The sequence below is a fragment of the Plectropomus leopardus genome, chromosome 12 (assembly GCF_008729295.1).
Source record: "Plectropomus leopardus isolate mb chromosome 12, YSFRI_Pleo_2.0, whole genome shotgun sequence".
In the NCBI taxonomy this organism is placed as follows: Eukaryota; Metazoa; Chordata; class Actinopteri; order Perciformes; family Serranidae; genus Plectropomus; species Plectropomus leopardus.
The window spans coordinates 8,228,074-8,372,252 of NC_056474.1; the positions used below are offsets into that span (position 1 = coordinate 8,228,074).

The window sequence follows — 144,179 nt, forward strand, 5'->3', positions numbered from 1 at the left end:
CTGCAAAGGTTCATTCACGAACACAAATGGGAAAATGCAATCTCCTCATGGAGCACAATAGACTCCAGATCACAAGGACAAAACTAGAAATACAGACACAAATTGAAGGTGGGTGTAAGAGTGTAGATGATGGTAATTATCATCGCAGAATATTAAGGCATTTTGTCACAGAGTTTTTAGGAATAAAGAGGACTTAGAAACAAAATAATTAAATGAATTAGTCATGATTTGAAGGCAACTGTGAGTTTGTGGTGTGCCAGTTAAAAATGATATGTGAAATTATGACTCAGACAGCTCTTTTATGCTCTTTTATGTCAGAGATCTTTGGGATGAAGTGGAGGGTTATTTTCTTTCTTATGATCCTCAAAATTGGCATGATAACCACTTTCTGGATCATCAAAGGCCAGAATAACGTCATATGACCCATCTGGGATAAGCCTGAACATACACAGGTTGTGGAGCTAAGTTTTGAGTATGCAGATGTTTATTTCAGTGCTGGATTTAGTCCAACTGTGGCAGGCTGATGGTGAGTGCCTCAGCGAGGACAGCTCTCTCTGTCCCCAACTAGGAAACCATCAAACTCCTGTAATCATATTAGGGCTACACTTATTTTTATGTCTCGGGCATTATGCTTTTTGGTTGTGTCTCTGTCCGTCCATACTGGTGAACATGATGTTTCTAAACAATGCCTTGAAGTAATTTCTTCAATTTTTGACATAAACGTCCAATTGGACTCAGTGATGCGCTGATTAGATTTTGGTGGTCAAAGGTCAAGGTCACTGTGACTAAACAAAACATGGTTTGGGCCATAACTCAATAATTTATGACAAAATTTCACAAAAATGTTTATTAGTAATGATATAATGGTAATATAATGATAAAGTGATGACATTTTATATCCCAAAATTCAAAAGTCAACTTTACTGTGACATTATAATGGCCATTAGGGCTGTGACACACCAAGCTCACAGTCGGCCCATGTTTAGCCGAAACGGAGAGCGTCCACGGCCTTCCTTCCCACAGTGCATTACGTACCATCGGACGGCCCTTGTGAGCTTTTTTCCACCGATTCAGCATATTAATTGGCAGTTCAGCTCGGTGCATGAGAAGAGAAACGGAAAGGAGGAATGTAAACAAAAAGCTTGAGTGAGGAAGGTTGTAACCAAATTGTTATGTGACGCAAAAAGTGCTTTTCTTTAACCATTGAGCTCTGAACAGAAACCTTTCCTGATGGGTTGTGTTGTTATTCACTGGCGTGCAGTAAATACGCTTTATTTTGTCAGTATTTTGTTGTGTTGTTAATGTGCTAACTGGCTAACTAGCGTCACGGCAGTCTTCTGATTTCTCGCTTTGAAACACTACACAGATGACTGCTGTCTGCACAGAACATATGTGCTTGTTGGCTGTTGGTGTGGTGTTTTCCTTTTCCACTTTTTGGCCTTAACATGGCAATGTGAGGGTGCTAGTTCTCTGATGTAAATTTGGTGTGTCTGGGCCTTTATACATCACCATGTCTCAGAAACACAAAAGGAGAGATTTGGTCAGATCCTGAATTGGATCCTTGAAACTGTGCTGATTGTATATTCTGTGCTTCCCGGGGAGGATGTGTGTGAAGCATCTATGTTTTCACAGACATGGATGTAAACTGTAAGTGTAACTTGACTGGTGCATGGATGCGTATAACTGTTAGGCGGTGATTCTAGTTTGTTTAAAATGAAACTTAGGAGACCTTACAAAAGTCCTGACAAAATTTTACTCATCCTGTGCAGCTGTTCCTCAGTGTAAATTTAACAATAAATCTGTGTTGGAGCCTAGACAAGTGGCTTCCACAGCTGTGATGATGTGAGCTTCATCACGTTATCTTGGCTCGTGAGAAGAGTTGTTGTAATCAGTTGCAGATAGTATATTGTGAAGTTAGGCTTTTTATAATAAGGGCTGCTCAGTCTTTACCTTTACATTATTGCTGTAGAATGACTTCCTTTTCACAAAGTCACCTTCATTTACTTTGATGGGAATGTGGGTTTTGTGAGTACAGCCAATTACACTGAGAGACCCTGAAATATAATTAACTTATCCGGTCTGAAGAGCCTTCGCATAGAATAATTTCTTGTTAAAACTGGAAAACCTGTGACCTCTTTGGAGTTCTTGTTTTATCAGTCTCCCACTTGTCAGTCCAGGAAAAAAAAGGCTAAAAAAATAGAAGGGCAACACATAAAATCTTCCCTTATTATTTGAATTTTCAAATAAATAGATTGTCATTAAATTTAATGAAATATATATAAATGCTTAGATTTTATATATATTATATAAAATCTAAGCATTTGCATATTATTTGAGCTTTACTGATGACTTTATGATTATATCAGTAAATACACCTGTAGCTAATATGGTAAAGAAATAACTGAAAAACACTTCAAAATCTAACATTGGAAAATTGTCAAACACATTTATCTTTCAGTTATAACATTGCTCCTAATGATGATTTTTAACTGTTGTTTATTAATTGCCACCATGACACAATTTACCTTTCCTGTTGTTGGAGTGAAGTTTCTGTATTTTATTTAGTTTATGCATCCAGCATCTAGTGGACAATATGGGAACTGCATCTTTGTGCACTATAGTCTCAATAACCACTGTGGATTATGGAGCATAAACACAAACGTTTGGCCTCATATAGAAAAATTATGTTAAATTTCTCATATATTTTCTTAGTGTTTTCTTAGTGTTATACACAGTATATAAACGATATAAAACAACAAAAGTCCAGTCATGGCTTTTTGTTTATTTGATTTTCTATTAGATATCCGACCCACTGTACCACTGATCATTATGTTCACATTTTGTTTGCATAATCCAGTTTTAATGCCAGTAATTAAGTGAGTATAATGTGTTAGTAGTGAGGTGGTGTCACAATTACATCAAAATACATTTGGATTTTCAGTGTCGTTACTAGAATTAAAAAAAAAGAGAAGTCAGCTTTCATAATCATCCAAATCTCTTATGCAGGTATGCCAAATCCCACTTGATTATAAATTGGAGGTGCGTGGCCTGTGTTTGTTATTAGCAATGGTACAGTAACACCCCCTAAACACTGTATAACAGCAGCTGTGACTCAGGAGGTTGAGCTGGTCATCCACTAATTGGAAGAACTACGGTTATATCCCCAGCTTCTCCAGTCTGTGGGCATGATACTGAAACCCAAATTGCTCCCTATGGCTGTGTTATCACAGTGTGAGTGAGCAGGTGGCGCCTTGTATGGTAGCCTTGGCCACAGCGGCGTGTGAATAGGTGAATGTTGCTCTGTAGTGTAAAAGTGCTTTGGGTGGTTGAAAGACTAGACAGGCACTATACAAGGGCAAGTCCATTTATTATTTGCAAATGTGTGCAAATAGTCTGGTGCCCAAGAATCAGAGAGATGCCACCAAACAAAGACTGTAAGAAGAGAAGAACTTTAGCAGTGGTGAAATTGCCGTACTGTAAACTAAAACAAAGTAAATGAAACTTTCTAGATTGTCAGTTCTTGCCGTACAGGAAAATTAAGAACATTTCTGATGCTGTAAATGCCGTGCCGACAGCCTTTCAGTTGTAGCTTTTCAGAGGCTGAATGCATGTAATGCCACCCAAGGGTTTTATGGTCTTAATTGTGATCAGTAGGCCAATTGTATATCTTTATTCCACAAATTTAATAATCCAAGCATTAAAAGTACAATATAATACATAATAATCCAAATTTGATATTATATTTGTGCATTTTATGTCCCTTTTTTCCATTTTTCCTTTTTTTTTTTGGATAAACAATTTTTTTTAATAAGCGGATACAGACAAAAATATGAGAAAAACCTTCCATGTATAGGGTTGTGTACCGAAACTCGATACTACTATACCACCAGAGTCATGATGTAGATTTTAGTGGCGACGTAGGTGTGTTATATGAGTGATAACGGAAAGGCAAGCCCCTTATACATGGGAGCGGCCATGAATGAGGGATTTCTGGGAGGTGCTAGTCCACAATTTCACAGAGGAATTGTAGACTCAAAACTTCCACGTCATCTGCTCATCTTTTGAAGAGTTATGTGATGCAATAACACCTCTTATAGCACCTGCTGCATCATGCCTGAGGGAGCCAGTCCCTTCAGACAAACCCAGTGCCACAGCATCATGTGACCTATAAAAATGAAAAAAGTGTTTCCATTGCAGTTTTAGAAAATATGGCTTTTTTGAAATCACCTGAAATACCACATCATGCAAGCAGAAAAACTTTTTTGCAATAAAAGTTTTTTTCAAAACTGACGTGTTTCCATTAGGCGTATTTTATATTCATATTTTCAGTTTGTGCAATTTGAGGGTTAATGGAAACCCACCTAATGATTGCTTTTCTCCTCATCACTTCTGTTAGATGTGTGTACATTTCACCATTCTCTGTGAACTCTACATACTGTGTGCAGTGTTTCGTGGGCAGACACTCCAGCAGGGCATCGGTCTCTAGAGTAACAGCAACAATTACAGTGCTTTCACTGTCACTTAAATCACACTACAAAGCAGCTCTTAGGTTTAATGGAACAGTAAATGACCTTCCTGACTCTGTGTGTATTACACATTTGCACAACATTCACCATCGCTTTTTAATCTCAATGAAGTACAAACAAATGTAGACATAGAATTGTATATAAAAGAAATAAACGGCAAAGGCAGTGAGGGCAGGAAGTGGAGAGGCTCGTTAAAATTATTGATTGGCCTTCGTTATTAAGACTAATATGAACTGTGAATACTCCCACTGAAATTATTGCACATGTGAAAATGGCAAATTTCCAGATATCAGAAGCATTTTTTAGTATTTGTAATATTCAACACAAATCAAATATGTGTACAAAAGCTGATTTTAAAGTCAGAATTTTACATTTTGACAGAGTTTCAAATACGCAGGTACATAAAACTGGGTTTTCTGGCGTAATCTGATTCTTCTTCATTTATTTCTCTTCTTCTAGTGGCAAATGAAGAAGGGGAGAGCTCCAGCAGACCACAGGCCAGTTTTGCACGTAAGTTTTCTCTTTATTAGTCACGCTGAATTATCAGTCGTTTCGCTAAATTCATTCATTTCAATTCATCACACCTTTCAGATCAAAGTATCAAGGGGCCATTTTACCCTGAGCCAATGAGATGTTAGCTGCTGAGACATTTGGTCATTGAAATAAAGGTGTTATTCAAGCAGAAAAGGATCTATTTTAAAACTCAATACCAACATTTTCCAGGAGTAATTTCACTGTGACTAACAAAGGTCCGCCCACATAACCCATTTTCTCTTTGAGAATTTTCTGTCTAATTTGAAACAATTTTCTCCCAAATGTAAAGAAAAAAGAGAGTATAATGGCTGTTTTAACATATCGCAGCTCCAAGGCCACTTTTTTGACTTGTGCTCCAGTTCCGTTTTGTAAATATCCAAAATAATCACACGAGGCAGAGAAAAACTTGAACGGGCTTTATTTTAGGGAAAAAAAAGTCCTTCCAAAATTACCATCTGCCTCGTGAGGTCCTCTACATCTTTTTCCTACATATTCTTATAATATTACCTGTTGTAGCACAGTCCACTACTATACACTATTCAAAAATAAACAGACACTGTTGTGTAAACTTGAATAGCATCAGAACCTGTTTAACATGTCACATCAGTACAGACATTTTTATAGAATATGAATGTGTACTTGAGTGGCACCGGTTAGGTTAATATTAATATTAATTAACATTATTAATGAATTAAACAGTTTATTTCAGGTGGTGCTCTCTATTATACTAAAATGGCTTACAAAAATATGACACATATAAAGTACTTTACATCAGTGGTTCCCAACTGGTGGGTCACACTCCAAAAGTGGGTCGTAGGTAAATTCTGAATGAACTGCAAGTGACTTAATGATATGTAAAGTTTGTAAAAAATATTGTTCTAAGGCAATGTGTTGTTTACATTTTGTGACATAAAATTTGGTATGTGGTAATTTATCTGAGGACCTTGAACTAATGACTAAGGAGAAATCTGAACCCTGTAGCTGGAGCAGTTGCGAACCACTTTCATATATAAGACCTTTGGGAAGTTGATTTGAAACTAATTTATTGTCTGATAAAGATTAATATCTCTTGCTATAACCTCTATATGAATAATCGACTACTTGTAGTAGAAGTACTTATCTACTGTGTAATAAGTGCTTTGAAAGAGCTAGCATTGACAACATACGCCCACACGGGGGCAGCATTACAAAGGACAACAATTGTTTTACTCCATGGAGATGCTGAAAGCCATTCAGTGGAGATTAGTATTATTTTTGTTACATGGTGTATTTAAATTAATACAGGTGAACAGATGACAGGTTGATTTACTGCACTATAGAAAATAACTGTAACACTACTGAGGCTTCTTTTTTTTTGCAGGCTCAAAGTCCCAGAGTGCTTTATGGAACGCCATCACGGCGGGGATGGGGATCAAAGGCAAAGAGCAGAAGGCCCCCCTGAATGACCCACGGAGTCCTGAAGAGATTCTGGCCGACGATCTTCCTGCAGCAGATGAACCAGATGCCACAGAGAAAACAGCCATCAGGTTTGCAACAAAGAGCGAAAAGCAGTTCTTTATTATTCGTTAACCATAATGGATTTAATCCTGTGTCAGGCTGCAGAGGGACATTGACAGCCATGTCCAGCTCATTATCTTACACAAGTATGATTTGCATACAGTCGATATTCCTTTCAGCATGTAGGGAGAAACAAGCTATCAGGTGTCATTCTGCATTGTAGATGCATTTGGTATTTTTGGACTCTGATTAATGTGAATTTTATTACCAAGTTGGCATGATTTGGAGTGTTCCCTGTGCTCGCTTTCTATGAAGAGGATTATCTTCTTTTTGACGTTTAACATTCTTGATACACACACACACACACAGACACACACACACACACACACGATGCTAATTGCTATGTATGGCTGCTGACCTCAAGGGACGTGGGCAAGATTGATTCCACCTTGATAACAAGGACTTCAAACCGCCATTAACATAATTTGTTGTCACTTTTAGAATATTGAACGTCTTTTAACGCCTGATTCCAATTAACCTTGATGGCTTCGGAGACTGTTACAAATGCCGCAGGTGGTGAGATGTGAGCATTTGTAAGAGGATACTAAAAATGTGCCTTGTGCGCGATAACAAGCTTTTGATTGTATGCAAAATAGACAAGGAGTAACGGCAAGCCGATTTGGAAGGACGCTTTTTCCCCCCCCAACATGTTTGTCTAGCGAGTATTCTCAGAGATTTATAATTTATGGAGTGTTTAGTATGAGATTCTGGAAATCCCACTCAACTATTGTCTCATTTTCTTTCCCTACTTCTCTGCAAAGTCTAAGCGCAGTAACAAATGCTTCTTCTCTGGTGCTTCTCCATGATATCTCAAATTACAGCACTGTTGTTCTCTGCCATAGTCTTCCCCCAGAACACTGGCCCTTTTTTCTAGAGTAGGGTGGTGACAAGGAGAAAGTGATTTTCCACTTGACTGGACTCAGCCTGTTCCTTCGTTTAAAAGCTACAGCTTAGATTTTTAAAGAAAAACATAGTCAGCACAGGGCAGCTAAAAGCACTCTCACCTTCCACAGAGGAAACAGTCCATTTGTCTGTGGAGACAGAGACTTATTTCATCGTATAAGAGGACATAGCTATAGCTTTAATCAGGGTGGGAAACAAATGCTAAGCACAAGCCAAATGCTACTAAATCTTTGGCTGAGGCTGAACAATTTGCATTTGTCTTTTGGCCTGCAAGGGAGTGATTCATTTAAGCGGCACTAACGGTTTAAATAAAAGTAAAATGCACTAAATAATACCCTACTCGCCAGTTTCTTGTTTATCGAAGTCACTGGACTTGTGAAATAGTGGTTGCACCTGGTGATTTTAGGGATTTACCAACAAACATCAGCCAACAGAAAAGAGCTTAGGTCACCTCTTTTGTTTTGAAGCATCCCTCCGATATGATTCACACACTTTGACAGACAGACATCCTCTTCCTTGAATCTACTGCGCTTTCTCCACGCTTGTGTGCTGGCTTGGTGTGGTTTGGTTTGACTTGGCACTCCAGCCAAGTGCGGCAGGGATTTGCGTCCGTATTATAACAGGGCTTCTCGTTTGAATGTGTGTTTCTAACTGATGACTGCTGGTCTTGAGTGATGACATTTAAAGCAGCAAGTGGATCCACGTGTTTTCCACCACAGCAGGCAGGTAAAAGACTTTTACCTGTTGAAGATGAGCTTGTTGTTTGAAGCGTTTATCTTACCGTGGCTGTTTCTGCCGGTGGTCTTCCCCCTGTTGTTTAAGTAGACTTTTTCTGTTGTAGAAAAACATTTAATTTCTTATAGATTCTCTAAAACAGGGTTTCCATTGATCCTTAAAAAGTCTTTAAAGGCATTGAATTCATTGATAAAAAATAAGGCCTTAGTTGGTATTAAATTGACTTAAATTTCAAAAGTCTTAAAAATGTTCAGATAAGCAGTGGAATCTCTACTGCAGATTGAGAAACACAAAAAAATGTCCAGAAAACTTGTCAGAGATCCCAGATATTTAGCACCTCTGTTGCTAAAGGAAACAGATACCTTTATGATAATATAATATGTTCAATGTCTTCCATGTGCTCCACCCCAAAAGAGTTATTTTTCCAACATTTTTTAACATCTTTATAACTGGACAAAAAAAGTCATGTTTTTGTTACAGTGAACATTTGGGCAAAATTGGTTAATGGAAATTTGGTCTTAAACTTTATTCCAAGGGGCATTAAAAAAGTCTCAAAAAGTCTTACATCTAACTGTAGGAACCCTGTAAAATAAAAGTCCATTGTTATTTTGATATGTAAAAGCTTTTATTGTGAAGCATCAAAATAAAGATGTTGTTTTTTCATCAGCAGTAACTTAACACGACTCCTGTGCAGCTGAAATCTAACATGAATCAGGGGAAAAAAGCTGACATTTAATGAGCAAACAGAGACTCACCAGAGAAACTAAACTCCAGACCCCAGAGTTTCAGTTAGTAACTACCAAAATACTGAGAGCTGAGCACAGGGACTTTAAAACCTCTTTCTCTCTGGTCTCCTGCACAGACAGATGAGAGTTGATTCTTGCAACACACACTTGTTTCAGCAGGGGGGATAATGGGGGTATGTTGGCTGTGTCTGGCGAGACGTGACCACTACCTGCTTGGAGGGCACAATTTTGGCCCCACTCCAGAGGGGGTCCATCTCTGGCATGGTTGGGTGTGGCTTGGTGCATTTTAGTTGAAAATGTAAAGACAAATGGGCGCAGCATGGTTTGACTCTGCGCCAACAGTGGTAATGGAAAAAGGGTATTTGTCTGGGAAATCCCACTAAGGTCAGGAGGAGTCTTCAGCCAGGTCAACAGTGGTTAATAGAGGGCAAACCCATGGGGAGCTGCAAGGACCTACAACTGAGTGACAGATGGCAAGAATATGGCACAAGGTGATTAAATGGCTGAGGAACTAGCAGTAATCCATAAAATGATGTAACCACCGTGTCACCTCTGAGGCCAGAGCTGGCTGTTATCCTCCAGGCGATGATAATTAGATTTTATTGGAGAACAGAGAGGTATCATGTGAAGTGTAGCAGGCAGGATGGGAGTGAGTGAGTTAAAGGACAGTTGTCATTAACTGGGGTTGAATGAAGGTAAAAGTCAGCTGATGCCAGTGGGTGAATATGATGACATTTTGAACATTTTTTGTTGTTTTTTAACTGTTGCAGTATTTTGATTAAGCTCTGCAGTCTATTACCCTCTAAGTATCTTAATGGCTCATTTATGTGCTTTGTAGGCTGCAGTTTTCCGCTTTACAAAGCAACTTGATTATCTTTTTACTTATTTTTTTTCCAAAGATCAGCTGAATGGCTGATACGCAGCAGCTGTTGATATTGTTTCAGGGTTACAGACGCTCCTACAATGCATTCGAGTGCTTGCTTAGTCACACAGTGAAGGACAGAGAACAATATCGAGCCATTAGTGTATAAACACAGGCTGACTCATCTGTGCGGTCGGTGTCATGCTGTTGTGTCTGCTCATTAGGCGTGCCTTATGCATTTTAGAGCACTTTCAAGCTACTGAATGGGTTATATGGGGTGTTCAAGCACAGCATGAAACCAGCAATTTCTTTTCAATGGCATAGCGTATCAATATTGTTGTGTCATTGTTTACCCCAAAGTCCACAATCATTCATAAATTGCTACTTGTAGCGTACTTATGTTGTTTATGCATTGTGACGATTCAACTTTAATCTGCTATTTGTAGTTGCTATGGTAACTTCGCTTTGCTATAGATGCAAGTTGTAAATCTATTGTTTTACTTCTTTCTTAATATGATTTGTGCACCCGTCACCTCCCAAAACCAGTTACAATGTATATGTGACAGAACTACTAAACAGTAACTCACTTCATCTTGACATTTTCCATTAACTGGTAAAGCATGATTTTTAAATTGTCTTCATTCTGCCTGACAAACATTTTAACAGTTCTCATGTAGATATCAACATACAATTTGAATAGAGCATCTGAACAAACATTTCTGTCAGCAGTTGTCATCCGGTTTGACCAGTTTAATTGATTTTCCTTTTCATTTAAAATTGCAGCTTTGCATTCTGGTCCCAAGAGAAAAGTAGAAGTTAAAGGTTTTTGAGAAGGTTAAGATATTACTCATTTGTGAAAATTAAGTTTATATTAGGAAATAATTGCTGGTGTATTAGTTATTAGTAATCATTCTATTAGGATTTTACAGTACAGATCAACACGTTTAGAGAATAACATATGTATTGATCATAGAATAAGGAGTAATGTAATTGCAAAGCTCTTAACAAGTTAAAACTAGTGATAGATGCATTTGGGTGGGAAAAACCAGACGACCCACGATACTATATTATCATTATTCATATCATATTATATAATATATTATATCATATTATACTTACAATACAATACAATGCAATTTCCATTTTAAATCTGTTGCAATATGCTCAAGTTTAATTTGTACTTGTAATATCAATATTTAAATAATTTTAAAAAATGGATACTTGACATCAATGTATTGATAAGATATGTACTGCCACACAAAAACTTTTGAGTTTGACTGTACCTTCATCTTCGACTATGGTTAAATAGCACACAACCAGAGAATTATTGGCATCAACTGCTTTTTCTAGTTGCTCCCGATGGGCATAAATTCTTTTACAGAAAGTTTGGTTTAAATTTTCACTCCATTTGGACTGAGGCTTGACTAGTTACTCTCAGAAACAAAAATGTCTGTTGTAAATAAAGTTCAACACAAATAGCTACTAAATAGAGAGCTGAAGTCCAACAAACTGGCACCAGTAAGATTGTGAAGGTGACTAGAAGTTTACCAGATACTAACTAGTGACAAAAATATCTTGTTATAAATATGTTGTTATATGTAGCTACATTTCAGTGCATTTTGAGGACAAAATAGCCCTTTTAAAGTCAGGTATTCACTGACCATATGTCCACAAAAATTGTGCGTCTTCCAGTAATTTGTCCTTTTGTCGTCTCAAACAGACCTGCAGCATCACAGCTATCACACAAATAGACTTTCAGTGACCAGCATCCTCACAGTCGCATGTAACCGTTTTAAACCTGGACCAACATCACTTTTCTTGTCCTGCTTTCAGATGGACGTGATCTGAGGATAAAAAACAAAAACAAAAAATAAACAAACAAACAATTCTTATAATTATTATAATCACCTTTTTAAATTATGTTACAGAAATATTAGAATTTGAGCACTTTTTTCAGGTCAATTATTATTATTATTATTATTACTATTTTACTAACTCTTGCTAATTTTTGGGTCATTGCTTTCTTTTGTTGCTTTCTTTTCGCAAAGAAGTCAAGCCAATTTGCTCAGATTTCAGAGGGTTAAATTCACAGCCATGCACACATGCAGCTGAAACTCAGACACTCTTCTGTGGTCAGCTGTGTGATTTATCTGCTGGTTAATTGGATGCTGTGTGCCACTGTGAACTTTACAGTTGATTAAGGCGGCTGTCTCCATCATGGCAGGCCACAGTTTTGGAGGCTGACCCGCAGGTTCAGAGATCCCCGCTGACATCCCCTGTGCAGCTACAACCTCCATCACTAGCCTCACTAGCCGGCTAATGAGCCTCCACTGGCCAGTGTGACTGGAAGCACATGGGCAAATGGCAGAGCTATTCATCAAAATGATTGAAGCGTGGCCTCACAGTTATGATGTTAAAGAGCTGTATCACTGCTGTCTGCCACATGGCGCAACACATTTCTGCATTGGGCTTTTATACACTTTGTTTTATACTTTAAGAGTACAAGTGTTTCAAAAACAGGAAACAAAATTAAAATTGTAACTATGCCAAACCTCCTATGACACCCAAAGTTCAGACTTCCCCAATGTATGAACTTGTATTACTTCTACATACAGTGTATTAATGTTGTTCAGGGTCATAGAGAAGCTTCCAACCTTTGCTTTGATCAATATATTTATTCCCTTGTGTGCAGCCTACAACCTTTCACTAATAAAAATACTTTTTTGGGTTATTGATTTAGGTATAGATCCAGAGAGGCTCTTGGGGGTCTTGGTTTAATTAAGCACTTACTTTATTTAAGTGTAAAAGTGAAAGGAAACATAGCTCATTTTAGAAAAACAACAAAAACAAACAACAAAAACAACAAAAATAGAATCAGAAAGGATTTATTGCCAATATGGCTTTCACTTACAAAGAATTTGCTTTGCTTTTTTGGTCCCTACATTAAACATACAATAAACACTGAGACAAACATTATACAAGGAATAAAATTGGGGTTAAGCAACATCTAAATACATAAATATATAATATAGAAATTACAATATAGAAATGAAATAAAGATACTTTAAAAAACTACTATGGTATAACAAATAAGTACAATTTGACTGTTTCAGAAAGAGCTGTATAGTTTTGTGCAGGATGTGCAAAAGTTCATGGTAGAGCAAAGATGTGTATTGTACAAGATAATTCAAGATGAGCATTAATCCTATAATGTATACAGGCAGTGTCTATGGGCAGGAAGGATTTCCTTTTACCTGTAGTGCCTATTTATCAGGACTGTTTTGGTGTGAGTTGAGGATATCAGCCATAGAGATGCCTGCCTTGTCTTGAATATAAAGGAACTAAGAGGCTCTTAGCTAGTGGTGCTCAAAGTGCCAGAAAACAAACAAACACATTTAAAACACATTTGAAAAACAACAAAACAGCAATGTCTCTTTGCAGAAATCATGACCCTGTTGATCGGTTATCCACAACAGAGTCCACAACAATTGTGTGAGCAATTTCATGCAGGGAATATTTGTCTTTCTCTTGAACTATATCCACCAACCAAATCACTGTGCAGAGGGAAATGTGCTGTTAGCTCACCTAGCATCACTGAGCCATATAATGTTACAGCTCAGCCGAGGAGCATGCCATTAATGTTAACATCTTGCGCTGTCACAAACTCAAGCCTCTCTTCTGTGCGATAATATGGTTTCCAAAAAATGGTTCCAGTTTAAAACTGCTCAAAACAAGGTCTGTGGATTCTCTTGGGTAACAAGCTTATGCTTTCTGAAAAGCATTGCTGTTGAGTTTTAAAATGTATTTTTGGCACCTTGAGCACCACAAGCAGAGTGCCATCTAGTTCTATTATAATGGAGAGAAGGCAGAAATCTCTACGGCCGATATCTCCAACATGGCAACTCACACCAAAACAATCACGATTGATTAATAGTACTTCAGGTAAGAGGAAAAATATGTAATTTGTTTACAGAGTCAACTGTCCCTTTAAGATGTATGTATGCATTGACGTCTGCAGTCATATAATCAGTCCATTTTCTTTAAATGCATTCACAAAGAGGCTGAAATGCATTAATGGAATCTGCCCTCACTCTTACCTCATGACCCCACTCAATAATAGTGTATTCACTTTGCCCACACCATGGCCTTTAAATACAATATGTGAACTGCAAATCAATCACCCATTAGTTGAAATGTCCCCTCTAGTAGGCCTCGCACACATCTTATTGTCGGGTTAACATAGTAATAGGATCAGAGCATTTACAGGCTTGAGGCAATTAGGGGGGCAGCAGAGTGTTTTGTCTGCACAGCATAAATTTGCTGTGATATTTGTCACTGTGAGCTGTGTGAGTTACAGTGAGTGTGGCATTTCCTGAGCCTTGACCCTGAAGTGAACTCTTGGACAACAAATCAACATCTTTCCTGGACGATTTTATGGTGCCCATAATTTTTTTATGGCCACAAAGTAGAATGAGATTAAACGTGTAGAAATGAGCACTTGTATCCACAAACAGGTTTTTAAAAATAGCTTTTGAAGACATTGCTTACAAGGTGATTGTCTTAATTTGGATTGTGACCTCATTGGACTTAATTATCCAATTTCACTGTATTTTTAAGATAACATTGATCTTTATGGCTTGGGATTTTTTTACACTGCTTGGAGTCAGACACACTTGACAGTAGAATTAGAAGTAAAGCTCAACTAAGTGATGTTTTTGAGAATAAATTCAATGCATTACTGCTTATTTATCTCTGTAAGGGCAATTTAATGCAGCAGCACTACACCCAGATAAATATACACAGAGATAGACACAAGAGAGAAAAATACTGTCAATCAAAAACTTTAAAACATTCAAAGACCATAAACTGTAGGATGAATTGGTAATAAATCAATTAATAATTAACTATAAATATCTAAAAATCGATCTAAAAGGATACACAGTCTAAAACGATATCGAAAATGACTAAAAATAATCTTTTGTGAGAGGGATTCTGATAAATCCAATCTCAGTGAAATGCAACACCTAGCATTGGAGCTATTTAAATCTGTAAGCTGCTTTTAGCTCTTGTTTGGGTTATCCCGTCTGTATTTAGACTACACAGTTGCCTCCCAATGGCTCTCACTAAGTTAAGTTAAGTTCAGTTAACCCCTCCTGAAATAGACAGCATACTGTACTGTACAGTGTGAATGAAAGTGTAAGTAAACCAGTTACGAGTGAATACTTTTAAGCATCTAATAAACCATAGTGACATAATTTGTGGACCAAACCAGAACTAAAAAGCAAATTAAATGATGTAATAATTATCAGCTGGTTAGATACATAACTCTAATGAGATACTAATGTTGCTCCGTGCCTGCTGAAGTAGTAGCAATGCAAGTACTTGTTTGCTAACATGTTAGTCATAAATACACACTTAGTGAGCCATTAGCACATTAGGCTTCTGTGAGGTTGCTGTCATGTCAACAAGGCTATGGCCCTGTCCAAACCTGATACTAATAAACATGGGTAAAGTGGACTAAATGCATCTCCAATGTGTGTTTTGAAAACACAGACCCGATTCGGTGGTGGTCTGGTGGTCACATTTCAGAATTGTGCATGCTAATGTGTCCTGCGCCACATGAAAGACCTGCTCCTCAGCTGACGTCCAGCTGGATAAGTAAACTTTCTGTTGCTGGTGTTGCACAAGTAAGAGGCAGTGTTGAAGAGCTGTCCCTGAAACCAACAGTCAGTTTAATGTCTGCTTGGTAAGCACGTGCCAAGAAAGCAGCAGCAGTTATTGAATGGTTCCAAGAAACTCACACGGACACCAAAACTGCTTGACTCGATCGTTAAACTCTTTTATAACTGCTAGGTAATGTTAGCTTTGTGATGTTAACTGTTGGCCTTGTCACTGTGAGGGTGTGTGTGCACGGGCAAATGGAAATAATAACTTTTTATGTATATAGAGGAAGTAAATGAGATCCAATTAAAAGTATTCAGTAGGGCTGCATGTAGAGATGCATTCCAATGCCAGGTGTGAACAGATATTCAAAACTGTCCACTTGTTATCGGGTCACTCATGACATTAAATACCAGGTGTAAACAGGCTTCAGGAGTCTACAGCAATGCTAGTGTGTGTGAGGTTGCACCAGTACTTGTATGCAGCAGTGCTTTGAGCTAAATGTTAAACATCAGTATGCTAACATGGTCACATATTGGAAATTTGACCTGACGGTAACATTGGATGAAATAGGAGGCAATCATCATGATGAGGTGTTACGATTCACCGAGCGGCAGTCAAAACTTTGACCTGCTGGTGGAGCTAAAAATTAGTCAGCGGATCACCAATGATAGTAGAATTATTCTTTCGGCACTATGAACGTTTTTACCAATTTTCATTACAATCCATTCAATGTAATTCAATGTAAATCAGTGGTGGCCTGACTGACAGACCATTAATAGAGCCATACTGCTAGTGTCGCCAAAAAATCTCTACTGCCACAAAAAAGTGAATAGCAATACTGTTTACATTTAATACCTAATTCCTTGTGTTCACGTCACATTTTATTTCTATTATTAGTCTGATTGCTTTCCTCCATTTCCTTAGTCCTCAGTTGAGCAGTTGTATGCATCACCTTTGACCTATAGGAATCTCTCTTGGGAATGAAGTAATAGGAAGTTTTTTCTCTGGGATATTTTTCCATCTCCATCACTCTGCAAATAAATATAGCTTTATGGCCGGGTGCCCTCAATTTCTCCCACCCATCCTTCCATCTCCACCAGATCCAATACAGGAGAAATTAAGTATAGATGGGAAACCATACTGTATTTTGTGATAGATGATGTTCACCAAAATGTGGTCATTACCGCAAAGGCGATTGCTATTTTGATGCATCGATATCCTTATCGACTTGCCTGGAAATTTAAATGAGATTTGAATTTTTCATGTACCTCCAAATGGCCGGGCCTGTTAATGTCTTGATTTCGATGTGTGAGCTTTGAGGGAGCCTGAGCGCAGTGACAAGAATACCATAGCACAGTGTAATATCCAGCAAGTCCCTCTGTCATAGTCACACGAATAATTCATTCTCCCAAGGCTTGATTTATTAGGTCTCTTTGTGAGCAGTTGTTGTGATATTAATTAATCAGAGACATATTTTGATGATCATTATGTGAAGGGGCACAATCAGTTTTGGCTCTTGTGTCGGTTAATCTGTCTTGAAATTGAATAAAATGTTGGGAACATGGGATGACTCATTCAGACATATATTGTTATTGTGTAGCCCTCCTAAGGTACGGCTTTTATTCCCGTTCTGCTTCATTTGCCTCTCATCCTTTGAACTTGTTTTGAGCATGTAACAATGTGACGAAATATTCATGCTTTGTAAGAAAGTAAAATTTCATTAAGCACCTGGGTTACAAAGTACTTTACAGAGGATAAAAGATTAAAAGAACCAAAATATAAAAGATGATGCAACTCAAACATTACAACAGGAGAAAAAAACAATTAAAATAGAAACAATTAGAAGAATCACAACTCAAAATAGAAGATATGACTGGCACAAATGCGTGGACCTGTACCTTTTAAAATATGTCCCTCAGATCACAAATTACACAAAGATTTCTCAGCAACAACATTTTATATAGAAATAAACACCCAGCAAAAGACCTCCATGTATTTCTAATATTTCATCACAAGCTTTACATTGTTGCAGTGTCCCTCTCAGCATCCAATGGTCCAAACAACCCTCATTTCCACAGTCCACACGGTTCTTCATTCATCAATTGGCAATGTAATTAAAGTACTCTCTGAGATTCCTTGGCTGCAAAGGCTCGGGGCCACATCTCTCTCAACAAGACTGCATTCTTGATCCTGCTATTTTATGCTACAGAGAACCCTTTCTCTTGTAACGTGTGATGCTGTGAATATTTCCCCTTTTACCCTTAATAATAATAATAATTATATTCAAGCTTGTTGTTCTGTGATAATCAAAATCTGAGATCCAAATCAGAAGCAATGAGTGATGGGAGCGCAGGGTTTCCCACACATTCATTTATTTGTGATGGTTGGCCACAGTTAAAACATTTACCGCCACATATTGATTTTATATTTCTGGAGCTGGACTGTTCATTAGTAACGCTATTTGGATGTATGTATGCTTTTCGATAATTCATTGCGCCACACTCTCGGAGCAGAGACCTACTCTGGGCACAGATGGAGCAGCAGAACATCTGTGAAACTGAAACCAAACTGTTGACTGCACTGAGTCTAAACATTTGCATTCCCTCTTCTCTAAAGCAGCTTGCTCCTCTCATCCATCGATCAGATCTGATCAGATCAGCTGTGATTGCAAATGACTGCTCAATTATCCAATCTGCGACTCAAACTCCACAAACTGCTGCTGAGGAAAAAAAGATCCCATGAAGAGTCCAGCCTGCCCTGCTCTCATGGGAGCCACAAAAACGAGACCTAGAAGAACACATCCACGACAAAATGTAGAGTTTACCAACCGTTTGCTAATCGTCTGAACGACTACGCTTTTAGTCAGGGTGAAAAGCCAGTGATTATAGACAGGGGAAAGGTCGTAAAATGGTCCATATTTTCGGACAATCTATCTTTTTTTCGTAAGATTACTTCTTGTGCGCTTTATTGATAGGATAGGTTAAGCGTGAAATGGACGGGGGGCGGGGATGACATGCAGCACAGGGCGGCATATTGGAATAGAATACCTGGCTGCTGCGAAAAGGACTAAGCCATTACATGGGGCGCCAGCTCTACCAGGTGAGCTACAGGGCAGCCCAACCATCTCTCTCTCGAGGCAATTATGCTGCACTTATTTTTATACGGAAAAAGATGTATTGAATCGTTTTCTCACCTCTACACCTTGTGTGGGTGAGTGTTAGTTTGTGAAGTATTTATTTGTATTATTAGGCTGCCTCCACTCCCAATTCTGATGTTGGAAATGCTTTGGGAATAGTATTTCAGATGCTGTTCAACTATCGGACAACTACTTCATTTGAAGCATACTTGTACATTAACTATTAGTTAACCATAATTTGTTTGCCATAACCATAATCTGGCACTAAAGTTAGCCATTAAGCAGTTGCCATTTGCAGATATAGTAGACAGTGAGAATTTAAAAAGTTTTGCATTGGACGTGAAACAAACTAACAAAAAAGTTGCCATCCTGAATCATCCAATATAGATGTTCTTGTGCGGAGGTGTTGGTGATTGCAAAATCTGTCTTTAGAAAGGAGAGCACATTTCGTATTCTCTTCCCACATCCAGACTGTACCATCTGATCTTGCAGCCTTCCAATCAAGAGTCAGTTTCAGTAAACTTCTAACTACTTCTTCTTCAGCCAGCACTTACGGTGCATTTCTTTCTATTTCTGCATAAACACTTGATTCTGAGTGCAGTGCAGTTTAAACTGACCTTCTCAGTCTTCTGCAGTGCTTTTGACAGAAACTTTCTCACCTGACTTGACCTTGTTCAGTGTCACATTTTCATATACAGATGACACGGTGCATCAGGCCCCTGGGGTGTAAACCTGTGAACAGCAAATAGTGAAAGGTGAAGCTTCTGTTGTTGGTTCCCCTCAAGTTGACCTGTCGACTCTGCCTGTGGCTTGAGATCTCCTGGGGGCCGGCATATCTCCACATATAGGGAGGAAAACACAGCAATGAAAAGTGGATTGAAGAAAAGCAGCCAGGGAGAGAAACTCAAAGCCAAAGATAGACTGAGAAGAGACGTAGATAAGTGCGCCTTTGAAGAGAACATCAGCCGGCTTCATGGCACTCAGCAGACCTCTCTCCTCCCTCCTCACCAAGGACCCATCTCGGCAGATGAAAGCAGGAGCTTCTTTGAGGTGGCGCCCCAGCATTATCCCTGCATCCTGCATCAAGTAATTGAAAGACCTAAGAGTATCGTAGGGGGCTCAAAGAAAGGGGGGGGGGGGTCTGGGCTGAGTCATCCTTCTAAGTTTTAGACTTGCAGAAAAAAATGAGAAGGCCCCGATCAGAACGCATTTAAGCAGCCCGGGGCCCCAATCAGACAGAGCGCATTTTGCAGCTTGCTGCGTCTTTTTATTAATTGTTGCTAGGCAACTGCCAAATCACCTGTCCTTAACTTAACTGCATTTTGCTGTGAAGAAAACTCATAGATCTTTACCTTAAAATCTGCAAAAGAGAATGAGTAGGAGCAGGGCAATTGCCCTGCCTCAGAGTGAGGGAAAGAGGCTGTTGCCAAATAGTACGTTGGTCTGAGATTCGTGTGGTTAAATTAGACCTGCAGAAAGAGGAGAGATGAATATGCATGTCTCGATTATGTTGTTTTGCTCCCTATCCTAATTCGAGACTACGCTCTGTGCTCCGAGAGTTTTGTGCAATCATTAACCAAATGCTATATATTTTCCAATAGAGCTATTAGTGATCTATCAAGCTCCAAAAATATAGAATCAGTGTCTGGCTTCACATGTCTGAAACGTGGCGGGTCCGCCACAAATCAATGAATGTGTGGGAAACCCTGCGATATATTTCTGCAATATCTGGTATACACTTTATAGCAATGTAATGTCTCTTGTATGGTAGAGTGACAGGGAACCGGAATTGATGAAATTCCTTTCAACATTTAATAATCAAATATTTGACTTTGTTGTATGGCACCTGTTTATGGCAATTCAAAGTGCTTTTAAGGTTTAAGTTAATTATAACAAAAAAGAGACGTTAAAAGAGAACATTATAGAAGAAATTGCCCAGACTAGGAAAAAGCAGAAACTGCATTACACAGCACCTTCTGTATTCAGTATGCTATTACTGTTGCAGCTTTCATAGTGGATGGAATATATCACATATTATATGCAGGAACTGGTGCGTCGTTATGGCTTATGTGGCTGCAGAGATAATAAAACAGTCTTAAATTTGATACTGGCCTCGGAATTGCTACATTATCTGGCCAAATGAAGCAGAAAGGACATTTTCGTCTATTAAAATGTAGAGGACATGCTGTAGTGTATTGTGTGTATGTTGGAGAGAGGAAGAAAAAGAGACAGAAAATAATATTATATCTGGGGGGGGGGATTGAATATGGGATGGTCCTGAATGCGCTCGATGGATCAGCGTAATCTCAGTCAAATCAGTGTCAATGCACTGTCTGCACGCATTTAATCCTCTCTGGCATGACATTTAATATGTTGTACTGCAAGTGTATTATCTGCATTTTCAGATGAATACATTGCAGATCTAAAGCTGACGCATTTGCAGCAAATGTTTTCATCACTTTGGATGTTAATCTTCACTGCAGATGAAGTCTGTATTTGCTTTATGATATTCCCGATGAAATAAGCACGTGTGTAAAAGTGCCTATAAATCGGAGGGTAAAACGAGAGAAGTAAAATCTGTGTCGTTGCTGGCTGATGGGAATAGATTTAAAATATCACAGTAATTCAGGGCACTCACACTTTCGTCATGTCTTCTCCTAAAGGTCTTTCCCTCCTGTTTCTCTCAGTCTCCACTTGTTTTCCTCCCTCACTCCCTACGTTTTTTTTTTTTTTCAAGTGGATGAACCAGAACATGGTTTCTCATTATCAGCCAGACTCCTCCCTCTCTTTGACTGGTGGTGTTTCTCCTCCCCTCCCTCTTGTGTGGAGAGCCCGGCAGTAAGCGTTAATCCCGGATTGCTCTGCCCTGCCGTCTGCATCCCGTTGTTGCTGGGAGAGCATGGCACGGCTCCAGGACCCCTGTGCTCACACAGGAGAGAAGTGAACGAATGAGAGAGAGAGAGAGATAGAGAGGAGAGAGAGGGAGAAAGAAAGAAAGAGGTACAGTTGGGCTGTTTCACGACTGTCACAGCTGCTTGAGCACTGCACTGAGTGTTGCTGAGTTTCAGTCACACACACTTTCTCTCACATAAACAAGGGAGAAAAGAGAAAAAAAGGAAGGATGATGGCCGGTTTGTCGCAGTTGTGGGTGCAATTGTGAATGAAGAAAGAGGAAATCTACTGGGGTTCCACCACTTTGCAACCTCTCTCCTCTCGGCGCTGCGTCTTCCTCACCACTCACACTTAAGAGGGATTTAACTTTTTTTTTTGTTTTTGTTGTTGGCACATCCGGAACTCTCTTTGACACTCTGACATGGAGTCTCCCACCAAAGAGATCGAGGAGTTTGAAAGCACGGCCCTGAAGTACCTGCAGCCGGAACAGATTGAAAAGATTTGGCTCAGGCTCCGTGGACTGTAAGTATATTCACTTTTTACTGTTTTCAACAAGTGTGTGTGAAATCATCTGTGTGTGTGCCCCTGTGTGAGTGACATATGTACTGGAACTAAGCTTTTAATATTTACATGTGAATTTATCTGTAATAATTCATGTGTAATAGCTTAATCACAGCTAAAATCTGATATGAACATACAGGAAGGAAACGGGAAAAAGATTGGGTGTTATAAAAATCCTCTACCCACAACGATTTTGTTTACAGCATGTGCATATTGCATCATGGGTGTCAGTGTATGAGAAAAAGAAAGACTGATTGATAAAAGTAAAGAAGAAACCTAAAAACATGCAGAGAAAGAGGCTGAAATAACTAAAACCAAGCAGGTCTGAGCTCCTTCCTTTGATTTATGTTGAATGGTTTGTTTAGTTTATAGGACATTAAGAAAAAAGAGGAAAGTGCATCAGAGTCGAAGTGTTAACTGCATGTTTATTTGAAGTAAATTGAAATAATTTTTTACTCTCAGAGACAAGAAAATTGTAGTGCCTGCTAGATGCCATTTTAACACCTGTTGTGCATGTAAAAAATATGATGCAAATAGACTTGAATATGCATATTTTTGGTTGAGGTATGAATCCATTTTGTAATTTTTCTTAGTTTGCTCCCTTATTTGTTCTATTCTTTTGCCTCTTATGCCCCCAGACTATTTCTTTTCAAATAGTTCAAAAGCCTCCTCCAGCCACACATTTCTCATTTCTGTCTTTTTTTTTAACCTTCAGTACTACAATATTACTTTCTCACATCCACCAACCAATCAACACCCCTGTGACCTTTTGCCCCAAGGAAAAGAAAGGAGCCCCACGCACCTTATATGCAAGTTGAAGTGTGATTTTTTTCTTTCCCATTTCCAGTTCTCCTCCTTCTTACTGAGCAGGGAGGATGAGATGACATTGTTGCTAGGAGGGTTGTGTATAGAAAAAAGAAAAAAAAAATCTTTCATGTTTTTGCTGGAGGTCTGAATGAAATGCAGTTTCCTCCTGCACCACAGACGAGTGAATGAACCATTTCATGAGGCTGCTGTTCATCTATCAGCCTTCCTCACATCACTCTATTTTATTTTTAGTTATTCTCTTGTCATGCTGTTTCCATTGTTCCATGATTAGTCATTGTTTCTCTGTCTCTCGTGTCAGGAGCCCAATACGCGGGTCCCCCCACCATCGTCCTCTGCCACATTCAGTTTCCTCGGATGACTTCATTGTCTCATCCACTTGGTCACTGTCACAACCCCCCTATCATAACCATCTGTTTTTTTGGATATTTGATGGATAGTGAGTCAGATGAATGTAACGGGGGCCCAGACTTTTTTTTTTTTCATCACAACTACACTTCAGTCTGCTGGGTGCTCTGAGGGCTCCTGTTGCGTGTCAGAGATCACATTAGCCTTTAATCTCACAAAGAGCCTCCGTCAGAAGAGAGGGAGCTCCAACTGACAGGCAGCCCCCACAGATGTTGACGCTTCACAGTGTATGTTGTGTGTGTTAATAGGGAGGGATCGACAGTATGCTGTGTATAAGTGTGTGTGTGTGTGTGTGTGCGTGTGAGTGTGATTGGGAAAGGTTGACTGTGCATGTGCTTGCAGGGATCATATAGATTGGATGTGTGTTCAGCAGCTTGGTGACATTTACTGTATGTGCTGCCAGCTTATCCTCGGAGATTTGTTTGGCAGCTGTATGATTTGTATGTCTGTGTGTGTGTGTGTGTGTGTGTGTGTGTGTGTGTGTGTGTGTGTGTGTGTGTGTGTGTGTGTGTGTGCTGGATGGCTATCACAGCACTCTCTCTGGCACAGTTTACTCCACAGAGTACACCAATCATCCATGAATAGACATAGAGAGAGAGGGAGAGAGGGGGAGAGAGCATTTGCTTTGGACAGTTCTCCCTTTGCTCAACCTTGAGTGACGCAGTCTAAAGCCTGGTGACATGCACTGATCAAGGCATGAAGAGTGTGTTGTGTTTTATTACATCCCTTTGACAAATGGCCCTTTTATGTTTTTGCATTGGTGAATGGATTGCAATGGATTTCCATTGATAAATTAGATCACTGCGACACACCCAACCTCTCTGTCACCCACTGATTAATGGAAATCAATGAATTATTTAATCACTTGATCAACAGTTCATCACAGAGAGCTCCCTTAAGGGAAGGGCAACTTAGATTTGGTCCAAGGAGGATCAAGGTGGCCAGATGACATCTGATTTGTGAGGCACTCACTAAAATATAATATAATAATCCAAGAACAACAAGCTGCTTTTAGCCTTCAGCAGCTATTTCAAAAGACCCTTTAACAGGGTTAAATATTTCTTCTGTGTGACCTTTATGATCACAATAATTCCTGGAATTTCCATGACCCCTTTCAACCCACATCCTCATTATGCCGAGGACATTGCATTAAAGCCTTCTAATTAGAAGAAGCGCTGTGTTGTTGACACACACATTTGGTCGTAAAGCAGGCTCAGTGAAGGGGGCTGGGGCACAAGGTGGACTAAAGGCTAGAAGAAGCGAGTAGAATAGGAAATGTCCATGCCTCTGTTTCTCCCTGACCTTTCTGTTTTGTTATTTATCCTTATTTAACTGCATCTTATTTGCTTTTTAATCCACATCCTTTCTCTTTTCTGTCTAATTAGCCCCTTTTACAATGCCTGTTCAAGGAACATTGTGCGGTTTTGGCGCCTCGCCATTCTGTGTATAAGGTACGATCAGGGAATGGGGGAATGGAGTTGTCTCACCTCCAAGCCACCATAGGAGGTAGTAACAGCATGGAAATGATATCTGTATTAACTGGACAGCTGGCAGGACGTGACATTTTGACGATGTGTTAAGATTGAGATCCACTGCAGCAGTTAGTAGATAACTCAAAGAAGAACAGCTGTTGTAAATATCTGCAAATTGGGAAAACAATGAGATTGCGGAGCTCCTTGCCCTCCAAACAGAGGATTAGATTAGCTGCCATATAAAAGATATAAATGATGGTATTGCCATGTTATGGCATTGTTTTTGTTTAGAATAAATCTATGTCGAGGTTGACGCTGTTGTGTTTAACGTCACGCCTGTCACAACTCTTGGTTTCATGATGCCAGGATGCTGTCTAAAATTATATACTGTAGCACCATGATTCCAGAGTTGTTTGGCTCTGTGTAAAAATGCAAAGGAGGCATAAAGAAGGGATTTAGTAGAGGCCCTATAGCACAATCTCTGTGTAAAAGGGGCCATTTACTTGGTTTGAAACTCCCCACACACTTAGACAGCCATCTGACTGCGACGCTTCATGTCTTTTTTATTTTAATTGCTTGATGGACCCCAAGTGATTGATTTAATCCTTTTACCCCTCTAGCCTTAAGGGAGCTCTTAGCATTTCTTTACAGGGAATAACTTCCTTAGCTTGCAGTTTTACACTGAGCTTCAGGAAAGATTGATACAGAAAATGATTGAGAAACAAATCAAGCTAAGTGCTGAGAATTCTGCCTGACTGGAATTTAAATCCATGTCTGTTGTGGAACGACAGTGGGTCCAGCCTCCCCTCCACTTCACAATTATGAGTGCTTCAAGTGTGTGTATGTGTGTGTGTGTGTGTGAGAGAGAGAGAGAGAGAATACAGCTTTTAGAACCATGCTGTTATCTCTTCATAGAGTTGTGGGTGGGTTTTAGGCCAAATGTTAGGGTAAGTGGAAGTAGGTGTGTTTTAATGCAACTGTGTAGGTTCCTGGTGTGTGTATGTGTGCATGTGTAGTAAAGTAAGTAGGATGTCAAAAGGTTGGCGAGGTTTGTGTGTGTGTGTATACATTTGTCTGTGCATATCATTATGCCTCTCTTAAACTCTACAAAAGTGATTGTGAACATTTGCATTCTTTTTATATAAGCATGATATAACTGCTGGGATTTATTTAATCCCAAAAAGGAAGGAAAAGAAAGCAACCTGTACAATCTAAGGAACTTTACTTATTTACATATACTTGCTATAAATCTACACATTCAGTCCAGTAACATTCTCCTGGTTGTGTATTTTTATGTTTTTGGGATAATGTCTGTGGTTAGAAGCACATTGGCTCTCATACAAGAACATTTTTTTCTTCTTACCTCAAACCTCTTTTTTTGTGAAGTTTGCTAGACAATTGTTCAGAGTCAGATTCACCAAACTTTCCACTTATTTTTACTCACTGAAGGCCACCTGTGCATGAGTAGGAGTGCATTCATGAGATTTGGTTGCATAATCAATACCTAAAAAGGCCGCCTGTTCTACTCCAATTGTGGGCAAGTTCAAGATATTAAGAAAATAGTTAACAAAATGTAACACAGAGCTTAAAGTTCTGCTGTTGGTAATCAGCGGGCAAAAAATAAAAAACTTTTAGTAGTTTCAGCAGTTCTACAACTAGACCCAAAACTACCAAAAAATATCAAGCTGCCAACAAAGCGTCAATGGGACAACACTGAATTGTGACAGAAATAAAGACTTAATGCTTGAACATGAAGTTAGATATTTAAAAAAAAGCTAACTGGTCCAGGACTTAGCTAAAAGGTTGTCACAGCGAAGTGACAGAACAAGAGAATATCATACAGCAGGTGATGCTTTGCCATCTGGTGCAATAGAGCATGATATCATAAAGACCATGAGGTAGCTGTTGAGCGCAGATATTTCTTTCTAAAGCTATTACACTGCAAAGTTAACTTGCAAAAAATAAACAGTTTTTAATAAAATCCTGGAGATGTGAAAACTTCTCAAACCTCTCAGTAAATTGCCAAGCCCAGATGATGATGTGGTAAACAGAATATTGATTTCTCATTAAATTCATTTTAGTTTTATTATTTATTTTAGTTTTATATTTTAACTCAAGCACTGTGATTATTAAAGGCGCAGTCTGCGATTTAAAAACAAGACACTTCAGAGCATCGACTGTGTGCAAAGATGGACTACGTGCCTCCACTTACTCCTACTGTGCACAAATTAGGCCAAAATATCCAGTCGCTGCCATCTTGTATTGTTGATGTCATCTGAAGTCTGCACTGTAGGGATCTCCACAGTATTGGAGTTCCCAACTAATCACGAGCACACAGAGCTGTCAATCAAGAAGCCATACCACCTTTTTATATCATCAAATAACTAATGCAGTTGTCAAATATTGCTTAAAAAACAATGAGGAGTAATAACAACAATGGCAGCATTTGAAAATGAAGTTAGATTTAGGTGGACACGTTGGTCTCTATAGACTGGTGCTACACTAAACTATAGCGGCTACTCTCCTTCTTCCATGTCCTTGCCCACGAGAAATAGAGCTACACCATGATAGTAATAAAATGTTAAAATCATTACAGATATTATTGGACCTTCTAAAAGAGCATTGGCAGGACATGCGTATTTGTTTAAATCTTGAGTTTAAATAAACATTTTTCTATCGTAGAATCCACCTTTAAGTCAAACTAGTGTTTTTGTTCCCTGTTCTCCTCCCAACCTGTCAGATGTTGCAAATTCCGCGTCTACATATTATGAGCTCGGTATCCCTCTGCTTTGTTGTTTATGCTCCTGGATGCTGCTGCCGCAATGTGGCAAGTGGTTGTGTTTATGCAACAACAGTGCGGATGGTTTGTTTTAGCCAACAAAGTCACGGGTCATTTGGGTTAAGGGAAGGAGGGAAATGGTGAAGTGTAGAAAAAAACATCACATTCGAACAGGAAGTGAACACCGGACTCCCGCAACGAAGCCTGGGTTTGTTGGACCCACCCACTTTGCTTCGTGCCTGCCCCATAAGCATCCTCACGCTGCCTCTATTACATCATTACCAGAAGCGTTGCAGCCTGATGCTGTCGCGACATATTTCATGCGCACGTGACAGGTCCCATCCGGCCAGATTCTCAATTGGCACCGTCCCTGTGCGTATTGGCAGATGCTGCAGTTGCCGTCTGGTCATCCACCAGCATATATTAACACCACGACAGGTTCTGTCCTGCTGTGCTCTCAGCTCACGCCATCTGGGGGTGTTCCCTGTGCACACGAAAAGGTACCTTTTGGCATTCTGACTCGTGCCTAAAGCACCGATGGAGCGGCACTATTTGACAAGTTGGGAATGAGAATGGGCTGCCTTGTGATTAAAGACTGTCTGCACGACTCATATAACCCATAGTGAATTACATTCAAACCTGAGAATATTTTAAGAATGAGAACATTTTATTAAATGTGACAGATTCTCTGAAATCAATCACACGTACTGAGAGTAAATCTGATGGTACGAATGGTTCTTGCATGAGGCCCAATGTCTGCTGAGAAATAAATCCAACATAGATCACAAGAGTAACATTTCAATCGATGTCTCACTGTCCTCATGTTTGTGTTCTTTGTCAGGCGCAAGTACAAGAAGACGTCCCAGAGGTAAGACTTGCTGCTGGGACTCTGGACCTCCTCCTCCTCCTCCTCCTCCTCCTCCTCTGCCCTCATCCTGCCCTCCTATTCTTCCCATCTCCTCCTCTTTCTCCTCCTCCTCTCCTCTCTGATTTATGAATTTCCTCCCTCTGCTTCTCCCACTCTCTTAGACCTCATCCTGGACCTACTCCTACTTGTTTTTGTCTTTGCTCATTCATTATTCAGCGTTGGTTGTCTTGCAAAGCACTTTGTAACTCTGTTATGAAAGTATATTTTGAATAAAAAATGTTATTCTTTTGATTATTATCATTATTATCCCCTCTTTTCATCTATCGTCATTCCTGAGGGTCACAGATCTTAGCTGAAATATTCAAACATGATTTGTCACACTTGTTTGCATTCATTAAAACTCTTTCTTTCGCTTGCGCGTTCTCTAATATGTTGATTCAAGTGTCAACTCATCGTCATTAGCAGATAACTGGCACCCTAATGGATAGAAATTATGGGGATGCAGTTGTTTGAGAACCATAGACAACTCGCAGAACTTGAAAGCTTGACGAATAACTGGAGTGCCATGCACGTTGTCGTCGTTATTATGAAACTCTCATTTGTTTAGTTCTGTTGGAGATGCCCAGGGGAAATCAGGCCGTCTGTTAACTGGGCCTTGCATGCATTTATTTACAAGCACGAGAGCAGGGATTCATTAATGACTCTGGATGACTGGGTAATGTAGATTTAAGCATCATTTTTCACTGATTTTTCTGTATTGATCCGATACACGCAATCAGTGTCCTTCATTATTCATTTCATCTGACATATTGTATGGCTTTAGAGGAAACAAGAGACCTTGTGAAATTGTAAAAGTCCCATCCCATCTGGGAAATTTTCATGCCTACACGCTGGCGATAGCCGTGGCTGGAGGGATTATGTTCTCAGGGTTGTCGGTCCATCCTTCCGTACATCCATGAATGGATTTGGCACAAACGTGCACTTCGACTCTATGATGAACTGATTAGAATTTGGTGGTCGTAAGTCCATATGACCTTGCATTCATGGGAATTCTCGTGAGTATGCTACAGATACCTTGAGGGAATTTCTTCAAACTTGGCAAAAACATCCACTTAGACACAACAATGACGTGATTAGATTTAGGTGGTCGAAAGTCAAGATCTCTGTGACCTCATAAAACATGTTTTTGGCCATAACTCAAAATCCATACACTAATCAGGACAACATTTTAAAGGATGTCTTATAGTATAACATTGTGAAGTGATGACATTTTATATCCAAAAAATTCAGCTTCACCATGACAGTAGAATGTTCCTAAAAAACATTTTCTGGCCATTACTCATCATCATATCTGAGACATAGAAGGGGAGACATTTGGTCAGATACTGAATCGGGGATACTGATTTTTGGTGGTCACCTAGAAGCTGATGTATAGATCTTTTGTGCTGGCGGGGGGAGGATGTGTGTGAAGTTTCCATGTTTTTACAGACATAGATGTAATCTGTAAGTACAACTTAACTGGTGTGCAGAGGCATATAACCACAAAGTGATTATACTTTTATTCCGGTAAGTTGTCTATGGTCTGATCTTGAACTAAAACTGGCCAGGTGCTTTGGTGATTAAGCCTCCCAGCTTTAAGCTTTTATATTCATACACACTTGACAGCTGAGTAATGAAAAACCTTCACCTTTTGTATCTTATCTACTTTCTCTCTGTCTCAAGTCTTAGTTTCTAATACAAGAGAAAAATAATGCATTTGACCCAAAATGCTTTCTTTAAAATTCACTTGAATTCAAGTGCCACTTCTTTTATTACATTTAGAGGCAAAGAAAGGATACCATTTATGGAATTTCAAATAAAAGATATAATGCTTTCATATACTGTTGGTAAGCCTATAACAAAAACTGAGATAAGTCCATGGACTGTATAAATAATGGATGTAGCTACAGTGATGTCACCCATTGGTTTGTGGACTGCTGTCTTAAAACCACAAGTTGTTTTTTTTAAACCAGAGGTGACCATATTTGGAGGAGAGGTTGGAGCGCTGCAGTGAGAGGTGGATCTGACTCAGACTGTAGCGACGCCTCATAGATAACCTGTCGCTTAGGAGCCTTTAAATATGCGTAACTTTGGACCTTCATAAAATACAAAGAGGTGAGCTATAAAAACCTGTACAGTTATGTATGTTGAAATTAGCTATAGAGACCAAAACCATTATTGGAACCAGCCTTTAAACATGCTTATTTCTGCTGTAATGTTACTTTTTAACATAGGTGTGTATGGGAATTGACTCTGTTTTGGAACCTGCCTCAAGTGGCCATTAGGTGAACTGCAGTTTTTGATACTTAGGCTTAACTTTTCAGCCGCACAGGTTGCTACATACACAACAACATATACATTCAACATATAGAACAGATTGGGAATAGACCGAAACCATCTACGCATTTGGGCATTTGGAAGATATAAATCCTCAAACACATGTCACAAATATATCGTTCAGCTCAGGAATTTCCCAAATCAGCAGTCACTGCAGTTTTTATATAACACAAACATTACAATAACAGGAGTAGTATATATAGTATAGCCATTAAGTATATAATAGTGCATTTGTCAAGGACTATTTTAAGATGTGGATTGATACACATTTGTTGCTCTAGTGCGTATTTACAGCAGCAGAACAGTGTGTGTCGGACTGACTCAAAACAGCAGTGCCCAGGTTCATAGTAATGAAGGAACATGTCTTATGTCACAACAGTGTGGCTCATCGATGTTGCTTTTTTATTGATTTTGGATGACTATTAAGCTCTATGACGCAGAGGCATGGTAGGATTAATACATTGTTGATTTTTGTCTCTGTTGTGGGATTTTTTTTGGACATGAATGATATAGAATATCCTTTTTTTCAAGGGTGACATGGACAGTGTGTGTGTGTATATATATATAGTATGTAAACATAATATCGTATGTAGTATGTAAGTTTTGGTTATTATTAATATATATTTCAACATTTTTTAAAATAATTTTAAAACAACAGTAACTTGGACTAACTAACTCTAAAGTCAGTGTATTTCTACAAAAAACAACATTTCACTTTTTATATTGACTCAATATAAACTTTTAATTGCTTCACACATGAAGCGCAAATCAAAAATGGGTTGCCATAGTGCCACTCTAATGCTGTTTCATGGCATTTTCTTGTGAACTGTGGGATTGCCGCACAGTTGGAGTAATTGAACCGAACTCTCCTTGTGCTACTTATTGGCACAGTGTGTGGTCGTTTGCAGTGGTATAGAGCTAGCTGTTGGAAACTCTCGCTCTCTCTCTCTTTTTCTCTCATTCTCTGTCTCTCTCGCTCTCTCCGATGGGTGGGTGAGTTCCTGTGTGGAGGAGCCGAGTGATTGACAGCTCCATATGTGTCTGTGTAATTACGGCCAGGCTAATTGGCAGAGAGGAACACTGGGACATTGTCATTACTGACACACCGGTACAACCCCTCACACATGCAGATGGAGGGAGAGATAGCCCTCCTCACAGATAAAGGGATGGAGGGATGGTAGAGAGGAGTGTTTGTGTGGAAGGGGAGTTAAGAGAGATGGAGAAAAGGCTGTAAAGAAAGGAAAGAAGGCCTGTTTACGCCTTTTGTTTGTGTGTTTCATGTGGGTTTGGAAACAGCTTGCCTGTTTCTATTTTGGTTATCACATGGTCACTATTGTGCTCTTTCAACAGTTTACAGTTTGCTAAGCCCCGCCCCTCTTAGTTACTGTTGCTATGTCTGACAAACTTTCCATTCTCACACAGCATATATTCATTTTACATTGATAAAGGTGTCAAAATTTTGAAACCCCATGTCCTACATTTTAAACAGATGTAGACAAAAGCAGGCTATTAAAGCCTTGAACTTTGGATTCTGAAATGACGGGCAGATTTTTATCAGCTGTAGCTAGTCGGGCTAACATCAGCTTTATATATTCACTATTCGCTAAGCCCTATCCCTTTGTGATGGTCCGTAAAGCTGTTGGAGTTAATATGGAGCTCACACTGTAAGGAAACAGGCACATCAACATTTGTAGAACAGCCAATAGAAACCCCCTCTTTCTGAAATGACTTGTGGTTGGCCAAAGTCTCCCCTTCACAGGCTAGATTTAAATATAGAGCCATGAGGAGCCACAGAAGTCTAGTGTTCCCCAGGTCTACTTGAATAACATTATGCTCAAAGTTTCTTATGGGATTTTTGCCCAATGATGCATGAATAAAACTGCCTACACAGAGCTTGAAGAAGGTTATGTGACTGATGGCTACATATTGTCACCTTAGAATTACAAGGTTCTATTTGACATTTCTATCACAATTGTCTTATTCACATATTCTTATTCTGTGACATTTTATGAACATTATGTGAGGTGTTTTTTTTTTAAAGTTCTATGCATTTTTTAACTTAAAAGTTTGATATCATTTTTGCAATTTGGAATGCATAACTTTGAAGCTCGGTATCTCTAAACTGCTCCGATTGCAGATAGAACCTTATAATTCTAGGGTGACGATATATTAGGCGAAAAGCTTGAGGCTAAAACTGCATGTTCTAAGAAATATTCCACATTCTCACCACTTTAAGATCCATGTAGAAGACATGGAAGTAAACAAACAGCACGGCTAGTTAGCCGTATCGTAAGTACAATAAGAAAAAAACAAACAAAAAAATGTCAGTAAGCTCACTAAATATATATAAGACTAGTTTTTCATTGAAACATAATCTTGTTTGAATGCTTAACCTACAAACTTGCACAAGCAAGACCAAGGTTGGGCTTATGCTTTATTGTTCTTGGTTTAAAAGGGACTGCACCGATACAAGAGAAAAAGCTTTGATGATAAGGACAAACTGAGGATATGTTTGGAAAATGTTTGGTTATTTCCAGTAACAGTTTAGCAGGAGTTGTTGGAGTTCAAAGCCATTTAAAAAATAGGATGAAGTCACTGATATAACCTACAGTGGATGCGTAACGGGAATGGCTTTTGGTAATAATGCAGTCTGCTAATGACATATTAACTCATTGATTTGGAGGTAACATTTCAACACATTCTCACTCCGAACTCATCACATGGTGCCGTTCTGTCAGTGACCTTCTGCGTCTGTGTATGCTGTTTTAGGTATCTTTGTGTGTCGGCTTTTTACGCTCCCAGATGCCGTTACCGTGATGCCAACAAATGCACGTATGGTGGGATGAAGCAGGGCAGTCCCTGTGTTTACACAACCAGACAGACTGTCATGATGGTTGGGATTAGGCACCACAGTCACTCATGGTTAGGTTTAGGCAAAAGAGGCACATGGTAAGGTGCAGAAACACACACACACATCCACACATGATAACAGCACCACCTGTTCTGTCCAGCCGCGTTATCATCTGACGTGTCTTTGTGTGTTGCATTTGGACGTGGAAGGTGGTTTTTGGCATCACGCTTGTAGGCCAAAGGCACTAACAGAGCGGCAGTATTTAACAAGTTTGTCATGAAAATGGGTTTAACATTTAGGTGCTAAGCTAGTTAGCTAGACAGACATGCTAATGTGTGCAGCTTAAGTTAGAGAACCACATTGTTTAATCCATCCAATCCATTTCTTACACCTTATGATTTTATTTTTGTTTGTGGAAAGGCTAAGAAAAGACATTGTCCTTCAAACCTGCTACAGTCACGTAAGAATTTGGAGAAATCAAAAGCTTAACAAACTTGCCATGTCTAATTATAGTTGCTAATCTGTGATTGGCCAATTGACCAAGGGATGGGTTTGAGGACAGTCGATTCAAAATTTGTTGTTTGTCTTTGACAAATCTCTGCTAAATCGTGTGCTTCTGAATTGGCCTGGGAGACATTTGATTTAATATACTTGCCAAGAAAAAAAGTACCTTCTCTTATGTTTATAAAAAGGCATTGATCACTCCTGCACCACCACTTACACTGATTGTTCAACAACAAAAGCAACAAGCAGAAGTTTGTGTGTCTCTTTGTATTCTCTGACAGGCGCTTGAATACTGCTCTGAATGAAAAAGGCTTTTACTGAAGCCTGTAAATATGCTACAGTGGTCACTCCTTGTAGGCCAGCTTTTAAAGGCTTTAAGTGTTTTGCCATCTGATCCAGGCAAACCTCCAGCCTTAAATGGCCTTATGTTAGTCCACCCAGTTGCCAGCACTGTTGAGAGTGTGTGTGTTTCTGTGAGAGTTTTTGTGTCTCCTTTTTCTCTCTCAGGGCTGCTGTGTTTGTTTGATTGCAGCCTTGGAAGCTTTGCAGGCCTACAGTACATGTTTTCAGTGCCAGTAATGACTAAGGCTGCTCAGGCATCTACAGCTTGCTCTACTCTGCTCTGCTCCAGTCTTCAGGCACTCAAGGGCGAATTCACAAAGAGTGGATTGCGTCCGATGATCGCGCCATAAATTGCACAGCACCTGGAAATGCTATCTGCCTCTTCTCAAGGTCCGATTCACTTTAGAGATTAAAATGCAAATAGACAGATTAAGTTTTTCAGCTGAGTGTTATTTACCTTTTTCTTTTGTCTGATTGCACTGATCCTAATGGCAAAGTAGAAATGTTGCCATTGCGCCAAGACGCAGAACAACGGCAGAGAGAGAAAGAAAAGCAAAATTTTCTGACCATGAGCTACAAGTCCTTACCAAAGAGATGCAAAGGTATTCCTCAAAACGTCAAGCAAGATATTTAAAAGTAAAAGAGAGAAACTGTAGTTGGGATTTACTACCCCGGACTGACAGTAATGTTGGTATTTTTATAAAGTAAAAGAAGAGTTACTGTTACAGTTACCCCTCACTCTTCGACGATGCTGATAATTTAATTGTGTGACTTATAGTGGTGATCTTTGTGAATTGAACTGTTTTTGCAATAGGATTCATTTGCATAGAAAGGGGCTAATTTTGCGCCAAATGTATGCATATAAACTAATTTATATACATGCAAATAGCACAGGAGCACTGAAACAGTGTTTACTTGACAGTGCAGTTAGCGGTGCTTTTACTCTTTGCAGGTGCTTTGAGAGACAGTTTCTTTTTGTCTTGTGCTGGTTAAGTGGCTGTAAAAGCTTTGCAAGTCTACGCAATTCTTTTGTAAATTGACTGTCAGTCTTTGTAGGGTGTATGTGTTTGTGCAGGACACAAGTATTGAGATTCAGAGGCAGTGTCTCTATTGGATGAGTCCACTTTTTCCAATCTTGTCACTTTTCAGTTTTTCTGCACATAACCCTGTGGTGTCTATTGCAGAGCTGTTTTTTGAGTCTTTTTCGGGCAAATTCAAGTCTCAATTCAACTGTGAAAAGTCTAAATCAACTCGTTTTGACAAAGCATTTCATAAAGGGCAAGTCAGATTTTAGTCACATGTCATCAAACATAAATGGTGTTCTGATGGAAGGTGAGACTTAGTTCCTTCAATGCATTTGCATGAAATTATTATTATTATTATTTGTAAGTCAAGTATTTTTAAGTTTTCAATCCAAGTCAAATCTTGAGTTAGTCCCAAATCTGCAGCTCTACATCTGTACTTGGCTGCATTTACGGTAAAAATTTACAATAGATTTGCAACAAAACTTTTTAAATTCCAATTTTGTAATTTTTCTTATCTACGAAAAATATATGAATATATGAATATAAGAATATGTTCTAGTATTCTCCCTCACTGACTGAAATAGAACCTGACATTTGATGAAGTACCAGGTAGGAGGCAGATAGCTTTTTTCCGTTGTATAAAATTTTCAAGATAGAGGGTAATTGTTATTTTCTTTTCTGGAGGCAGTGAGAGAAGAAAATTCCACTTACAGAGACTCAAACTTGAAAATGGAAAATATAAACAACTAATTACCAGCCTTTAGTTTGGGGAAAAAAGGGAAAAAATTAACAGTAACTCAATGTTTAATTGACAGAAATTTAAATAAATACAATTTTTTTCTTTTGTGTTGGATTGATGGTTAGGGATGGGTTGGGGGAGGGGGCGCATGTGTAATGACCTCAGAATTTCAAAACTCCTGGCTGGATTTGGAAAAAACACCACTCATAGTTAAAAATTGGACGAAATTATTAATAATCAACAAAAAAAGAAAAAGCGAATTTGTAGATCTTTCCTTACAGTACTCTGGAGTAAAATGACTGAAAAAAAAGAAATACATTATTAGGTATACAGCTAGCTCTTTGTCCATGTAGTATACAATAACATTTGGGTATAAATACAAACAGAGGAAACAGTGAATGAAAAAAATCACCACATTGACAGAAGGGGAAACAAAAAAGAGCAATGTAGAGGAGGACAGAAATCGTCAGGCTGAGAGTCACAGGGGGGAAATTGAACTCTTTGGTTAATGTCAGTAATCAGGGAGCAAATCTTCCAGGCTTTGGCTGCCTCTCAAGAAGAACCCATTAGATGCCATTACCCAAGCCTCTCTGTCTCTTTTTTTTTTTCTGTGGTTCGAGGCCATTTGTCACCTCAGCTATTGGGCTATTTATTGGAGATGATTCATTTGGGGGCAACAATGCAATACTCTTATTGGTTTCGCTTTTGGAGTAGCTGGCTATGGAACAAATACAATCACATCTTATAAAACAAACAATCGTCTCTTGAGCAATAAGGACCAGAAATTACAGCAGCAAGATGATGATGTGCCCAGATAATGAATTAAAAATTAAAGATGATGCACACCAGAACTGATTGATGGGGAAAAGAAAATTCTTGCCAGTGGTGTAATTGTTATGAGTTACACTGTAGTAATTGTAGTCATAAGCCCTGTTTACCCAGGACTAGCATTACCAGGGGATCTCGTAATTTTAGAAATTATCCCCCCGCATTTTCATGGGATAATACTGTATTTTACTTGAGTTTACTGACTCTATCCGCCTGATATGATGTCAAGGCTCTGTGTAATGGCAATGGCAAGAGCATTTATTGTGTATCGGTCATTGTAGTAAGGTCAGTGGTAACACCTATTTTAATATAGTTGCCTTTATCAGAGCAGTGCATTGGTGTTCTGTTGTGGGGATTCGGGTGTTAAATGCAGGGTGGAAGTCTAACATTGTTGTTGTTTTGACAATTCTGTCCAAACTTTCAATTATAATTGCCAACACAGCTTCCATAATTCTTGACTGGGATAGAGCCATAAAAAAACAACGGAGACAACAAATACCCTGACAGTAAAACAACAATGCAACTCTAAATCCTCGAGATGCCAATTTGCACGGGGCTGATATTATCACATGATCTCTATTCTGCAAAATATCAAGATCAAGATAAACTTTATTGTTCCCTGAGGGATATTTGTCTCGGGCTGCAGTACTACCCAAAGCTGCAATCATAAGCTAAACCTTAGAGACAAACAATGCAGCCTCGCTGGTGAGACATGCAGAAAAACAAAAGACAGTCTAGAACAAATATAAATTTAAAGTGAAATAATAATGAAATAATAATATGTAATTTGCAGTGGAGTTTTCAGTGTTGATGAGTGGGCGGGGAAAACTTATTTTGTTATGTCAGATTGCGTGCTGTTATCTCATTTATGTGGTGACATTTTATGTAATGACAGATGTGGCCAACACTGTGCCAACTTTAGCCTTGCTTACTGGAATTTTTACATAATTACACATAAATTTACAGTTATCTTTCCTGATCTTAAGGAACAGAAGTGTCAGAATGCACTACAATGCACCATTATAGCCAGGCAGCCTTCCAGTAATAGCTTTTGATTGGCATCTTTGTATGATTGGGTTGTATCACTGCCTGTTGGATAGGCACTTAATGTTCTTGACAGCGCTTCACTGTTGTTCTTGCATTTTCATTCGGACAAATTTACTTTGGAAACAGTGCTCTTGTGGCTGGAATCTTTTTGAGAAGAAAGGAGGAAAAAACATGAACTGTATGAATAATGGACGTAGCTACTGTGACGTCGCCATTTGTTTGTGGATTATCATTTTGAAGCTTCAAGTGCAACGTTTTGGCCTTCATCATCTGGGCTTTTTGGAGCCAAGCGTGACCATATCTGGGCCAGAGGCTTGAGCTGTTGAGGAGCAAGGAGTGGATTTGACTAGGAAGCCAAAGACACTATTGGTAGACAGCCAGCATTTTCTTTTTCCCAATGTTTTTTAAAAGTAATCACACCAATTTGCTAAGAATTTAAAAAGTCATATATGGGCGTCTATGGAGGTTTCCTCTGTTTTGGAGCTGGCCTGAAGTTGCAATTTGAATAGCAGTTGAACAGCATATTTGTTTTTAGCATTTTCATGTTTTCGAGTTGTGGTGAAAACTTGTGGCTGGTTTTTGGAGTGTCTTTCACCATTTGAGTGCACATTTTATGCAGAATTTAGCAGTACCTCTATTGTTTTTGGATGTTTAATTCTTGTCAAACACCTACACTTGAATATTTGGGAGGAAAAATGTGATTTTATGTTTAATGTTCTTGCTGTGGTTTACAGCACAGATATACTAATAATTCTGCCTTTATTGCTGTTTCTTTTCTCCTTCAAATCTCTTTTCCTTTCCTTCCTCCTCTCTTCACCCCATCCCCTCCTCTCTCCTACTACCTGATGATTAGAGGGGTAATTGCCCAGCTCAAATGAATCTCCAAGCTGAGGCTAATTACATTCTTCTCAACCGATCTTTTCCCTTTTCCTTCTACGCCACTCCACATCAGGTGCTCTTTTCTTTTCGGAGGTAACTGCCTCAGTTAGCATGATTCACAGTTTTCTAAACCACACAGGTGCTGAGAAACAGGCTTTTAGTTTGAGCATTAGCTCACATGCACAAACTAAAAACCCAGAGGATACACATTCTCTGACCAACAATACCTGCACACATGCATCTAGTTAAGACGACATGTATGGACAAACAGCTGCTTGTGTGATGGATTTCCCATTCAGGCCAAACAATACCCCCCAAAAGCTGCACACAATGATGGCAAATCATTTGGAAGGGATTTTTTCGCCCGTTGCGTATCTTAAGTGACTGTATGAACAAGTGCTGCATTTTCGCTCTGCAGCAAAGGGCTTCTACGCTGATTATTTCTCCCTCTTTGCCCACCTCATGAGGACATTATTGAGCTAAGTGTATTGCTGTTCTGAAGATTGATTACAAAGACCTAAATGATAGGCTTTTATCCAAAGTTGAGGCTTGGATGAAAACAGAAACGTCACAGGCTTTCTTGGTGTCAACCTAGATCCCAAGGCTTCCCCTTCTCGCCGCCTGAAGCAGATAATATTGCAGATTTATGTGCAGATTGTCTCCTTAATCTGGTTGTTTATATCTACCCTTCCTCCATCCCCCCTATTGCTCCACCCCACCTCTGCCCTGGTCCCTGCTGACTGTTTGTCCAAAGGGTATTACCCCACGAAGACGGAGAGATACAGTTGGTAACTATTCCTTTGCGTCCGTTTGTGTATTTCAAAGAGATAAACATTTGGTCACACTGTGAGAATGTGGAAAAAAAGGGCTGTGTGCATCCTGTAGTTTTTTAGATGCTGAATGTTTGTACTCATGTGTGATGCCCGGCAGCCATCTGTACGTGTGTGTGTGTGTGTGTGTGTGTGTGTGTGTGTGTGTGTGTGTGTGTGTGTGTGTGTGTGTGTGTGTGTGTGTGTGTGTGTTTGTGTGAGTGCTGTGTGTGCTTTTCTTTCCATTCAGCTATCTATCATCTCACCTCATTCATCTCCAGATAACCCAGTCATTCTGGTCTTAGCGGGAGACGCAGCCCATATATAGTGTATTCAAATACCCTCCTTGGCCCACAGCCTCTGTCACAAGCAATGTGAAAGACCATGCCTGCAAAATGGGTTTTTCTTGCTAAAGCAGGAGATGGATAACACCAGAAAGAATTCATGAGATGGATCTAGGCAATGTTTATGTATACTAAGCTTTCCAGTGAAATGAAAGTAGGCTGTAGGAGACTGTCAGTACCGTGGAAATGAGCTCTGAATTATCTTGCACGATCAGAACTTGGAAAAAGCTGGATAAAACTCACGTTGTTGTGATGTCTTTGATTGAGTTTGGAGGAAATGACTCTGAGTTAATGAAGCACTACATTTATGTTCTGCATCAGAGTTGTAGGGAGATATTTAAAGCGGATGATGGCTTACAAAGTGCTGGAGTTTGACACCAGAAAAGATAGGTGTTCACATCCTGAGTCCTGACTGTTTATGTTTCTGCAACCAAAGCAGTTTGGTTATGGTTGGAAAAAGATTGTAGTGTAGTTCAAATAATAATCTCAAGTCACGATGGATGTTTTTATGCCTCTACGCCGGCAATAGCTGTGGCATTGTGTTTTTGGGTTGTCCGTCTCATCATGAGTGCGATGTTTCAAGAATGCCTCGAGGGAATTACTTTAAATTTGGCAAAGCTATCCACTTGGTCTCAACAATGAACTGCTAAGATTTCTGTGGTCATAGGTCAAAAGTGAAGGTCACTGTGGCCTTGCGTTTGTCTCGTTCTTATGAAACCAAGGTCCCAAGACGGCCCTTTTTTTTAAAAAAAATATGGCACAAATGTTCTCTTGGACTCAAGAATGAAGAGATTACAATGTAGTGGCCAAACATCACAAAACATGTTTTGGTCATAACTTAAGAATCCATGTGTAATTTCACACAAATGCCTAATAGGGTAAAAAGATAAAGCTGTCCTCTGGCTAATGACCAGTCATTCCATAAAATTTTGGACAGGTCTGTGAATCTCTTTGGCTTATGCTCTTCTTTGTGATACCCCGGTCCAATTGCCCCACCCTTTTTAGCCAGTTGGCATGAACACAAACACACACCTTTACAAACACACACATGTGACCTCTAATCAAAATTTCAGCCAAAAAAAACTGTGACCACCAAGGGATGGGGGAAATTTTGTGGACTGATTAGACTGGTCATAGCTAAAAGGCTCAATAAAGCTGTAGTCATTACTGGAGGATATTGTATTGCAAGGCCCGATATTTTTGTAGCAAATAAATGAAATATTGAAAGTGAATCCTTTACTGATACGTTAAGTGTCACATATTTTGCAGCTTGCCAAATATGTTAATAATAAAAATATTTATGTTACAAGTAAGCTGTATATTTATAATGTTTGAACTTGAACGTAAATATCCTTATGCAGTACATTGCATGTAAAATGGAAGTGAAGCCTTGTATTATGTCTGTGGGCATAGTTTCGGACTGGTCACGATATTGTGCCAAAATCCATCCAATCCAGTAACAGGGAGCTCCCCTCTGCTTAGTGGAGCTTCATAACAAGTTTCACAAGCTCTTAAACTTCCAGCCTGCATCTTAATTCCACTCACCACTTTCATGGTGTCATTTTTTTCAGCATTCAGCCAGTGTTGGATGGTAGCCAAGCAGATAATGGCTTGATTAGTGATGTGGTGCTTTCAGCTTGTTGCTGCTTAGCTGTTATGTAAACAGTAGACAGTGAAAGATTTGGCATCGTAAAGTGAAACATGTTGTTTGTCACTGTGTAGAAAGCTCTTTTGTCAAATATGATAAATCTGATAAACATTTAAGTTGTGTCTTTCTGTTTATGTGTGTGTGTGAGAGCGTATGACATGTTTGCAAATACCTGCTTTTCTGTGCGAGGCATAATGCGTAAATTGCTTTGTATGAATATGCAAGCAAACCCACCACTGTTTTCTTGATGATAATTTAGGAGGATTGCTGGGATTCACAGCAGTGACGCAGTTAGGGCTCTGTTTTCTGTCAGAGTTTTTTTTATATGGACACGCTGGACTAAACATCCTTTCCAGAAAATAAACATTAAGCACAGTAGTTCATTGTTACACGGCTGAATTCATGGGGACTTCACACTTAATGCCTCACACGTATTGTACACATTTCCGCAGTCACATTTATCCTGACACATATGCTATGACAGACACATGTTAACACAGTAGGTTTAGCTCTCCTGCCAAGTTTCAGATTCTCTTGAATTATTGAACAAAGAATGCAGTAAAGTTACAGTATGCTGCATTATAAGATGATGGTGAAATTATTAGACCTTTTCATGCTGGAGACTGTTATTTTTCTCTATTGAATGATAATAATGAAATACAATACAAATTACAACATATTCAGATAGAGATGAGTTATAAGTACAAAAATCTAAACCAACTACAAGCACAGTATATAGAGTTTCAAAATAGTAATAAAACTCGACTTTAGCTCATGTTGAGCTATATGGGTCACACTGATGCATCAGGAGCTTGTGATGGTATTACAGTGGCTTTAATTTTTTTTAACAACACACTGTAATTTAGTTGTTATAAGAACATTTTAAGTGTTCATTGATGCACTTCTCCATTTTAAAAAGTGTATGTTAATGGGTTCATAACTCATGAAGATATGTTGAGCTTGAAAAATGTATTCTTGACATTTGAAATCGTAGGTTGTCCAAAAAAGACTAGTAGCTTTATTTCAGAACTCTCAGTCAAATCTTGTATCTTTAAAATATATATAGAAACGCATAAAATGTCCCCATACAGGCCCAACCAATAAACTGGATATTTGAGGCAATAGCAATCGCCATATGGGTGTTTTAAAGAAATCCAATAATGATAAATCTGCCAATAGTAATTTTTCTCTCACAGAGGACCCATTGCACTTTTCCTTATTTTCTGTTACGTATATAATGTTACAGTGTTGGATGTTCACATTAAACATAGCCAAAGTTTCAAATAATGGGTATGTAAACACATGTAAAAGTGATCTTTGTGAGCAAAAACCTCAGGTTTCAGACCGTTCTAAATATTCTGTTGTCATTATTTTTTTCTAGTTTGGCTACAAGCTGATTTTAGCTTGTGACAGATTTCTTTATATAGTCATCTGCTCCATCCTACACTGCTACAAGTATGTGCATGCTAATGTCAGGTAAACATGAAAACTTGTTTGCAGATTATGTTTATTTCTCCCTGATCTCAGATCTTAATCCTGCTGGAACATGTGAGGATGTGTTTAGAAGCTTTTATTGGTTATTAGTCGTAGTAAAAAGGGCTGCTATATTCCATTCTCTAGCTGCACTGACGGTTCAGAGATAACGAGATGTGGAAGACCCATAAACGCTGACCAGTCAGACTAGACTGGGCATTTTTGGGAGGAAAGAGACAGGCGCCCAAATGGAGCGTTTCAGACAGAGGGTGAATATAGTTGTTCTAGCACAGAAAGTATGAGCAGTATAAAGTGTTTTTTTGAACATGAAGGCCTGTAAACATGTATGAACCTGAAAATGATCACAATAGTTCCACTTTAACATCAACACATTACACAACCAATTAATCTCAGCCAGGCCGGGCCCATAAAAAGTATTGTATTGTGATGAATACTACTTTGGTGCAGAACACGTCATTAAATATCCTCCTTAGTAACATTTTCATATGCACACTATAGAATTAATGTACATTAGATGTCCTGAAATGAACTATTCCTCATTTGTTTTTGCTCGACATGTGCAAAACCCATTTGCACTCGCACAGATGATGATAAAGTGTAAACTGTGTGCATGAGTGAAGGTGAGGTGTCTATTATAATACACACTTCATTAGTAGTGCCTCTCATCAAACTGTTTGTGTTTAACTGAGACCTCCTTTCACAGTCCGACGATCTGTGGCTCAACAGTCCTCTCATTGCTGCACTACTGTTTGTTCCTGCTGAACGTAATGAAGCTTAATTGAGTCATAAAAGAAAAGCTAATTTTGCCAAGCGTTGTGTTTGATAGAGACATTCGGCGTGTCTGAATGCCTTAAAGGGATAGTTTGGTTTTTGGTGGAATTACTTTTTTCTCTCTTTGTAAACATTTGGAAATGTTGTATGGCAAAAGGATCCTAAACCAGCTTTTTGCAACCAAGATACAATGAGAGAACTGGCCAAATAGACTGTTTTCAAGCACACTAGCATACATTATGCTAAGTAATTACAGGGAAGTTGTTTTCTCTTTTTTTTCCAAGGTAAAACCATCTAGGTAAAGTGAAATGGCCTTGACTTTTATTCTGTGTCTTGCTGCAGTTGTAAAAACATAATCACGCTAATGTTTAGCATTAGTAAAATCCACACAAACCAAACAAACAAAACACTCTGTAAGCCAAACTTCGAGTTTAGTCACCTTTAAGTGGTTATAGTGAGTAACAGCCACTGAAGGAGGCAAGATTTGTGTATTCTTATAATTGACCAGTTCGTTATTATTCAAATGAACTCATACACTAGCTATAGAGCTCCCTTAAGTCATCATTTGCAGCTTGCATTTAATTTTTAGCATCAATGCTATTTAACCTTCTTTTACATTTTGTGTAAAATTACTGGAATATCTTCTTTCCTTCCTTGTTCTAAGTGTTGTTGCAGGCATTGCAAAGCAATAAGTTGACACATTGAAGGTATTTTCTTGGCCCAAAGTAAATGTCAGGTATTACATTTGTGTTTTTTCCATTTTGTGTACCTGCCAGTTTATTTACTTGAGTTAGTGATTTCCTACATCACCCCGAGTGACTTGAGACACTGCCAGAGAACAGGCCTGGACTTTACCTTATTTATAACCCACAGCTGTTCAAGAGTAAGAAAAAGTACTTTACTTTAAGTGCAGCATGCATTGTGGTCACATTACACTGTGTCCTCTTAGACTGAGAAACCTGAATGCACCCAAAGAGGAAATTCATGATGCTGCACAGTAAACAAGGTTATTAAAACAGTGCAGTAATGGATATCTTCCTGCAATTCACGTGACGAATGTCATATGTCACAAGATATACAACACGTGTAACATTACGTTAATATTAAACTGAACCAAACCAAGAAGTTTGGTTCAGTTTGCAACTGCTTCACAATATTAACCACTTGTTCAAAACTGTGTATATGACCTGTTCTGCCATTTCAGCGCGACACTGATAGAGGGGCGCTATCATATGGGTTGGAAGACTTGTTGGTTTAATTTCTGGAGTCTCAGTGGAAGCTGATGTTGTGATGGCGTGATGAAGTGAATATTTTAGAGTGGATTTGATTAAGACTTAGACTTTATTGTCCCATAGGGAAGATTCTTTTTCCCAGCACTATACATTGTCACACAATGACATCTACAGCAGCACACAATACCCACTTATATGGCGTCATACAAACTGTACAATGGCAAAGTAACAATATGGACAAACACCACAACACAGACAGGCGTGCACACTCAACCTTTTACTCCAACAAAGCAACTGAATTGTAAGAACCACGGACTGAAAACTGGACTTCACAGGTGTTATTACTGCTCAGGGATTTTAGAAACAACCGCCTCATTAAGTCAAGAGGAATATGTTGTTACAGTGCAAATGAAATGAATTTGCAAAGATGAAAAGATAAATGATTTAATATGTGTTGTGATTTTAAGAAAATAGAGAAAGTTGGGGTTGAAAATACAAAGCAGTGAAATGATAAATGGAGGAGGAAAATTAATTAATGGTTTATTTTTACAACCTAATTAAATGATTTAACTACTCTATTAATTATTTAAACATTCATTTGTAGGAAAGAGAAGATTGAAACTGTATTGACAAAAAACTGTGTGCTCTACCTCGGTCAGATTTCCCTACTCTCTATGGAGCTGGCCATTGTGTTGAGAGCTCATAACAGGATTGTACTTTCCTGCATGTAGGGTACAGCGGCGAATGTTGAGCTGCGTACATAATACCCAAGGACACATGAATAACAAATTGTTAACTGTAGAGGTACCTTTTACGGGTGTTTTGATGAATTATATAGGATAGCTCAGCAGAAATTAAGCATCTTTCATATTTTATAAGGGACAGTTATGGTTGTTGAAATGCTGACAATGCCCATATGTGAGGCACTTCAACTGGACTGAATAATGATTCACTGTGAAAAAAAAGTGGTTGCAAGGTCTTTCCTGTGTTGTGATGTGGCCCGTAGCCAAATAAAGTGCACTCTGTTGTCCTTGTTTGTCCAAGGGTTGAAGGACAAACCAATGATGACCTTTCTCACCACACTGCACCACTTTTCAGCTTTTATTGATCCATCTGTGTGGTTGTGTGTTCGTGTGTGTGTGTGTGTGTGACAAGGACAAGGACGGAGACAGCTGCGTTATCATGTCCCCCGCTTCTCTCTTTAAATCTCATTGTCTCTTCCTCTTTGTGTTTTTGAAATTAGCCAGAGTTATCTCTAGGAGAATATCAGAGTAGTACAGCCTAAGAGGATAGACACGGTGTTTTGTGTTGGTGCACCTGATCTCATCATCAAAGTAACACAGAGGCAGCCATAGTTGGCTATCACTATGTCTGGATTACTGCTGTAATAACCTCTGATAGACTCAGAGCATTATGCACTATCTGTTATTATGTTCTGGCTTAGAGTCAAACAGATAATCTAATTGAAAGCGCTGTTTTCTCTACCTCTCCTGATTCATTGCATTAGCTCCCTGACCTGCGTGTTTTGTTTTGTGTGTGTGTGTGTGTGTGTGTGTGTGTGTGTGTGTGTGTGTGTGTGACGATCCACAAGTCACCTATGATATTTTTTTTTGCTTCAGGGATGTGTTTACCTTTACAGTAAGTACAGTATAAGGTTATGTCAGCCCGACCCCCCTCTGTTTGTACCAATAACCTTCACATCTGCACTTCTCAGGGCTTCTGGGTTTTTATTTGTCTCCTACATGAGATAACACACACGCTTAAATCACCCATGAAAGGACAGTTAAAGTCAATTGTGACGCTGCATTATAGCCAAATTTCCCCAGATGGATCCTCCCTGGAGTCCCATCTCTTACATTTTCATATATTATTCTGCCGTGGTTGCTATTATTGCTGTTTTGTACATACTATACAAAGCTGGAATGTATTCATTATGTACATTTCCAAACATATATCCAAATAAAGGCACACTTAAAAAAGATTTTTAATAATTACACCCATTGAAGTAGGGCTGTATTATACCAAAGAAAATCTTGGTCAACTGAAATTCTACATACTCTTTAACCAAAATCTATATGTGATCTCTAGGTTTTAAGTTGCCACAGTGCACTGAGTGTGCACTCTACCTGGTGGCATTGTGTATCCACCAAAGCGCTGTTTTTCCTGTCACATGGCTCAACATTAATACTTGCCCAGGGCAAGTGAACTCCATGCTCAGGCGAGGGGAATGCCTTGAGTAAAAGATAAATGTGTTATCCAATGAAACAATATCTAAAAATAAAATGTGCATTGTAACACTGATGCTTTTCCACCTGAGCTGTTTGCACGTCAGTCTCACCCAGCTCATTCGCATTCCCAACTTGTTAAATACTGCTGCTTGGTCAGTGATCTTAATGTCAGACAGCCACGCAAAAAGGCACCTTTCACGGCAGTATAATACACTGCCAGGCGGCATTAGCTCATAACGCAACCAGAAGACACCTTTTGTGGCGGTATCATACGCCGCCAGAAAACGTCAGTTTCAAAAGATGCCGGTAATGATGAAAAAAAAAGCAGCTGTAAAGTCCCTATAGGGTGGGTGGGAAGTTAGGTTGACGGACCAAAAAAACACTGGACTTTCACTCAGGAGCCTGTTTTTCACTTCCCGTATGAATGTTGAGTTAAACCATGAAGTTTTTTTTTTAAGTCTTACCACATGCTTTTGCTGCACAAGGAAATAAACGTAGAGACATTGTCATAGGACTTTTATTTTGAAACAGAAACAGGAAAGATTGTGACAGGTAGACACTGAAACTGTAGTAAAAGGTGGTATAGAGTCATTATACAGTATTTATTAAAACACAGTTTTCATACTGTCTATTTCTGCTGACGATCACACGCAGCACACGGAAAAAATAAAGCCTCGTTTCTTTAGATGTGCTGAGACACGCCTGACTGGCGCTGCTAACGCAGGCAGTGTGTCTGCTCTAATTTGTTAATATGGGGGCCAAAAAAACCCAACAGGTTAAACAATGCTTACCTGTTGCTCATGCAGTGTTTTCCAGTTGTTCGAGGCGTTAATAAAATACATCCATAGTGATAAATCTGACACAGAATACCATCTGTGATTATTCATACATTAAAATGAGTGTTGAAAAATGCTTAATTTAAGGTTAAAATGCTGCACTTTTCATTGTCACCAGTCATCCAATCACAATGGAGAAGAGCCGGGACAAAGTTCACATACACCAACTGCGAAGCAGGACAAATATAAGTGCTGAGCAACAAGAACTACGTTTCCAGCTGGGAAAAGAAACACTTTGGTGGACACACGGCCCTATTAAAGCAACACCAGCGATTGTGCGACTAATGAAACTGTGGTTGGATTAAAGCATATCGACCAAATGACCGGAAGTTTACAGCTAGACATTTCAGATCAGCTTAATTCAAAAAAGCGCTCTTAGAAATGTGAGTCATCATGTGAGTTAAGAGTTTTTTTTTCTGGACCCTTTGCATCACTCTGCCCCTTGACAGTATCACAGATTGACCAAATTACCAAACATAATTATAGTGAGTGGAGTTTATTGAAAACACCAAGCAGCTTGTATTTGGAGCCAACACACGCTAAGTTGCCAGGTGTAGCTTTATTAATATTTCAGAGCACTCAAACTGTTCAAATATATCAGTTTCATGCTGCAGTCTCCAACTTTCTGCACATTTAAACATGAATAAAAATGATAAAACACCAGGTTTTATAAGCTTACTTCATCCCGTTGTTGGTGGCATGCAGTGGAAATGTCATCAACTGGCCGTGTACGTTACTGTGACAGGACATCTTTTATTATTTCCTGTCGTGCTGAAGTCAGACAGGTGTGACTGAGGGTGCAGCTAAGATGTTTAAAGCTCATGTGTTTGTGTTTGCTTATGGTTAGCTGTAATCCAGTTAATGCTAACTAATCTGTTATTGCTGCAACTACACTGCTAAGGTGCAGATGGCCGACCCTATTTTGCATATGAGACATATTGCGATCAGATTTATCATCTGGCCAACAGAGATGTGTGTGTGACTTAATGTAAGCGAACGTGTCTTGAATCTTATCTGGGTTTTACAATACGAGACACTTGACATGAAAAGTGTAGTCCCCCTCAAATGCATTTAAATCAGCACAAAATTTGAAATGTATAGCTATGTCTCCTTTGTTATGCATTATAGGTTTAATATGATTTTAGGATACTATAATATCAAAAGGCAGGTTTTAATCCTGCAATTGAGCGAGGGAAGTATAGAGGCTTTAATCAGTGTGGTGTGAAGGATGAGGAGAGAACTACGGAAGAAGAGTGAAAACGTAAGAGGAAAGTGAGAGGAATGTCTGCATCTTTAATTATAAAATACAGTAATCCTTTCATAGTGTAGAAGCTAGAAAAGAAAGATAGACAAGATCTATTAATGACAGTAAGAGTCATTTTCACTGGCAGTGAAAATGAGTTGCTGAGAGCAGTCTATCACCGTTTTGGCTTTTGAATACCTCTGCTGGGCCAAAAAACTTCCTCCTAGCACTTTGAGAAGCTCAGTAGAAAAACTGAAATGCATTTTCCCACGAGGGAACCCTTGTACAACAATAATGACTTCCACAGAGACAAAGAGGCTCCTCAGAAACAGATCAGTGACCTCTACCATGATGTTTGCCCTTTCAGAGCACCCTCTGTCAACCCCTGCTCCGACAAACAACCCGGAGAAGACTGACCTTCACAATAACATCTAATGTCTGCTGAAATGGTCGACATCAGTAAAGTCCTCCTGGAGGGAAAAAAACCCGGTGTCCTAGGAATTCAGCATGAAACTGAAGGCATGGGAGGAAGAGACAGCCCGCTTCTCCAGGTCATAGATGAACTGAGAAAAGATGTGCATTGATTTGACCAATAAGTATGAGGTTTAGGTGGCACCTGCTGCCCTGACGGAACAGTGTAGGAGAAAGGGATTTGCTTGAGGCAGAGAGGTTGTATGTCAAGGAAGAAAAAGAAGATGAAGGAGAAACTTTGCCAGTGATGGGAGGAAATCAAAATGCTAAAAGGCTGCACATGGATAAGCCAACATGTTCTTATTCCAAACTTGTAAAATAGCAGCGCCTCATCAGTGGACTTCTGCGTCTACATATTAAGAGAAAGGTATCCCTCTTTGTTTGTTGTTTATGCTTCGGGATGCTGTTTCTGTGATTTCAACAAATGCACATGCTGGCATCAATGGTTAGGAAAGGTGATAAAATCACGGATGGTTTAGGGGAAGGCGGTACATGGTAAAGTGTAAAAAAAATCCCATCACAGTAATACAGGAAGCAAACAGCGAAGTCCCGCAGCAAAGTCCAGATCCACCACACCTCCCACCCGCCCTGCAAGCACCATGCGCTCCTTATTTCACGTTGTTATCATTAGCGTCTCCTCCTGCGGCCATCGTGCCATGTTTCATGTACACAGGACAAGTTCTTGATGATGCCCGTGCGTGTATCATGTGGACATGGCAGGCGCTATCTGGCTGTCCACTGGCGTATAATAACACCATGACCGGTTCTGTATTCTCACAGATGAACAATGTCCTCCATGCAAAAATGAAGGACCTCGAAGAGCAATGCAGCAAAGACAGGTTTCAAGTGATAAGGTTGATAATTTCAAATTTGGGAGGTTAAAGGAAGAAGAACACAGACTTTGTCAGTAGATTAAAGACATCAGCAACAGCAAGATGGGCATCTCTGGAGGAAAATTCAGTCAGGGACGAACTGTGTCAGTTTTACAAGGGGGTCAACGAAAAATGAGAAAAAGAGCCAGTGCTAACAGCAAAGCTCCAGGACCATCAGGGACATGAGTCCCAGAAGTAAAAGGGAAGACCACAAGACTATCACAAAAAAACAAATTAGGATTCCAGGTGTTGAGATTGCACATGTTTATAAGTGTTAGCCTGTATTTATGTCTGTAGAGACCCAGGAAGGTGGTTCAGTCTTTTGACTGAACCACTTTTAAGGTAACTCTTTACTTTCAAAAGCTTTTTTCATTTACTTTTAAAGACATTTTTGGGCAACTGCCTTTCCTGCGTTAGGTAGTTGTTGCTATTGCACTGCGATGGGTTAAGAGTTTTAAAAAATATAGTTTTTTCTGCAGTATTATACTAGTACCAGTTGCACTTTCTCACTCTCTTATTGTGAAGATTTACCATACTCATTCTGCTGTTCTCTGCTACTTATCGAAAAAAGAGAGGTGGTGCTGTCATTTTGTAATTAGGGTTGCAGCGATATACTGGTTTTAAGGTATGATACAAACCATCCCATGCACTTTTGCTTACAGACATTTAAAAAATGCAGCTGGATAGAAAATCTCACCTTTATTTTACCTATTTTCAAAAGGGAGACATACTTCCATTAAAAAATGGTTTCAAGTCTAATTGACAGTGATAAAACATTTGTTCAACCAAAACTATCCCTTCTGTTTTCATTCCTTTAAGGCTCTTTGTGACTGATAATAATAATAAATCTGTACTACTGTGATACCATGAAACTGCGATATTTTCTTTGACAGGTATCGTACCATGAATATCCCATACCGTTACAACCCTAGTTTCAATATTTAACTTTAAATAAAAACATAATTGTATCCCATGTAGTATAAGTTTTCTCCTGTTTTTGAATATGGTATGAAATATTGATGCTTTTCACTGTATCAAAATTTAAAATTCCACTATCGTGACACCACTGGTTGGATGAAATCCCCCCAGCAATCCCTTCTCACTCATTATCATCATCTTTGGCAACAATATGTTTACCAATCTAGAAAAATACTATGCATCAGCTTTCATTAATCATTCATTTACTCAATTCTCATTTGAAATCTACTCAAGTGCCTGCTGAAAAAGTCCTTTTGCAAAGTAGATTCCAATTTATTTAATCTAATCTACAATCAGCTGAGGAAATGATTCCACATCTGCTGCAACCTGCACAAAACATATCAGCGAGCGTCCTCTCTGCCACCACTGTGACCCATCTCCCTCCGTCTGCCTGCGCTTTGTTTACACTGAGCTTTGTGTCACTTCACCTTATTTACTCCCAAGTTATCAACTGTAATTGTGCTTTTCGAATTCTGAGTCATCTTCACTTTCCACAGCATGAAAGACATTTTTCCCACACATACTAATTACCATAGATTGGTTGTTTTTCTTCAGAAATTTGAGTTTGCTGTGCTCATATGGGCCACGTCAGGTTGTAAAATAAAATAATTTAAAAATTATAAGCTTAGCAGCAGTGTTTGGCAATGACAACACCTGTTGCTGGCATCTCGTATGTCGCTGGCTAATCAGTGCTGGCAGGATTCCTAAAAATAGCATCTTATGTGGAAATCAGTGTGTACCTCGGTTGATCGTTATTCTTAGATCATTAAGAAGTTTTAAGCATTGAATAGCAGTTAGATCTAATTGTAGAATGTGAGTTTGCGGTATTAGTGACTGTTTTTTTTTAAACTCAATTAGTTGTGGGGTTTATCAAGTGTGAATGTTCTGTTTTCAGCAACACCTTACTTAACATTCATGCCATTACACACATTTGACTTTGGGTAGCTGACGAATATTTCTTCAGTTTATTTTTTGCTGTTGACCACTGAGCAGCATTACTGAAGCAGCTGGAGGTTAAGTGGTTTGCTCAAGGGCACCCTGGTGGTAGTTTAGGGTTGAGGAACCCCGTTTTCCACTCTGTGACTCATGAAGCCAATTTGCAGGGATTTAAAGCAGCGAAACGCTTTCAGAATTGCTTTTGCAAACTCTACCATCGCCTGCAGCTTCACAACTTTATGTGAGTGTGTGTGCATATTTACTATATGTTTGTGACTGTTTGTGTGTCTTTGTGGCTGACAGATTCAGACTTTTTTTTTTCATTTCTGGCCTGCATGACTCATCTGACATGGGAATTCAAGTCTGGTTTTACCTTATTAGATTGTTGTAATTAAATTACGGGCATTTAATGACCTTGTTATGAACTGCAGACAAGGTGAACAACACTGAATGAACCAACAAAACATGATTAAACATTACTGGACGTGGGAGACCCACATTACAACTGGTCAGGTACTTTCAGGGTTTTTACTTTAGTTTGCTCAACAAAATGCATTATGTGTATCCAGAAATACACAATTAAATAAAAGCTTAAATCTTTTTATAATTCCGAGCATTTTAGTTTGTAGGATGTTTACTTTTAAGTTTTACAATTGTCAATAAAATTCCAATAGTTTGGTCAAAACTTTACGGTCGTAAAACGTTGAATGCGCCAAACATACAGTGATATTCAGTGCCATTTTGAGGTAACTATCAGAATCCGACAGCACAGATTGTACTAAGTAATACTCATGTCCATATACAATTTCTGTCTACCCCTGTCTCCTATAGACCTGGTATGCATATTATAATCTCTTGGGTTATGTAACTCGCGCACCACCGCACGTTTGGGATTATATTTTCAGCGCAGCCACATGTCAGGGGAAGAGCATGCTTGACAGACAGTTTGTACTGTAGGTATGTTCACCGAAGAGAAATCAAGGAGCGGATTTGAATGTGATATTAGAGTTGGTTTCATTTTGTTTCATGGTGTTTTGTTTTCAATTTTTGGATTGCATAGTTCTCAGAAACACTCTGTATTGTCAGAGCATTCAGAGTGGATAGTCTATCGACACATATGGTACAAGGACAAGGGTGTCATACTGAAGATATAGTGGAGTATATGCTGAAGAGAAGCATATGTTCCCTAACTGTATATGTTCAGCAATTCCCTGTGTGAATTGCTGGAGTGACAGGAGCTGTAGCTCGATGAGGTCAATTATTGCAGTTGGGTTGTTTCATGTCAGGCAGCTGAATTTTGATTACACACAAAGGTTTCTGTGATTTCGTGAATACCGAACTGTCTGTTGCGTTTCAGCATACCTGAGTAGCTATGTGGTAGCGTGTTGAATGTTTGATGGAGCTGCTTCCCTTTGTTGGCTTTGCTAATCAAGTATAACAGGGAGAATAACAGGCACATCATCTGAGTGCTGCTGTTGCATTTCCAGCTATTTATGCAAATATGCACTACATGTTGCTTCACAGTGATGATTCCAGATAATACGCTCTTTTCAGTTCCTGCAAACAGAAGTTTTGGGGTTCCGTGAAAAAAAGTAATGCAGATAGAGATGTTAAATGCCACATTCAGCATATCAAAGGGTTTTTTTTTTTTAATGCGCACACTGATTTGACAAAGTTGTTATCCTTTTCATCATTGCATTTAGGTGATTCCTTTCTGTGTAGGAAGCCACAGGTTTGACTGTAAAGTCTTGAAACTTGTTTGAAATAGATATTTTTACAGAAATCGTTGCACTGATGTTAATGATATCATTGCATGGTAAAAGCTTCGATTTCTTAAATCTGGCAACCAACCAAAAATGTTTTAATACAAGAAAGAGCCAAATACACTTTTTCCTTATCAAAAGGCTGATGTTCAACAATAACTTGTCTTCTAAGGTTTGATTCTCAAACACCATAATTGCACAGCTTTAGCAAATTGGTAGTCATTCAAAAAAAACAACTTGCGGTTCATGAAAATCTTGGAAAAGTCCTGGAATTAGAAAAAAAAAGGGTTTCAGGCTTGGAAAATATTCGAAATTATCAGAATGGTGTGGAAAAGTTTTAAATATACATTGTTGTGTGTCTCTTGTTTAAAATATGTCTACAAAAATATCATTGTTTAACATTTTGCAAATATTTGTTGTGCATATTACTAATTTAAAATTCAGTGCTGCACTGTGTTACCAAGGGGGACACATGATTGGTATAGTGACCCAAGTGATACTCAATGATGCTAGTTGGTGGGAATGTCAGTTCCCTGTCGGTTAGCAAGCAGTAGCAATTTGCTTATCTGCAAATGCCGGGGAAGGGCATTTTTAATAATATATGGCTTTGATATGACAAATACAATACATGGCCCTGCCTACTCTGAGTGACTTTTTTTCAATCTCTCTCAAATCCTTTTATCGATTTTAAACCAGTATAAACAAAGACATATCTGGGATATTAGAGTTAACCAGTCTCTGATTGACATGCAAGGTGTGCAACATGGAGAACATGAACTAAACCAATTTTACAACCCATTAAGCAACTGAAATTGTTATGGAAGTGGGCTAAATATTATGGAAAAGTTATGGGGGAAAAAAGAAAATCCAGTGATAAAAACATGTGTGAACCATGTCTTTAAACAGTAATGTACAATGATTTGTAGTCAATGGTCTAAAGTATGCAACTTGCAAACATGACATGGTAACAGTTTATAGCATTACAAGATAAGAAAAATACAAATTAGAGGTTTGTGAATGTCTTGGACAGGATAAGACTTACAAAAAGTATTTGTTATACTTATATATGTTGTTTGCATTAATAAGAGTTTGGGCGGTGTTTATGGATGAATCATATTGCACTTATCTATTAAATATAGGGCCTACTGATCAAAATAGACTGCACCAGTAAAGCCTTGTGTGACTGTGATGAGAAACAATCGGTTTGTTACAGCAGATATCAAAAACACTTTTCCTTCCCCATAATGTGTTGCTCAATTTCCATTAAAACGAAAAACGGACAATGATGCAGTCATTAGTGAGTCCATTAAATCCTTGATTATGCGTTCCTGCAGCAGTAACTATATTCACATGTGCTCGTATATTCTACTGTAAGTCAGCTTGCTTCTATTTGACCTCTTCTCCCTCGCTACCCTTCTCCTCTTCTGCTAATTAATGGCGTGAGTCTCCGTATTAATTGACTTTATCTGATTTTTTAGGTTTCATGCATGTTTGTTGAATTATATTATTCATAGTGGATTTATTCCTGCAGATTTGACCTTGGGAAATAGAAGAGATGCATGCTGGATTTTATAAAGGGTAACAGTGTGATGTTTAGTCTCACTTTAATTGGACAGTTCAAAGCTGGTACTCAACCAGCTGTGTGCTGATGTGATGTAAACTGTTAACCACATGTCCCATGTCTCTTGTCTGCACGGAGTTGACTCTGTCTCCTAGACATTATACCAGTTCTATTGGTGCAATGGAGAGTACATCTTGAGGGAAGTATAATGCACCTGAATTTCTTTTTTTTCTTTTTTTTTTTTAAATTAATTATTACAAATATTGACACTGCAAGATATGGTATGTTGTCCCGACAATAGCCACTTTTGCAATAAAATATCTGTCTATTGCAACTGAATAAGCAACAATGTTCTGGTTGTGTTTAAGCTCTCACTGCATTTGGGGCTAGCAAAGTAACTTGAGCGGTTTTGGTTCTCTGAAACTGGTTTACTTTTGACTGGGACAAAGCATGGGGTAACTCAGGCTGAACAGTTAACCTGCTACAGAGCAAGGTGACCTTAGAGGATTGGATGACAACCACTGACCAATCAATTTGTGAAAAATATATAGACATGGACCAAAGTCCTTGGCAAAAGGTGAAAAAAGGGTGTGTGCATAAATATATATATATATATATATATATATATATATTTAAAACCAGAGCTTCAAACAAACAGATCATTTATGAGACCAGATACATACTGATGATTTTTGCTGCATTTTACTTCTACAAAGTTTACTTCATCCCCAGGATGAGACACCTCTGTGAATACAAGTGTAAATAAAAACAAGAGTCTTTCATTAGAAAAATTATCGACACACTGTTAATTGGTTCCTGTTATTAAAAATGCAACATTTCGTTCAGATAGACCGAAGAAAGTGTAAGTGTTTTTATTTGACATATTCAGAGTAGTCTCCCCTGCCGTCCCCAGCTGGCTACTATTTCACACCGCCGGACATTGCTGTACTTGTGGAAAACACTACTCAGTATATAAACCTTTTTCCAACTGCAGCTCTAATCTCATAATAGTTTTAATTTTAACCCTTAGATTAACAGAAATCCCGACATTAAAAATATCCTCTTGCGTTCTGTGAATCACCTAAAGTATGTGTCCAACTTGTAGGGTTTGAAGACCTTAAATAAAATGCTTAATTGAACACATTTTTTTTCAAACAGTAATTTTCCTACTCGTGCAGACTCTGCTGACGCTGTCCTAAATTGACTGAATTATATGTTTGTTTATGTTTTAATAATGCCCCCTCTAAGTATTTTCCAAGCAGGTGTAAAATGTTCCTTCAGTTCTGCCAGCAGTTACTCTACATGACTAGTCAGCTCTCAGACTTTCCTTTGGCCTCTGTGCTCTCATGTGCTCCAGCGGGTGTTGCCTAATGTAGCTACGTAACTCAGTCACATGATCGTGCCAACACCCACACATACAACACACATACAGTACACACACATTCACACATACACAAACACAGGTACACAAAGCTTGATGTTTCTGTGACGCAGGGCTGACTGTCGTGGAGCTGTAATGCTGCTTGTGTCTGCGCTCTGTTAAGCTGTAGGCTTTGTTTTATTTCCCTGCAGAACAAATAACTTCCAAGAACTTACAAATTGCTTACTGGGATTAAAGGAAATGTAGTTTGGATTTAGAAAGGCTTTTGATTCTTGCAGACACAACACAGATACTCATGCTCATTAACACACATGCATTTACAGCCGCTCACACACATTCACTGCATTCATATTACATTTGTTAGCCTCTCTAATTTCTTGTCAAAACGTAATGTTCTCTCTCGATATGGTCAGTCTGCATGGAAGATGAGGCGCCATACACTCCATTAAAAAGCCATCCGCTTTTTTTTTTGGTGATGAAACTTTTAATTTGAATAATTAGGACAGTGTTATAATTTTTGTCACTCTGACAGGCTTTGGTTTAAATGATCTTTAAATAAAATCTCAACATTTTTTGATCTGCCAACTCAACTGATGAAGGTGCCATTAAATTTTATCATTGCTTGCTAATTATGATGTATATCCTGTTTAAACCGAGTAAATGGGTAGGACAGAGCGCATCAAATGATCAATTTAAAGTGTAAACAAATTAGATAATTTATGGAGAAGGAAACGCATAAAGTCGGGATTTTTCTAAGATGTGTGCAGCATTGTGAATTGCTGTCTGCTGCAGAAGTTTTTTCTTAATAGTTTTGGGAAGCAACAGAGTTTAAAATGTTCAAAAACTATTTTATTATATTAAGTTGGCCAGTGTTCCCATAAGTAATGCAATGTACTTCAGTTAGGAGTTGTGATTATGAAACACAACAACATTAAACTAAACTAAATTTCAGGTTATTAAAACTTATTTGGAGGAAAAAGCAAAGGAAATTTATAAATTAACACTCAGATTGTCAGTTGTAAGTCATAGATGGATAATAATAACTTGCCTGGGGCATTTGCCAAAAAAGCTTGTACTAGGGTTCAGAGTTTACTTCCCCTGCATTGGGTTCCCCGAATATGCACAGTGCTGTTTTTCCTGCTGACACCTTCTGCGAGACTATGTTGTGATGATGTCATGGACTTTTGAATTGTTTTCTCAGCCCTGGTGAACGTTTTACAGATATATAACCTCCATGGATCGAAAATCCATAATAGAAAGATTTGTAATTGACAGTTTGAGGTGTCCTGTAAACAGTTTTATCGACATCTCCTTCACAGTGGTGGTCTATAGGGGTAGATGCTTTCTTGGCTGCAGTGGATTTTTTTGTTGCAATACAGTGAGTTGCCACTGGGAATAATTGGAAGCAAGGCTGGGGGCGAATTTTCGTTACCTTGGATAGCAAAGGAATGGTCCAACTTACTCTGCCTTACTCTGCCTTTAATATGCTTATCCTAACCTATTCTTACACTAACCCTAACCAATCCCACTCCTCTTGCCAACCAACACAGGCAATGACTACTAGTCAATCATAGGGAGAGTAGGATGGGTCATTCTTTCACCATCCTAGGATTTGTATATTTGCTTCCTGCAAAACACTCATCACACTTTAAAGACCTGGTTTTAGTTTGTCCTACCATCTATCATTTCTTTGTACTCATTCACAATTGTCATCTGCAGTGGTGCAAACCAACATTTCAGGATTCACTTACATCTGGTTTTACTTCCAAATAAACTGGTTTAGATGTTTTAGCTAAACTTGGGTGGTTCACCAATTTTCAGATTGTCAGATTGCTTGCTGTTTTTGCTTCATCAGACTTCATTTTTGTTGTGGTGTTCCCAGATCTCAGCAATTAGTCTGGAGAATGCAATGTTACAACAACTGACTGCCAAAAATTAGACCTAAGAAAATGAAATCTCTTTTAGTTGTTATTTTTTTCGATTAGAATAGTCTCCATTTTTATCAACTGTAAAGCAAACCTTATTTGGATGTCAGAGATTGCACTTGAATTCAGAATTAAGCGGGACAATAAAAGCCCATATGGCTGATGAATGTTCAACCTTTTAAAATGATGACTTGGCTGCTGGTAAATCAAACACTCACCCTTTGCTGTTGCCAAATGGTCCATGGCCTCTCATTGAGTCACTGTGAACAGGCTGGATATTGCTGAAGCTGTTTTTCTTACGGCTTTATATCTTTATGTCCACATTGGTGTGAACATGGACCATTTCCAGTGCTTCTTAAATTATTCTTGTTTTTTGTTTGAATGAGTCATATTGTTGAAATATGTGCAGAAAATTCACTTTTAACTTGCACACTAAATGCTGCACTTATATACATGTATGTATAAGAACACTTCTCAAAAAACAGCCACTTCACAAAGCTACCAGAATTAATCTTTACCATTCTGGGCTCCAAATGGCATCAAAAAAGTAAATGGTCAAAAGTTTGAACTTCACAGAAATATTACAGCACGACATGAGCAAACTCCACACAGTCTGCTTTTACTAAACTGCCTGTCAGAGTCACAGGACGTCTATCCAGTGGTCAAACAAAACACACCTGGCTTTCATTTAAGTGAGGAGGCAGAATTCAAAGCATCTGAACTGACCTTCTTTGCTCTTCACAGACCACTTTAGATAAGACCGCTATATTTTATACACAAAAGTTCTGCCTGGAGCAGCTTTGAACCAAAGATCAAATGCTACACAGCTGCACTGAAGGCAGTAAAAATAACCTTTATAGCCGTACGTGGAGCTGATGGCTGAAGGTGAAGGTTGAGGTCATGTGGTAACTCTTGTAATACTGGTGTACTGTCTCTATTTTATGCACATGCTGCACAACTCAGTGATAAAGAAATATCTCCGCACAATATTAACATTTATTGGTATGTTTGTTGCCAGCTGTGACAACATTGCAATCATTGGTATTGTTTTCACCATGTGAATATGTGTTTGTGTGTGTGTGTGTGTGTGTGTTTGTCATTATGGCGATATGTGGCCCTGGTTACACCTGTTGTAGCGGGAAGTACCACAAAAGCAGTTTTGTGTATTTTGGTATTAATATGATGGTCTTTCTCTCTGTGGACAGATTTTGTCAACACAATAGCACAATAGCAACACAACTAGTGTTATAGTCAAGACCATACTATCTGAGACTAAGACTTGACTGGGACCAGAGTGTGCCAAGACCAAGACAAGACCAAGACTTTAAGGGGTCGAGACCGAGCCAAGACCAAGACTTTAGGGGTCGAGACCGAGCCAAAACCAAGACAAACCAAGTATATATATATACTTGGTTTGTCTTGGTTTTGGCTCGGTCTCGACCCCTAAAGTCTTGGTCTTGGCACACTCTGACACACCAAATTGACATCTGGCCGTCGGTCAATGTTGGGCTGTCAATGAGCATCTGTGGCTCTAGCTTTTACGGTGAGGCCCACGCCACTGGCCCTCATAGGTCATTGTTGGCTTTTTCTCTTCTGCACACACACACGCACGCACGCACCCACGCACACACGCACATGCACGCACACGCACGCACGCACGCACGCACGCACGCACGCACACACACACAGTGCCAGGGTAAAAAGGTAGCATCACATGGCTAAGTGACTTGGTTAAGTGACATGTTGTCGAATGGTTGCTGTTTTGTTAGTTCATGGTAGCCGCGAGTGACTCTGAGACAGTCCTTCAGTGCTGCATCTATCCTGTGTATCATAACGTTAACGGCTGGTTGTTAAATAAATCAATTTTATGGAGATTTTTTTTTTTGGCCCATTTAGAATCCTATTCTAACTTTTTTTCTACTTTAAAATAATTTAATTCAATTTTTCAAATATGGAAGTAACTTAAAATGCAAATTTCTAGTCAAAACAAGCCATTGTTACCCCATGTGCTGGTGCTATATAGACCCAAACTTAGTCAAAATTTTGAGTCAGTCATGTATTACTGCATTGCTTAATTTGTTCATTTTTTAGTGATTACAAAAAAGACTGCACAATATCTCAAAATAGCTTGTAGGTTTCTGTTCGTGCCAAGCATAAAGGGTTGATACTGAACAAAGAATAAACACGAAAGACATTACAGGGACTTTTCACAAGAATGTAATCTTTTGGTCTTTGTTGCATTAAACCACTGAATTCATTTCACCTTCTGTAAAAAGGAAAAAAGGATTTTCAACTGTTTTTTTTTTTTTTTTTTATCTTGTGCTCATAGCATTTTTGACGTTTTTTTTTTTTTGCTTTATCTTGTGGAGTTGATTGGCAGACTTTGACATGAGTGGGCTGCATTCAGCCAACCACTGATCTTTTTTAAGGTTTCTTCTGTCCCCCACCATTCTTGTCACATCTGTCATTTGCAACCTCCCACGGGAAAGGCTTTGTTTAGAACAGATATTAGAACTTTTTTAAAGGAGTTACCAATATAACTCTGAGAGTGCTGCTTACTTGCACTGTAACAGGATTTGTAATTTTAATCAGAGCCATTAACAGCAGGAGAAACATTCAGCCGGAGCCTGCTGTTGCAGCTCCCTCCCAAAACTGAATGGCCACCGATGTGACAGTGTGGGTGTCACATTAACATTTATATTTACATACTATTTAGGCATTTAGCTCACGTTCCACAGCGACACTGAGGAAGAAAGGAGGGCATTTTTACAGGACACACTGGGTTGTACTGTCTGTACTAGAAATGCTTTATGAATCTGACAGACAATAATTGGCATTTTACAACAATGCATTTCATTTTTTTAACATTTTTTTTTCTTTATGAATGTCTGCAGAATCATTTGTCATCAAAAGCTCAAAGGGAACACATATTAACATATGAAAAAGAAAATATTTTTCTGGAGAACTCAACTGATGTTTTGTCTGTTTTCCCCATGTAAATGTATTCTTCACATTTTGTCATTACAGTATTATATGAAAATCAAACAGTGTGTGCTGCAGTGAAAAAACTGTAAATGTATATATATATATATATATTTGTTGCATTCATTTGCTCATTGGTGCGGCTATATCTGCCAGCTCTAGTTGGCTTTATGGCTGTTTCTCCTTACCAAACTTCCATTAAGACATCAAATTAGGATGCGCCGATTAAGTATAAACCAAGATTCTGTTTCGAATTGTCTATTTCTAGCCTCGTATGTTTTTAGACAGCTGCCATATTGTTCCTGTATCAAAATGGACAAGCTTGCATTAATTCACCAAAAACTGGGAGTGTTTATTGGTGGGCGCAGTGCATTCTGGTAGTTGTAGGTTTTCTTGAGCAAAAGCAATTGCTACAGTTATTTTTCTCTGTTTTCTCTGGTCATGTAACACCAATTTCAAAAGTATGTGGGACTTTTTACACTTAATAAAATGTGCACATTGGCGGCAATCCATAATGCCATCCACCCACATAAACACACATTCAATCCAAATTAGGGCTGCAAGTAACAACTATTTTTTATAATTGTTGTTATCGATCATTAGCTCTTTGAAATGTAAAAAAATAGTGACATTTTACCAGAGGCTTATTCAGTTTACTGTCTCATAAGAAATAAATAAGGTTGCAAATCATCACATCTTAGAGGCTGTTATCAAAAAATGACAATTTTGCTTTAAAATTGTCAAATCAATTGGAAATTAAATTTGTGCCAATCGATTAACTCATCATTTCAGCTCTTACTCTTACTGTCTATTGGTGAGTAGACATGGAAAAATTGCTATAAAAGTAAATTGCTTACTTTAGGGCAAACTGATTTTAGTGGAATCATTCAATTTAAAACAAATGTATGCCATCAGAATAATTAAATATGCTCAAAGAAAATTTGACGATTTTACTGTATATCATTCCAATATGTCACAGTTCTGTACCAACAGCAAGCCATTTTTTGATGAAGGGATTTGTATGATGTAGAGGAAACAACACAAATGCGTTATGAGTACAACTGAGTATTTACGACAATCGAGAAATAAACAAGTCAAACCCTGAGCTGTTCCTTGTTGATCAGAGGCCAACTCCAGATTAAACCATGCCTCAGAATCCTGCTCGACCTGATCTGTCTTGTGAAAACATAGATGTCCCAGGACTCTAGTATTTTACTGACAAACCTCCTCTGCAATCACAAATCACGGTTGAGGCTGCAGAATACGTGGTACGACGGCTTAACTGAGTCATCATGTTTTTACAGGCCTTGTTCCGCTTATCAGCCTGAAAACCTGTGTGTGTTCCCTGAAAGCATGCTAATCTCCCCGGGTGATTACGTTGACCTCAGGCCATTGATTACACACCGTCTAGGCTAGAATGTTATTGGAACACAGGCGCTGACCAATTTTCACATCCTGGCAGCACTCTCTGCCCAACCAGCACCATGCTTTCTGTTTCATTGAAAATAGGTTCTGACTGTTGCTGCCGCTTCTCGAAGCAGAAACGGACCAGTTTTGATTATGAGTTAGGCCAGAATGGAATAGGTTTCATTTTTAAAAATGTTTTTCCCCGTGGGTATGCAGAGAGTGTTTTTTTGCTTGAGTGACAAAGCAATTGTTAGAGGAAGGAGAGAGCTGTTGCTACGTTACCCTCTGCTGTTTAATTTCTCTTTTTTTTTTAACATTCAGTGCTGGCTGTCACAACAGCTGCCGAGAGGTTGAGCATTGTATATCCCCACTGTGTACTGCAGGGCGGCTCTAGTTTGACACCAGTCCTTTCATTTTTTGAATTTCTATTCTTCTTTCTGAGCAGGTCAGCTGAGGCCAAAGAAGTGGAGGCAGTAAGAATAGAGGAGGAAGATGTTGAATACCAACTCTAATCTCCTCTCTGTGCTCTCTGCTCACCCTCTCTGGGGGAAAACAAATAAATCTCTCATCTTTAGATATAGAAGCAGACAGCTGGGGGCTCATGTCTTTGTCTCGCTCTGTCACTGGCCTGCTTAACCAAGTGGTCACTGGAATTTGTCAGTTTAGTAGAAAAAAACACCCATCAGACAATATTGTGAGTTAAGACAAGACACCCCAGGTTAATAGGGTAAGATTTTTAGCATATAGACATCACCATTAAACATCTAAAATTGATAATGTACTTTGATTAATTGTTAATTAATGTAAGCAATTATTTTGTATTGAATTTTTATTGATTTTTCATGCTTAAATATGAAAATGAGGCATTATCTAATGAAATATGCACTGATTTGCACACATTTCCAGAACAAAGATGGATAAAGCCAGGCTCAAAATTTCAATTTAATTTTGTTGACACATTTTGAAATGGATTTTTTTCTTTTTCACTCCATAAATCAGAAATACTTGCCAATAGCCATATAAAAAAGTCAGTTTTTTGCAGTGTTTTTCAGAATAAAATGTTCTATAAATTGTTCAGTGAATGATATGATATGAATGAACCCCTCTGAATAAACCTGCAGAGTACTGATGTTGATTTTTGTTTAGAAAATGGTCTTTAAAGATATATTCTTTCATTATTTTTTAAACAAAACAAAAACAAAGTCCATTTGTAAAAAGCACCGTATCCTGACCTGTGGCATTTGAGTAAACAAATGCTTATATTTTGCCATATGTTCTTTGTAATTTTTGCCAAAAGCAATATATTGTTTTTTTCAATAGTAAGCAATTTGCTCTTTAGTCTCTTGAATATGCAGTTTTCCAAACTAAACTAAACTCCTCCTCTGAAATTAAAATACCTTTGGAAAAAATGTCCTTATCCAATTGCCATGAAGCACAGGCTCACTGTTAGACCACTTACAGTTTATATACCAAGTCCAAAGGTCTGTGATGACATATTGAATACAGCACTGCACCTTAATTTCTCATAACATAACAGCTCAAGTACACATGTTAGGATTTTTCTTGTGTATTTCAACACCATAATATCAGAGCTCCTACAGGTGAGGCTATACCAGCTGACCCTGGCTGGAAGCAGCTGTCAGTGAAATATTGAACTGTCAGACACAAGACATCACGTAATAAGTCTGAGAAGCTCACACCGTAGACCCTGAACTTCAGATATGGAGCAGGTCAGGGCTGTGGGCTTTTTCCTCCTGCAGCTCTGATAGAAAATCTCTGTTAAACTACATCAGTTTGCAGATGACACAGTGTTTTTCAGACTAAAATGGGTCAGTCTCAGAGGACTTTAAATTCTGTACAGAACATGTGACATTTTCTATCTTTCTCATAAAGTAATGTGCTAAAAATGGTGCCGATGATTGTAGATTCAAGGAAAGCATCCACAGCCTTTGTGCATAACCTTAAAATGATACTCTACCCAGAATCTGTCTTTGGAGTATCAAAAAAAAAGATGTTTATTTAATCTTTCACAGAAAACAGTAGCTTTTGTATTTTAATCTCTCAGACAGAGCAGCAGCTGTGATCAGTTTTAATGCATGTTGGCTAGAATCAACCCAGAATCAACTGTGGCCAAAATATCTATAAACCAACTTTCTGCTCTCTGTCTGCGTCCTCAGCATGTCTAAAACATTCATATGTTCGCTTTTCTGAAAGGTATAGCGCCCATGCTGTGTAATATTAGAAATCCCAAACTAAAACAGCTCAGTCCAGTGCCTTCACCATATTTATCACAACTGTCAACTGCATCTCATGTATATGTATTAGTAATATTCTCAGGATAGTAGTCTGAGCAAAATGTATTTCAAAGCAATACACCTAATAACTTGTGTTTATATTTTAATACACAGCAGCGCCAGAATTTACATTTCTATCTGCGCTGTGCCGCTCTTCAGAATCACTGTTGCATTACTTTATCTGCTGCATTAATACTTAACAAATGGTTTCAGAAAAGGAAAAGTACAGGTCTGAAACAATGATACAATCACTTATGATGAAATAATAATCGTCAAGAATTTTGTTTAATGAAAAATCATTCAAATAAATTACCATCTCTCACTGCTTGCATGTTTGCCAAGTTCTCACAAAAGAGGTTAGCGTACCTGAGGTCTATTTGATGTGCTAAGACTCAGATTGATTGGTGTTTAGTTAGTGTATAGGTGTTACAAATAAAACAGTTTGTGTTTGTGCTGTTGCTGCTGTTGTTTAACTCGTAGCTTACAGATTCATTTTCCCTGCTCACTGAGCAGTTAAGGAGAGTGAGAAGTTGATCATGAAAAGAATTTAGAAAATGAGCTCACTGCCTCACCATTGAGTGCCAAGCCATAGAAAATAACATGGATTTTCTTCTGTCTTAAACTGAATATCCCAGTGGGCTCCATGCCCAGGAGTCACTTTTGGCCTGACCCGGGCTATTAACCCAGCATGTAGCCTCGCTTGGTAATGACAGCAGGTGAAATGAGCCAATTTTGTTTTGGTTGGCAGAGACACTGATTTATCATATGTTTTGGCACACGGCTCATCATCACGTGTTTGTTCTTAGTTTTAAAAAGAAACCCAAGTGGCTTTGTAGCATAAGTTTATTTTTGAATGGTTATATCAAATTTTCACTTTTGTCCTGCAACCTGGCATGCACAAAGGGATGTGACAAAATTGTTAAATTGTTCCTTCTTTCATCTCAGCATTTTTGGATGCGCTAAATCTGGCAAATTGTGTTTTGACTGAACAACAAACATTGATTGGCCATCCAGTTATCGGTATTGTTAGTCAAACAAAAGCAATGAGCCTGTGACAAAGCGTTTTCACAGCAGCACTCACCGGAGACATCTCTCTCAGTACATGTGCTAATATCATTCAACATTGGCTTCCCAAGTAGACACAGCATGCCAGCACTGCCAGGATGTAAAAATCAAATGGCCAACTGAGCAAAATTCAACATTTATGGTGAATTATAGTCTGACAAGGAGCTTTGTTTGGGGAGGTAGGGTTTTTTTTCTATTCTTGTATATTAGCAGGGAAGCTGGCTCACTGGCACACAGCTGTTCTTAATAACCATCATTAGTGCCAACCGAATGACATGTGTTGTGATTCTAGAGTTGCAGCTCACCCTTCATCCATTCACTTCCTTATGATTCTTAAGACTGGTGCAGTGCTCGTTCAAAATGTGCCTGTTTGTAACGGACTGATTGATTGGCCGCCAGAATTTCTGCCTGCAGATTTCATACTTGACATTTCCCTTCCTTGGTTCTTTAGCAGTACAACATCCATGGTTGCATCCCTTAGTGATGCTAAAGTATACTTGTCATTTGGGTAAAAAAGCCAGCTATTTGAGGGAACAAAAGTGTTCATATCTTAATACATCGCTGGTTATGGTAGCATTCAAAATGGCACACAGTCTTTCTGTTTTCCTTTGTAATGTCATGCAATTGCACTATGCGTTCTGAGATTATGGTGCAACTTGGAATTTCATGGCTCTAGTTCCATCGTGAGATCTTGAAACACTTGAACCACCAATGGGCTGCATGTCCTGCACAAAAATCTTGCTACTTTGGTGGTGATGGCATTTTTAGGGGTCTTTGGCTGAGTGTGCCAAGCAGTAGGCCATCAGACTAGATTGTGCACCTGCTGTTGCTCCGCTTGTATGCAGTGTCTCTGCTGCCTAACATGGGTGGCAAGCTAACGTTAATGGATAACTTTGCAGATTTCTTAGAATAAGGATAAGACAGAATCTTTGTATAAAGTTGACAAACAGTCTTTGTTAGTTACTTTTCCATCTATGGTGTAAAACCCAATACATCGACACACTGCTACTCAGATGCTTGGGGATTGTGATTGTCCCCTAAGGATGGATTTTCTGGCCAGTGTCCTTCATTTTTGTAGCAAACAGTAACATTAGCATCTTTGCTAAAGATTAGATTAGTGATTAGTGATTTCTTTGTTGGGAAAACTCTTTCAAGGAGCAGATCAATGCAAAGATATCAAATGTTAGTTTATTTTCACAGTTAGTTTATTTTTGGTAACTCTAGCAATATGACTCGAGGGATTGCAATGCAAGGTCTGTCGGTCGATTGATCGCTCCACCACTTTGTTCAGACTTTGTTCAGACAGATCTCAATAAATATCAGCTGCTGTGCCATTAGAGTTTATCATACAGTTGTGGTTCCCAGACAGTGTGTTGTTGGTGATCATCTGTTTGTCCTCAAGTGCCACCAGAAGTTTGATATTTTTGATTCAGAGTGAAATGTTTTGACAACTATGGGTTAGATTGCCAAGAAATTTTCTGGAAGCAGTCAGTTCTGCATGAATATGGATATTAGGACTTTGTGTCTTTTGCAGTGATGGATTTGGGGAAATACCCTGATTATTTTCAGCATTTCCCACTTAATTGTTTCAAAGCAGACAGTATTTCAGGGGTCCATCCTAAAACTTTGCTGATAAATGGATAGAGGTTAGATTGCATATTATCCCTCTACTTTTCAGGGCTTCTTTCCACATGAAAAAGGCTTTCTGTGTTGTTGAAAATTATGCAGTCTGGTAATTTATAGGGTGTTCTACTGCTGTGCACGCAATACATTTTTGCCTCAACCCCATCTTTGGCAATATAAAAAAAAGAAACATACTGAATTCACGAACATCCATATTTTTTTTCAACGATCTTCACAGAAATATTTTGGAGGCTTTACTTGGGAAAAATTGCACTCACTGCCAGTGTCCTGAATGTAATCAATGGGAGCATCTGAAACTGCCCACTCTCTCCACCTTTCTGCTTAATAATTCAACAACAAACGTAGCCTCTGTGGGCATTCACTGTGAAAGGGAGCGCGTGACCTCCAGCACAGCAGCAGGTGGTATACAGCAAGAGGTTGCAGTTTGCAGAAATGGATGTAAAGTTGCTTTGCTTTTTATTGTGTATCTGTGGTGGGCTTTTGCCAATGCTCAAGAATATTTAAAACAACATTGTGCACATTGATCTATATCTAATATGATAACTGTTGAGAAATATTGCGAGAAGAAGATGGTGTTTGATCTTTTCAGAACTGATTCGATTTCATGCTTTTGAGAACAGCTGGTTTAGACCGATGGATGGATAGATAGATGTTCTGTTTAACAATGTCTTATTGATACATGGAATTTATCAATTTGTGTTGTGTCTATTGCTGTCCAACTTTGTTTAGACCGAGAGGACAGGATTACTTGAACAGAAGAAAAAAAACATGTTGCCTAGTGGACCAGGAACCCACCCAGATTAATGTCATATCATCTGCAAATTAATTTACCATGTCAAGATGGCAGGGGAGTAATCCCATTTGTTAAACGACTCGTTGAATCTCTGTTTTAGATTAAGATGTCTGGTGAAGCAACTGGAGAGAGGAGAGGCTTCCCTCAGTGACCTCAAGAAAAACCTTGAGTATGCAGCGTCGGTGCTGGAATCGGTTTACATCGAGGAGACGAGGTAAGGAAATAAAAGTGACGGATCAAGTATTGACATGGTTCATTTATTGAGAACAACAGTGCAGCACTGACAAAGGCCAGGCTTTGGAAAATGGATGACTATCATTAGTATGGCAATTGACCTCTGCTGTAATTGTTCCTTTCATTTTAACCATTTCGGCTCTCTGCTTGGTTACAGAATCTCACACCATTTGATGAATAATGGATTTAATGTATAACATGTTTATATATAAATGTGTAGCAGGGACGTTGCAAAACCTACCCTAACTCTAAAGTAATAATGAAGCAACTTTATCGCCAGAGTAAAGATTGACATTTGCTATTCAGCCAATATGTAATGACTTACATTTCAGCAACAGTGAAGCTGTGGTTATGTTTAGGCAATAAAACCTCTTGGTTTTGTTTGTTGTTTGTTGGTCTCGAACAGTACAGGCAGTGTTCTGCAGTTGTCAGCAGCTTGGTAGCCGTCTCAGGCCATCCACTATCCCCTTCAAGTCAGCTCATACGTTATCAGAATCAGTTAAAAAACTGCTGTATTTCCCAACCATTACATTTCAGAAGGAAATATTGCACTTTTTACTCTCCTTTATTTATGAAACATCTGTGGTTATTTGTTACCTTTTTGAGAAAATGTAAATTGCTATTGATTAAACTACCCAACAGCATATGAAGCACTTGAAATTAAATCTTCCTGGACCTACTACATGTAAACACATCAGTAATAATGATTTAATGTTATATGGCTCAGTTCTGTGCTTTTACTAAATGGGTAAATTCAGTTATTTTCAGTTGTATCTTTTTTAACCTGCCTTTAGTCTCTTCCTCCATGTAAGCCAGCTAGCCAAAATTACAAATATGGGCAACTGGAGCAAGAACAAAAAATATCATGGGTCCTTGAAAAGTAATTTAAAAAATGTGCGGGATCCTGTGGGAATAACTATTTTGAAACTGGTCTAGTACTGAGCGAGAAAACAACCACTCGGGACTTGTCATGGGCAAGCGCTTGTTTTTGCCACTGACAGGCTCGGATTATTATCGTAAGTTTTTGAAAACATCATGGGAAGGATCCCTACAGAGATAACCTTTTCGTTAAAGAGTGAGGTCCTTTTTTTTTTATCAAAAACGTCCCCAAAATTACTATCGTCAAACCAACCAGACTCCATATGAATAAACAGTAATTTTAGCTCATACTGAGCCAGCATATTTTTAAATCTAACTGAATGAAGAAATGGTTTATTTCAACCAAACCAGAGTTGGTTATTGTTGCAAATGTGGAAAGACGAACCAAGAGGATTTTTGTTTTATTTTGTTTCTGTGAACTTGGAATAAAGTCTGTTTGACAATGATAAAATTACTACGACAATACATTTGCCACGGATAAGTACCTTTTACAACCCCACTTCAAAAAAATGTAAACTATCCCTTTAAGTAAATTAAATACCTCTTCCACCCCAAATTTGAGTAGGTGGTATGTATAGTCATCTGCAGCTTATCCTTAAACAATAAAATAAAGCACAGTGTCTCCCTACGGTAAGATATAGGCAACCAAAATTGCTTACCTAAAGGTGATGGAGAGATTGTTGTTGTGGCAAAGAATTTTTAAAGTATGGTTGAAGTTTGGGAGCTATAAAGGTCAATGTATGTCAATAATGTAATGCAGGTCCAGAATCCGAGATATGACCAGGCTTATGGAATTATGTAAGCCTCTCGTCATCTAGATCCTACCAGATTAGGGCCAGCGGTGGCACGACCACACCATGATGGAGGATGATGAACTATCCAGTGCAGAATCCATGTAGCACTATGATTATCAGTGCAATGTGAATGCTTTCTCTTTGCCATAAGAACATGTATTCAGTTCAGAGGGTAGAGACCAACAAGCTTTGCTGTTGATCCCTTGTACATGTCAACACAACAGGGTAGCTGTAGAGAATTATGCCACACAATTGGATTTGAATACGCCCCATCATGGTGTTTCAAGAGGCCTGGGATTTTTTGATGTTACATAAGAAGTGATATTATTTGATGGACAGCGCTGGGATTTTCAGTTTGATCCCCTGTGAAAACAGAGCTGCGATAAATGCTGAATATTTTAGTAAGCCTTTAGTCTCTCTGCATCTGTCTGTTTTTCATCCCTTTGTTTCTTTTCTGTGTGTTATTGTCTTTTACCTTACATTCCTGCCTTCTTTCAGGCGTTTGGTGGACACAGAGGATGAGCTCAGTGACATCCAGTCAGAGTCGGTACCCTCAGAGGTGCGGGATTGGCTGGCCTCCACCTTCACTCGCCAGATGGGCCTGATGCTGCGGCGCAATGAAGAGAAACCTCGCTTCCGCAGCATCGTGCACGCAGTCCAGGCGGGAATATTTGTCGAGAGGTAAACGGGTGTGCAATGCACAAGCACACGGCTACATTCACATATCGGCAAGAAGTCATCAATGTTAAATAATTAATATGGATTTTTACCTTTATCTTTCTCCCACTGAGTTTGCCAATCTATCATTGTTTAAGTGTAGCCCAGACTGACTTAAAGCAGTTCTATCAATCAACATCTTTAGTTTGGCCTTGAATAATGAATGGACAACCACATTGTTCTCACACGTTTAACAAAAAAGTAAACAAAATCCATTTCTCTCTCTTTATTGTAGAGCTGCAACACATAGTTGATTAATCTGTTAGTTGATTGACGAAAAATAATCAGACATTATTCTGATATTTTTAGTAACTGTTTTAGTCTCAAAAAGCAAAACACTTGAGGTTTCTAAGATTTGTTGGTTTTCTTGGTTGTTAAACTACTAACATAAACATTTTTGAGTTTTTGACTGTTGGTTGAACAAAACAAAACTTTTAGTAACTTTGGCATATTGATATGGACATTTTCACTATTTATGCCCCCGCACTGGCAATAGCAGTTGCATTATGTTTTCCAGTTGTCATTCAATTTTATTCTTGCGAAGAGGACACGCAGAAACACCTTGAGGGAATTTCTTTAAATTTGGCACAAACGACCACTTAGACTTAATGATGAACTGTTTTGGTTTGTTTTGGTGGTCAAATGTCACAATTTTTGTGACCTTGCATCCGTCTCATTCTCATGAATGCGATATCTCAAGAACACCTTCAAGAAGTTCCTCAAATTTGGCAAAGCATCCACTTGAACTAAAGGATGAACTGATTCGATTTTGGTGGTCATGGTCAAGGTCACTATCATACAACAGAACATGTTTTGGCCATAACTCAAGAATTCATACTCTAATTATGACAAAATTGTTGTGAAATGTCCACAGTGGAAAAACAAAGTAGGCATATAGGCTACTTTCTGCTAACAATCACACAATGCAATATGTTGCATTTATAGCATCATTCAAGAAGACACTTGTCAATAATGGTGCAAAATAGCAATTTTAAGCATCTCAAATCCCAATTTATGGTCAGCTGCACAGTAAACAATTGAGTGATCTATATGGAGTAGTGAATATCTTAAGTAGAAGTATTAAGGAAATGATCTAGGTTGGAATACTGTCGATTGGTTTTTGTTTTAGCGAAGTTTAGAACACTTAACTGTCCTCAGAGGCAGTTTATGCTACAGCACATACAGGGACACTTAACAAGAAAAGTACATCAAACAAACAACAACAATGACAGCGATAACAATAACTCGCTGCGTCAGCCATCCTGGTCCATGCAGTTCAAATCATGAATAAATGAATGCATAAATAGAGCATATTTTTCAAGTCTACCCTAACTTGCATGTGTACTTTACTGAATAGAAACTACTGGCAGCTGAGAAGGTGGAGAGGACAATAAAAAACTCTCAGGCACTACAGCCGGGTTTGAAATCTGGTCTGCACCTTTACAGTCCAATCTGTTGGAAATATGTGTGCATCCTCTGCGCAGTGACTCACTCACCTGAGTCGACCATACATCATCACAGCCTTGGCAAGCCTGACTAAACACAATCATTCAGAGAGTTGCAAATAGCTCCCTCTCCAAGGCTGCGCTTTATCACACACTTACATGCAACATGCATTTGTTCAAATCAGTGAGCCTCAAACATGTAAGCTATAATCTTTCTTAATCTGTTTTTACAGAGGGACGTCTGTTTTCAGACATTTACAATGGAGAAAGGTTGGGAAATGGAGGATGAGAATGAAAAGGTGGAGCACTGATGAAGCATGAGGTGTACTCAAATTTAAATTACGTAAAAAGTCCTGTTCTGACAAAATGGCCAACTTTATATTTAGTTGCATTTAACCCTTTGACACCTGGATTGACATCAGTTTTCTTGTGCTACATTCAGACTCCTTTCACAAGCATTTTAACCTTTGAAACCTGGCCAAATTGGTTTGATTTCTTTTTTAAAACATGGCTAAAAAGCTACATATGGCAACAAGCAACTTAACAAAAGATGTCCGCAAGTTGCAAGAAATTACGAAAAGCTGGCAGAAAATGAACTGAAAATAAGTTTAAAAAATAAACAAAACAAAAAAAGAAAAGAAAGAGATAGAAAATAATAATAGTAATAGTAATAATAATAAGAAAAATAATAATATTTTTGAAATAAGGGAAATGTCCAGGAAACTAAGTAATTACAACATAATATTTAAAATGAATATTACATTTACATTTATAGCACTTTTTTAGGTAATTTCCTTGTTGATTTTTTGTTTGTTTGCTGTGTTTGTCGATTTGTTTTTACCATTTTTGTTTTCTATTTTTACTAATTTTGAGTAATTTCTTGTCAATTGGCTCAATGTCTATTTCCTATGTTTTAAGCCCATTTACTAAGGTTTCAAGCTATTTTAAGACATTTACTTTCAAAACAATGGCAAATTTCTGTTATATTTTACTTTGGGATGCTGAGCACAAGTACAAAGTACACCAACTTTTCTGCCTTCCAGCTGCTTCTAATGACTCTATTAATCTAATGAAGACTTACAGAGATTGTTTTGTATTTTGTTATTAAATTAATCTATTCTACGCCTCATATTCGACAAAACCTTAAACCTATTGCACGTGAAAAAAAAAAAACAGACTTGAAAGTGCTGTCACATTTTCTCAACTTAACCTACCTCATATTGAGTTGTGTTGATTTGCAGGTTTATAGTGAGTCTTGGTGGGGAACCTTCCAGGCTGTGGTTTGGGGCCAGTGTGGTAACCTCTGGTGTTTAAACTCAGCGGTGCGCTTCATTTGATGTTTTTATCTCATCCAAACAGGATGTACCGACGCACCTCCAATATGGTGGGACTCAGCTACCCCCCTTCTGTCATATCTGTGCTGAAGGTATTAACATGTGCACACACACATCCGAGAAGAAGCATGCAGATATGAAATTCCGAGTTTGTTCACTCTTGTGCTAAAATCGAGACTACATACCCAGAGTTCAGCTGGGCTCAGAGTACAGGAGTTTTTGGTAGATTTATCCTTGATATACCCCTCACTACAACTGAGGACAAGTCTGGTCCAATGCCTCAGTCTGTGCTGATGTTTGGCCCAGAATATCTGTTGATGTGAGACTTTTACAGATCCAGTCTTAAAGTCCAGTGTGTTGGACTTGCAGGAATAAATTGGCTGAAACCTCAATAATATATTAAGTGTGTTTTCTTTAGTGTATGATCACCTGAAAAAAAGAATTTCTGTGATCTGTGATTACCTTAGAATGAGCTTTTCATATCTACATAGGAAGCAGGTCCTCATTTGTGGAGATCGACATATTGCACAGCCATGCTTCTACAATAGCCCAGAATGGACAAACAAAACACTAACTCCAGCTAGGGCCATTTGCATTTTTGCGTCAGCCATTGTAGTATGAAGCCCATCTGTAATGGGCTGCACTGGAGGTACACTGATTCGTGAAACTGCTTTATTTAATGTTTGTTTTGGAAAGGAAAAGGTCTCTGCAGATTATTTAACTTCTGTTGAAAACCTCTTGACATCTGGAAATTAAATTATTGGACAAAAAGGTGACCACACATTAGCATGTGGTGGACAAACCGCCCACAGCGACATGCTAAACAACATCGAAAATACATGATTTTTAAATAAACTGCTTTATTCAGTGTTTTTACCAGTTTAAATCATTGTGTCTATTTGCTTTAGAGAAGAAGAGACCTCTGTAGACAATTGCACAACAAACACTGAAGAAATTGTAGCCAGGGGACATTTTGACTGGTTGCAACCTACAGTTCAACACGAAACGCCATAAATCTTATATACTTCACCTTCAAACCTCCTGAAGAACCTGGCCACCCCAAACCTATCATTCTCACATTTTTGACATCTGGAGTGAAGATCTGGTGTTTTTGTTGGTATGGAGCAGCTGATAGTGTTGCCAAGCAGGTGTAAACATGCTAGCTCTTGAGGTTAATGTTAGTTCGCATACTACTGTTGTTAAAACTGACATTTTAAAACTCACCTCCAGTTCTTGCTGAAGAACAGACAACCCGTGTTGACAGCCAGTACCCAAAACATTTTCCAATCCAGATTTTTTAAGCCTTCTGCTTTTGTTTTTATCACTGCAAAGCATTTTTAACATTAACATTGGGTTTGAAATTAGCACCAGCCAAATGTTAAGCAAATGTTATGCAAATGGCTGTGAGATATGTTTCACTAATAATCTATTCAAGGTCTGCTAGATTTTGAAATCTACAAGCCACAGTGGCAGGTGGACAAAAAAGTTAATTTTCAACCCTGCATTGCAGCAAGCTGTCTCATCGCGCCGGTCTACATGTTGTTTAAATCTGCTTCCTCTTGAGATCACTTGAGTTGGTGTATTCATGCTCACTTTGGTACAATATTCTTTACAGTGTTCTGTAGTGTGTGATACGCCATTATCTTCAAATCTTATCGTGTGTGCATGTTTACAATTAGAGAGAATATCTGTGAAATTTCTTCTTTTGTCCGTGATGTGACCCTGATTTCAAATTTGGTTAGGATTCTCCTGTAGTCTGAGCCTAGCTCCACTTAAAACAATTTGACTTGTAGTGCCATCGATCCTCCCATTTTTGGTTTGTTTTTCTGAAAACTAATACATTGTTTGAGGAAAGACATGTCACTATTTGATTTTTTTCTTTCCCCACAGCATGTTGATAAGTGGTCGTTTGACGTGTTCGCCCTAAATGAAGCCAGCGGGGATCATGCACTTAAATTCATATTCTACGAGTTGCTTACAAGATACGACCTCATTAGCCGTTTCAAGGTAAAGGAACAAGGTTATAATGGATCTATGTATTTACATTCTCCCCCACTGCTTTACCTTTGTGTCATTAAAACAAGGAGATACCAGAAATATTCAGTACATATGACAAGAGCCATCACAATTCCCCTTCACTGTGTCTGATTTGATGGAAGTGAGCACACTCGCTTGTCTGTCTCTTAAGTGTTAGATCGGGTTGTTGTATTTCAACAATGACCATATTATGAAGGGGGTTGGACATGCTTCATATTATTTTCCACAGCATTTTATAGCTGAGAACTCTCCACTTTAAGTGACAGCATCTTAGAGTAAATGACACGGGCAGTGAAGACGACATGAATATGTAATCATAGTCTGCCTCAAGGATTCACGATCCATTATTTTATTACATCAATTTCAGACGTTGAAGAGACTGTGCATGCACTGAAATTGCATTGGCTCATCATTTCAATCACCAGATAGCTTTTAGAAGTTTTTTTTTTTTTTATCTCAGTCATTTGCTGTTGTTTTGTTTGCCATCAGATCCCAATCTCTGCGGTGGTGTCGTTTGTGGAGGCCCTAGAAGTGGGATACAGCAAACATAAAAACCCCTACCACAACCTGATGCACGCTGCTGATGTCACACAGACTGTACACTATTTGCTACTCAAGACTGGCATGGTGGTGAGTAGGATTTGTCTGTATGCCTACGTTTGGAAAAACCTACAGAAAGCATGTGAATATATAGGCGTTCAGTTCCCGGGAGGTAAAATCCTTTTAGGCAGATGATATTCTGGACCTCTCTATCACAGCTGCCGTATGCCAGCTTAATTGCAGCTTTGTCAGACGTGTCAGCTTCTAAATATGGGTTTTTTTTCCTAGAGAAGCCATGGGCCTTTTTTTCATTAAAGAAACAAGACACTCCAGTTGTGCTCAGAGCTGGTGTGAGATCACCAGCTCATATTATGAAGAATATCTGTCAAAATGTGACATTTATTAATGCTCACTGTCTCAACATTTGAAGTCAAATGTTTTCAGTTCATGTTTACTTCTCATTTTTCATGTTGCTTTTGTTCTTTTTCCATCTGACCTATATTTCACTCCTTCCCACTCGAGTGACTTTCGGGCATTACTGATGCTGCATTCTTTCAAAAGCAAACAAAAAAACCCACTAGCCTCTCTAAAGCCGAGTTCAAAGTCCCCAAACAGCCAACCAGCCGGCCGCCTCCGCTCCCGGTGTTTTTATTTAATCACCTTAATAAGGTAGCTGCGACAGCTGTCGACATGGTGGTTTTTTTGGGGCGGTGCCTTGCAGAGTAAACCACATTACTGCTAGAACCGCAGGCTCCAGGGAGAGCAGGGGAACAGCATCTATCATCTCGCAGGCCCTCCAGACTCCATTAAATCAACAATCAACAGGTCATTCATAAAGCCGGCCCCGTGAGGAAATATACTGAGGGATGGATCGGCCATGTTGCCCCCACCCACCTCCCGACCCCCACACCCTGTTCTTAATGACTCCCCCATCCCCCTACTGTTGATTAGTCACCAATATCGACTGGGCCTTCTGAGCTAAATCCCACTCTGTGTACGTGAGTGCACTCAGATGCATGTTCATCTCAGAGGTGTGTGAACGCTGCAAACACTCACAGATTAACGCCCATAAATAAAAGCGCACACACACGCAGGTACAGCCCACATAATTTACATTCTTTTGGCTGTTCATATGTTTATTCTTAGAATCAGGTGGTTGTGTGTGTTCATATGATAAAATTCAGTTTCACAATCATTGTTTTTCTGTCAGTTAAAGGAATTGTTTGACATTTTGGGATATACACTTTGTTGCTGAGAATTAGATGAGAGGATCGATACCACTCCCATGTCTGCAGTGTTAATTTCACTAATGCAAATAATAAAGATTTGTTGAAGATAAAAGAGGTGACTAAAAACTTTCAGGAAAGAATTAAATCTCAACACAGACATATATGTATAAACTCCTCAAAATTTCGAGCTATTCCTTTAAAAGTTGCTGCTACTTTGATATCATCCGCTTCTTTGATGTCATCACGAGTCATGCCTACAATGGTTTTTAACTTGACCTAAAAAACCTAAATAGAAAAGCATTGTGTGTGTCATCACCTTATGACAGCCTTAATTTGTTATTTAATTTCAGAGAGCATGACTTGTTAATTTATATTTGGCAACAAACCCGACTGAGATGCTGTCTGAGAGAAAACAAGGGCTGAGTGTTAAAGTGACAGTTTAAGATGTGATCCTCAATAGAGCTTGTCTTATCTAAAGCTTCCTTGTTGCTTTTGTGACCTTTCCTTTATGTTCTCCTCCCCATTTGTTTCCCCTCATCCCTGATGCTAATGTATTCCCCATGCCAAATACTTCTCTCTGCATCCTTTATATCACTTTTCTCCTCCACATCTTTCTGTCGTGATTTACCATTCGCTGCATTTCCCTTTTTTCCATTCACTGGCTTCTCATTTCTCTTCTCTAATTTCTGTCCATTCTTTCCTCGTCTGTTCATTACTTTCCCCTCCTTCTTTCCTGTCGATGTCGCTGTTTTTTTCCATTTCATTGCCCCCCCTTCCCCTTCTTCTATATACTTCTCTTAATATCCTCCTCCTACTCATTATCTCACCTCACATCCCACCTCTTCCCTTCCACCGCCTCTTCTTCCTCTTCTTCTCCTCCTCTTTTGCCTGCAGCATTGGTTGACTGAGCTTGAGATCTTTGCCATGATCTTTGCGGCGGCGGTGCACGACTACGAGCACACAGGGACCACAAACAACTTCCACATTCAGACAAGGTAATGGATCATAAAATCAAAAATGCATGGCAGTGACTTACCCGATCAATGTTTTCATTTGCAGCGAGGGGGCTTTACAATCACACTGAGATCGCCTGCAGTGCAGTAATAACACTGGGGCAGGACAGGAGTCCAAATGAACTCCAAACTCTTTGCCCTTGAGAACTTGAGTTGGAGAGACCACACTGTGACAAAACCTATTGTTAGAATTTTAATTAAAGTTACTTATTGTGTTGCCAAACGCTGTCTTCACTCCCATTATTATTTTCACATCAGAAGTCAATTGTCCTCAGGGGTTTGTTTAATTGACCATATAACTTTCATTTAGAAAGAAAGAACTTCTAAAACTTCATATAAAAAAACATTGGGGACTTTTTAAAGTACAGATACTCTTTTATACATGAAACATTTTAGAGAGGGAAACCTTCCAGATTATGTCATGTTTAATTTTCAAATAGATTCACGAAAAATTCAAATTTTATTTTTACAAACTTCTTACTAGCAGTGGCTCATTTTCAGTAACATGCTGTCCTTTTCTATGAAGTGCTAGCAGTTTAACCCTTTTTGTGTTGTGTACAACCTGTATATCTTTGACTTTGTGAGTATTTCTTTGCACATTAGTTCCTCCAGTATTTCGCAGGCTTTTTTGGGGGGGGGGTTACATCCTAAAATGCTTCATGTCATGGCAGGTTTTCTAAAATATTGCAATGCATGTTGGGGTGTTCTTAGGCAGGGTTTTTTTTTTTGCTATTAACTTAACGTTGCAAGTTAAAATTACAAAAAAAGGCAGATTTAAAAAATATATAGATCTATTAAATATCAAAGAGAGCGTACTTTCATTTAATTTTTTTTCTTGCATCTGCCTCACAAAATCTCCATCTTTGATTTCATTACACATCCAGCTTGATATCTTAAATAACAGTGTCAAACCACGTATATATTTTTTGGAGACTTTTTATTCCTAAACTATTTTCTTTAACACACACACAGACACACACACGGGCAAGCATGCCTCTATCACTGTGTGATTTATGCTTCACTAACTTCACCACTAACCATGCTTATTTAATCTAACACACTTTGATTCTTTCGGCACTTGCAATAGATCTGGATTCAGCAGCTTCTGTCATGGTCATTTGTCTTGTTTGTTGTCTACACATTTCAGCTGTTCTAACCACAGCGTTGCATGCACTGAAAACAGTGTACACCCAGTTTCCTGTGGAAAATCAGGGAATTGCTTTGCACGGTCTTTAGCGTTAATTTTCGTTGGTAAATGTGAGATGTTCATAAAATGTGATGAACAAGGTAGTGAGTTTGGTGATGTAATGCTTGGAACAGCTATGATTGGTGAAACTCAGCAAAATGTCTGACCGCTCAAATTTGCAGAAAAGCTGCTGTGATTGGACATAATAGCAAGGTTGCACAGATTTCACATAGATTGGTTAAATTTGCGTTAATTATTATAATTGTGATGCTGCATCATCCTCGAGGAGCTGATGTATATTATAGTTACAATAGAGATAATACATGAACCATTCCTTATTGTTATCTTTTATTCTTTTTTTATTGTATCTGTCAAGGATCTCCCCCCTTTACAGTATATCTTCTCCTAAGTGACACATTTTGCAGATAAATTGATGAAGTAGCAACATAAAGGGCTCTATCATCTCTCTATAAGCTGCTCTTTTTCCAATAAAAACCAAACTAATGCTTTGCTTTCTATTCGACAGGTCAGACACAGCAATCCTGTACAATGACCGCTCAGTGTTGGAGAGTCACCACGTCAGCGCAGCGTACCGCCTGCTTCAGGACGACGATGAAATGAACATCCTCTACAACCTCTCCAAGGACGACTGGAGGTCAGTGAGATGGCTACTTAGACAGACAATAAGAGGAAGAAAGACAGAGAGATGAAAGAGCTGAGTGACAGCAAAGGGACATAAAACGCAGAGATGTAGTAGCTGGAGACGGATCGAGAGGCAGACTTGACAGGTGAGAACCAGGCAGGTCAAGCTGAACAGTCTGACAATGCACATATCACCTGCTCAAAACCAAGAGTGAATTTATCGCTTTATTTTTCAAGATTAACAACTATGCTCCACGGCGTGAAAATCTGAAAAGTTGGATTACCTTCAAGGTCCAACAACTTTGTGCAAAATGGAACCGTTGAGTGTGATAATACATTAACAGAGACAGCTGCAATCCGATTTCTCCCGGCATAAGCTGGGACTTGTCAAAGCAGATATTACAAATAGCTCTCAAAAACTGTGTTGGCTGGCTTCATTTACTTTTAGGGACTTCCGAAATAAGTCGGCTTTTATTACCTGCGAGTTTGACAGTTCATTATACAGCACATGTATCACGCTTTCCACTGCTTTTCCCCCTTCTCCTTTGTTTTCATTCAGAGAGCTGCGGGCTTTGGTGGTGGAGATGGTATTGGCCACAGATATGTCGTGCCACTTCCAGCAGGTTAAGACCATGAAGAACTTCCTACAACAACCTGAGGGGTCAGTTGACATGTCCTTCATTACTGTTTACCTCGTCCCAGCAATTTACATCCTCATTAACCCTGCCATCAGCCTCTTGTGTACTAACCTCCAGCTGTTTACAACCCAATTAGCCCTGCCCCGAGGGTGAACTCAATGTTCACAACACAACAGACTTCATGTTTATATCAAGTGGACCGGGATTGTATCTGTTGCTCAGGTGTTGTTTACTCGAAATAAAAAATAGAAATGTAATGAGTATTTTGTGGCCAAATCATACCAAGTGTGCATTATATATGCAGTTTGGTATAACTACAGGCCCTCTTGGGCACAAACACAGGATAGTTTGTGTTTCTCTGCTGGAACCCTGCAGCTGAGTTATAGTGCAGTCACACCAGATTTGGCATGGTGAAATATATTTGCACACTCTGTGGTGAAAGACAGCCGGCGGCAGAAATATTGCTGGCAGGTTTGCTGGCGTACTGAAGGCTGCTACAGCAAAGACGACCAGTTAGAAAACATTAGCCATCCAGGAACAATTTTTCTTTACCAGCGCTCTTTTCCTGCTTCTTGCATTTTGCAGTTTACAAAGTTTGCAGCAAAAAATATGCCTCAATCACTTGCAGCCACTAGCAGTTACTGAGATTTGGCAAATATATTTCATTTAAGAGAGAAAATCAGAAATCCTCTGCACAGTATTATAAGTTTCCCTGTGCTTTAAACATTTTAAACCCTTTCTCAAGGACACTTGTGTTATGCACGTCTTTCAGTAGAAGTCCACAAGCTAGTTAACATGTTCCTCTCTGTCCCCGTGTATGACATGACCTGTGCCTTGCAATTTATAGGACCTCCTAAAGACTTTGTATTTCACCTGGGGATGGTGCTTTTGGTCTTGCTTCACACATAGTGGTGTGTGCCTGATGCTCAATCTCTTTGCTTTGGATCGTCTTGTCACTTTTTGAATTAGCTTGCAAACTGTTGTATAAACAATTCAAATTTCTATAAAACTAATCTTTGTCTTAATTCCAAGATTAAACCTACAGGAGACTTGACTTCAGACAGAGGCATTTTGTGTTCTAGTTGTCCATCGGTGCATCTCATTCTCATGAATGCGATATCTCGAGAGCACCTCGGTTTTTTTCAAACAAATGTCCACTTGGACTCAAAAATTACCTAACTAGAAATTGGTGGTCAAAGATCAAGATTACTGTGACCTCACAAAACATGTTTTTGACCATAACTCAAGAGTTAGAAGGCAAAATATGAAGTTTCACACAAATGTTTGACAGGATAAAACAATGAAGTGATGACATTTTATATCCAAAAGGTCAAAGGTCAGCTTCTCTGTGAGATATTGATCATCTGCAAAAACACTTCTCTTGCCATTATTGAATATCTCAGGAACAGAAAGGGAATTTGGTCAGATACTGAATTGATGACACTAATCTTGGTGTCACCTTGGAACTGTGCTGATTGTATAGATCTTCTGTGCTGTTGGGAAAAGATGTGTGTGAAGCATTCATGTTTTCACAGACATGGATGTAAACTTAAGTGGTTCGTGGAGGCATACAACTGGAATACAACACTTACACACTTTTTTTTTGCTGCACCCGCAGTCACCAGACTGCAGAATGTTCATGCATTTCGAGCACAGCTCCCTCTACAGTGACTGACTGATAGCAGAAACTCCTCCACATGCAGACACAGATGTAAAGCAAGTGAGCTATCAGGCAAACTATCATATGACGTGATGAGTCATCACTGCTGATGTTGCTGCAACGAGAGACGGCTGTAAGAAACTCGTTGACCTTCGGGGTATTCTTTTCACTGTGATAGCACGGCACTTGTCACGATTAAAAAACTGCTCAGAAAGCAGCGATGTGGAGATAACCAGCTTCCTGAGAACATATGTGGGAATCAACAACATTGTGCTTGCTTTATTTGTGAATATATCTCAAAATTCAAAGAGTGCTGAATGGAATGAAATCATCAAGCTACCATATAGGGTACGCATGCACATAAATGAGATTGCAGTCTGCAGGAAGCTGTAATGCTGAATAGACTCTAATGTGAAGTAATTCAAACCAGTCTGCTCCAGGCCTGCTTTGAGTGCACTTTAAGACCCAATCTGCCACAAATGGAATGGGGGGGAAATTTGAGCTGGTCTTTCTCACCTCTGTTTAACCTTGTGCTGTGTGTTTGTGTGTGTGTTTTCATTTGTGTGCCAATTTTCCATATTGGTCTGTGTCCGCTCATTCATGCATCAGTCCATTAAACATGATATTTTGATATGGTTATCAGGTGATATTTCAGAGCCGCGGATGTCTGATGAGGTGAGAAGATGCGTCTTCACACTGTGTTCCAGTGTAGAAAACCGATTTGGCTAATGGAGGCAGAATGATGACAGGGGACTGTTTTTTTCTCTTTTTAGTTGGAGGTGTCTCCCTTTTTTTAGGTGGTTCTAATAGATGTTTTTACATATTCAGTGTTTGTTTAACTCGAAATAGTTTTACGTTGTTTGTCACCGGTTTGACAGTTCGGGGGTGCTTCCATTTGAGTGCCATGACAACACTTAAAGGATGTCTTATTATCATCAAATTCCATGAAAAGACAATGAATTGAACCTATTAATACAATGTTAAATAATCTCCTACAGCTTCATTGTTGCCCAAAAGCTATAAAAACACATCACTGAGCCACACTGTTGTATTGGTTGACATGTTTCTTTATTAGCATGAACACAGTCACTGTTTATTATGAGTCGATCCCACGTACACTGTCTTACTGTCAGAAATACACACTCCCAAATGTGTATTAATCCATCACTGAAAATGTTCCCTTACTAATGCACAATTTACTTCTGTCTGCGTAACGTGAAACTGTACATTTGGGAGCCATTTGTAAAGATTTAGGTCTTTAATAGGAACCAATGGGCTGTGGCAGAGCAACATATCCTCCACAACAGTTCATATGATTTCTAAAGAATTAGTGCACCATGAATAATGTTGAGTACTTAACATGAATTATGTATGTCAGGTTTAGACAAGTAAATTTATTTAGTTTAGGTTAGGTTTAGGAAAAGACACATAGTGTCCATGTACCTTAAAATAACTCAAAGTTCACTTGGTGTCACGGTACTGAACACCGGTGTCTTGGGGGAAAGTCCTGTGTTGTTGGACCATAGCTCTATAATAATACCTATCTATAATAATACCTCGATACCAGATGCCAAAATGGTGCGTATTCATTTCCATGGTATGCTCTCTTTGCTCATACATCAAGTGTCTAGCTAATGTGTTTATCTCTGTGGTCTCCTGCTGGTTCCATTCACAAGCTTCCTTTTGGTTCATAGACTTTATGTTGTGATCACAGATTTTTAAATGCTTTCTCAGCTGCCAGAGAGTTTCACAAATTCAAAACCACCATGGCTAAAACATTTATGATTGAAATAGTCACAATTGACCTTGTTTGCAGTCCTGTAAACAGTTTTAGGTGTCCTGTAAACAGTTTTCCAGATGTCTCCTTTACAGTGGTAACTTATGGGAAAATTGCATTTTGAGTCGCAGTGGGGTTTTTTCACTGCAATACTGCAAAAAATTAGAAGCAAGGCTGATTGGCTTTCCTGGCGGGCCTGTACTGGACCCATCCACCACCCCAACATGGACTTTTTGTCCTTTATACGTCTTGCTTCCTTACTCCCGTCTGAACAATTGTTCTTTAATGCAGTCCTCCCGGTTTTCAGGATTATACTCAAATTACTGTCTCATGAAAACGTTAGTTATGTACCAAATGTGATGCATTATTTTTTTTTTTTTTGTCGCTATACACGCAAACAGTGAATAAGAAAAGCCTGGCCATTTATGAAAATTAATGAAAAGTATCAAGAGACAGACGACTTCCACATTGCTGGTTCTGGTCTTTTCATTGAATTTAGTGAAAATATAAAAATATAGAGAGTAAAAATAACTAGTCTTATCTTGTAGAGATATACAATGCAGGGAAGTGTTGGTCATGACATGCAAACCAATCAAGTATCGCCAGTCAAAGTTATAGCCAATCCCAGATTCACACTCGTTTGCTATATTTGCATTTTTTCCGACACTGTGTCTGCAGTTTTCTGCTTACAGTCTGGCACCTGGTTGTTAACTTGTTATAGCTCCAAACTCACCTGACCGCTGCTATCGGCTCCAGCCTACAGAACATCCTGACCACAACAAAATAAGAAAGCAATAAAAAATGCAGGCAGAGTGCAGAGTCTCTGCACATAAATACACCGCCACACGGTTCTAGTGAGTCACTAGTGCTCATTGAGAGGGATACATTGTTTTTTTAGGAAAAGCCTACATAGCCTACATGTCTTTAAGTAAAAATGAGACTACTGAACCCTTCTGCAGTCAGCCAGTACATTAACATATCTTTTAAGGGTTCTTACATCTTGCACATCTGACATCTATACATCTTTTAAAATGAAGCAGCCCGATGAGTTAATACTTGGTCTGCTGCTCTGCACTACATCGTCTTAATTTGATATCTTGATATATTTTTACCTGCACCTCATGTCCCGATCCTTTTTCTAATGTCTTAGTAACATAATCCAGTTCATTTTTTTTTGTGGACACTTTGCATGTGTCACCTTTTTTAAGTCTTTCTTATAACAATAGCCAGGGACATTGACAGTTTGTAGCTCTACTCTTGTCCATTCTAGCTTTGAAGTGATGTTTCTCTAAAGCAACACCTATGTAAGTGACAGAGGACAAAAACTTAAGTCTTTGTACTGCATAAAACTATTTATACTATTTATACTATACTATTCCTATTAAATATTGAGTATGCAGTAGTCACTATGTAAGTATGTCATATTGAACACAGCCATAGTCTTTAAAAAAGTTTCCCCTCTCTTGGACTTTTAAAAGTTTTATTTTGTGTTCTTCGACAGAGACTCAATATTTTTTGGACAGATTGCTCTTGGAACATTTGCAGCTGTGTCACATTTTTTCCATTTTTCTTTTTCACTGTATGATTGACCCAGCTGTCCTCAGGGGCACTCAGTGCCTTAGAGAAGGTCCATGTATCCTTCAGCTGGTTGGTATTTTTCAATAACCTTGTTGCAGTTTTGCCAGGAATGTCTGTTTACTTTTAAGGTTGTGCATGAACTTTCTAAAAGAGCGTGTTCAATGATCGTGCTTATATTTTTGGTAAACTGAAGGCATCAGGTTGCAACTTATGAACTTGAATGTGAGCTTTGCTTACTCTTGCGACAGTCAACAGCGCTTGTTTTATGGCACTCAGCATGCCATCACAACACCGGCAGGACAACACAGCTACTGGCACTGCTGACACCGGTTCATTTCAATATTCGAAAGACTTTTATGGACAAACAAGTTTTTTTTACAAACTGTGATTGCTGGATCAAAAGAAACAAGTTCTACTGTCAGTCAGCAACAAGTTGAAGTTGCTAACCAGTCTTGGGAAATACTATCCCTTCAGGATTTTGCAATGTTGTGATCGCGACAATTACTGCAAATTCAGACGATCGTTGTGATTTCTGCATGACTTTACAATTTTGTCAAGTCACGGCAACTTTTTCGTAAATTTGACTATTTAAAACAGAAAATTCAGTCAACCATTTAAAAGAGACTGACTGACCATCGCAGGCCAGCAGGACAGCATCACAGCTACTTTTTTTCAATTGTGATTTGCCCCCACAGTTTCATTGAAAAATAAAACAACTTGCATCGCAATTCTTTAGAAAAGCTGCTGTATACCAGCCATTTCTTTCTTTCACAATCCCAAAAGGAGCTCATGAAATTGTGGAGGGACTGGAAATAACTGCGAGTGAATTATAATCTTAACTGAACCATGAACATTAACTAGTTCATTTTAATCAGTGTGAACTGAATTCTTTGAGCTTGCCCTTGTGAAGTTTGAAATTGCACAATGCTGGTAGTTTTTGCCAGGACATTAACAAAGCAGGGGTTTGGCCCACCAGATGCAGGTATATAACATCACTTGTCATCAAACCTTGACTACGCAGGTAAGCTCATTTAAAGGTATTATAGTACCTTTTAAAAACACTGAGCTGCACCTGTAATGATTTAGATGTGTCATATCCAAAAGCACAATGCAAATTTCAGTGCTTAAAATTGTGTATCTGCTCTCTTTTGCAGCATTGACAAGCCCAAAGCCCTGTCCCTGCTGCTGCACACAGCAGACATCAGCCACCCGGCCAAAAGTTGGGACCTCCACCACCGCTGGACCACCTCCCTACTGGAGGAGTTCTTCAGACAGGTAAGTTGGTAGACCTGACGCAGTCACAGAGTAACGCAGCGGTGGCTGATCTGGTGTGGGCTTCAGCGGTTTAAAGATGTGCTGGTCACATACTCAGAGCTAAATATTAGAAACATTTTGATAGAATAACGCAGGTAAATCTACAGCCTCTAAATTGACCATACAGTCGAAAAACCACCTCTGAAAAGCTGTTTTAGACACAAACACGACTTGTTGTGGTAGACAGAGTACAGGTAAAATAAAAAGGTTAATGATGGTGCCACTCCACTTGAGTGTCCCAGTAAATTATGCCATTAAAGCAAGCATGCAAACCTCGAGGGCTCTTGAATTGGAAAATCTAGGTCAGAAACACACATTATTGATGTTGTTGACAGAAAATATCCTTTTTTTCTGATCACTCAAAGACTTTTTGACCATCTTTGCTTAAAAGTGTATTCTTGACCTTTAATTTACGCCTATGCTTTTACTGCTATGTGAAAATATACACTTTCTTGGACCGGTAATGGAGTCTGAGAGGAACTATTTTCCTATGATTACTGAGGATTGCCAAAAGATTTTTTTTTTTTAAAAAGTTAGATTTAAAGCAGAGTTGATGTATCTTTCTGAAGTTGTTAGAGTTAAATTGCTTTCAGCCGCTCCTGTGGTGCTGGAGTTTTTAAGAATGTACAGGTTGCAAAAAAGCTATTTATTTTTCCAATTTAATGTAGTGTGCAGGCACAACTCTACCCCTCAAAGCATTTTATATTACTGAGATATGCAGCCATGTTCATAAGTTTAATTGCAGACACTCTGCCCCTTAGTCATTTTTAAAAAATTATGCCATGACACAGCAGATTAAAATGTAGAACACTACCTCTGATAAAACAATGCATTTGACCATAAATAATAAATTGAAGATTTGTTAATGTCAACATGAAGCACAGGTGTTTAACTGGTGCCACATTGCTTTCAACTCTTCCATTATTAATCCACATTGTTCTCATTATCAGTGCTATTGTTATTTTGCTTTCGAGAGGCTTTTATCTCTCTGGATACGAATCACTGATAAACAGCCTCTCCAAAGAACATTGCCTCCCGACTCAGCATCTCATCTGTTTGCGTCACATCAGAAGAGAAAATGAAACACATTTGTGGCCCAAAAGCATTTAAGGGCGGGGGCCAGACAAATCCAAAGCGTGTTAATAGAAGTGTGAGCATATGGTGTACGGCGGCTATGTGTACGAGTGTGTTTATCAGTTAGTTGTGTGTAAATGTGTGGACGGTGGGGTACATCTTTATAGAAACCAAACACTGAGAATGGTTTTGACTGAGGAAGCTGCTGTATTTCCAGGGGGACAAAGAATCAGAGCTCGGCCTGCCGTTCTCTCCACTCTGCGACCGAAAGTCCACAATGGTGGCACAGTCCCAGATCGGTGAGTGGCTTCTTCATCTTCACACACATCACCTGTATACTGGTGTGTGTCTGCATTATACAAGCTTATTTCAGAAAAATGACATTTCCTTTCGTAATCATATCAGGGTTCCCACGCTTCTTTAAAAAGTCTTTAAAGGCATTGAATCTGTAAATCTAAAAATAAGGCCTTACTTGGTCGTATAATGTCTTGAATTAGTCTTTTAAAGTCTTTTTTATTTATTAGTCTTTTTTTAGGAAGTAGGATTTTCAGGATTTTCTGATGTTGCATTGTAATAGCTCAAAATAATGGGTTACTTTGAAACATCTGTTACCAAATGTCTCTTGCATTAACCAAAAAGTCATGTTTTATGACACAATAAGTATTTGACAAATTCTCCCAAATCTTAAGTGAAAGATGTCAGCTCATGAATTTTTTTCATCCATTTTGGCTAATGTAGAATTAATCCCTAAATTTAATTATGAGTGGCATTAATAAGGTTCCAAAAAGTCTAAAATCCCTTAAGTTTTCCTTTAAGTTGTAGTATCTCAGACATATTGTATGAGCTTTTAATGGAATACCATTTCCTGAACTGATATGAATATATATCAATGTCAAATAACAAAATATGATGAAAAGGGTTATCGTGCTTCTTGTGATAAAGGTGATGACAGTTGCCTTGATAGAGAACTGATACATAATAAATAGTCTTTTTCTTCCAAAACTCTTTCTGTCACCACCTTGTCAATTATTGACAATGATGGATGAAAAGTTTTCATTCAGTTTTCTTTTAGTTATTTTACTTGAGAAACATGCAGAGGAGGTGGCAGAACTAGTTGTCTGAATCAGCCCAGTATTTATGTATATGATATTTAACTTCATTTCTGACTACCTTCTCATTTTGAGCATGTATTAACTTTAAGTTTGTGTGTGGGTGGGACAGGGTGGGATTTTGAGCCATGTTTCTGAGTTTATGTGTATTTTTCATAACATGATAAATGTAAATAACTGAAATAAAATATCTCCCCAAATAATAGACTTTAAAAAAAAATCAGCCTTTTCTTTTTTGTGAGCGCAGTAACTGGAATTGACTGAGATGAGCATATCAGAGCTTCTCCCATCTGCATCTTGGCAGCTGGTCAGACTAATAACACCTTGGATCTCAGATATTATAATTAATTTAAAACATCCTTAATTTCAAAAATTTGTGTTACAGTGATTTTTCTGGGCTTCATTTCATTGCCGTCTGTATCAATCAGTTCAAACACTTAAGAAATGTGAATATGAATGAACTGACTTGCTGACATCTGTCACCAGGGTTCATTGACTTCATTGTGGTGCCCACCTTCACCGTGCTGACGGACATGATGGAACGTATCGTCAAACCGCTCATCGACGAGGCGTCCCATTCAGGCTTTGCTGGCTTTCGACGCTCAAGGTGAGCTGCAGAACCTTCTCCCAGAGTCCATTTAGAGATAAAAAGTTTGGATTCTTCGTTGCTGCTCAGTAGGAGGACTGAGCAGATGGAAGTGGGTGCCTGTATGCAAATCCGAGTACTTTTTAATCAACCAGCCTGGTTAATGAAGAATGGAAAAGCTACTGTTTTCTATCCCTCACCTCTCATACCTGTCTACTGCTCGCTCAATGCCGTGATTAAACGTCAGCAGCTCCTCTGCAATAACAGCAGCATATCTAATGGAGGTATTGGGAACAGCAGATGAGTCTCCCATGAGTAATCCATTTCTGTGCGTGGAAATGTCTTCACCTTTCATCGGGCAGAGCCACACACCTTGAAATTGATATTTTAGAGATGCTAAACTCGTCGTTCCCGATCTAGAGTAGGCTTTTGGTGCTGCATTGGCATACACTCTCAAGGTACAAAACAAAGTGATTTTGTCTCCACTGCCTTAATTAATCGGCTCAGTACTTTTTCTCCAGCCACGTACCAAATCAGGTATGTGCAAGGCTTTAAAACCACCCGGATAAGAAAGTACATTCCACTTGCTGTTGCGTAAATAATAATTAAAGTATCCAGAGAAAGCTGTTTTTTAAAAAGTTGTTATTGGTGTCTTTTAAAGTGGGCCTATTAGAAAATACAGCATTACTTTGGGAGTCTGGCTCTGCATCGTCCGCTGCACCTGCACATCAATATCAGCCTCCCCGTTCTCCTCAACAGCAGTCATTAGCATCACTCAGTGGGCCTTCAGTCGAAGTTAACAGAGTGGAAACCTCAGATAGTGTTGCCACTTGTGCAGTCTCCTTGTCTTTGTACACACTTGGGTGCTTATTGGTTTCCTTGGACTGTTTCTTCCTCAACATTTATAGCTGCTTTCAATCATGCCTCTGATTATCTGCCTGTCTTTTAATGCACCTCTGAGGTGCATTGAACAACTACTCCCCAGAGGGACACTCCAGCAAAACAGTATTACCAGCCCTTTCGCACTCCCAACTCATCAAAAAAAGGCCGCCTTGTTGGTGTAGTTGGCATCAGACACCCACATAAAGTGGCACCTTTCGTGACGGAATGATACACACAGAGTGGCAGCAGTTTGTAACGCAGCGGCAATGACCATAATATACAGCACTGGAAAGTGCCTGTAAGGCGACAGGAGGGGAGGTAGATGGGGGCCCGGGATCCCGCTGTTTGCTTCCCATGTAAATGTTAAGCTTTGTGCATGAACATGTACCTGCACAATGAACAAAATTAAGATCATCCTCAGTGTTTAGTGCTAATTACCTTATTTCAACCTGCTTATATGCTAAACTAATATAGTGAACACGGTAAACATTATACCTGCTAAACATTAACGTTACCTTTGTTAACATGCAGCATTTAGCTCAAGGAACCCTTGTTTAACTTATTTCCCTTCCCTCTTTCTCTTCATTTTTCTGTCCAGTCTGAACAGTATTAGTTCGGAGGAGACCAAGAGGCAAAGTGTGAAGAGCTCCGACAGCAGCTCGTCAGGACAAAGCTCTCTGCTGACGGTGGACCTGAAGAACTTCAAGGCGTTGTGGAATGAAGAGGTTTATCAGAACAGAGAGAGGTGGAAAGCTCAGGCATCTAAAGGTACAGTACAGCCTGCAACTTAACGGTTTCACCGTCATCGCTTTCATTGCTCTCATCAGGGTCATTTACTAAAAAAAATCTCTAAAAATCCACTGTACACTTCCTGCTCAGCACCAAATAGCGGACAGACACAGTTATGAATAAACAGGTGAACTTAGTGAAGCAGTTAAGCAACTAAAAACTCAAATATTACCCTCATAGGTTGGTAGAAACCAAAACAGGGCTATAAAAGTGAATGTTGGACTTTCACTTATTCAACTTTAACCCTTTTAAAACCTGAGTAAATTGATTTGATTTCTGTTAAAAACATGGAAAGAAGGCAGTGAGCAACTTAACAACACATTGTCCAAAAAGTGCAGAAAATTAAGAAATGTGGTTTTTTTTCTCCTGTAACATCATTTTAAACAAAACAAAAAGGATTATAAAAAATTCTGGACATTTTTCTGTAGTTATTTAATAATTTTATAATAATTGTCACAATTTTTTAAAAACTAATTTTCTGTTCATTTTCAGTTCATTGTCTTCATCAACTTTGACTAATTTCTTGCAATTTGTCAGTCATTCGTTGCCAAGTTAGTCATTATATTTTTCCCATGTTTTCAAATAAATCAAACCAATTTTCTCAGGTTTCAAAGTAAAAGGCATCGGAAGGCAGCACAAGCAAACAGATATCCAACTGCATTTGTAAAGGGTTAACGGTGATAAATACATGTGCAGCTTGTTTTTGCTGCCTCAGCCTCATATCGGGTCTAGAACAGAAAAAAGCTCTCTCAACCTTTACAGGCCTCAAGTAAGAGTTTAGTATGAATTAATGCACATGGACACACTCATACTCACACACGTGCTAACCTGCCCTCCACCCTCCATGTGACCTCAGAGGCGGAGGAGAGAGCTAAAAGGGAAGCGGAGGAAAAAGCCCAGCAGGAAGAGGCCATGGAGCCCCAGGAGGTCGACGCAGAACCAGAGCAGCCTGAACCAAAGGAGGACCAACTGGAGGGAGAGGAGCCCGAGTCCACGGAGGTCAGCCGACCACCAGATGGTGACACGGAGGAAACGGAGCAGGGGGCGCAGCCTGGGAGCGACACACACAAGAATCCGCCACTGCAGAACGGTACGTCCTCTAACTGTGAAATCCCATAGCATGACATAAGGTTGTTTCTCTAAATGTGCTGTACATTACGGTGCATTGATCTTAGTAATAATGAAAGCTTCAGTAAACATTTCTATAACTGTGTCTTTTTCATGATGTTTTCAGCATTTCTCCTGACCGTTAGCACCCATTCACTTTCATTTAACCTAATGCCACAAGTGTATTAATACAGACACGTTATGGTGAGAATATTCGTCTGAAGTTCTTTGCATCACAACTCACTAACTGTATGCAAATGCAGTGACCACATATATCAATTTAATGTTTGTAAGAAAAACGTGTATTCACATTGTACAACATTTGTTTGCCATTATCTAGAAAATTGATTTATTCTAAGTAATTCTATTGTGAATAAAAGTTCTTCTAAATCAATGCAGGAATAAAAGAACAGGGACATGGGAGGATCACCAAAAAACAAACTGTAGCTGAAATGTTTAATAATGGAAGGGAAAAAAAATCATATTTAATATGCGACATTTAGAAAACTTAATAGAGTGACTACACAGTGTAATCAGTCATAGTTCATCTCTTTATTGTAAAGAGGTTTTTTTTCTTTTTATTTTACCTTGAGTAGCTTTAAAGGAAAACTTCTATATTTTTCAACCTGTACATTTTCCCCATATTTTTGTGTCTAAATGAGTAATGGAACAATTTTGAAAATTGATCCACTATTGACTGAGAGCGCTGCAGCCATAAAACAGGCTGCAGTGTAACAACACGGGAACAATAGTCCTCCATCCTGTACATCAACTAAAAGTGCTTGTTTTTGACACTAACAGGCTCAGATTGGTATTAAAATAGTCTGATAAGATCATAGAAAAAACCCTACAGAGATATTGAACGTTTTTCCTAAGAGGCAACCTCCGAGGCTGAAAAATTAAGCTAATGCGGAATTGCCAAAGACTACAGCTCATCAAACGGCCACTTGAGGCTGACTCCAGAGGCAAGTGAGTCCCCATAGACCCCCATGTTAAAGTGCCCAACTTTACAGCAGAAATAAACGTTTACAGCCTGTTTTTTTTTTTTTTGTTTTTTTAAATAACTCACCTATTGACATTTTTTAAAGGCTTAAAGTTACACATATTTAAGGTCGCAACTGCTTTGAGTGACAGGCTGTTGGCAGATAGTGTCCTCGTCCAAATGTGGTCACTTCTGGCTAAAAAAAAAACCCAAAACGGCGATGTCTGAAATTCCGAACTCAAAACAGGAATCCACAAACCAATGGGGGTAATCACAGTTGCAGTTATTTTTTTATACAGTCTATGGTTTTGCTTGATTTGTTCTGTTGGTCATTGTCTTCCTGCAATAATTTAACTCACAAGACTTCAGAGGGAGCCTTGAGCGAGACTTGGTTAGACATATTAACGAACAATCCAAGTCAAGTGAAAGGTGAAAGGAAAAAATAGAATTTAATCCCCTGTAGGGGTCCTTTCCATAATGCTGTCAGACACTTATAATAACAATCTTAGCATGTCAGTGGCAAAAACAGGAACTTTTAGTGGACATAAATGGATGGTGCGAACATGACCCGAGCTGTCTCCATCAGTCACTTAGTCACAAAATCATGGAAAATAGGATCCATGTTGAAAAATACCAAAGTTTTTCTTTCAGGTTGAAAAAAATATTCTTATTCCACTCTGATAGTCTCACAGTTTTCTGCATCAGCTTGTTCAAGCTCTTTACTGCAGCCATGTGATATTTGCACACAGGGAATATATTTCAAACCCAAAACTTGTAGATGTCTCGTGCATCATTTAATACACATTTTACACCCCAAAATTCAGCCAACATATTTGGCATCTAAGTAAGTTCTGCAGGTTTGAACTTTGCTTGGCTGCTCAGCGCGAGTTTACAGTGACTCACTGGCAGGTAGATGAGGTCAAACATGTTTTGACAAACTTCATAAAGAAGAGAGGATGCTTTGAGGATTTCATTTTCTGTTTTGGATCGAGCACATGTTTGCAGTGTGACCAATAACACAACTTTCTGGACCTTTTTAGGAGAGTTGTCTGAGGGGACTGAATCTCCAGAGGGTGAAGAAAACAAAAACAAAGGAGACGATGGTGAGTTTTTGCCTGCAGCCCATGAATATTGACAAAATAATAACCTCAGTTATCTGCTGTGAATTTGTTAGGTACATCATGCTGCACTAAAGCAGACTAATACAACAGTCCTTCATAAATGTTGTAATGTTCAGGATGCAGTTTGTGGTGATTTGAATATTATCACTGTAATATGCAGAGAGGTGATTCCTCATTCATATAAATTGGGTGGGAAAAAATGAGGGAGACACTTGTATGCGGCTAATAAACTGGTGTGTATTTCATGACCTTATGAAATAAATTTAACGCCTGAATCTTCTTTAGGAAATGGAGGGATAGTATCTGCACAAAAATACTACACTGCTTTAGGAGAAATACACTGTTAGTACTTGTATGAAGATTTCTAGCTGTCATAGTGTGTAAATGTTGAATCAAACACAGGTTTTCACTGTAATCTAAAAATACTTTGACTAAGTTGTAGACAGTTTATTAACCATGTGAGAGGGTTTCAAACTTTAGCTGTTTAGTCCTCTAGTGCAGTGGTTCCCAAATTGTGGATCCCCTAAAAGTGGGTCTTGGGTTCGTTCCAAATGGACTGCAAGTGACTTGTAAACATGTCAAATTTGTAAAAAGTACAGTGAATTTCCAGCATAGAGCTTTTATTTTGAAGTGCCATTTCTGTTTATTTTGCAATATATTTTATTTACTTGTGCACTAAGCCAACTTTTGGCCGTAGGTTAGATTATGTGAAATAAAACTGAACTTGTAGTAATGTATCCAATGTCTTGACATTCACCAGTGACTAATGAAATATCTGGACCCAGAGTCAGGCAGATTTCCCAAAAATAATCAGTAATAATCAGTTCATTTTATAATATCCCCAAAATAATTGATATTCTGTGTTTGTGTTCCAGAAGCAGAAATGGCGATGGAATAAGCGAGCTGTGCAGAGTCACTGTCACGCTGAACCTGCTTTTACCTGTACAGGAAGATAAACTCGCACCAGAGGGAAAGCCATAAGTTGGACTGCGTCGCCCTCTACAGGACACTAAGAAACTGACACTCTCACTTCCTTTTGATTTGACTTTCACCATGTTTATACTCCCAGAGCTTGCAGCTCCACCCATGTGCATTACTCCTCCCTCCCTGCTTACTGATAACGACAATACAGAGGAAGATTTATTGACCTTATGATGACGGGATGAAGAGGAGCCTTTGAGACTCTGAAAATGTTGCTTTTCTTTTTGCTATTTTGCCAATCTGAAGTTGTGTGTCAGCCACACACATGTAGCCATCGTACACACTTCTCACTGCTGTGGTGTGTTTGCTTCTCCATCTTTGTTAGACTTTGGCGTCACAAGTATTGTCGGGTACAAAAGTTAACTTAGACATATAAACTTTTGCTTTACAGTAATTTATTTTGGTACTTGCTGAAGAATACATGAGAGCAGATATGTGGGAGAATAGATCAAGAGAGACTCCTATAGCTGCTAAACAGTATGTACGGCAGTGTGTGTACAGTGCTCTGGGGTTAAATTCACAGGTTTATAGTGCTACTATTTTACTAAAAAAGTACTCACTTAAAAGCTACTACTCTGTGTAGAAACTTTTCCCATGCTTTAGGGGCTCCTGTTGTGAGTCTCTTATGCTTGCTGAGGCTTCAAGACGTCACTGATTTTCTCCCATGTTTACTCTCTTAGTGCTTTCCTCCAACATTGTGCAATTGTAATGGTTCCCTTGCAGCGAGGTTATATTAATTTTTCTGTCTGTGTTTCTGTCCTCTTTACTGTATATATTGAGAATTTGTATATGTATGGATCTGAGGAGGAGTAGAAATCCTACGATTCCACAATCCACCTTTTGTTTTTGGATATAATGTAAGATACTGTAGTGAGAAACGTCCAAAAATTAGAATGCAACTTTTGCATTTCAAACATATCACAAGTTTTTGTAACATATAAAATCTTTTACTTTTCTTTTTTGTAACGTTCTTATTTTGCATTTTTTGTGTCCTCTATTATGAATCATGCACTCGATGTGTCTAATATCTTCACACTGTACGTCATTTCTTCGTCAAAAGACTTATTCTCGATGCCTTCTTATATGTATTTAAGCTGTAGCAAAAAGTCAAAAAACTGTTGCTGAATTAGAGAAAAAACTTCTGTAGGTGTTTTATTTTGCAGTACAGTTGTGTTACAGCAGCTTCGCCTCCGAGGTTGTTGTTGTAATGTTTTAATCGCCATGTTTACAGCGTGCTCGTGCAGCCAGTTGAATCCATCATGCTTCTGTGATGCATCCAAGGCTATGAGTCCAAACTGTATCTGCTTCTTGGTTGTTTGCCAGGTTTTAAAGGCTTGTAATGTTGTGTATAGGAGATGCAAATATTGCTTATTGTGCATATGTAACATATTGAACCTCTGCAATGCCGGTTCAGCTTTTACTATATGCTTAATATGTGTAATTGGAAGAAGATTTTGGCAGTATTTGCATAATTATGGATGTTTTTCCCTAAAAAAAATGTGCACTTTTATTTTTCTTTGTTTTTAATTACTATGAAAATCACAAAATTTATTGTGCCAAGTTCTTGGCATGCTATTTAACAGTATACTGCACATGTGTATACTGGTACATATACTAAAACATCAAGTATATATGGGGTTTAAAAAAGGGTAAATAACTTCTAAAATGTAGGAATTATTTTTTAGCCTCTTTGTTTCAATGCACACTCCTCATTTTTATATTATAACAGGAACTTTAGTATCGTGCAGTTTTATCACGCGATGTAACCACATGCTACTTTCTACCTAAAAGTTAGTCGGTGGTTAGCAAGCCAGCTGGCTGATTGTGTGCCTATATATGTTCTTTCCATGTGACACCTTGCATCTGTAGGAAAGCTAATTTTTTGATGTCATTTGAATCTGTGCTGATCCAGGTACAGTCAAACAAAACAGTCCATATCTTCCTACGATTTATTCACACTAAAAAGTCTTTTATTTTAGACTCTGTTGGAAAGTCTCTCTGTAAAGTTTGATGTTGCAGAAGTATTTGTAGTGCTATATTTTGCTTTTTTTCATTTATTTTATAGCTGTATAGCTTCTTTGGTTTCACTGTACTCTTTGCTGGGTTGTCAAAAAGTACGTCTTCAACTTTTATTTCCGTCATTTAGTCTCTCCTCTCTGGATTTATTCGTCCCTGTGTGTGTCTTTTCGATATGTTTTATTCCACCAGCTCTGAAGTCAAAATCTAAAACTGTAAATTCAAAGTGTAACAATCATATAAAAATTAGATTTATAAATAGAACAAACACTCATTGTGTGCTTGAAATAGCCTGCCTGACACTTGGTGAAGCAGAATGTATTTTCTGTACCAAGGGACCAACACATGTACAGTCTTGTAGTTCGCTCTATCTCTCACTTGCTACTGTGATAGCCTACTGTATGAATATTTAACGAGAATTTATACCGACCATAATCAGAAAACATAGCTGTATTTATGACATGTAAAGACTTCTAAACATGGTGTTTTGTAATTGTTACTACAGAACAGGTTATTTGTTGTTTGTTTAATGCTTTGTTTCCTCGTTTAGTCTGAATCACTCTATAATGACGGATCTTAAACTGTTCTGAGGTTTGACGGATGTAAAGTGAGCGTGTGTGTGTGCACGTGTGTGTGAGAGAAACTGCCGAAAAATACTTAATGTGCATTTCTGATCTCCTCACTGTGATCTGCTCTATCGATGCGAGTGTGGTGATATGAATGTGTGTGTGTGTGTGTGTGAGAGAGAGAGCGAGAGAGAGAGAGGGATAAATATAAAGTGATGAAGTGGACTGTTAAAGCTGGTAAATAATTCACACCACAAAAAAAAAATCATCAAAAAATACTTTTCATCTTTTTTCTTTTTTTTTGTCTTTAAAGATCATATTCTCATATGTTTTATACATCATTTTAAGCCAATACCACTGAATATGTTTACATATGAAAAACAAAAGACTTTTTTTTATTATACACACAAATAAAAACATACATTTAACCTCCTCAGGTTTAACCTCCACTACATCCCTGAATAGACGGACTAAGACAGTGTGAATGGGTGTGTGTGCCTGTGTGCATGTATGTGCATGCATGTGTGTGTCACTGTCCCATGCCGGCCAGGCGGCCGTGTGTGCCACCATGCTCTGTGACTGCACAGCCGTATCAATAAATCTGGACTCAAAGGGCTCAGATCATGTCTGCCTGTCTTCATTTCTACAACTCCACCACAGTATTACATGACCTACATTTAAAGGGGCACTCTGCCAATTTTACCAATAAAAGATCAGTTTGGTGTCTCAGCCCATTTTCATTATCCAGTCATCAAATACCGACACTTTGTCACACCCCTTGAGGTGTGCCATTGACGCCAAAGGCACCTGTAGGCGTGTTTCTGCAGTACAGCATTCTTTTAGCTCACTCAAATGTAAACCCATTCGTGGTAATATTTGACGTTGAGAGCAGCTGATGCAGAATAAAAAGCAACAGGGCAAGAAGGGAGCGGTCAAACAAAACATGACTTTCACCCAGAAAACCGCAGTTTGTGTCTTGTGTGAAACCAAAGGTGATGTAATTTACGTATGTTAGTTTTGCAGTGATGTCACTCACGTGAGGTAATTACGTCATGGTACACATCAACAAAGTGACAACTTCCGAGGCTGAAAAATGAGGCCAATATGGAGGCGCCAAACACTGCAGTTCTTCGAATGGCCACTTGAGGCTGACTCCAAAACAGAGTAAATACCCAAAAACCTCCATGTTAAAATGTCCAACTTTATAGCAAAAATAAACATGTTTACAGCACGATAGAAAAAAAGTGTTGATCTCTATAGCTAATTTCAACATTCATGACAGCTGTATATGATGTCAGATGTGTGATAGATTGTTTGTGAGGCGTCTCTACAGTCTGTGAGTAAGATCCACCCCTCGCTCCTCCACAACCCAACCTGTCATACAAATATGGTCACTTCTGGCTACAAGAACCCAAGATGGCTTCAAAACGGCAGTCCACAGACCAATGGATGATGTCACAGTAGCTATGTCCATCATTTATACAGTTCATGCTCATATTTTGTGGTATCACTGGGGTAAAACAGATGCACAATAAAATCTGGTCTGCACTTGTCAAAAGGCTGTATCACTGATGCAACACTATCGTATGATGATTACAGATGATTACTGTTCTTTGCAGTCTGAATTCACACCCTTTTTATTTCTGGATCTGTATGTTTGTCTGCAAATCTGAACAAGTTAAACACTTTGTATTTAAGAAATATACTTATGTTCTTCTGTATCTCAGTGGTTCCTACAAACCTATTAGTGGATATTTAAATGTTAATGTAAAAGTAAATTAAGTAAATTAAACCTGTCTTTTGTGATTATTCCTGCTCATGAAAGTTCATGAAAAACTTGCAAAAATATATGGCTGGTGTACACTTGTAAAAATGCATTGTTTATTTGTGAAGCTATATATTGGATGTTTTCAACCCTTTAACACCTGGATCGACATTGGTTGCCTTGTGCTGCAATCAGATGCCTTTCACTAGCATTTAAACCTCTGAAACCTGAGAAAATTGTTTGAGTTTCTTCCAGAAACACAGGGGAAAAAATCATAATGAGCAATTTGGCTGGAAATGTCCCAAAAACTTGATAAAACATAAACAAAAAAAAGAATATATATAGAAAAAAATAGAGAAAACTAATTATAAATTTATGAATTATATGCCTAAAATTATATCACAGAAAAAAAAGTGTTTTTGGACAATTTCTTATTAAGTAGCTCATCATCCTCTTCCCGTATTTTTGAAATAAATCAAGCCAATTTGCTCAGGTTTTAAAGGGTTAAAGGCCTGACAGAGACTGGTAGTGGTAGAAAAATGGTGGCTTTTTGATGATTTACCCACTATAATACAGGCTTTTTAATGTAATTCTTCTTTATTTTTCACGTTTTTCACATTTTTGGAGTGTCTAGATTTCTTCTTGTTTATATATTGTTCTTAAAATGTGCTGCGACTTCTGCTGATATTAATTAAGTTCTCATTTCTGTCCTGATCGTCAGTGCCAGCTGGGAACACCTGAGCCGACCGTCTCTCAGTTTCTCCTTCCTCCCCCCACAGGCATCCTGTTAGTTTTTCTGTGGTTTTAGTCCCATTTTCATGCACCTTTAATTATTCACACACCACAGACGTTTTGACCGGTCATAGTAGGAGAGACACAGGTGTTTCTAATAACACTAACGATGTCTCTGTTGTAAATGAGTGTCCCAGTGAGAGTGACAGTCAAGCAGCATGCTGGTGCCTGATATCAAAGCAGCTGACTGGAACTCAGCAATCATTCATTTATGAGTTACACCTGTGTTTTTTCTACTGTGACAAGTGAAAATCTCTTCTGTCAAAAAGGGCCAGTTTTTCCTATTCTTTGCCATTTTTAAAAAAATGCAAACTCAGCTTTTGAAGTAACAAATTACATTTACTCTCACTGATACTTTGGGTTTTTTCTTTTGTACACATTTTTGGAGTATTCCAAGATGGTGGAGCCTGTCGGTGAAGGAAATCACTCTGGTTTGCAGAAGAGAAACATAAATGGGAAATATAATCAAAGGACTGAAGTCAAGAGGGAGTCAGGTCTAAACGAACTTATCATGTAAGGTAAGACTGTTTTTATTTAACCACCAAGCTCTTTTGCAGAAATGTGTCCTGATGGTTTGTGCTGTTATTCACTGCTGCGTGGTAAATATGCTTTGGTCTTTCAACTTTGGATTGTGTTGTTAATGTGCGAAATGGCTAAATGGTGTAAAGGCGGTCTTCTGGGTTCCCTTTTGATTGACAATTATGTGCTGGTTGGCTGCTGGTCGTAGTCTTTGCTGTGAGTTTGTGTGCAACATTTTGACTGAAACACAGATGACGTGAGGCGATGCAACAGTAACCTTTCGTTGCCACTAGTGCTCTGATGTCGGTTTGGTGTGTCAATATCTTGTGCAAATCTGTTATAGGCCAGTCTCCCTGCTCCCAGCCTCTTAGGCAATTTGTATGATCACAAACACACACCTTTACACACACACAAACACTTGACCTCAGTGTCAAAGGTCAGCCTTTAAGGGCAAATACTGCAGCTGGCAAAGGGTGGAAAAGTTTTGCAGACCAACACTGGCATACACCTACAGTATGCAGAGCTGGTCGCAGCTTTAAAGGTTGTACCGGTTTAAATGCACCACCTGGTCAGCAGCTAAGTGACCCAAATTAAACATGCACTGGTGTAGGCTGGGTGTGGCAAAAATGCTAGATGATACAATGCTCATGGCTGTGTTCACTAAAGAACTTTAACCTTCTCTGAGAAATGTGACTCTCTGCTGTTTTGTGACAGTTGTGACTGCAGAGCTTTTTCAGCTCTATATGTTTGAAAACTGAGGAGCTCGGTGGGACAGAGAGACTGAGTGGACTGGTTATATTGGGACAAAGAGGCTCAGTGGTGTCATTACACAGCAGCACAGTCTGAGTGGAGTACTGGGACAGAGAGCTTGAGCGGACTGGTCGCATTCGGCTCTGAGAAGTTGAACCTGGAGCTGATTGTGGAGGACTTTGTGGTGCTCAAAGCTCACATAAACACTCTGACAGGTGATCACAATAACAAACTTAGTGTGGCAGTTTTAACTTTCTCCAGAGAAAAAGTCACCGCTGCTAGGCAACTTAAGGTTGTGTTTGTGTGCGCACTACATGTTGTGTATTAATTGTGCAGCTTTGTTTATTCTTTGATATTTGAGTTTTGTGGGTTGCAGCTGCTGCAGAGTTTATGCTGTTCTATAATCTGTGTTGTCTGCTTTGGGGATAATTTTTTCTGCTGTTGATTCTGTAAGAAGTGTCACGTTATTTGCTGTTGCACTCGCTGTGGTGTCCACTTGTTGGCCTGTTTATTGTTGATTATTCGTTTAATTGTCTGGTTACTTCTAATAGGGCGATACAGAGAAAGGAGGTTGTATATTTATGATCAAGAGGCAGTTTGCACCAGCTGTGAAGTGTCATCTACAGCAGTGGTTCCCAACTGGTTCCATTCCTGGTCCAGATTTCTCCTAAGTCATTATTTCAAGGTCTACATTTTAGATTCAGAATGGACCTGTGACCCACTTTTGGTTGGCAGCCCACCAATTGGAAGTCACTGGTCTACATATATGAAATGTCCCATGTTTGTATGGACATTAAGGTCTGGTGCTTGATGTGTAGACCTATACATTTCTTTATTTTGTTGCCTATGTCACTTAATTTGCATAATTTAAATGTACTTGTGTAAAATGTACTTTTTTACACAGGTATGATACTCTAGTACTCTTTCCATTGACCTCACAATTCCCTTGTATGGACTCATGAGATAACTTGTGACAAATGCTAAAAGACATCAACTTTTTTTGCCAACTCTTTAATGTAAGTCATATTTAACATGTGACAAATATTGTATATATTTTATTTATTCTTATTGTTATTGCTGTTCATTGTAGCATTGCACATGTGTTTATATTTTTAGATTTTGAACTTATATACTAGTTTTATACATTGCATTGTAGCATAAGGCCCAGTTTTCTATTTTACACATTTAGCACATTATACACATTTATTATTCAAATATTCCTGTACTATTACTTATTGTCTATTTCTGGGATTCTTTACATTTATGTTTTTCACGTTTTAAATATTTAGCATATTATACATACTTTTATTTTTAAATATCTACTTACAAGTGCCAATTATTTACTTTTGCTGTATTTCTATTTTCTTTTTTATATACTTGTGCTGGTACTTTTTTCTACTTTCCATAAGTCTCTGTCTCTATGCTGGCATCAGAGCAACTGTAATGAATCACAATTCCCCCCCCAAGAAAGTATTTCTGATTAAATTGAAATAATTAAAAAAATTTTTTTTTTTACCGTTATATGAAAAAAAACTGTTAGGTTGACAAAAAGGATATAGTGAATCTTTGATAAATATTCGTTTCCAGATTCACACACAGAACCATGACTTTTCTAGCACCAGAATTAGCACTGTTTACATTTAGCACATGCCAAAGCCTTCAGTATGTCCTCACATGTGTCTCTCAGTCAATAATCCACTAGATGTCTCTGTTAGACCTCAAATCACACTGAAGCTCCACCAAACACCACCTCTCTCAGCCTCCAAGGGGCCTGCAGCACTAAAAATGATCAACGGACTTGATGTATATGGTGTCACACTCCCAAGACAGTCAGTATATAGCTCTTTATCCAGCGTATAGGCAGCTCCACAAACATTACGCACAGAGAAGGCATATTTATCACAAGCAGCATGCATATTCATGGGCAGGTTGATGGAGCTCGTGGAGGGATGTGTATGAGTTCTCAGCACAGCGCTGAGTGCCGAAGCAGAAGGCGAATGTTAATTCAATTATACGGCAGCTGTTCCTTGGTGCCCATGGCCACTGTGTTTGCACTAGAACAGAAATCTTGTATTAGGTCCCTCGCCATAAAAGACCATTGCCAGGCATGAAAATGGGGACTGCCTGTAACCAAAAGCCATCAACCGTATTTTAAAGAGCTTTTAATGCTTATTTTTGGCAAGATTGAGGAATTTGGTGATGCTGCAAAGTAAGATTTGTGGGGTTGTTGTTTTTTGTTTTTCGCTCACTGATGATTTACGGAGCTTTTTGTTGTTGGTCATTGTTCTTTTGAATGTCACTCTGCTTGGAAGAAATTAACTCAAGTCAAGGGTGTTTGGAGAAACACAAGTGTGTGTCCTGTTGTTCCATCATTTTATTACATGAGAGCTAACTAACAGATACACAAACCCTCTTTTTTGTTTGTGTATTCTTATGAATTCATGCTCATGACTTTGCATTAACCCTTTTGAAACCTGGAACAACAATCCTCCTGTTGTGCTGTGTTCAGATGCCTTTCAACCTTTGAACCCTGAGCAAATTGGTTTGATTCAAAAATATCGGCAAAAGGCAACTTGACACACAATGTTCTCTAGATCTAGATTGTATTTTTTTTAATTACGTAAAAATGTCCATAAAATTATATTTGTAATTATCATAATTATATTTAACAATTATGTTACAGAATCATTATTTCTAAGAATTTGTTTTCATGTCTTTTCCTTTTTTTCAATTTTCTTTTTTTAAAATTCTTTACTAATTTCTTGTTAATTTGGCGCCCATTCCGTCTTAAACTGATCATTGCCTTCTACCGATGATTTTGAAATAAATCAAGGCAATTTCCTCAGGTTCTCCTCAAAGTGTTAACAAAAAAGAAAAGATGTATTTCTTGGTCTTCGATGCAAATTCAGTTTGTCCGTGCATTTTTGTGAGTGCTGATATTTGTGCTCCACCCCACCTCCTGTCCCAAGCTCGGGCTGAGCTCCAATACGACTTGGTAGAGGAAGAGTAGGAGGAGGAGGAGGAGGAGGAGGAAGAGGAGGAGGTGGGGGTGTGAAGGCATCCGCCAGCCTGTCCCTTCATTACCCAGCTCCCTGAGATTCACTCTGTGATTTAATCACATGGCCACTGGCGGGGACTGCTGCTCTGATGTTACCTGGACCTGCTAATAAGTTTGCTTTTCCTTCATCAAAAGGAAAACAGCCACACCTGTGGGAAGCATGAGCTCAACTGCACATTACATATGTAAAATATATGCACATATGCAAATTTGGAGGAACCAAAACACACACAAAAAATTTCAGTTTATTGTCCTTCTATTGAAGAAAAATGTAACACCTGCACACTTACTCTGTGCTACGCAAGTTTGATTAAGACAAAATTTAGAGGAAGATCCAAGTACACGCTGTCTTCATTAAATTTGTGTGACATGGAGTGAGTGTGCAGGCGTTACTTTTTACTTCAACGTATGCTGTTTTTTGATAGCCTTGCTCCGTGATGTGCATATAATTAGTCTTTCTCAACATATTGTTCTCCAGTCACACACAAACTCACACAGGTGACTGAGATAAAATATATAGGGGTACAACTTAAGATTATTTTCATTGTTAATTTTGATGCTTTTCCCCAATTGTTTGTTCTTTAAAATGCTAGAAAATAGTGAAATCTTTATTGCAGTTCAAAGTAAAATCTGCAAGTTGCTTGTTTCTCCAACAAACACTCCAAAATATTCAGATAAATGACACATAAGGCAACCCAACTTTATTTATATAACACCTTATCTGTAATTCAAAGTGCTTCGCAGTCAAAAGATAAGAGAAAAAAAATATATAATTTGAAGAAAAAATAAGATAATTAAAAGCAGAGGCAAATTCCATAATAGTACTGAGGAGTTCAAGAACAAATTCCTAATTTTACTGTCATATAAGGCAAAGCAAGGTTATTTATAAAGCATCTTATCATACACAAATGCTATTTAAAGTGTTACATTCAAGAGATATTTGAAATAAAAGAAATCTTAAAAAAAGAATAAATTAACATTTATAAATGAAGAAAAAAAGTAATACAGGCAAGTTCAATAACAGTATCGATGAGTTCAAAAATAAGTTCATAAGTATACTGTCATATAAGGTAAAACAAGTTTATTTATATAGCACATTATCATAGATAAATGTTGTGCAAAGTGCCTTACACTGAAAGGGTAAGAGAAATAAAATATTAAAAATAATTAATAAAAACAAATACAGATACAAAAGAATGAAGACCAAATGATAAGTTTAATAATAAAACTGACAAACATTAAAACAAATCTTTTGAATGGAATAACTACAGTAAGAAAGTGATTAATAAAAGGCTGTGGCAAAGAATGAGGCTGGAAAAGCAAAAAATCCTCACATTTGACAAGTTAGAACTAGAAAATGTTTGGCATTTTGACTGAAAATTGATAAATAAAAAAGCAGCTGCCAAATGTATAGCAAATGTATACTGTAAATAAAATCTGATGCTGTCTCAGCAAGGCTACAGTGCGACTGGCCTTTTGTGAATCCCTCCTCTGACCTCACCAGAACGGACAGCGTGTTCTCGCCACTTTAACTACACATGACGGTGTCACGCAGCATGTAAAGTAGACACTGCATATCAAGCTGTTTAATAAAAATTAAACCCCGTCTATCGACTGGAAAGAGCACAGAGCTCTATTTAGAGTGACTGATCGAGAGCCCAGAATCAAAGGGCCCTGTGGCACGAGCTGCTAGTGTGTCTGGGAATTGGCCCAACTCTTAAAGAGCCAAGCTTCCCTCATCTTGACTGGGGGCAGACCCCCAAATAGGAAGAAGCCATTTCTGCTGGCAGCCAAGTGGCTCCTCTCTGGAAGGCTGACAGGTGAGGAGCCGAGGCTGCCAACTGTAACCCCCCGCACCCCCTCAGGTGGGCACAGGGGGCAGGGCAGACCCCCATCATGGCTCCAGCATTGTGACACACAGCAGATGATGCGAGTAGCAGAGGGCACTGAGCTCCCTGATGTCTGCAGACAAAGATCTGCTGTGAAAGTGGAAATCGCTCCAGCAGACTCCACACTTAGTGATGGATTATAGAAGATTCATAAATATTTTCAATATAGAATTGCGAGGAGGTACTTTCGAATAATGTAAAGGTGTGACTGTAAATTGTCTCACTGTAACCTGTAACTTTCAGTGGTGGAAAATAACTAATTACATTTACTCTAGTAATTATTTCCATTGTGCCACATCTATTACCCTTCATATCATTGGGAAATTTTGTAGATTTTGCTTAGCTACATGCATCTGACAACCACAAGACATAATATTACATGCGTTTGTTACTGTTATTGCTGTGTATCTCTCCCTCTCGCTTCCCCTCTCTCTTTCTCTCTACTTTTTGTAGTTATTGTAATTCACATGTTATTTATGGCATCTATTGCACAAAGAGGCATCCCTCGTCATCCTCTGCCACGCTTCCTGAGGTTTCTTCCATTTTTTCCCTCCTGTTCCAGGGTTTCTTTTTTGGGAGTTTTTTCTTAGGCGATGTGAGGGTCTACGGGCAGGGGGATGTCGTATGCTGTAAAGCCCTCTGTGGCAAACAGTGTTTTGCGATAATAGGCTTTAAGAATAAAATTGACTTGACAAGTTATTTTGCATGTTATTTTTTAGTGGCAGAGGATGTAGTCAGCTCTTTTATTTAAGAAAGTACTCCACCATTTAGCATTGTACTCCTATAAAGTGGGCATCCTGGACTCGCTCTAAGAGCATCAAAATATGCCCCTTTTGTCACTATAATAACGCCAGGGGCACCACTTGTCTGTGTAACACACCAGGCTTTCCACCAACTATAATGTAAAGCTATCCGTGTCATTATTAGACGCTCAGAGTAACGGATGGATCGGAGCACAGAAGGAGCGGGAGAGAAAGTGAATGGGTCAAACAAACACTGGACTTTGACTCAGGAGAGCGGTGTTGAAGACCAACAAATGACAGCATTGGTTGTTGTGTTTGCGCCACTCTAGGTGTTTTTTTTAGCAACTTTCGTGATCTTTTCTTAACCATGATCAGATATTGTTTTGTTGCCAAAACCGAACCTTTTGTCTTTGCTGATTTGATCTGACTGCCTGATTTAATTTGCTTAAATCCTTCATCTTTTTGAATCTGCCTTCAACCACATTAAACACTACATTTTTGACAAGTGCTTTACAAATAAAGATTGTTGTTATTATTATTATTATTATTTCTGCCAACCCCTTTTTACCGCCATGTTTGGACCACTCAAAGCCAGGGATTCTTTTAGTGACATGGCAATCTTTTCCTAACCATAGGCAAGTAGTTTTGTTGCCTAAAACTGAACTCTGAGCTTCCTGTAAGTTGAATTCTGTGGCTAATGTCAACTGTAATCTTCTTCTTTCCACAGTCAAGTACTTTTATTACATAAACCTAAATGTTATCAAGTAGTTTTGTTGCCAAAACCTAAAGGCCGACCGCTTAAGTGAGTCACTCCACATGATTTAATGTCAACCACTATTTTTTCTTGATTAGAGTCAAGTAATTTTGTTGCCTAATCTAAGCACCAACCCCTTCTCACTGTCGTGTTTGTGCCACATATTGCTGGCTATTCCTTCGCCTACATCTTTTCCTTACCATAATTAAGTTTGTTGCCTAAACCTAAACGCTGACCCTCTCTGCATCAAGAGAAAGTGCAGAAGCCTGCCACTGGCATCATTTCAGCAACACCTGGGGCCTCTGCCCAAGCAAAATATGAGTACAGATACGATTACATTGATGTAGGATTCAGAATGGAAGGTTTTTTGTTTTATTACTAAGCAAAACGAGAGATAGCATCTTAATTACTCAATGTGTTTATCTTTCTTGTCATCATATGGCCTCTATATCACCCACAATGCAATGCAACCACAAACAGTTGGGTTGGAGATCCAGGTCTGTTTGCCAATAGCAGGTAATGTAGCCTGGTGTCATTGGCTTCAAGCAGAGATAAGGAGCAGGCTATTTTTTCTAATGGCAGACAATGAGATTTTGTTTTTGTCTTCAGCCCCAACTGACGAAATGACTTTATCTGATTTCGCGCAGACTCCTGTGGAGCCACAAAAGTCTTAATACAACTTTTTTTCACACATACTGTAATACTCTCCAACACCTGTAAACACACTTAGATGTGTAGAATCAGAGAAGTTCCCTGAAATGCAAATGCACATTTTGTTGTACTTTCATTTAAGTGAGATTATGAATGCAGGATAATTTACTTATAATGGAGTGTTTTCACACTGTTGTCTTACTGCTGGCTTAACCAAAGGATCTAAATGACAAGAAATTGTCAGAAAAACTCATCATTGGCTGCTGAAGAGGTACTAACAACTGTCACATTAATCACGAGTGACGAATCCAAAGATAATACTTAACTTCTTCCTTTATGTTGACTCTATTTTCAGCTGCTGTTCATCATGCAGCACTTTCCCTTTAAATCAAAGCCAATCTAACGCTGCAACACCATGTTGCTCGTTCTTGCTAAAACTGGTTAAACACAGATGGCGTGGTGTCATGTTGAGATATTTCCAGCAACGTTACAATGGAGTTTAATAGAGTGGAGAAGAAGGTGGAGTTGTTCTGAACAGCCAGGGGTGAATTTACTCGTTATGATTTATGACTTCTTCATCTTTCATTTTCAGTGCAGGAATGTTTTCAGTATGAGTGCCAACTTATGAGCTCTGGAGGTGCTGGTAGATGTTTTTTTTTTTCATTTTTAACTTTGGACGGAGCCTGATAGCTAGTTTTGCCCACTGCTTTCAGTCTTTATGCTAAGCTAATCACCTTCCTCAGACATAAGAGTTGCACTGATCGTCTCATCTAACTTTCAGCTTATTTGCTGACTATTGCTTTAATACAGGATGTTGACTTACAAAGTGGTTAGTATAAGATTTCCCAACAAATCTTACAATGTAATCTTTTGACTGAATGAAGTATTGAAGCTCAAACACTGCCATGTCAGTCTGAAGCAAAGACATAAGGACTAAGGTGGCTGATCTGGATTAACCATAAAGAAAAATGATAAAAGATAATAAAACAGGCTAAGAAGACCTCAGACAGACTCAGACTCAGACAAAAATGTCATAATGTTAACATCCACACAACGTAAGATTCTGTCATTTTTTGTCAAATTCTGACATTTCAAATATTGTCGACTCCATTTTCATTCCAACAAAAATTTAACATCTGTCCCATGTAAGAGTCCAACGTCTTTCTAAAGTTTTATTGACATCCAATGCCAGCTTGGATAGTCTATAAGGGGGGAAAAAGCATTTCAAACAATACTCATATTTGTATTCATTGTGGTACCAGCAACACTGATGTCTTCTATGTAGCTGATGAAATTGGCAGCATGTGACTCAGCAGCATTATGGTCAGCAAAACCGGATATATTTTTGCCAAACCAAGCTTCAACTGAATTTGCTCAGCAGACTAGAAACTGTGCGTCTGTGCAGCACTTTGCTAAGAATGAAAAGGGGTTTCAACTGCAGCGAGGCGACGAGGAGTCGAGGACAGTTGATGAGGGAAGAGGGAGAAATACATCATATCAACACTTAGAGTGTCGATTAGGTGAGAAAACGATATTACAGCCCTGTCAATCATCCAGACTTCATGCTTGGAAAAAAAAGCAGAGCTGTTATAAAAAAAATGTAAAAAAGTTGGTACTTAGTTGGTAGAATAACGTAAGAAAAAAACCCCACAAACTTTATTTTATGAGCTTTTTGTTTCTGACTTAATTCGTAATGTGTTTGTTTATTCACATTTGTTGGCGTAGGTCAGACACATTTCCTCTGTGACTGTATCCTACATTTCATACAATACTTATACAAAACTAAAGATGTGACTTTTACTTAAATATGATATCTGACACATTTTTATTTATCTTATCACTTTCTGGGTATGGAAGTGTCGCATTCTACCACAACAGATTGTCGCAGCCACTTTGAACGTGTGCGAACAGATTGTGCTTTGAAAAAGAAACGGGCGCCTCCAGCAACATTTCACGTCTGCATCCCATCTCTGTCTGAAAACGGGACTAACATCTTTACATTATACATCTTCAAAAACATATCCATTATTCATAGCCACATATTTTAATACTATTAGCACTTCTGCGCCACCCACCTAAATACCTGTGTGTTTCTTATCAAAGCAGCAGTGACAGCCAGAGTTACTTTGTTTGGGTGGAAAGAAATGAGCTGGGATTAAGAAACTATTGTGGACCATCACACAAAATTAAATCAGATCTGTGGGGTGATTATATTTTTGTAAACTGTAATATTTTTGGAATTGGGCAAAGGAGAAACTTTGCTTTTACCTGCTCAGGAGTGTTGTTTGTATAGACAACAAAGGCAAACGCACACACGCAGAAACACACCGTGCTCCCACCTGTGTGGGTGGGGGGTGTGGCCACTCAGCAGCTGAGTGGGGCAGCATATGGAGTTTCTAATTGGGTAGAACAGCACAGCTGGAGGACACCAGTCCAGGACCTGGCCTCTGGTAATCAGTCCCACAATCCTCAGCCCTCCTCTGCACATCCACCGTGCTGCATGTGCGCCTTTGGCGGGTGGGTGGGTGGGGGGGGGGGGGTTGTGTTGTTGGTTGTGTTTCACTGCTACAACCAAGATGAAACTTCTCCACTGTTTTAAAAAATGTTTTCCCTTCTGTATCAAGGCCACATTTGAGTTCTGGTCATTGACAGCCTGAACCTCCAGTTCATGATAACATTTAGCTCTTGTGGCTTTTGAGTTTGAATGCATTTATTTCAAATAGCTTTGGTATGTAATGTCACTTAACTTTCCATTTTTCATAAAGAAGTACTTCACTGCTTAGAAGATGGATTTCAATTACTTGGCTGTCAGTAGAATTTGGCAAATACTTTTGAAATCGGTGCTACATGATCAGATAAAACAGAGAAAAGGGACTGTGGCATTAACTTTTGCTTAAGCAGTAGAAAACCTACAACTACCAGAATGCACTGCGCTTCAGCGGACCAATCAACACCTCACACAAACTTGTGTGTTTGACACAATGGTTGATGACAAATGGTCTCATATTAAAGCCAAATGATAATCTAAAATGTAACAATTAGTCACAGAAACTTGGTTTATATTTAATCAGCGCTGCTTAGTTCTCTTGTTTGATCTCAGTTTTTTCAGTTTCTGTTTTCAGTATGCAGGAAATGGTATGGTGCCCACTTCCTGTTCACAAACTTTTGGTATTACGCCTAAACAGGGCTCTAAAATATGTTCCTGAAAATGTTTTAGGCAAAAAAAGGCAGTGAAGGAACATAATCTTAGTTTATATTCAATCAGCTCTACCAATGTTTACCATTTGATCAGATTTTGTGTTCGATAGAAAGGGAGAAAGGCTGGTCTGTGTTTTGGTCCACTTCTATTCTTTTTGTGTCTGTGGTGGTGGCAGGGGTGGCAGGCAATACGAAAATGATGAAGTACAGTCTGTAGTTTGAGCAACAGCCCCAAGAGCCAGCAAAACTCTGCTGGATGACATGTTTTGCATCATCTGGCAGTGTTTTGCTGGGGGGCAGAAAAGGGCAATGGCCACTGGTTAGATGAATGGAAGTTTACCACATTGTTTTTAAACAAAGCTGGTTGAAAATCGGTAAAGTATCGCTTTAATTATACTGCTTATATTATACTGAATTACACTGATTCTGTCAGAATTTGGTAATAAGTGACTATGCTGACATGCACAGTAATATTTCACAATATTCTGAATATAAAAATATACAGAATTTATGTTGGTCATATAAACAGCATATTCCTTCTAGATAATTCGAATCAGGCCTTTTTCCAAATGAAGCATTTTCAAACGCACTGCAGTTTTTTTGTCCACAATCCATCCTTATCACCTGTGACTCCCATACAGTGAAACAACATAACATACACTTGAACATAATCAACATATCCTCATATGGTTTGTATAATAGCTAACAAATTAGTGCCCTACAAATGACATAGCAGACTTTTGCTCTTTATACTACTTCCTTCCTTAAGTGCATTGGTCATGTGATGGCAGCCTTTTCGATTACGTGGGTTTTACATGAACTGGCTTACGTGTATTATGTACGAACTGTGGTGCGTTACTTTTCATAGATATACAAACTGACAGTGTATGAGAACAACCTGACATAATCAAGCAAAATCTAATTTCTAAGGGACCAGGTTGGTAGTTTCTTCCTTTTTAGCTAATTTCTCCTAAAATAAGACTTTAAACTCAAACAGACTTTTACCTGGTTGACTAAAGGAAGGGAAAGGAAATGCGTAGATACACTCGTGGCACTGCAAATTAGCAAATTGTTATGAGTTTTGGGAGCTTTTTATTCTAAACACAGACAATAAATCTGCCAGCAACAGGTTTATGGCGTGAGAACAAGAATTTGAAACTGATTTAACAGCCGTAACCCAGGTATTCATGTGGGTATTAGGGTATCAACAAGTACTCAAAATAAATCACTTGCACTTGTCTTTGGGACTACTTAAGCACTTCCTTATTTGGATTTAGTTAATTGTATATGCATCTAAACATAAAGTAATGCAAAACAAATAGTGAGAGTTGTTAGATCGCTGAGAAACTGAAAATTAACAGTAAAAGGCTCATTATGGAGTCAGCGTCAGAATGAAAAACACACGCTTTGGCTTTGGAGTTTATCTGGAGCATTCTTCTGCCTCAGAGGGTTTTTACTAAAGAAAAGATCTATAAATAGTTATGTAGTAAATTAGATTTTTGGACTTATCACCGCACCATTACTACATCCTCAACCGCTTCACCTCCCACTCATCATCCAGACACAAACTCCCTTTAAGTGCTGACATCAATTGAGAAACGCTTGCAACTCAGCGTGCGATCAGTGGCGCCTTCATTTGCAGCTCTACACCGCGCACCGTGCCTATAAAAGCTGATAATGTGATAATTAAAAAAGCTGACAGGCAAGAACTGTCAGCGAGACACCCTGATTTACCAGCCTCTGCTATTTGTTATACCTCTCAAATTACAATGCTTCCACCCTTGAAGTGTGACACTTAAAATATCAATCGAAATAATTAAGCAGGTAAGGATTGTTGTGAGAAAAAAGAAGTTAAGGAGTCTCGGCGGAGGAGTCTTTTGTGATGAAAACCGTCCTAAAAACATCACAGGATCAGACCTGAAACAAGGATTTCTCGCAGACAAAAGATCACTGCCATGTCTCTCTCTTTCCCTCTCAACCACACCATGATTTATTACCTGAAAAGACAAGAGAACTAATTAGTGGAGTAATTAATTAATATAAATTTGCATATTTGCATTTGCAATTAGTGCAGTCAACTGATTAGTCTGAGATGGGGAGTTTGACTCATCAGATGCTAGTGTGTGTGTGTGTGTGTGTGTGTGTTTGTGTGTGTGTTTGTGCGCGTGTGTGTACTGGACCGGAACGATCAGCAGACCAGCTGAGGCATTTTGGGGGGGAAGGCAGTGATGAAGGGACTGTTTTTTTTTTTTTATGTTTTTGGGGGTGTATCTGCCCATGTACAGTATGTGTTTGTCCACATGTTTGGTGCCCTGTCTCACACACATTAAGGTCAAGTGTATGCACAGTCACCAGTGTGTCTAAACGCTATCTTAAACCTTGGTGTGGTGGTTTGTGCTCTGACCAAGGCGTCGTCAGCACGCCGCTGCACAGCCCTGTGCTGCTGATCGATGTCTTCTAATGTCCGATACAGAGAGATTGATAAGTCGCTTTAATTGATTCTCCTTGCAACAAGGTCATTCACAGGCATACATTTGCGTGTGCGCTTGTGTGTGTGTTCCACATAACTGAGGAGTGCATATACCCATATCGAGTGCCAGCTGTGCCCCAGTGTGGATTTGGCAGCGTGCCACTGGGCCTTTTCCACGGGGTGTACTTAATGTCTACGGTCCTGAGGTACCAACACTGTGCACGCCCCCCTGGTATCACACCATCCTCTGCATGTGAGATGCCTGCTGGAATTTTCCAATCTTGTACGGAGCTGCAACGATTAGTCAATCAGCCGATTGATAGAAAATTAATCTGAAATCAATTAAGAATCACTTGATAAATATTCTCTCTTTGCTGCCTCTTTTAAACTGAATATCTTTAAGTTTTGGACCGCTGGTCAGACAAAAAAAAAAAACATTTGATGTCAAGAAGGACTGTGAAAATGTGACTATCATTTAAAAAATTCTTACATCAAAGATTTATTGGTTCATTGGTTTATTGGTCTGCAGATGAATCACCGATCATAATTTTATGTTATATAACACATAGACGCCCATAGTAAACCCATGAGTTTTGTTGAGATTGGCTTTACTTCTTCAATGTTTCACCTGTCACCCAACAGGTATAAAGTATAGTATACTATATAAAGTACAATAACAATTATTGTTATTATCAACTTTTGTCCCTTCTAAACTTTTTTTTTCTCCTGCCCTCATTAAAACCCAACAACTTGTCAAACAAACCATGTCCTAACCGACTCCAGAACAGGGCTGCAACTACAATTATTTTCATTGTCGATCATTTTCTTACTAAATGGATTATTTGATTAGTCTATAAAATGTAAGAAAGTAGTGAAAAATGTCGTTCAGTGTTTCCTAAAGCTCAAGATGATGTCCTCAGGCATTTTGTTTTGTCCACAACTGAAAGATGTCCCATTTACTGTCATAGAGGAGGAAAAAAACCAGAAAATATTCACATTTTAGAAGCTTGAAAGAGAATTTCGATTTTTTTTTCCTAAAAAATTACTCAATTGGAGATTAATTTAGTAGTTGACTAGTAATTGATTAGTAGTAGCAGCTTTACTCCATAACAACACATAGAAGTGTTTTCCAATCTGATGCCTTTATCAGCACAATGACATTATTTGTCTCTCATTTAGTTTAAAAGAAAAACATTGAACAAAAAAGTAAAGTACAGTACCCTACATACAGAAGTGACATTCATTTTGGGTCAGTTAGACCCACAGACTGTATAAGTGATGGATGTAGCTTCCATAACTGCAGCCATTGGTTTGTGGTGTACCATTTTGAAGCCTCAAGTTCAGCATTTTGACTGTTGCCATCTTGGTATTCTGGAGCCAGAAGTGACCATATGTGAGTATTAACATGGGTTTAACATGGAGGGTCTGTGGGGATTGATTCTGTATCGAAGCCAACCTCAAGTGACCATTCAAATAACTGCTGTTATTGGAACTTCTGTGTTGGCTTCATTTTTCAGCCCTGGAGGTCGCTGCTTGGTTAGTGAAGTCTGTAGACGGTACGGAGCAAATACAAGATCACTGCCTTTTTGTTTTTCTTATTTGCAGCTTCCATCAGAAATGCATTTTTAATTGGTTTGATTTACTGTAATTTAATTATCTTGCTTTGGGGTTTAGGAGAGACCTTTGTTCAAGACCTTCAAGTTTGGTTTTTTTTAGTGTACCTATCTGTATTTGGCTCACATATTTTACATAACTAGATTTTAATGTGTGGGATAGATGCAATTCAGGGACAAAATGAAAGTCAAAACTGAACTTAGCCAGGCAACAAAGTTTTCATGCACTACAACATGAGATCTGCTCCATATCTCGTGTTTTTTTTTTCCAATTCATGCTGTAAACCAGTAATACTCAACTTATGGCCCGTGGGCTAAATGTGGCCCACAATAGGGTGCCCAGTGCCCCCCCAACCACAATGGAAATACATTGATTAACACTGGGATTTTTTATTTTTAAATAATGTGTCTGAGTACACAAAAAGGCTTCAACAGAGACATGCTTATTTAAAAGTGCCAGGGGAGGATCCCCCAGCTAGGGGTGTGCCATATCATATCATTCATGATGATATCAGTACAATTTTTATCGCGCGATTTGGCATGAGAGTCCTGAATGTTTTAAAAACAGTGTTAGCAATACAGCTCAGAGTGAGCCCAGTCAGCGGCTCCTCTGACAGCAGCACAGCCTCTCTCTCTCTCTCTCCCTCTCTCTCTCCTTTACGCCCCTGTAAATGAGTCATTTGTGGTTGATTTTATTCGTCATAATGTTAAAATTTTATTCGGAATCTGAATCTCATTCTGAGATACTGTTGTTGCTTACAAAGTAAAGAAATGTGAGAGAATTTGGGTTAAATTTTTACTGAATACTTTACTGTTACGTTTATGTTGACACACAAAACTAACACTTATTTAGTTGCAATTGTATGTTGAAATTAACAATCAAATATTCTCTGTTTTGGTCATTGTCAATAATATTGTTATATACCTTGACTTTCATATTATTTTAAGACCATATTGTCCAACCCTACCCCCAGCCCTTCCAACAGAGGTCCCAAATGCATACAGCTGACCCACACAGGGCTGCTGAGAGTTGATTTCCATTGTTTACCAGCTTTATCTGATAAATATTATCTAATTTATTAACTGGTCACAAGCCTCCTGTCATGTTGCAAAAGTGGGCCTTGGACTATCTATCTATCTATCTATCTATCTATCTATCTATCTATCTATCTATCTCACCTGTTGAGGACGCCTGCAAACAAGCACATCCCTCCTTCTTTTTTTTTCTTGCAGACAAAAAGACATTAATTCATCTTTCTTACACGCAGATATTAGTTGTTATCCCTCTCCAGTCTGTGTTTTTGACGGTAAACGCGGGCCTCCCGGTGCCCATTACCGGAGCTGCCAGATGATCGGTACGGAATGGAGGTCCCATGGGACACTGAACACGTGGTCTCGGCTGCCACAAGACGTCAGCGGCAGATGGCATGGGTACCCGCTGTTGGCATGAGTGTCATTCCTCAAAGAGAGAGGGAAGGGGAAGAGAGAGAGGGAGAGAGAGTGAGGGAGAGAGAAGAGGAAGAGCAGCACAACACTGCAAGGCAGAGAAGAGAGAGTCCGCAGGTTTCAGCTTTTCCCCTTTAATTTGGGAGAAGAAGCTGCAGCGCAGAATCAGAGGAGATTTTTGGGAACATGCAAGGCGCACGCTGACCACAGGTTAGTATTATTATCTTTATATCAGTGTGTTGACTTGTAGAGTTTGTTTATTGATTAAACTGGCTTTTTAAAAAATCATCATTTTGGTAAAAGGGATTAGAAAAGGTTGTTTTTTCATAAGACAATGAAGTTGAGTGTCTTTGAAAAGGTAGCACGCTGTGACATTGGCCCTGCTTGCCAATTTGTTCCTCTTCCTCTTGGGAGGACCCATTCACAAGGTAATTAACTGACAACCTTCAGAAGAAGTCGGTGTTGTACTCTGTCCTCACAGGTTACGCTTTATTTTTTTACAGGAAATATGTTGACACTGCCATTCGAGGAACCTCATATGATGTGTGAGCCGCGGTTTGGTGCCAATTATCCCCGTGAAAGCTTACCTGAGAGCCTGGAGCAGGAGCGCCAGCACGAGCCAGAGAGGTCCAACTCAGACATGAGGGAGGCCGAGGATGACATCTCCGACAGAGAGGAAGACGAGAGGGAGGACGATCAGGATGACAACGGGCTCCCTAAAAAGCGGGGCCCGCGAAAAAAGAGGCCCGGCAAGGAGCACGACAGGGCCAAACTACGGCGCCAGGAAGCCAACGCCCGAGAGCGCAGCCGGATGCACGGCTTAAACGCGGCGTTGGAGAGCCTGCGCAAAGTTGTACCGTGCTACTCCAAAACTCAAAAACTGTCCAAGATTGAGACCCTCAGACTGGCTAAAAATTACATCTGGGCCCTGTCAGAGACCCTGAGCGCGGGGAAGAGACCGGACCTGCTCGCCTTCGTGCAGACTTTGTGCAAAGGATTATCTCAACCCACGACCAACTTGGTGGCCGGTTGTTTGCAGCTGAACGCGAGAAATTTCCTCACAGACCACAACGGGGAGGTGATGTTCTCTGGCAGGTCGCCATATGATGCCATGTACTCGTACCCCGGCTCAGACATGAACACGCCCCCCGGCCACAGCGGCAGCGGCTTGGACAGCAGCGCCAAGCCGTTCAGACACTACAGCTACAGCGGCGCGTACGAGCCCTACTATGAGAACCCGTCCCCTGAGAGCGGGAGCCCACATTTTGACAGCCAGCTGAGCCCCCCGATGAACTTTAACGGGATTTTCTCCCTAAAACACGACGACCCACCAGACTACGGTAAAAGCAGCCACTATGGCATGCGCTACTGCAGTGCGCCAGGACGCACGGCTCTTGCGCACAACTCCATGTACCGAGTCTCCCAAGAGGGCCGTTTCCCCTACGATCTGCACGTCCGCAGCCAGTCCTTCCAAGCACAAGGGGAAGTTAATGGCTCTTTCCACAATTAATCAATCAGCTGGACAAAGTTCAAGTTTCAGAAGCGATGCAATTTCCCCCCGCAGATGTCGAGAGTGGAACGAAATGGACTCCAGACACACTGATGCACTGCAAAAATATGCCCATTTTAACGAGTCATGTTGTGTTCAGTCTTGTTTTTCTTCCAAACATGGTAAAAGTCTGCAAATTAGAAATGATGATTTCACCAGATCTCGAATCTTGTGTCAATATAAGACAGAAAAAAGATTTAAAACAAATTTTAAAAAATCAGAGCCTTTTATTGATTTAAAGGAAATTCAGATTTAATGGCCCAATGTCATATTTCCAGTGGGAAAACACAAAATTAGAGTAATTCTATGCAGGTTTTGAGAAACTTGTTTACAGAGTGCATTATATTGTTTCGTAATGACTGTAATGCAGATAATGATCATATAAAGCTGATATTGTCGACAATTAATTTGATTTTTCTGCTTATTTAATCAAATCACAGCAGTCGGTAAAATAATTTTCGTGGCGAAATAAAAATCAACTAACTGAAACAATCGGGGGAAAAGAAAAGACGTTTCACCTCATCAGGGAAGTTTGCTGAGACATGATTGGAGTTCACAGATTCAGTCTGTTAGCAATAAAGGTCAATTGAGCTATGCAAGGCAGCCAAATGCAATCTTTGCTTATAAAAAAAGGTATATGTCTATATCCTCTCACAAGGCGTTTCTCATAATCTAATTAAAGTGATAACAATAACACAAAATTAACTATTTAAAAAAAGACGTGCACGTGTTTAGGAGACCTGATGATGATGTCATCTGAACTTGGTCTATAAATACAGCAAGTTGTGGGGAAAAAAAGTTTAAATTTAAATGCATTTGTATTTGGAGTAAATAGTGTGGTAACGAGGTGAATGTAAATTATTATTGTATTTATTTATTTATTTAAGCTTATTTATTATAAGTCCGTCAATTTGAATGTTGATAATATATTATAAAAAATATTGTACAATTCAGCAGTGTTACCTTTTTATGTGAATTTCCATAAAGTTTGTTTCTGTTGCATCGTTGTATATTTCACTGCAGCTGGAAGGAAACTAATTTTGTGTGAGGTGAAGAAAAATGTTTCAGAACTATAAGAGTCCGAATAACATGCCTTAAAAAAGAGATGATGACCGTCAATATGCAACAAAATGACAGTTTTGGACAGTTTGATGTGAACTTTTTACACTTCCTTGTTCCTGCTGAAGAGCAACTGTGATGCACTTCATGTATTTCTGCACAATGTTGGTGACTGTACTCATAAATTCTGTTGATTTTGTAACTTTTACCGATTTATGAATGGTTATTGGAAGATTTTTTTCCTTACACCATCAAACACACACACGCTCACACACACGCTCACACAATGTACACGCACGCGCACGCTCCTGAGAACTCGTTATGGATCGAAATATTCGTGAAATAATGTGTTAATGTTTTGTGATGTGTTTTATCGCAATAAAATGAAGAGGCTGTGAGAGGCTTTATGTTGCAGCTCCTCAGCTTTCTGTGAAAATGATCGACAGCAGGAAGACGGCATTTAAAATAATAATAAATTGTTAGATTAATAAGATCAAAACGCCCCGGGCGCAGTTTTATTTATTTATTTCTGTGAAATTGAATCTTTTTAATAATCTTGCGCAACCTCTGAATTTTAGGTGACAGTACATATAAGGCCTCTGGTATAACAGCAACGTTTTATTAATTTATTTTATTCATTTAGAAATGCTTGAATTAAGTAAAACATAGAAAGGCCAGCATTTTATCAGGGTTTTTTTTCTCTATAGCGATGCAAAATATTTAAACTTCACTGAAATCGGGGTTTTAAAATTAAACAGTTAAAATTAAAATACAAAGGTGCGAAATCCAATGCAGCGTTTTAAAATTCTTTTTCTGAAAAAGGCTCGTCGATATAATTTGATTTAATTTCAGTCGATCAGATGGCTGATATGTGACAAATATGTCCACGAGGTGTTGGATGTCAGCCAGAGATCCCAGTGCTCCCAGTTAGGAGAGATGCAGCATCTCCCTCTCTGTAGTATGAAGAAAAAATAAGCTTCTTTTTTCAGTATTTTTTTGTCCAGTGCTTTATTTTTCTCGCTCTTTATATGATCCTAAACATCTGGATTGAAATGAAGGTTTATAAAAGGACAGTGGCGGTCATGCTGCACAGAGGCACAGTTGTGACTTTTGATATTGAGCTCTAAATAAATAACACTAAAGCACAAATAAAACTGAAACACCTACATATTAGCTATTTATTAGGTTCAACTCGCGATTTTACGAACCGTTTTCAGGAAGACTGTTTCATATAAACATAAGGAGGAACATGAAGCCGATGTGGGAAAAGGTAATAAGTTTGTGTTTTTGATACTGGTTTATTCAATTCTCAAATTTTCTTTGACTACTAAAAAAGATGTCTCCTTCATCATCAAAACCCGATAAAAAATATTCACCATCTTTTAACTCCGATCATTGAAAACGTTGAAAGTGCACAAAGTTCACTGCGTTGCTGCAACACACGTGACAGCTGCTGATCATTGTGGTAACTTTTATCCAAGTCCAGTTTGTTATAATTCATAAACGAAACAACACAGCAGCAAAATGTATGTTTATAAAGCATTGGTTAAAAAAACACAAGCTGTGACTAATAGCCACTCGAAGTTTACTGCAGGAAAAAAAAACTCTAAGGATATGAAAACCATAACAGCTTTCACCACCTGTCTGTAATGAACCCTTACAGTCCTTTTTCAGATTTATATTTAGATAACTGACTTTCAAGAATATGATATCAGAGGAAGTGTGCGATCCACATATAGGAGAAACAGATTTACTGAGTCTGAGGAGGGGCTTGCATTCCTGTTGGTGTCTATTTACTTTGAAGAAAAAGAGTTATAAAAACACTTGCATGACTATATTTGACACTTTGAAAACATAAAGAACAATATTTTCAATCTCAGTCTTGTAAGCCAAATATAAAAATATAGGAGGAGTGTTTATGAAGAGCACTGAAGACATTTCAGCATTTATTCAATTCTGCAGTTGAACAAGACAGCAGATTAGAGCAGTGGTTCCCAATTGGTGGGTCGTGGTCCAAAAGTGGGTTGTAGGTCCATTCTGAATGGGCCACAAGTGACTCTTCAAAGTGTCGAATTTGTAAAAAAAAAAAAAAAAAAAAACACCTTGATTTTGAGGTGCGGTGAATTTCAAAGAGATTATATTTTAAGTGCCATTTCTGTTTATTAATGCATTTTGTTTTATTTCTTTGTGTTCTGAACAAATGTGTTGTTTACACTTTGTGGAATAAAATTTAATTCATGGTAATATCTGGTGTGTGGATCCTGAGCGAATGACTAAGGAGAAATCTTGACCTCGTGATTGGACCAGTTGGGAACTCACTGGATTAGAGGATGAAGAATCATCATGAAATCCTTTGGAGAGAAATGAAGGACCATTACAATCTAATTTTAAATCACTTAATCATATCTGTTTTTACAGATGAACATTACATTTAGATAAAAGCTTTACAGACATTTGAACTTATTGTTGAGAGTTACAAGAGCAACAACAACAAGAAAAGGGAAAATTAGGAAACACAAGCCTATAAAGGGGGCCTATAAAGGGGAAGAATGAATCAGGTTTTGAGATTGCGCCACATTTCATGTTATAGATGCATCTACAAAGAATTTCAAATTTCCTTGGGACCTGTATCATGTTGATTTAGAAATCACTGCTGCTTTTGGTGAATTGTGTTTCAAGCCATTATATCTTTAAAAAAAAAAAACAAATTTAACTCCTATGAGAAGATTTTTAAAAATGCTTTTATTATTGAGAAATGGTTGTTTACCCATCTTCATTCCCTCACTCCTCCTCTTCCTGTGTACCATCCTAAAACTGGAATACCTCGTTACTGAAGGTCCCACTGGGGCCCTAAAATCACCTCTTTAGCCCCCCCCCATCCATCACCAGCAGGCCTTATTTATCCTATTCACTAAAATTCTCACCATGTCAGTCTTACTGCTTTTTTCTACCAGCGTGTGTTTGCGTGTGTGTGTGTGTGTGTGTATGTGTGTGAATATATGTATGCATGTTTGTCAGAGGAGATTCAAATCCCTCTTGGGGCCTTACAGAGAGGCTGCAGAGGGTGAGGAGGAGCAGAGGGAGAGGGGGGGGTTGTTTCACACCCACAGGGTCCACAGGGCGGCATGCAGCAGTTTAGCACGGGGTCAAACGTGTACACGTACCCCTACATTCATGCAGCTCATTAAACTGTGAGGAGAGATAGCGAAGCAGAGAGGGGGAGAAAGAAGTAACGGCAGAGAGCGAGAGAGGGAGCATATGGCCTAGCAATGTGTGGGAGGTGAAGGACAGGAATGGGGGATATATATCGTATAGAGGTGAATTTGCAATCTGAGATGTGGTGTCATAATTAGTGCTAAACAAGTGTTGTGTTTCTATAGGGAGAAGTTGCAGAGTGACACCTCGGAAGTTGAGCAAAGTTTTCTGCATTCACCTGAAAACAAACAAAAATGCATCTTTATTTTATTTTTTTGTGATATATTATGGTAATTTATTGTAATCAGGAGCCTTTTTCATGCAGTGTCTGAAAATCTGAGCACCAGTCAAGAAAAAATGAAAATAATGTTCCCCGCCACGTCGGCAAGCATCCTCAAATTTTGTGCCATTCCCAAGCCCCAGATGGTGTGGGATGGGAAACGTTCCCCCATTAAATTCCTAATAATCATTTCTCCTGCGGAATCGGGGGTGGTGGCAGTGGGGATGGAGGAGGGTGGGGTGCGAGTGTGTGTGTGTGTGTGTGGCTGGGAAGTGAGGATTGGGTTGGTGGGTGAGGGGAGTAGAGGGATTTGGTGTTTTAATTAGACAGATTTAAGGAGCTGAACCCCCCTCTCAAAGTGTGTGTGTGTGTGTGTGTGTGTGTGTGTGTGTGTGTGTGTGTGTGTGTGTGTGTGTGGAGAGACTCACTCATTTATGCTTATATTTTCATGTGTGTGGGTGCATGTGTGAAAAAATTACACATATGAGTAAAGACGTGTGTGTGTAGCAGGTCACGGCAGGGCTGATGCTGCAGCAGCGGAGGCCTGACACTCCAGTACTGTGGGCCAGGATCTCATTAACGTGTCAGATTGGTGGATCAGTCTCTCTGGCAGCCGGCCCGGCCTCTCACAGGAAGTACTTTCTCTCTATCTGTGAACTTGGCACTGAAAGGTTAGAGAGGGTGGGAGGGAGTAGGATGAGGGGAATATATTGGCCTGAAGGAGAGAGGAGAGACGGAGGCATTAATTATAATATTTGGTCAGATTGGATAAATATTGGGTGAAGGATTGTGGTTTAAGAGCTGCTTTTATCCATCGGGGAAATTAATGAGTTATGAATAGAAGTGCTGATTTCCGTGGAGTGAGGGAAGCAGACTGACTCCTGCAGTTGCACTATTTTGGAGGTGGAGATATGCTAAGTATGTGACATGAGCATCTGTCACTACATCACCTTTGTGCTTTGTGCTCTTTGTCTTGGGGTACTCTGACTGCGTGCATGTGTGTGAGAAAGTGTGTGTGGCTTCCATAGGAGAGAGTATACAGTGGGTTCTGGAGCAGGTGGGAAGCATACAGGGTGTGATCCTCTGACACCCCAGCAACACCCTATTTAAGGGCACACTGAGAGACACGGGTGCTACTGGGTGAAGTGGTATTGATTCCCTTGACTGTGAATATGAACATGTGGTAGTCATGATTGCACTGTGGGGTGATGGATGGATGGATAGATAGACACCGTTAAGTGAACCAAATAGTGTTTCATTGAAGTTACAGCCACATTCCTGTTTCTGATCGGTGAACTAGTCATCCCAGATTCTGGGAATTGTTTTTGTACTTTTAATATACATAAGGTGCCACAGGGCATGAAACAACATCACAATAGAGCTTATTTATCAAAATAAGTTCCAGTGGAGGATCCCCTGCACCCCCAACAGAGGTCCTAGCCAAGCCCCTAATATTCAAAAATCCTAGCAATGTCCTAAAGTCTAAGAAACATCTTAAAATCCTAGAAATATCCTCAAATCTTAGAAAGTCATTAAATTCCAGAAACATCCTTAAAATCCTAGAAACATTTTAAAATCTGAAAAAAATGTCCTAAAATTCTAGAAATCTTCAAAAATCCAAGACACATCCTAAAGTCTTAAAAATGTAATTTTAAAAAATCCTAGAAACATTCTAAAATCCAAGAAATGTCTTAAAATCCTAGAAATGTCCTAAAACCTGAAACATCCCGAAATCCTCGAAGCATCCTAAAACCCTTGAAACATTCTAAAATCCTAGAAACATTTTAAAATCCAAGAAATTTCCCCAAACCCTAGAAATGTCTTAATCCTAAGAATATCCTAAAATCCTAGAAATGTTCTGATATCCTAGAAACATGTATGAGGCTGCTGCGACCCCTGGCCTCTTGTCATTTGGCAAAAGTGGCCCCCAAGCAAAGTGAGTTTAGTATCCCTGCTATACACTGACACTACACATTTCAACAACGCTGTGAATAACGTGTGGTTAGTTTTGAGCACCAATTACTTGGTCATGGTTAAGAAAAGATCATATTTTAGGTTGAAATACCCAATTTTGGGGGCACAATCTGGGAAAACAGTGATGTCTTAGTGGAAAACAACTAGTTTTCATGGCCCTACAAAACAGCCATGATTGGTGGCTAAAAGACACTGGCAATACAGTATCAGGCTGCCAAAAAAACATTTGATTGCTAAAACTTGCTAAACAAAAAAAAAAAACACACAAAAGGTTTTGCTGTTTGTTGGCCTCAAACATTGATGGATAGATGATACGTCATCACTTACTCGTGCTGCACAAAAATGAAACCAAAATATCCCGGATACGGCTGCTGCCATCTTGTGTGGTGACACGATTTGGAGCCAGAGTCTCTGCAGTAGCAACTGCTACGATATTAAGTTTCTCACCCCCACAAATGTCCAACTAATTGCAAGAAACACCATTGAAGGCAAGCATTTTGATTTGCACACTCAGCTATCAATCTATACTGCAGTCAGCCACCAGGGGGCGATTTACATGATTTGGTTTCATTTTTGGGGAGCTGTTATGTCCTCCATCTTTATATTCAGTCTATGATCTCAAACAGTAGTCTGCAGCTTGCCTGTTTTGCCTGGTGGCATGCCATGATGCCATGCACTATCCCGTCAAACTGTGGATAACAAAGTAAGCTCATACACTACTTAGAAACGTTGGTATGATATGTATGAAACTTGCAAATGTAATGTATTTGTGGTTTGCAGAAACATACAATGGCAACATTGTCTTTTATCAACTGGGCTGCAAGAGGACAAATACCGAACCAACAATATCAGGGTAATCAATCAGAGCCACAGTAGGGCAAGTCATGTTTTTGCTTGGGAGAGTGTTTCATAGTTTCCGTGTGAGGGCCCCTTAGAGCAATACACAATGTCATTTCCATCACGCAATTCGCATCATTCTTGGAGCTTAGACACCTGAGGGGAGCTCGGATTAGAGCCGCTGCTCCTTCGCATCGAAAGGAGCCACTTGAGGTGGTTCGGGCATCCTCCCGGTCTCATATCTCGTCTGTCCTGGGAACGCCTTGAGTCCCCCAGGAGGAGCTGGAAAGTGTTGCTGGGGAGGTGTCTGGAGTGCTATGCTGAGCCTGCTTACCTCGCAATCCGGCCTAGGATAAGCGAACAACAATGGATGGATGAATGGATGAATCTTTATTGTCACCCAGCACCAATTCACATCTTTTTGTGTCTTTGCATTGACTTTTTGTGTAATTTAGTAATATGAAATGCTCACATTGTATTTGGTGTGAACAAACCAGTGTTTTAGGATCTAATAAAGTTAGAAGAAATTACTCAGAGATAATATAGACATAGATAGATAGATAGATAGATAGATAGATAGATAGATAGACAGATAGACAGATAGATAGATAGATAGATATCAGTACCTTTCTGAAGCTCCACTGACACTAATGTTATACCACCATCATCCACATTCCCATTTGGAAATGAGAAATCACCAACATTAAACATGTAAGAACAAGTAGGAACTTTCTCGGCTCATCTAGACTAATTATATAGCGCTTTGTGAAGAGTCATTAGGTACATAATTAACTATCTATTAGTATGGAGAAAGAATCCATTCATAATATCTATACTAAAAGGACTTACTGCTCTTTCTTAACTCATAACGTATTGTTTCATAATCACCCCTCCTTATGATTATTAAGAATCTTGATCGACCGTCGACCATCAATTTTCAGATGAGGTAACCACTGTTGTGCTACCTTCACTGTGAATGCAAAGTTTAATAAAAAAAACTTGAAAAAATCTCATTTTGAAGCTCTTCCCTGAGCAGGATTAGTTTGTAAAATAAGCATCAGCTGGCAAAGAGCATCCACAAACAACAATGTGCATCAGCAAAATCCAATTAAATGTTTTTTCACGGAAGATGGTACTTCTGTGCAGTTTACATTGTAAGACATGCAGATGCACAATGGGAGATTTTTGTGGAGGTTACGACTGTAACTAATGTCCCCAACCTGGCAGGAGGAGAGCCATCTTATGGATGTATGATCTCTCTCCTGTAGGATATCTTTGCATTTCTTTTTAGTATTCTAGTCCATTCTGCGCCATCACCAATCTGTCCCATACTGCCTTTCAAGCATTTCCTGTGGGACTCATGCTGTGCTCGCAAGGCCTCTCTCTCCCCCTCACACTCACACACACACACACACACACACACACACACACACACACATTACACACACATGCACATACTGTGGTGACTGCAGAGGGAAGTGAGCTGTCTGCGGAGGGTTGGATTCTTGGTGCCGGTCCAAAAATGTGTCACTCGGGACACGCATGGCCTGCTGGAGGCTGGAATTCTGTCGCTAATGGGCCCCGCAGCCGTCGGCACCACCTGGGGATATGGGAGACGGGATGGATGGATGGGGGAGGATTGAGGAAGGAGGGAGGGAGAGATGAGGGAGTGTGCAGCACAATGCCTTAGTAACAAACAGGCGGATGCGGTGTGTGTATGTGTGATATGGAAATGAAGTGATCTATCTATCTATCTATCTATCTATCTATTATCTATCTATCTATCTATCTATCTATCTATCCATCATTTATCTATCTATCTATCTATCTTGAAACAATTTAGCCATAAAACAAAACACTTTTTTGTTCACTAAGCTGTAAAAGCAACTCTTCAGCAATAAAAAGAGGAGAGTTCCCATTTCCTATCAGATATAAACTAAGTTGTTTGCGTTCAATGTGTTCTTTGAACTTGTGGAATTAATGTATTTAGAAGGAAAAGTCAACATTTTTTCCTGCCATGAAAGACAGCTTATAAAAAAATGTGAAGGCATAAACAGGCAGGGCAGGTGTTGACGATGCAAATGAAACGGATGACAGATGGTGAGCCTCGCGATTGCTCACTGTGCAGATAATGGATGGAGGTAATCAAATTCCTCTGAGGCTTTGGGACTTTCTTCAGAACTTTCTCATCAATTGCACCATCAAACAGTACTGTCGTCAAATACATCCACCCCCTCCTCTACCTCAAAAGAAGGGATACAAAGAAGTTACAAGATTTTATTTTCTCATAGACTTGGCCAAGTTCTGCAGCTAATGTTGTAAATTTTTCTGTTAATGTGTGTGGAAGTGACAGACAGAAGATCTACCTTGAAGGCACGATCCTCATCCCGTCGTGGCAAATCCAGGTGTCGTTTTATCTTCATACGTGTCTCTAGTAAAACAGTGTGTGTGTGTGTGTGTGTGTGTGTGTGTGTGTGTATGTGTGGGTGGGGGGTGGGGGGGGGGGTTGTGTGTATGGCTTAGCAGGGGATCAGACGACAAGTTTTAAAATGCACTGCAGCTATTATAGGAAAGCAACAATCACATCAGCAGGCCAACAAAGCAAGTCTGCAGGGGAGAGTCTGCTGTTTCCGTGCATGCAAACCCTCCTTTCATGTTCTGTCATCGAAGCTTTCATAGATTTATTCACTCGGGTTGTGAGAGTTGTTGTCACTCCAGAAAGGAGCATCATGAAAACAAGCATCTGATGTGTATTTTTCATATTTATCACTGGAGGGAAACAGGCTGTATTTGTGTAAATTTCCCCATCAGTGTGGTGACAGCCATTTGATTTTCATAGGGCCCAGTTTGAAGGTCAGTTTAATGGTCCATTTGTGTTTTGTATTCGTCTTGCTTCAGTGGAAGCTTCAAAACAAAGAGGGTCAGACGATGCAATAAATGAGATTTTTTTTTATGAGTAAAACATGTCATTAAAAATGGCAATAAGTCTTCCAATAAGTGTGGAAACTATTTTATCGCACAAGTTACTCTCCAAAGAATCCATCGTGGCATTTCTGGAGGAATTAATTTCCAAACTTGGCTTCACTGTTATCAGTATGGAAGACAAACGCTGTAGCGTCAGACAAGACTTGAAAATGCCAATTCTGAATCAAAAAAGCATTTTTCCTGTCACAACACTCAAGAGCGGCATATTACTGCAACAATTCTCTTTCACACTTCCAGCTATGATAGCAGCTTCAAGTGTCAAACATATGTCTGCAGAAAAAGCGTAGGAGAAAGTATCACAGAGGCAAAGGGAAGAAAGTATGCTGAATATCACAAGTTTTTATGTGTCAGGTGATGCTGTTTTTTATGCCTGTTTTTTTTCTTCAATAAATGTGATAATTTCTCCTGCAAAATCTCAGGACAGCACACCATATTGGTTATGTTAAAGGTGCAAAAGCATTTGCGTTCCTTTTGATGCTCCTCTGATAATATTACTGGTGCAGCAGTTTTCTGACAGGCTGGTGAATAACCTGCTGGGAAGTGTCTCTTCCTAACACCCTTCAGTAGCACCTAAATTAGAGCACTCCATGATGAGAATGAGAAACATATTGTTAGAAAATATCTAGCACAAGCTTCCGTAAAATAAGTTTTCCTGTTGTTCCCAGCCCAACCAGATCAAGGGCGCACAAAGCCAAGTGAGTGTAATTAACTTTTTCCGAACTCATTTGGATAATCTCTCCCTCAGTTACCTTAGCTTGTGTGAAATTCCCAATTAACTATATCCCAGCAAAATCACAAAACAATGCCATGTGAAATTTCTTAATGAATTCCTTTGTCTCTGACTGGCACAGATGAGCCATGAGAAAGGCACATGTACGGCGAGCGTATTAGTTAGGCGAGCCCATGTGATGGTGCCCGTTCACGGCTGACGGAGCGTTGGTATCCTCGGGCATGGCTGCCAAGCTGCCAGTCTGTGCCGTCACACCTTGCTGCCTTTAAAGATTGCCCTGCAGAGACGGGGAGGGGGTACGAAGGGCCTCACGTTTTTAACAACGCACAGTCTGGCAACCCAGGAGGGTTTACGACTCAGGATCGGTGCCAAGAACTGCCCACCAGAGAGAAGGGGGGATAGGTAGGGGGAGGAGGATGCAAGGAGATATGGGTGTAGAGCACACACAGTCACATTCACGCAAGGTATGTGTGCATGAATATGTGCATATATGAATGTTTCCTCTGCATCAGTGTGTGTGTGTGTGTGTTTGTGTGTGTGTGTGTGTGTAAGGAGAGGAAGCTGGGTTCAATATTGGGGTGTATATCCAACAAAACTATATCGCAAATCAATTCATCAAACATGCTGTGTGACATGTTAAAGGAAAGAGAAAAGTGGGTGCACATACAATGTACCCCTAACACATACACATGCACACACACACACACACACACTTTGCCTTTTCTCAGTAATCCACACAAATGGCAGTGGATGGCAGAATGTAAATGAGCTGGTTATTACACAGCAACGTTCATCAAGCTGAGCTGGAAAGACTTCAATGGCCCTGATGAATATGCATGCAAATTTGTTAATTAAGTTAATTATTCTGCTGAAAATTCATTTGTCTTCCCAAGGACATTTCTGCGATGATTTTAACATGTTTCCACCATTAGTCATGCACGGTGCTATTGAAAATCACTTCTGTTCACCTTTTGGAAAGTTGCGGCCAAAAAAAGAGGGATAGAACACCTACAAATGAGGGGGAGGAGGGACGGAGCAGGTAGAGGACAACATATCAGGGGCGTGGAGTGTGGTCGGAGGTAGACGGCAGCTGGTGCAGCCTGAGGATAAGGAAGGGTAAGCCAAAAAGCATGGTCTGTAGGATATTAGCTCAGTGGGTAGAGCGTTGAAGAGTCAGTGCCAGGTCTGGAGGTCCAACTCTCATCGGGACCATCCGAGCTAAAAGTGTTTTCATTCATCGCACTGCAGAGCACTTTGTATGTTCTGTTATGCGATGTTATATGATGTAAGGTTATGTTAGGTTGCAGGCGTGAATATAACATCTATGGTGAAGGTTTGACATATGAGCTAAATGAATGAATAAATATATGTCTAGGGAATACAGCTATTTCACTATATTAATGGCCTAATCTGTAATTGTTTGCCATATACATTTACATATATTCCCATACATATTGATGTGTTACTTTATGTTGTTACAGGATTTAACTAATTCAAGCTAGAATGTTTTCAGGCTTAACTTTATCCTGTTAATTATAAGTTTAAGTTTATAAATTTAACATAATCTTAATTTAACCCTTTGAAACCTGAGCACATGACCCAAAAGATAACAAAAAATATTAAAAAGTTCCAAAAAAATTACATGAAATTAGCACAAAAACAAAACAAGAAAAAAAAGAAAAAGAAGATATAATTAAAGTACTTTGCTTGGCATTTTCTCCCTGGTAATTAAATCATTTTCTAATGACTCTCTCTCTTTTTCAGGTCATTTTCTTGTCACCTTTATTATATTTTTGCAGTTTGTGGGACATTTCTTTCTCAAATGTTTTTAATGCACGTGAAAGGCATCAGCAAGCAGCACAAGAAAACTGATGTTGATCCAGGTTTTAAAGGGTTAAAATGCATGCATCAGCAGTGATCATATGGGGTAATAACTTTTTTACCATATTCGGAGCCCATTTTCAATGTACAGCCTCTGAGATCCCACCCTACAGGGGATTCTGGGAAGAAATTTTAGTGGCATACAATTTTGTACCCCCTTTCCAACAAAATTTGAACCAAAACCCACGAAAAAGGTGATTGACTCTTTTCACCTTGCCAGTAGACCAGACTCAAAAAACAAAATAAAAAACAATACAAAACAAAAATAAAACAAAACTGGTGTGTCAAGCTCCACGTCACAAACCAGTTAGGAAACCAGTTAGTATAGAAAGCAGTATGGAGGTCGGTGAAAATGTTACGGTGGTTACTTCTTTTTTTATACATATGTATATATCTCCAATGTCTCCTTTTCAAAAATAGTGCAGACTAATTTTGAACAATGTTTGAACGCTGCTTGGGCAGAGACGGATGGTATTTTGTGGTAGAATATCACTTTGTCTCGCTGATTAAGGGGCTGAAATCAGCACATTCACCGGGGTGTTGTATTTCTGTCACTGCCAATCAGAGCCAGAGCCTATAAATCCCCTCAACTACCACAGAGTCATTTGACCCATGTGTGAATGCTGATTGTAACAATTCCCACTAGATACAAAAGCCAGATGCTAGTGGGTGTTTGTGGGACTTTAGACTTTAACAGCTAAACATTTTAGAGCATTTTGAGACAAAAATCCAGAGATCAGGCATTCTTAAAGTTTTGATGACTGATTGCTGTTTTGAGGACCAAGCATATGATTGAGGGCTGCAAAAGTAAAGTGCACCCTATGACTTTCATATGACTTTTTTTGACATACTATAGCACAACATTTTTAATTACTTTTTTTATATGACATGCTATATGACTTTTTATGACATTTTTCTTAACTTGCTATGACACGCTGTACTATGACTTTTTATGATCTTTTGTGACATATTAATACTTTACAAATATTATAATAGTAACATAACACTCATCCTTCGATCTGGTATTCCACTTTATAATAGATTTGAAAATAATGAATAGAGAGCCAGCAGAGTGTTTGACAATTGTAACCACAGCAGTGGAGCAATAACTTCTTGGGGAACGGCAATGCCACTTGTGCAAACCACACACAGAACTGCCTTACACCATAATAATAGAGCCAATAGTAATCATACTTGCAGTTTCTTAAGTTCATGTATAGTTAATGATTATTTTTGATGGTGGTGCTTTGATGCTGTTTGTGGCATAGCAAAAAATAACATTTTTAAATATTACAAGCAGTTACATAAGGTGGGCAAGCCTGTAAGCGTGCACTGAGGCAACACATTCCTGGACATAAAGAAGGACTGTTTTTATCTCCATTTGAGGATTGTTACTGGTCTTATTGTGTTAAAATCCCTTTTCATATTTAACATTTGCTGTGAAACATTTAGTGAACCTGGTTAAACATTGAGTTATGCATCTTGTCAGTCGTCTATTTTGTGCCATTGCTGGTTCAGTCAGAGAGTGAAGTGAGTTTGTGCCTTTTGTTTATTTTTGTTTGTTTTTAGTATCCCAAAGTAAATCTGTGTTTGTTCTTTTTTCAAGTGTGCCTTTAAAAAAAAGTTACATATTTTCCATATTAACTGATGGGTAAAATGTCCTGATTAAGCACTTTACATGATTCAATACATCCTAATTGTTTCTCCATATCCTAATTGTTAATGTCTAAAATCATATTTCTAAAAACATTTTTTTGTTATGCCTCTAAAAAATCATTTAATTTACAAATCTCTCAGTTTGGCCACATGTTATGTTATTCTTTGAAGAACATCAGATGTAGTATTAAACATAACAAAATGAAATAAAATGTCTTGGGATTACAGCTGTTTCTTCTTATTGGAGACCCTTTGTTCACATAAATGTCAGGTATTTTCCCATGTCATATTTGCCATGTTGTAATATTATGTAATGTTATATTGTCGCAAGGGCCTTGTCCTCATCCCTATCCCGTCATTGACCACATTGCTGCAAAGTAACAGAAAACAATAGATACATGAAAAACTTGTAAATGAGCAACATTAAAGGTGGATTTTCAAAGTGAGAGAAGCTGCTTTAAAAAAAAAAAAAAGATGTTACAGAATAAGCCAGATGGGAAAAATTTAGCAAGAAACAGGACGCCCTGTTTGATATATCAAATGGCCAGTCTTACAAGAGGCAGCTGAACCTTTGCAGTAGGCCTAGTCTGAATATCCAGATGTTTATTTTGTTAATTAAGTCTCCATGGTAGTTAATCACTGTGTTTTTCTATCTGACAACAATGGGTCTGTAGAAGAGGATGACCCTAAAATATAGAGATATTGTAGTTTGGGATATGTATGCAGAGAAAGGCTGCATTTATACTTTGTGGTGAACAATTAACATTTTTTTTAAGTCTGTAAGAGATCTCTATCTCATTCTTTGTGGCTGTAGATTGAAATCAATAAGGTGACCCAGTAATAAGGAAACTCAGCATTATATCAATACCCATGTCCCCTCTAGTGGAGAAAAGCAGTACTGCAGAGGCAAAAATAAAGGCCAAATGCAACATGAGAGGTTATTTTTTATCTATCATCTTTCAAATGCACATTGGATTCAAAAACATGTTCCTGGATTCATGTTTGAGCAAATTCAAGACGTGTTTGTTCAGGTGCATGTTAAACACGGTATCTAATCCCTTTTTAAAACATATTATTCCCATGACAAATTCAATCAGGATGAGGTGCATTAGCGAAATGTCATACATGCCAGTGTGTGTCATTCGAGGATTAAGTCATCTATATTTGTTCACTAAAACAGTTGTTTGTAATGATAAGGCTGACACACTTAATCGATTCGCACGCATTTCCCTGACAGTCCAGATTAACAGGCAATAAGACTTTATTAGCAATATGCACAAAGTACACACACATGTACTGCGTTTGCAAGGCATCAATTAAATTCACATATGGTTGGAGTAATTATCGTTACAGATAACTGGAATTAAAGGGGAGATATCGATGTGAGAAAGGAGTGCGAGTTGCCCTGGAGAAACGAAGAGCAGGGAGTGAACGTTAGGGCCAGGGAGGGCTAGTAGCAGAGACTACATAAGAAAACAACAACAGCTGTTTGGCTTGTGGCTAAAAACAGGATGGAACAACAACATCATTTGCTAAGAAAATGATCCGGGAAAAGAGATTGTACTGACTTGAAGATATGAAATGGGATGCCTTAGATTCTTTTTTTTTTTTTTTTTTTTGGTTTGAGCTCCGTCGGGCGTGTTTTCTTCTCTATTGTTGTATTTTCTCTGTGGTTTTTGATGTTATTAATTCTGATGAGAAACTTCTTACATATTGTTATCTTTGCATGTTCAAAATGAAAATTCTAAAAAACAGATTTTGGGTCCTTTTTCCACCAGCTGCAAGGTACGGTGGGATCCAACAGAAGTTTGTTTGATCACTTCCCTTTCAAAAATGCTGTTAAGTTCAGAATCTGTTTATGAACCCTCATAAATTGCTGAAACATGAAAAAACATATGCAAAATCCCCCAAACTGCAACCTTTGGGTGCAATGCAGCTTCTAGAGGTCACTGGTATTTTGACACATTACAACAGAATACAGGTCAGTATTACTGCTGCCTTGTACACACAACTTTATTGTAGCTACAGTATTTATTGCTACTATCACACACCCGCAAACTCATACGAACACACACACATTGATAATATTCAGCACAAAATTCTCTCGCAGTGCCTGCCAGAGAATGTGTGAGCACACCCGTGACTGCTCTGCCCTTGACTTGTATCCATTCATCCAAGCGTGCTGGATGGTTTAGTTAATTAAGCTTAATCTACCCCCAGAGACAGATATGAGTGCTGTTACAGTGGCCCACTGAGCTGTCCCTGTACACTCTTATCTGGACCCCCTGTGGAGCCATCAGGGCCGCTACTCAACCATGTTCAAGTACACTGACAGGGCTCTGGAGAAACACATTATATATAATAGAGTTAAAAGATTTGGACCACAGACAAGGGGAAAAAAGGTTTATGAAATATTTTAATTACCCAAATAATACAGCTAAATGACTTTACTGTTGGAATTTCTGGCAGATGTAATCTTAAAGCAAAGTAACCAAAAGTGCATGGACGGTTGAGTTGGACATACTTGACTGGCTGTGATTTTAATCACAGATATGCAGTCTGTTATTTTATTGATCCTGCTGCTGGGAGCTAATTTGTTTATTCTGTGTCATATAGACAAGGTCGCTCTAGAGGGGAATATTTCCCAAACATATTGGACATGCTGATGTGTAAAAAGAAGAAGAAAAAGACAAAGAGGGAATAAATCCACCAGATTCAGAATGGCTTTATTTGCAGTAACTTTGTATATTCAAGGTGGTTAATAGTTGCCAGCTTAATGGGTGGTTTTGTGCTTAATCTATTGACAGATATAAAATAAATTGCATGCATATCTGTTTTCAGTATCTGTGCTCTGGTCAATGTTGATACCTTTGTTATAAAACAGCATAAAAATCCACAAAGCCTTCACATAAAAATCATGTGACCTGCAGACAGTGATGTCACTTCCTCTAGCAGGGAACATGGGGAAGGCAGAAAGGTAAGCCTTGCTTTTTGAGGATAAACCAACAGTGGATTAATCATTTGTCAAACTTGTTATTATGATATTGCAGCAACTTGCTTTAGATTTTTTTTAAAATAACAATGATATGGTGAGTCCATGAAAGTCTTTTTTTAGTCATGCCATGTGGTATCTGGTTGGAGGTTAGGACATGGAGTTAAGACACAATATCAGTCAATTCTATGGAAATTGTCTATCCTGTTCTTCACTGTGTAGGCCATCAACTTTCATCACATTAACATCAAATATTAGATCTAAATTAATGCTTAGCAATTTCTGTTGATTATTTTTAACTAGATTATGATACATTTCTCCTTTTAAAAATTGACCAAAAGATATGATCCTCATTTCCATTCATTTCTGTTGCCATCTTGTGGGTTGATTTGTCCAATGCAGTAAAACATCAAAGTGAGGCTGTTGTTTTCTGTTCATCATTTAAAAGGCAGTAACTTTGGTTTAAGTTTTCCTGAAGGCTTATTTTTTAAAGTCTCCACCTGTTTTTGATTGTATAGAGCCACTTCACTTCCTCTTTCTTAAAAGTCAGTATTGCAATAACTCAAGTACTTCTCCAGTAACCTCCAAATATCAGCTTTGTTGCTTCCTGCATTGTCATTTACTATGTTCCAGTTTGTTTATCTCTCTTTCTTTTGTTTATCTCTAATATATGCAAGAGTTGATCACACCCACGCATGATTCATCAGTTTTCTTGTTTCAATCGGCTATCTGTTACTGTTATTCTGATGCAACTGACAGTTTGCTAAATTCCTCTCCCAACCCATCAACTGTAGCTTGGAATATGGAAAAGTGTATCTTTAAGTATCTTTTTGGATATTTTCCATGTTTTTGACTTTACAAAAGCAAAGACACATTAAAAAAGGTGTAAGGATGGATTAATCGGTTAGTTTGTCTGCTCTAACGAAAGTCAGAATTATTAGCATGTCAGGCTAACTACCTACAGTAGAAATCTACCCAGTTTTAGGCTACTTCTAAGATCAAGAGTTAGCATCATAAGATACATTAGTGTGTGGGTTTACAGCTTAAGTAATGAAAAAAAGGAAATTTAAAAAAGGATGCTGGTCCTAGACACTGTCAGAGTTCAAGTTACTGTTATTGTCTTTATCCTGCTTTTTAATAGATTTGGGGAAGTTTAAACACAGCAACCACAGCCAGCGTTAGCCCACCTGAAATAACGTTACCTTATAACAATAACTGGATAACAGAAGACAGAAAAGTTTCCAGCTTCCAGGTTTACTTCTACAGCATGTGTAGATTCTGCTCAGCTCATAGACTTTACATTGTGATTACATTACTTTTTATATTGTTTTTATTGGCATGAGTTTTTACAAATATTAAACCTTCATGAATCAAAGTTTCATCATAGACACAGTCATTATTAACCTTGCAGTTTGAGATGTCCTGTCAACAGTTTTACGGATATCTCTTTTGTAATACCACATACCATATAATGCTATATAAGGCAAAGGCATGGCAAATTTATTTATGTGGCACATTTCATGCCCAAAGGCAACTCTAAGTGCTTTACAGAATAATTAAGTCAATGTTCATTGTAGCCCAATAACAAAGCATGCCCCAAAGGGCTGAACAAATAGTAATTTCAATTTGGTTTCAATTTCAGTTTGATCTATACAATCCAATAACGCAAATCATAATTAGCCTAAGAGGGCTTTACAACATACCACATCTCTCTGTCCTTGGACCCTCTTGGTTATCGGCCAATTGAGTTGTTTTCATTCGCAGGTTTTAAAACATCTTGCCAAAGGACTGCAGTTGAAAATTAGCCAAATGGCTAACACTGGCACATTTACAGAAATGTTGAATAATGTGTGCTGTCTTTAAAAATAAAATAAATGAAATGAAATGAAATACATCGGCATATTGGATATTGGCAAAATATCCAATATCGTACATCCCTAGTTGACGTCACGCCAGGTTAAATTTTTTGGACAGAGACTCAATCTTGTGTGGATCATGCTATATAATCTGTGCCTGCTATGGTGGTCAAGTGATGCATTAGGACAAACTGGTCATGATAAACAACATAAATCTGTACACCTTGGCAGCACAAGGATTGATACAGACCCCACTGTATTGTGGAGTAAAATAACTTTTTCTCAGTGGGTGCTGGTGTTTTTGATATAACGACTCCAAATCCCTATCGGTAAGGGCTGTCTTTTGGCAAGGTAAAGCCGCGAAAATATTCTAAATATAGCATCCACTTGAACTGATGTTGATTTGATGCTGATGTTGTCTTAAAGTCAATCAGTTGATCCAGAGTTTGCTCATTGTCGTATGATTATACGTATATAACGTGGTGGTTGTCTATCCAGAAGTTATTAGATATAAACATTGTGATTTGGTCTGTAACATAAGGTTAAAGCTAATATGGTAAACTAAAATGTTCTCATCTTAAAATGCATTCAGACAAGTGTAAATGGATGGTGGTCACACAGAGGTGTCGTGTGGAGGGATGACTGCCATTGAACTGAGGTTCTGACCCCGATCTCCTCTCTGGGATGAAGTGTTATATGGCATGCGGAGATGCTTCCTAAACCTTTGCGCTCCAAATATGTAGAACAGTGGGTTCAAGCAGCAGTGTAGGAAAAGAAGTGTGAAAACTATTAACTCTGCATGGTGCAATTCCTCTCTCCATTCATCTGCAATTTTCAGAACACCAAACATCATCAAGACCACGGTAAATTTTCTGATATTGTATGGTGCCAAACAAATGAAAATTATGACAATCATCCCTGAAATCAATCCTGAGGACTGGTGCTGTCTGTTTGTCCTGCACTGTGTGATCCACATGTGGATATAGCAACATGAAATGACAATGAATGGTATGATGAAGAAAGAGACAATCTGCACAATGTCATAATATAACAGCATACTATGTGATGGTGGAGCATGTAAACAAAAAAAATCACCAAATCTGTCTTCTCTGACCATACGACTGACTATTGTCCTAATGTTTATAGCAGCACATCCCAGCCATATCATGCAACTCATGACAACACTTGATTTTTTGGGTGACTGTGCAGACAGATACGAACCATGGACCACAGCAGCATAGCGATACAATGTCATGGTGGTGAGGATCAACACGCAGCTGTTCAACCCCAAGAAAAAGGCCACCGTCATGACTACACAGCCCCAGTTCCCAACGCTACCGCCATGGTGTAAGCTTAGGTAGGCCTCAAAAGGCAGGCGCACAGTGAAGCAAAGGTTAGAAATTGGGAGTTGTAGAAGTAAGATGTCGGATGCGGTCCTCCAAGCTCGTTCCCTCAGAAGAACCCACAGGAGGAAGCAGTTCCCAGGTATGCCAATGCAGAGAATGAGAATCCAGCACACAGGGTAGAAAAGATGAATAGTTGACCTTGTCTCTGAGAAGACTACGGCGTTCTCATAATCATCCATATATTGATAGTAGAAACTGTCGTTGTAGTCGATGTCAAGGGCCATTGTTTACCTGTTGAGGTCTTGTAAAGGGGGTTGCTGTCGCTCTGGTAAAAAAAATGAGGATGTCATGTTCAATACAATGCTGTAGAATCAGAAATAGAGACATCAGTTTCTGTTAAGTTTGCTTTCGACAGGCTTGACCCATCAATCAGTAATGGATGTAACTATCGTGACATGGTCACTTGTTTTTTGGACTGCTGTTTTGAATCCTCCAGTTGCTTGAGTTAGGCATTTCAGCTGTCACTATCTAGGTTTTTTGCAGGCAGAAGTGACTTCATTCAAGCAACAGGCTAAAGCTTTGGAGGAGCAAGCTGTGGATCTGATTTTTTTTCTGCATTGTGGCCTCACACACAGCCTGTCATTCAAGCTGCCTTAGCATTAAATATACATAACTTCATAAAAGGAAAATGTTTGAATTATAAAAGAAATTCACCCCAACAAGTTTTACAAGGGTGAAACTACCCATAGAGAGCAAAACCATTTTTTTTTTTTTGTATCAGGTTGTTAACATGTTTATTTCTGCTGTAAAGAAGGGCATTTTCAGATGGATGTCTGTGGGGATTTATATTAAATATCCTGTAAATGTTGTGCCATTAAAGACACTGTTCATGGAAAAGTTGAATGCGGAACTGAGGATACAAAATAAAAGGTGTGATATTCACTGAAACTTGAGAATATTGAATGAAACAATGTAATATATAATGGTTTTGGTAAACAAAACTAAGGCAATGTTTAACTTAAAAAAAAAGAAGACATCCAAGCCCTAATGTGTTTGAGGAAGTGGAATATCATGTCTCTGCTTCTGCTGCAATTTTGGACTGGTATCAGCAAATTAAATACAGGACAAAATGTTCTTTGTCAATTTGGATAACATGTCTATTTGGTGTTTGTCAATAAAAACTAAGATAACAAGAGAAGATACTGTACAACATTTTGCTATTCAGGATGTACAATTTTATGTAAAAGGTTTCATTTAATAGTCTAAAGTTTTTTACACTTTTCTCAGACTAATGTTTTAATCCATATTCTCAAAATCGGAATCAATATTCTCAAGCTTCATTCCATTTTGTGCATTTCAATCATTTTCATTCCATATCATCAAGGTGTCCAACACAATTATTGTTACATCAATCATTTTCTTAAATAAATAAAAACATTAATGAATATGCCCTGACCTAATCTAAAGAGACGATATGCCAAAGAAACGTTACCTTGGGTGCGCACTATGTGTGCTGTTTGCAGTTCTTCAGAGTAATTGTATTATTTGTGTCTTGTATAGTCAGATGATATACTGCCAGACAGTTCCACTTTCTTTGGGACTTTCAGTAAAAAGTTATCACGCCATGTCACCACATTTGTTTGGAAACAGAAGTGAAAACAACCAATCAAGATTCCATCTTAAATTTATTCAAATGCATTGCAGAGACAGCTGTGTCCACTCACAAAGGCTGAGGAAGTGCAGCAGTGAAAGAATTCACACATATTATACACGCTTATATGTGTGTGTATATTTTTAAACACATATTTATCATTTACTTGGCACATTTATTGAAGACTTACTTAAAATAGACCCCCATCACATTTTAATGAAACATGCAAAACATTGGTAGAATTCAATAAATACAAAATATATAATTTAAAAGCATTTATAGGTGTTTAATTTCCACACCTACTTTAGTTTAGTTTAGTTCCAACATAATGGCAGAGTTTTGTGCAACAAAAGCTACATTCTGAATAACAGAAGTGCTCTTGGTAATGCCACTCGCCCTGTACCTCACCCTGGCCTTCATGCAACATAAAAGATCCAAAAGATGCCGTCGCAGCTTTTGTGAGAGCATGTACAGCAGAGGGTTCATACAGCAGTGAGAAAAAGCAAGTATTTTACAAATATCAAAGGCAATGTTCAGTTGTTTTTTTGCTTCACAGCTTTTTGGTTCATAAAAA

General features: G+C 38.8%; 4 protein-coding genes across 5 annotated transcripts in view; 2 read left to right on the plus strand and 2 right to left on the minus strand.

Annotated features, from left to right (window-relative positions):
- Positions 1-21,543: 21,543 nt before the first annotated feature.
- Positions 21,544-98,733, plus strand: LOC121951063 (calcium/calmodulin-dependent 3',5'-cyclic nucleotide phosphodiesterase 1C-like). The gene is made up of 17 exons (XM_042497250.1): positions 21,544-22,077; positions 28,442-28,468; positions 69,837-69,950; positions 72,142-72,324; positions 75,165-75,231; positions 77,030-77,146; positions 77,666-77,806; positions 79,840-79,940; positions 81,671-81,799; positions 82,346-82,447; positions 88,594-88,714; positions 90,045-90,126; positions 91,423-91,543; positions 93,003-93,172; positions 94,050-94,283; positions 96,323-96,385; positions 97,279-98,733. Exons 1-17 carry the CDS (start codon positions 21,977-21,979, stop codon positions 97,299-97,301), a joined length of 1,896 nt encoding a protein of 631 aa, XP_042353184.1. The 5' UTR covers positions 21,544-21,976; the 3' UTR covers positions 97,302-98,733.
- A 4,051-nt stretch (positions 98,734-102,784) lies between these two features.
- neurod6b (neuronal differentiation 6b) lies at positions 102,785-122,006 on the plus strand. 2 transcript variants are annotated; one of them, XM_042498166.1, is made up of 2 exons: positions 102,785-103,041; positions 120,118-122,006. In XM_042498166.1, exon 2 carries the CDS (start codon positions 120,123-120,125, stop codon positions 121,122-121,124), a length of 1,002 nt encoding a protein of 333 aa, XP_042354100.1. In that variant the 5' UTR covers positions 102,785-103,041; positions 120,118-120,122; the 3' UTR covers positions 121,125-122,006. The 2 variants fall into 2 exon arrangements, with proteins under 2 accessions (XP_042354100.1, XP_042354102.1); XM_042498168.1 differs by lacking the exon at positions 102,785-103,041 and adding an exon at positions 119,760-119,824.
- Positions 122,007-140,064: 18,058 nt separating this feature from the next.
- Positions 140,065-143,584, minus strand: LOC121950895 (chemokine XC receptor 1-like). Its single transcript, XM_042496983.1, has 2 exons — positions 143,447-143,584; positions 140,065-142,279 (listed from the first exon to the last, which is right to left on the minus strand). Exon 2 carries the CDS (start codon positions 142,236-142,238, stop codon positions 141,222-141,224), a length of 1,017 nt encoding a protein of 338 aa, XP_042352917.1. The 5' UTR covers positions 142,239-142,279; positions 143,447-143,584; the 3' UTR covers positions 140,065-141,221.
- A 52-nt stretch (positions 143,585-143,636) lies between these two features.
- Positions 143,637-144,179, minus strand: part of LOC121951921 (chemokine XC receptor 1-like) — a 2,013-nt gene continuing 1,470 nt past the window's right edge. Inside the window, exon 2 of the mRNA XM_042498415.1 lies at positions 143,637-144,179. This exon is cut by the window's right edge and continues 772 nt beyond it. Coding sequence (XP_042354349.1) covers positions 143,915-144,179 — 265 coding nt within the window. The 3' untranslated portion in view covers positions 143,637-143,914.

Coding starts and splice junctions, on each gene's coding strand:
- neurod6b (XM_042498166.1), top strand. CDS start 120,123: ATGTTGACACTGCCATTCGAGGAACCTCATATGATGTGTGAGCCGCGG.
- LOC121951063 (XM_042497250.1), top strand. CDS start 21,977: ATGGAGTCTCCCACCAAAGAGATCGAGGAGTTTGAAAGCACGGCCCTG. Junction 93,173..94,049: donor GAAAGCTCAGGCATCTAAAG/GTACAGTACAGC, acceptor ATGTGACCTCAG/AGGCGGAGGAGAGAGCTAAA. Junction 96,386..97,278: donor CAAAAACAAAGGAGACGATG/GTGAGTTTTTGC, acceptor TTTGTGTTCCAG/AAGCAGAAATGGCGATGGAA.
- LOC121950895 (XM_042496983.1), bottom strand. CDS start 142,238: ATGGCCCTTGACATCGACTACAACGACAGTTTCTACTATCAATATATG.